The sequence below is a fragment of the Equus asinus genome, chromosome 28, assembly GCF_041296235.1.
Source record: "Equus asinus isolate D_3611 breed Donkey chromosome 28, EquAss-T2T_v2, whole genome shotgun sequence".
NCBI classification, from domain to species: Eukaryota; Metazoa; Chordata; class Mammalia; order Perissodactyla; family Equidae; genus Equus; species Equus asinus.
Genome location: NC_091817.1, coordinates 24,081,920 through 24,203,815, shown reverse-complemented (window position 1 = coordinate 24,203,815; position 121,896 = coordinate 24,081,920). Strand labels below are relative to the sequence as shown.

Below are 121,896 nucleotides of genomic sequence, written 5' to 3'. Positions count from 1 at the left end.
TCCCGTCATGTCAAGCATCTCATGATATTCAACCCTAAAAGGGGAGGGAACGAGCATGTAACCGGTACCTACTTCATCATATGAGGCACTTTGCGTACCTTGCCTCCCTGACCCCTCCAAGAGTCCTGGGGGCCAGGAGGTGTCACTAAGTCATGCACAGAAACAGCTCCCGGCCTCGGAGACAGGCATCAAGGAGTCGAGTCACAGTCCATTCCTTGCCCGTCTGACTTGCCACATTCCTAAGGTACCGCCCACCCGTGGAAGCCCTCTAGGCCAGGAGTTCCCAGGCTCTCTTGAGGACTAGGCGAGCAGCAAATGGGAGGGGGATCACTGGGGAGTGGTGGGGACTGTGGCAAACTAAGGGATGTGCGCCACTTCTAAAGGACACAGGCATGTGGCTCTGGCAGATTACTCTTGAGTGGGAACGCTGGACCAGCACTTAGGAGAAGCTGAAAATCTGGATTTTTATGTAGAAGTTCCCCATTTTAAATACTGACAATAAATTCAGAAAAGCGTTTAAACACCTCTCTGCGGTCTGCCCCGCTCTCCAGTCCCTGGGGCAGCAGGTGCACCACTTCCAACGTCGGCGAGGTCGGGGACAAAGCAGACTCAGGTGAGAGGCTGGAAGACCACTCACATTTATTGGCCGGACTTGGCTTAGAGTGTAGCCGGGCCACGCTGGGCCCTCTTGGAACGAACGAGAACACTGTGTAACACATGCAGCCCCGAGGAGCTCCCTGGATCTCGCTGAGGTAGTGGCTGCCCCCAGTGGCCTTGCCTGACTATCTTGGCAGTGCCCACCCCTGCACCCTGAGACCTGGCTTTGTCCTTACACAGGACAGACTGGGCCCATCCATTCCCAGGGTCAGACTGGCTCGACCTGGATCTGGGCCCAAAGTCTTCAGAAGCCAGCATGTAAGGGGAGCGGGTCCTCCAGTTCATAGATGGGAAAACTGAGGCTCGAGGCAGGAGGACATGCATCCAGCAGCCTCATGGCTGAGTCCTCGAGTTGGCCCAGAGCCCAGGTCCTCAGTCCACTGGGCCGGCTAGTGCTTGGACATGCTCCCCTCCCAGTTCTAGGCAGAAGACATTCTCTGGCTTAGCTGCTCTGGAATGCGATCTATAAATACATACTTGGTTTTTAAAAAGTAGTAAATAAGATCCTGGGCCAGCCCGAGGGCATTTGGCCAGCCACATGTCATAGACTGGACATTTGTCACATGGCATAGATGAACCACCAATTGTGTCCTGCCACATGTAGTGCCATGCCATTGACCCACCGTCCATTCTGAAAGCTCCATGTAGTGTCACATGGAACTCTGCCACGCATGACTTTCTGTGTCACACATCACACGATGACACCCTCACTGTGTCTGTACATGTCCCCAACTGGTCATGCATGTCACATGTGATACAGTGTAGTCATTGGCCATATTAGGCTTCTGGCCCCAAAGAAGTCTTCCCTGAAAACTGCAGCAGCACAAACGTGCCCCCCTCCTGGGGCAGTGTGAAGGGACACCGAGCTGAAGCTCATCTCCTGAGTCCTCTCTCCTGATGAGTAGAAGTTGGCATCACTCAGCTGGATTTTTTTTTTTTTTTGGCTGAGGAAGATTGGCCCTGAGCTAACATCCATGCCAATCTTCCTCTATTTTGCATGCAGGTCACTGCCACAGCATGGTGTAGTGTAGGTCTGTGCCTGGGAACCAAACCCAGGCCACTGAAGTGGAGTGCACCGAACTCAACCACTGGGCCACAGGGCCGGCCCCTTTTGGCTGGATTTGAAGGGTGGCAAGGCAGCCATCAAGTACCCCGAGGAGCTGGTGGCTGGTTGTGGAAGAAAGCAAAGTCCAGCCTGGGCTCCTGGCTCTGCAGACGCTGGGCCATGTCAGTGGGGATGAGGTTATTCCAGAGGCTGCGGGCACAGAGACAGACACTCAGCACTCCTGTCTCTGCCTCCCGTGCTATCTATAGATGGGGAAACCGAGGTCCCAAAGGGGAAGAGCCATGCCCAGAGTTACCTGGCGGAGGCAAGTACCAGACCAGCGTGGCTATCCTAGGGAGATAATGTCGCCCACACCCACCCCCTGACTTCACCCACTCAGTCTTCTTCCCAGGGACCTAGTGATCCCAGCCAGGGCCGTGCTCATATAACACATTCGTGCAAATAAGGAAAGAGTTCCCCTTCTTTAAGACACTTTACTTCCATTGTCTGTAATTTTTTTTTTTTGAGGAAGATTAGCCCTGAGCTAACTACTGCCAGTCCTCCTCTTTTTGCTGAGGAAGCCTGGCCCTGAGCTAACATCTGTGCCCATCTTCCTCTACTTTATATGTGGGACGCCTACTACAGCATGGCTTTTGCCAAGCGGTGCCGTGTCTGCACCCGGGATCTCAGTGGCAAACCCTGGGCCGCTGAGAAGTGGAACGTGCGAACTTAACCGCTGTGCCAGCGGGCCAGCCCTATAGCTACCAATTTAGGTGCTGACTATGTGCCAGGCATTGTGCTCAGTGCTCTATATAATAATTTAGTCCTCACAGCAACTCTCTGAGGTAAATACTATCATTATCCCCATTTTATAGATGAGGAAATTGAGGTGCAGAGGGGTTGAGTTACTGATGCAAAGTTATACAATCGGCAAACGGCAGAGCTGGGATTTGAGCCAGGTCTGCTGGCTGCCACAGTCCTGGTGGCGTGGTCCAAGACTCCTGTGATGATCCCTAACCCAGGTCCCGCCGCCTCCCACAGGGAGAGCCCTTACATTTCAGGGGTTGGTGTGGCCCCCCGCCCATTGTCCCGGCCCCTGCAAGCCCTTGTTACCGGATGACTTGGATGCCGGACCCCTGCGCCAGCCCTTCAGCCAGGAGCCAGGCTCCACAAGCTGTGATCCGATTCTTCTCCAAGCTTCCCAGTGGGCAGCAGAGGAAGGGAAAGACAGAGCCTGGCATGAGATGGGGGAGGGAGGGGCTTCCCTGTGTCCCTCCCCCAGGCCAAGATGGGGGGCACGGGCTCTCACACATCTGCTCAGAGAAGCCGACAGACAGCAGTGGACTCTAGTGCAGCAGGAAGGCTGCAGGCTGGGGCCCGGGGAGAGCTAAGCTGGGCAGAGGTTTGGAGCAGACCAAAGTGTGCAAGTCAAGGAGGGCTTCCTGGAGGCAGGGGCCTGACCCAGTGGCCTCTTGGCTTTCCCCAGGAAGGAGGTCCCCCTTCGGCCCTCCCCACCCCCTTCTGGCTTCCCGGGATGTGCCCCTCATACTCCACTCTCTTCAGCCGGCCCATCCGCGGCAGGACCCGGGCCAGCTCAGCAGCCGCCTCATCCCCGAGCAGATTCCAGGACAGCCTGCAGGGCAGGGGGCCAAGGTCAGTGGCAGGAGAGCAGTGAGGTCAAAGGGTGGAGACAAGGTGGCAGGTGGGGAGGGCTGGGGCCAATCATGGGGGTGGCGGTGACTCGCAGGAGCAAGAAAGGCCCCCTGATGGGGTGCTTGTGTGCCCTCCCCTGAAGACTGTCTCCTTCCACCTCCCCACCATCCCTGAGCTGGGTGTCCCTCAAGAACCCAGACGGCTTAGGAGCTGGCTGGCCTCAGAGTTCAGACCACACGGTCTGCAGAAACAACGTCACGATCCAAACATCCAGCACGCAGGGCCCACCAGCATGACTTCTGCCACATCCATGCATCTCCTGCATTATTATCTGAGTCCTATTTTCCCCCTTCCCTTCCTTTGTTTTTTAACTTTAAGAAATTAATCTTAGGAAATATTAGCGCGACTATCATTAGAAAACCTGTGTCGAGGACCCTAAACAGAAGGTAGTTGCAAGGACAAATACAGTGCAACGGCAGCATCAACTTCTGGCTGGAACCCAAGTCCTTCCCAAGGTGGGAGCCTGTGGCCTGCCCCCTGCCGGCTGAAACGAGAGTCTCACCAGCGTCAGGTGTTTAAGATGAGTTAGCGCTGATCTGAGACTTTCTCTTTGGTGTAACATACTGAGAAGGGTTAAAATCCTTACGATGCAAATCTAAAATCCTCTCATGGCCTCTTGTGTCCTGTACCTTAGGAAATAGCTTTTCCTTCCATACCGTGGTCAGGGCCCCAGCCTAGTCCTGGCATTCTAGTTCACCCTGCGGCAGTCCTGCAAGGCCCCAACGTCTGAGAGGCTCTGAAGGCCAAGGGGGTGATGGCTCTGACCCGTGGATGGGCAGGGAGCCTGCTGGCTTCAGCTGCCCTTTGCCACCAACAGGTGGTTCAGAAATTGAGGCTCCATAAACCAGGCGAGGAGGCCTATTCAGTCGCCTCCCCACAGGGAGGGTCAGGGGCAAAGGGCCTTTATAGACCGTCTGGCCCCTGCCCCGCTGCCACTGCACAGGTGGGAATAGGCGGGAACAGGTGGGAACAGGTGGGAGAGGCTGAATGGCTTTGCCCGACATTGCTCGCAGCTCAAGTGTTAAAACTTGCTCGAGAGGTTTGAGCGAGAGCCATCTTCCCGTTTATAGGTGGGAGACCAGCGGGGGGAAGGGACCAGCTCCAGGCCACACAGCAGGCTGGGCCGAGCCCCCAGATGGCCGCTTTCCCAGCTCTTCAAGCACTCACAAGATTTCTTCCAGGGCCGGGCAGAGCATGAAGCCGGCAGCCAGCGGCTTGGCCGTCTGGTCATCAATCTCACAGGAAACCAGGCTGGGAGTGGAGAAGGGGGGATGCGGATGTTCAAGTCAGGGGCACCTCCAGGCAGGCCCCATCCCCTCCACCCTGTAGTCACAGCAGGAGGGAGCAGAGTGGCAGCCTCCAGGGCAGGGCAGGAGTCTTACAAAAGTGTCCCTTTTTGCCCCAGGCTTCCCCCATACCTGAGGCCTCGGTCATGTCACCTCAAGGCCTTCCCAGGTTGTCAGGCTCAGCCAGAGAAGGGCTGCCCACCCCCCATCCCCTGTTCCCAGGGAGTCGGAGGAGGTGACTTACTCTATCTGCCTGAGCAGTGGGAGCCCCTGGCAGAAGTGCGGGACCCCTCCGGCCAGGCTGTTCTCTGCCAAGCTGCAGGGCAGGGAACGTGTTGGTGAGAGGGACGCCCAGACCCTCCTGGCCCACCCCCTGCCCGGCTCCATGGCGCCACTCACCTGATCACTTCCACCTGCGGGCATCTGTCCAGGGCCCGGGCCAGGCTCAGTGCCCCCTCGGGGCCCAGACGGCTGGAGGGCAGGCTGGGGAAATGGGAAAGGGTAGGGGACCACTTGGGGGGACTGGGGGCCTTCCCGGTCCCCCCACCCTCAGCTTTGCCAGACCTCAGAAGACGGTCCCTGGGTTATGCCACCTCGATCCCTCCCCACCACATAGGACCGGGTGGGCGTCAAGGGCCCCGGCTTTGGGGTCTGAGACCCTCCCTGGATCAGGGAGGTGAGCCCTCCCCCCCTCTCCTGGCTGTAGTTCTCTCGCCTGGAAAACGGAGCAGACGGAACTCCCGGCCCCTCAGGGCTGCTGTGAGGCTCACACGAGACCACGGACAGAAACGGTAAAGTGCCGAGGCCGTGCCTCTTGGCGCTTCTCTCCCGCACAGCCCTTTGCTCACACTTCCTCATTCGCCCCCCAGAGACTGGCTCACAGGTCACACTGAGCTGGGATTGTTGGATTTCTTTCGTATATAAGTAAACTGAGGCTCAGAAGGGGCAGGGGCCTGGCCCAGGGCACACAGGAGCTGGTGGCAGAGCTGGGACCATGCTGGGGCCCCTGATTTCCTCGGCCCAGACTCCAGAGGAGGGGAGGCGCAGGCGGTGGAGAGGGGGCAGCCAGCCCCAATGCAGGGCACAGTTTGCTGGAAGGCAGGGTGGCTCAGCCAATGGGGGCCTGCCCCCCATGCTCCTAGGGAAGACCCCCCCCACTGCTGGCTCTGCACACCCCCGGGCAGGGGACACTCACCGCAGGACCCTCAGGTGCGGGGGCAGCGCCTGGGCCAGCCTCAGGGCCGTGGGATCCCCCAGGGCATTGCAGCCGAGCCTGGAAGAGGAGAGGGGATGAGGTGAGCCTGGGGCCGGCCTGCTCCTGACCCCTGCCCGGTCCTGAGTCCACTGAGGGACACCAGGGCCAGGTGGGCCACGGGGACACAGAGGGCAGAGGGCAGCCCACCTGGGCATACACTCACATCAGCTCCTCCAGGTGTGTGCAAAGGGCGAGCGACTCCACCAACCGCATTCCCCCAGCCGGGCCGATGCCATTTGCTGAGAGGCTGATGGAGGGGCACACGTCAGACCCTCGGACGCCCCCCCCATCCCCCACCTCTGCTGGAGCCCAGAGAGACAGCACCCCCGCCACAGGCCTTCCCAGCCTGATGGGGCACACAGGCCCGGAGAGGAGCAGGGGCTGGGCTGGCTCAAGGTCCCACAGACAGGAGGGCCAGGAGTGACCCTGCCCCAACCTGGACACTGAGTTGAAGGAGGAATGTTAGCCTGAGCCAGAAGCCAGTGTCCCCCTGACCACGGTGCAGCCACTGAGGGCCCCTGTCGGCAGGGCCGGCCACTCACTCTATTTTCCTGAGCTCAGGCAGCCCCGGCAGGACGGCAGCTAATTGCTGGGCACCAGTGTCTCCAATCTGGTTGTGGCTCAAGCTTGGGGAGAGAAGAGCAGGAGAACCCGAACCATCAGCCTGTCACCATCTCATCTCACCCACCTCCTCCTCCCAGAACAGAAGAGGAGGCTGAAGTCTAGAGAGAGGCCTCAGCTCACACTGATCAAGTCCCCTCATCCTGCGCTGGGTGAGGGCTCCAGACTCTCACCTTCCGTTTCAGCAGTTCTCCCTGATGTCTGACCTACATCGCTCCTGCTGCAATCCACACTCTCACATCCTATCTTTGGGGTCTCCCAAGGTGCTAGGTCTGCGGCTATGCAGTGTACAAAGTGCGTGAAGGTGAGGAGACAAAGAAGGGAAGGGTGTCCCCAAGGAGCCCCTTGCTTTCGTCATCTTCCCCTGCCAAAGTCGTCTTGGGTCTGGTGGAGGGACAGGCAACTCACCCCAGCTCCTCCAAGCTGGTCACAGCTCTGAGGGCCTTGGAGAGGTGGCAGCAGCCGATGTCACTGATGCCGTTACTGCTCAGACTGGAGAAGAAGGGAACAGCCAAGAGGCCTTAGTCAGGAGTCAAGGCCTTTGCAGGTGCCGTGCTATGAACTGTACAGTTTGCAAAGCCTTTACACATCTGGGAATTCACATGCCAGTCACAAAACTTCCAGGAGAGGTGGATGGGCAGGGCGGGTATGACTGTACCCGATGTCCAGATGAGAAAACAGAGACCCGAGGTGGAGCTGTGGCTGGCCAAAGACTCCCAGGCCAGTGGAAAGGAAAGCCCAGAGCCGCGGGCCTGGGAGCCGCGGCCACATGTTTTGGTTTGGCCAGACTTGGCCTCAGTCCCTGTGGGATGGGTCTCCGGGCCTTCCTGCTGAAGGCCAATTTCATGCCGGTTCCATAGTTCAGGCAAATGGTCCCTCCAGGCACATCCTGTTCTGATCCCACTCAGATCGGGGGCTGTTCCCCAGACCCAGCCTATTGTCTTCTCCGCAGCCGGCCCCGCCCTGCCTCCATGAGTGGGAAAAACAAAACAAAACAGCTGACGATGCAAACAGTCTCAGCCCCAGTTAACTATTTGTCTAAGACTTTTTTCTTTTGTTTTCTTTTGTTTTGCAGATTAAATTTTAGCAAACTGCCTTTCAGTAAATTATTTTTGCGTGAAACGACCCAGTCTCCTAGCACACGCTCCCCAAACTCTCTGACCTCATTTCCTCCGCCAGAGTGGGGGCGGGGCTTGGATTAAAACAAAACAATGCTTGTGTCATTGCTGGGGTTTGTTTTTAGTCATCATAGTTCATATTTTGAAAAACTACATGAAAAGAGCATGTGATGTGTATTTATCAGAGCGGCCAGGGGCATGAGGAGGGTAGATCAAGCTCCCCAGATCTGGGTCCAGACTCTTGCTGCTCAAAGTGTGGTCTGCGGCCCCCAGAAGGGGTGTCACCTGGCAGCTTGTTAGAAATGCAGAAACTAGGCGCCCCAGACCTGTGGACTCAGAAACGTGAACGAGGGCCCGGGGTGAATTTGTGCACGTGAAGGGTTGTTCCAAGACTTGAGCCAACTCCTTCAGGCCACTTTTGTAGCCGGGAGAAAGATGGTGGCTTTAAAAGGCAAGAGCTGTGGCACTGACCTGGGAGGGTTCAGGAATGTCCCCAGGTGCCCCTGGTGCTTCCCTGGGAGGATGGTCCCAACAGAGCTGGGGAGTGCGCCCTCCCACTGGTTCCCACGGGGCCACTCGGTCACTCACCGGAGGCTCTGCAGAAGGATCATGCGGCTGAGTCCTTGAGTGAGCACCGCCAGGCTGGAGCCGCCCAGCGGGAGGTGGCTGAGGCTGGAGGACAAGAGGCCAGAGGAGGACTTGGCATCTCTGGGGTTGGGACCCAGGTGCAGACAGATACCTGGGCAGTCCAGGCCCAGGGCTTGAGGCCTCGGTGCTTAGCAAGGCCCAGGGACTTCCAAAACACCCACTTATATCCACATAGTGTAAAAAAGTCACATAAAACAAAGCTGCGTGGGAAATCCCAATGCTGTTTCTATGCACGCATTAATAAGGTCATCCAAGCAGCAGTTCTATGCACTGAATCACATGGGACCAGGCTCCTGTTCAGTCATCACAGCGACCACATAGGGAGCATATACAACGGGCCACGCACTGGGCTTGGCCATCTCGAGAGGGGGGGTCTATCATCCTCCCCACATACAGATAAGGGACGCAGAGGCTCAGAAAGGTAGAAAACGTGTTCAAGGCCACACACGGAAAGTGGCAGCATCAAGAACAGAACCTGAGGCCGTAGGACTCCCATTTCTGGGCCCCCATCACGTGTTACCCATGGGATCATGTTCCTTCAGGCCCCAGCCTGGGCAGGGGAGGGAAGTAATAATATCAATAACAGCCAAAACTTGTCGAGTGTGAGCTCTGCGCCAGGCTCTGCTCTAAGTACTTAACACGTCTTATTTCATCCAATCCTCCCAACAACCCTAGGAGGTAGGTACAGCGATTAACCCCCAGGTTAAGATGAGGAAAAAAGCACAGAGAGGTTAAGTAACTTGCCCAAGCTCACACATGAAGAGGTGGGACCAAGAGGTGACAACGGTCCTGGTTTGCCCAGAACCAAGGGGGTTGCCAGGATACAGGACCTTCAGCCCCAGGCCAACTGGGACGGTAGGTCATCCTGCAGAGAGCTGAACCAGGTGGTGTTGCTGCCAACCAGGGCCCAGGTCCCTAACCACTCCGCTGCAGAGGGACAGGCGGAAGGAGCCAGCTGGGTGTGAGGGGAGCTGCTTGTCAGGGGGGAGAACTCAGACAGGACCGATCTGAAAGTGTGAGAGGCCTCTGCACCGTGAGGACCCCTCCCTCTCTTCAGACAGGGAAGGTGTCATTGTGCCCACTTTGCAGACAGGGTGACCGAGGCCACAAGAGGGACGAGCAGCACTGGGAGCTGGGAGGGCAGAAGAAGGGGCGACACGGCTGGCCTCTTCTCTGCATGACCCCCAGCTCCCGGCCCAGGCGCCCAGGTGAATACGTATTTGTCAAGTGCATGAAAGAGCCAATGAATGACCTTGTGGAGCCTCCAACCGCCCAAATCAAAGCTTCCAGAAGGAAGGGAGGCTGAGCAGGGGGCAGGCACATGGGGGCGAGGGTAAAGAAACAGCTCAGTGGGAAGACAGGTGGGTCCTCTGGTCACAGGTCTCCCTGACAGCCCCAGGACAAGCAGAGAAGGACGGCCGAAGTGGGAGAATGTCATTGCTAAGGGGCAAAGGCAGAAGGCCACTTTTATTTATTTATTTATTTTGTGAGGAAGACTGGCCCTGAGCTAACATCTGTGCCAGTCTTCCTCTATTTCAGGTGGGATGCTGCCACAGTGTGGCTTGACGAGCGGTGCTAGGTCCGCGCCCGGGATCCGAACCTGTGAACCCCGGGTCCTTGAAGTGGAGCACGTGAACTTTAACCATCATGCCACCGGGCTGGCCCCAAGGATGCTTTTAAACTGTATTCAAAACATATGTTGAAGAAAATCTGGAGAAAAATTCACAAACTGCTCCTTCACAGAACTTTTCCCAGGGGGTGTCATTGCCAGGGGATTTCGTCTTCTTTGTCACATATTTCTATCATGATACAACTTTTTATCACTGGTGTGTATTTTGGGTCATCAGAAAAAAGAGATTAAAAGCAGAAAATGCCCTGTTACACGTTCTGTCTACATACTGTCATGTTGGTGCAAGATGGGGACCTGTCCTTTAGACTGAGCTGTTTCTGGTGTTTCTAAGAATTTGGCGACTCCAAACACAGGTGAGAGTAAAAGCTGTCAGTTACTGAAGAAATCATTGTAGGCAAAGGGCAGTGGACATCCGTGGGGTTTTTCTGCCCAGTTTGTTTCTCTTTCTTCTGTTAATAATAGCACCCTGAAGCACCATCCCCACCACGTCCAGACGCTCGGGTGGGCATGTGGCCTGGATCTGGCCCATGAGAATACTGTGTGCTCAGAGCCCCGGTGATTGTTTAGGGATGGGCACGTGACTGGAACTTGTCTAGTGAGACGCAATCTGGGGCCTTTTGTCGTAGCTACAGGGAGAAAGCTGCTCCCTTTCCACTAAGCTGGCAGAGAGTAAGCCTGAAGTTGCAGGGACGGCCTGCTTGAGGATGAAGTCAAGACGGAGTGGGGTAGGTAGAGAGCAAACATAGAACCTGGATCCAGCCAAGCCTGAAGCCGGTTGCCTTGTAGTTTTCAGTGACATGAGCCAATAAATTTCTAGCTTGGGTCGGTTTGAGTGAGTAGTCTGTTTCATATGATCAAGCATTTTGATAGCACTCAGAGCCAGGAAAGGAAGTAAAAGGGAGGACATTCAGCTCACTGGGTCCATCCAGGGACTGGATGGTCTGTGTTGAGGAGAGATGCGTAGGTTCCCAGGCACGCGCCCTCCCCGCCCCGACCCCCATTCACCATCACTTACTTGAGCCTCTTCAGCCGGCGCTTGCCCTCAAGGGCCCCCATCAGCACCTTGGTGTCCTCCTCGCCAAACTGAGTGTTGGACAATCTGGAGGGGACGAAGCACGAGGCGAGTGTTAGAGAAGCCTGCCCAGTCCCTGGAGCGGAGCTGTGCCAGCACTCCCCTCACCACTGGTCACCCCAGGAGGCCGGCTCTGCCTCTGCAGGTCCCAGACCACCCCTCCTGTCCAGGCTCCACGGGGACATTCCTGGCCCCAAGGGTCAGGCTCTGGGGTCCCCGGGCATGGCAGTCACAGCTGATCCGGCTGAGAAAGGATGCCCTGGATGAGGGCTGCAAAAGAGGAAGCCAGGGACAGGGACACACACACACGCGCAGGGGTCCCTCGTGCCCTTGGCTCTCTGCACCCCAACACCCACAGACACCCCAGGCAGAGGAGACCAGGAGCCCATTTCAGATGAGGCAGTCCCAGCCTAATGGGCACAGTCATCTGCCCTCGGTCGCTCTGAGCGAGGGCAAAGTTGGGACCAAGAACACAGGGCTCGGCCTTCCCCAGGCCACACCCAGAGACACTGGGCTTCATCCGGGATAACAGTGACAGGCTCAAGTCCAAGCCCAACTTCCCGTCCAGCCCTTGCCCTCAGCTGGGCTACCCCTGCCCAGACCACTCCACCCTCCGACTCACTCCAGCTCCTCCAGGTGGGGACAATGGCTCAGACCAGATGTCAGGTGGGCCAGGCCCTCGGAACTCACACGGCTGGAGATCAGCCTGGTGGGGGTCAAAGGGCAGCAGGTCAGGCAGGAACTCTGGGTCTTGGGAGCTCTGAATGCTGGTGGCAGGGGGCAGGGAGGTGGGAGTGGTTCCTGGGGGGCAGCAGAATCATACATCTCTCCCACCGTGGAATCATCACGCCAGGATACAGTTTGGAGGCAGGAGCGTGGCCTAGTCGAGCATTTTCCTAAATCATAATCGTTCAGGTAGCAACTTCGCAATTTATGCCATAATTGGGCATCACTGTAAAGTCTAGCTAGCTACTGTCATTTTTGACGAGCTCGGCATCTTTATTTAAATAGCAAAAAGCTAGCAACTATTGGAGGTGTTAAAGATCTATTGGCACTCAAAGAAGATCCTCTCCTTGATACAATCAGTTGGATGAAAAGAGAACTGAAGGTTAGAAAAGGTCCATTTTGCAACCATCATATTGATATTCGATTCAGGCAGGAATTATCCACGGATGCTGAAATTTATGGGGGAAGAGCCGAGGGAGGACAGATTATTGACATAGTCTTAGAGCGTCTCCCGACAAGATACTGGTTAATTACAATGGGAAAAATAGTAGCTTTGCAAGTGAAGAAACCCGGCAGACACCACCTTCACCAGGTGATCACAGTGAACATCACCAGGAAGGGGACAAACAGATGTCACGTGCCTCCCAATGTGACGCACGGAGGAGAATGTGACAGCACCTCTGTGATATTCCTGCCCCAAGTGCCGAACCTGAACCTGAGCGCGAGGGAACATCAGACAGACCCAGGCTGAAAGACAGTCTACAAAGGAACTAACACGTCAATGTCATGACGGTATCATGAAGGTTGAAGGGCTGAGGACCCATTCCAAGTTGGAGGAGATCAAAGAGAGGTGACAACTAAACGCAGTGTGCGATCCTGGATGGAGTCCAGGACTGGAAGAAAAATGCCATATGCAACATCATTGAGACAACTGGCAAAACTGGAACATAAACACTGTAGTTTAGATAATAGTAGCGTATCAATGTTAAATTTCCTGAATGTTACACTTTTACTGGATGAGGGGAGAGAATGTCCTTATTACTTAGGAAACGCACTGAAATATTAAGGCGTGAAGGGGCATGATTATGCAACCTACTTTCACATGGTTCAGAAAGAGAGCTGGGGAGAGGGGAAGAAGAGAGAGGCGGCGTGAGGACCGAGGGAGGGAGAGAAGAAGGGATCAAATGTAAAAAATATTGACAAAGGGTGAATTTGGGCAAATGGTACACGGAAGTTCTTCTCAGCCTTCTTGCAACTTTTCTATTAGTTTGCAATTATTTCCAAATAAAGAAAAAGAAAGAAAGAGCGTTGAAAAGGAAACCACTTTCTTGCCACGTGGCCGTGTCGATGACCACGCGCCCTGACATCACCTCCAGGGCTGCCTGTGGTCCCAGCCGGCAGGGTGGGGACACAGTTCCCAGGGCTGGGGAGAACAGGAAGTGTGGGGGCAGGGCTGGCTGCAGGCGTGGAGTGAGTGTCTCGTCTGCGTACCGAAATGTCTTCAGCTCAGACACGGACAGCAGCAGGTTCTCCAGCAACAGGGAGCTGGCGTCGCAGAGGTTCACCTGGGACAAGCTGAAAAGGCCGGAGCACGTTCCAGAGGATGACAGGCTGGACACACCTCAGGCATCATCCACCACACAGAGATGGGGAGGCCAAGAGAGGGAAAGGACCACCCGAGAGCTCCCAGTGGGGCAGGGCTCCCCCATGCCACCCGGGGCTCTCCCCACCACTGGCCAAGTGTGAGCCTCTCCTGCATAGGAAAGCAAGCGAGCCAGGCTCTAGCACTGCCCCAGGCTCTGCTGCTCCCCCTCCTGGACAGGCCAACCTCCCACATGTGGCCTGGAGTGGGCACTGGGGTCGAACAGAGAGCTCAGGACCCAGCCAGTGTTGCAGGATGCTGACCTGAGCTGCCGCAGCCTGGCACAGGTCTCCATCAGCTGCCTGACAAGAAGGCTGCGGTGGGTCCCAAGGTCACAGTGAGCCAACCTGGAGGTAGACAGGGAGGCGGCAGTTTCTGAACACCTGGGACAGTACTGGGAACTCAGTCCCTGCCTACAAGGAGCTTACTTTGTTGGGGTAAATAAATGCTAATCAATAAACTCCCTCAATTTACTATTCATTTATGGGAAGTGCTATGAAGGAGAGGTCCAGATGGGGCAGCTGGTATGGCTGTGCACGTTGTTCACTGCACAAGGGGACCCAGCCAAGGAGGCAAATTGGGGCTGAGATCCAGCTATGGCCTATTCCCCAGAATGTACACATGCAGGGTTGCATTCACTCAAAAGTGTGGGTGAATTTCCAAAATTAATTTCCAAAAATGTGCTGTATGGATTAGGAGCCCTATGAATCTAGGCATCTATAAGAGTGGATAATGGGAGGACTTGACTAAGTTTGGGAGTTCAGAGGGGCCTCCCTAGGTGGTGGCATTTAAGCTGATACCTGGAGGATGAGGGAGAGTTAGCCAGCTGGAGAAGGAGGAAGAGGTAAAGGAGGAGAGAACATTCTGGGCAGGAAACAGCAAGGCCCTGTGGTCAAAGGGAGCAAGGTGGTGTTCAAGGAACTGAAAGCTGGCGGGGATGGCTGGAGCTGAGACTGGGGTTTGCGGTGGAGATGGACGTGTAGACAGGTAGGTTGGACTACACTTCACAGGCCACATAGAGGCTTTGGACACCAAAGGACTCCCAGTAGGGGCATAAGAAATATTGGTCAGAAGGAGCAGTGCCTACCCCTGTCCCCTACCCCACCCCATAACCAGCCACTCCCTTGGGACCCCAGGCACTGGGTCCCACCTGAGAGGCACAGCTCCTGGGTTTTCCTGGCGGGGAAATTCCAGCTGGACACAGAGCTGCTGCTGGGTCTCGGAGATGCTGAGGAGGGAAGGCGGCAGGGTTGGTCCAGGGCAGCTTTCCCGTGGAGGCTGAGCTGGGACCTGGGCTCCCCGGCCCACCGACTCTGAGGTCCCAGACCCACTGGGGATCTGGACATAGGTCAGTGGGACACTACAGCCTTTGCTCTTAGCTACTCCATATCATTCTGTCACCTCTGGTCACAAAGGCACAATGTGTGTTACTGTAATCCAGGGGCCACTTCCAGGCAACCAGCGTGGACTCCCAGCCATGTCCACCTGGGATCCAACCGTCCTTTGTCTTGAATCTGGGGCTGCCTTCCTCTCTGGCACTGCAGCTTGACTACTGCACAAGTCCCAACAAGCGTGTGCAGCCCTCCCATAGCCCAGGAGCTCCTGCATCCTGAGAACTCACTAATGATGCAGCTATGACCCCACGGGACGAGAGACCGACGTCTAGATGAGGGAAGGTCCCAGGGGTCAGGAAAAGATGAAGAATTCCGAGGGGCCTCCACCCTGGACTCACCTTATTTTAGTGACGTTGCCTGAGGCCTGGGCGCAGACTTCTGGCAGCGTGAGCACCCCGGCTCTGCCCATCCACGGCTCCTCCACCCTGTCGCAGAAGTGGACACAGATAACGCTCCCTCAAGGTGGGGGCGGGGCGGGGAGGAAAGTCCCAAGGGGGGTCCGGAAGCTTTTTTGGGTTTTGCTTATGTTAAAACTATAAAGTTATACAACTAGGCATAAACATAAAACGGGAAATTACCATCCTTGCTCCAACAGTTATGGCAACAATCCAAACAGAAAATGTTAGTTTTGTTTGTTTGTTTGTTTGTTTGTTTTGAGGAAGATTAGCCCTGAGCTAACTACTGCCAGTCCTCCTCTTTTTGCTGAGGAAGACTGGCCCTGAGCTAACATCCATGCCCATCTTCCTCTACTTTATATGTGGGACGCCTACCACAGCATGGCACGCCAAGCGGTGCCATGTCCGCACCCAGGATCAGAACCGGCAAACCGGAACGTGCGCACTTAACCGCTGTGCCCCCCGGCCAGCCCCAGAAAATGTTAATTTTTAACAATATTTTTAGATTTAAGTAAAAGGTCTACATAACGTTAAATTGCAAAGATAAGGAAATAAAACTGTATATGAAACATGATCCTGATTTTTTATTCAAAAAAAGGAAACATATATATGGAGAGGGGAAAAAACATGGAGAGAGAGGGAGTTAGAGATATGAGGAACTATGTTAAATGTTAATCGTGGTTGTTTAGATGGTAGAATTCTCATGAACGGTTTTTATTTTATTTCTTCCTTAGTTTTCAATATTTTCTGAACTTTCTATAATGTGCGTGCATTAATTTAGAAGCAGGAAAAAAGGGAGCTGTTCAAAATATTCCTGCTTTTAAAGTTATGCTGAATTTTTTTTCAAAGCACTATTTTCTTCTGACGCTCTTCTGGGTTTTCCATAAATTTCTACAACAAGTATGTATTACTTTTAGAGTAAGAAAAGTTTTTGGGGCCAGTCCCATGGCCGAGTGATTAAGTTTGTGTGGTCCACTTTGGCAGCCTTGGGGGTCGCTGGTCTGGATCCTGGGTACGGACCTAGCACCGCTCGTCAAGCCATGCTGCGGTGGCGTCCCACATAGAAGAACTAGAATGACCTACAACTGGGATATACAACTATGTACTGGGGCTTTGGGGAGAAGAAAAAAGAAAAAAAGAAAGACTGAGCTAATCTTCCTCACCCTGCCCCCCAAAAAAGAATTTAACTACTCTAGGTACCTTACATAAGAAGGATCATAGAGGATTTGTCCTTTGAAAAAAAAAAAAAGTTTTATTTTAAAATGTTATTTTGGGTGATCCAGGAATTCTGGGTATATACTCAAAAGAATCGGAAGCTGGGTGAACCCGGAGGACGTTATGCTGAGTGAAATAAGCAGGTCATGGAGAGGCAAATCCTGCCTGCTTGATCCCACTTCCATGAGATTCCCACAGCAGGCACATTCACAGAGACGGAGCAGAAGCCTGGTTCCCAGGGGCTGGGGGAGGGAGAATGGACTGCACCGAGTGTCAGTCTCGCAAGAAGGAAAGAGTTTCAGTTGCACAACAATGTGAATGTACCGAACACTACTGAACTGCGTGCCAGAAAATGGTTAAGACGGTAAATTCCCTATTATGCTAACCAAAAAACTAAAAATTAATTAAATTAAAAAATGTTATTTTGGGGGATAACTGGACTCTATGAGATGTGCACAGCACTGGCCATGAAGTAAGTTTTTTTTTGACACAAATATGTAACTGAATCTCATCGAGCCTTTTGACCTAACTTCCAGTTCCAGGAAAGTCCGGGGTAGGGGAAGAAACCCAATGACATCACGAGGAAGCAGCCAGACTGAGCCAGAAAGTGGGACAGTGGACAGCACGGCGGGCCACCAGGTCACCGACAGGAAAGAGGAAAGCGAGCGGTGACACGGGTTAAGAGTCCTAAGGGCCATAGCCAGCCCACACAAATGTGGACCTCGACTGGACCCTGGATCCGACAAGCCAGCTGTTCCATCTCAGGACAGTGGCGAATTCTAGAGCGGACTGGGTGACACACGACACTCAGGAATTGCTACTGAGTCTCTTAGGCGTCCTAAGTCACCGGCGGTGACGTGAAGAGCTTGTTTTTTAAAGATTCATGGAGAGGGACTTAGAAGGGACCTTGTATGAGATCTATAACTTACTTTAAAAGACTTCAGCCAAAAAAATAAAAATACGAAGCAAATATGGAAGAACATAACAATTGTCAAACCTAGGGGATGGGAACAGGAGTTTTCAGAATTATTCTACTTTTTGGTGTCTTCTCTGCTTTTCTGAAAGTCTTAAATGATCACCGTGAACACGCAAACATGCATTGGTTCTATGTCACTTTCGACCTCAGGTGGGTGTCCACTGGAGTTTCTTTTTTCCTAAGTCCCCAAGCATAGGCCCCGCCAGCGGAAGGCAGCTTCTCTGTGGGCCCAGGGGGTCTGGCACTAAAGGGGAGGGTGGCTCTGCCTCCAGGTGCAGGGTTCTGGGTGCAGGAAACGGCTAGGGCCACCATCCTGGGGGGACCCATACTCCAACACCCGCCCCTGCCCCCCACTCACGCCTCGGTCCCCCCCAGGGGGACAGAGGAAGATGATACCTGAGACTGAGCAGCCCCCTCGGCCACCTCACCAGGCTCAGGAGGACGGTCAGCTGCTCCAGGCCCAGGCAACACTGGGTCAGCCTGGGGACAGAGGTCGGTTACCAGGGCGGCTCTGGCAGGGAGCCCCCAGCCCTGCACTGCCCCCTGGGCCGGGCCGGTCACTCACGTGAGCTCCGCCAGCTGCGGGGCCTGGCTCAGGCCGGAGGCCAGTCGGGGCACGTGCTCTGGCCTGAAGCGACACTCGGTCAGCCTGAGGGCAGGGACAAGGGGCAGAGCTGGGGGAGGGCTGGCAGGGACACCGTCCTGCCTGCTCCCCGTCTGCCCCAGGGCTTGTGGGGGAGCCCCCCCCCCCGGGTGCAAAGGCCCAGGCTGCTCCGGGAGCTTCCCGCCTCCACGGAGAGACCAGCCCCAGGAAGTGCTAGGAGCGAGTCACATATTATCCTGACCATAGGCCAGGCCCTGTGTCGGCCTCAGGGGCACAGGCGAGGAGGCAGGCTGCCTGCCTCATGTGCAGCATCGCCTCCAGCTCCAGCAGCGCCAGGGACGCGCGGAGAAACCCACTCACCCAAGACTCACAGCTGGTAAGAAGGACGCGCAGAATCGCGTTTCAATCCGAGTCAGCAGGACTCCAGACCCCAGCCCCGTCCCCACGCCCTGCTCTCCAGGACCACCTTATTCCAGGCTCCCCTGGGGGGAGGCAGGCCTGGGGTCCCTGCGATGGCCCTGCCCTCCAGGTGCCAGCCCCATGTGGCCAGCAGACAAGCCCCAGAACACCGTCTTACAGACGGCTAAGGGCCCAGCACAACCCGATGGGGCAGCTCCCTCTGGGGATGGGGCCACTGGGGGCTTCCAGCGGGGCTGCCATATAAGTGGGGTCTCAAAGGACTCGGGGAATTTCATGTCAGAGATGGCAGGGAGAGAGGGCCAGGCTGAGTGCCAGGGAAGTGTCATCAGACAGCGCATGTTTGGTGACCATGAGCAAAGGTCCCTGGTGGCTGAGTATGTGTGTGCATGTGTGTGTGGGTGTGTGTGACGTGTGTGGGGTGCATGGGATATGGTGTGTGGGCGCTTGTGTGTGATCTGTGGTATTGGTGTGGTGTGAGTGTGGTGTGTATGTGTGTGTGTGGGGTATGTGTGACGTGTGTGTTGCGGCATGTGTGGGGTGCATGGGATGTGTGGTGTGGTGTGTGTGTGCATGTGTGTGATCTGTGGTGTGAGTGTGGTGTGTATGTGTGTGTGTGTGGGGTGTGTGTGTATATGGTATGGGGGGTGAGGAAGAACAAGGTGGGAGGCGACAGCCAGACCAGACTATGAGGGAGAAGACCAGGCTAAGAAATTTGAACTTTATCCTGGGGCAATGGGGAGCCAAGGAAGGGTGTAGAGCAGTGGAGTGGCACAGTCCCACGCATTTGGGGGAGATCCCTCCAGGCACTGTAGGGCCAAAGGATTAGAGGAGGCCTGGCCAGAGGCCGTGGACCACTCAGGAGGCCATGATCACAGGTGAAGTGAGACTCTCAGAGGAGCTGACCTGGGGGTGGTGGGGAGGTGGAGAGAGGGAGGGAACCCAAGGCTACCATGGGGTAACAGTAACAACAACCACAACAGCTGACCCAGCACGCAGGTGAGCCGTGCCCTTTCCGAGTACCTGGTGCATGCTAACTCTTTTAATCCTCCCATGAGCCTGGGGGAGGTCTTACTGTCGTTCCCACTTTACAGACAGGAACCGAAACACAGAGAGGGAAGCCACTCGTCCAAGGTCACCCAGCTGGTGTGTGTGCCGCTGGGATTTTCCACCAGGTGGCTCAAAGTCCAGCTCCTGACCACAATACCCAGAAGCCTCCAGACTTACAGTTAGAATGCAGCTAAGAGGCGCCAATACAGTGTGAAGGCCGGCTGAGGACTGCAGGTGTGGGGTGGGGGGGCAGATGTGGTGGGATCGGGGGCAGGTGTGGGGTGGGGGCAGGTGTGGTGGGATCGGGGGCAGGTGTGGGGTGGGGGGGGCAGGTCTGGGGTCGGGGCAGGTGTGGTGGGATTAGGAGCAGATGTGGGGTGGGCGGCAGGCATGGGGGTCAGAGCAGGCACAGCGGGGCGGGGTCACAGGTGGGGAGGCACACCCAGGCAGCAAGTTGAAGCCGGTGTGTGAAGGAGGAGAGGCCCAGAGAAGAAGGCCTGGAGGCTACCATGGGTCACCTCTCTCCCGGTCCCCTCCCTTCCTGCTCCCTCCAGACAGAGGTTACCTCAGGGTCTTCCCAGCCTCCTCCGGTGGGGAGAAGTGAATCCAGAAGCTCTGCTCGGAGCCCAGGCTGCAGAGAGAGGGATGCGGGGAAGCCTGGGGCACAGCCAGGCCCACCTAGGGGGTCAGGGGGTGCAGGAGGGGAGGGGCTGGGTCTGCAGGGGCCAGGGAGGGTGGAAGCCAGGGAAGGAGACCCTTGCTGACCAGCGGAGACCTCCAATCCATTCTGTGAGGACAATAAGAGCAGGCCTTCCCTGCCTGGTGACCTCCCTGGTGCCCATGGCACACAGGCCTCAGGGATGGAAACTCTGACGCCATGTCAGCGAGCTGTGAGACTCAGACACACAGACAGAGGGCCACTAAGGGCGGGGGTCTTGATCCCTCCCCATCAGCAAGTGGTGCCCACATCCCCTTACTTCACCGAGGCCTCCCGGATGCGTGGGCAGGAGGGGAGCATCTCCACCAGGCACAGGGCACTTTCCTGAGAGAGTCTGTTGTGACTGAGACTAGAGGAGAAACGAGGTTCAGGGTGGGGGTGAGGGGCAGCACCTCGCTGGAGCCCTGCCCAGCGCCCCGTGTCTCCTCCCCTCCCGCTGGCATGTCTGGGAGGAGCGTCCTCAGTGTCCATTCTCCAGGTGGAGACACTGAGGTCCAGAGAAAGGCCAGAAGGGCACTATCCCCACACAGGCAGGACAGGCACCAGGCCCTGAGTCCTCAAGGGCCGCACCCCCTGTGCCCACTGCCCTTGTGGTCTGGGACAGGGCATCGTTGAGGCCAGGTTGGCAACTCCAGCCCCATGGGGGCCAGGGATGCCCAGGGCACAAAGCTCAGTTGCCTAGCAATGGGTTGTACCCTGGCTCTGGCCACCAGTCTCCCAGCTCAGTGGGGAGGTTGAGTGAGAGTGCGGATGACTTGCTAGGGACCCTCCCTGCTGTGGGGACATCTCCTGATCTGTGTCCTGTGGATTTGGTCAGAGGAGCTTCAGGGACGGGATGGACCGGGACAGGGCAGCTGAGATCCGGCATCAGCTGGTTAGGGATGAAGCTGGTCACTTCTCTGTCCCAGAGTCACCTGGGGCCACCAAGCTTTAGTCACAGCCTCTCCCAGGTGCCTGGGGGCGGGGGGGGGGGGCTCTGCCCAAGGTGGGCAGTGAGGGAAGGACCTGAGACGGGGGAGTGTTGAGGTGAGAATGGGCCCTTTCCCCTCTCCAGGCCGTGTCCTCTGGAGTTCGCTAGGGAGCCCTACAAGAAGCCCATTGACCCCCTGGCCCGGAGGAGTCCTCCTCCTTGTGGTCCTTCAGGCTGCTCGTCACTTACTCAAGCGAACCGGAGATGGGCACCCGAGGCAGATGCTCCAGGAGGCACTGGAGCCCGGCATCACCCAGCTGGTTTGCTGAGAGGCTGCGAGAGGTCAGAGGAGGTTGGTGGCGGTCAGATGCGCCCCCTCACCCGGGGCCTTCTCTTCAGTTACCACCGCTGGTACTCTACCCACACAGCACTGTCGTCAGCACCTTCGCCATCACCTCCACCCCTCTGCACTACAGCCCCAACATCGGCACCATCCCATCATTCTACCAACATCACCACCTCCATCAGCACTAGAATGAGCACCGGCGGCCCCAGCACCGCACGGCAGCTCCCCGGGCCCACATCATCCCCCCACCAGCACCACAGTTAACCAGACCTCATCTTCCCCTTCAGTATCTGCTGACTACTCCCCGGGGTCGTGTGCTTTCAGGAGTTAGAGAAAAAACGATTAGCTGTTACGATGCCCTTGGCCCGCATCAGTTGGGAGCTGTAATTTCTGAACAAGAGTAAATTCAGGAAAAAGAAAACTGCTTCGAGGCTGCGTTTACCCAGCAGATGTCTTCTTTTAATTTGGGGATGCAGCATGGGCAGCTGCTCCTGCAGACTTTATTTCCTTCATTGTGGCATTTTATGGTTTTAGCTACAGTTTCAGAAACAATATAATCGGCAGGCCCTGGAATATCTGATTTTTGTCCTGCATCTTAGAACTTATTTTGTTCCCCATTATGACACTTCTGAGGCTTGTTTATTTTGTCTTTTCCTGAGAAACTTTAAAAATTAGTCTGTCCCATGAAGCCACTAGTAATCTTTAAAACAAGAAAAATTTCCATCTATAATGAAAAAACAGAAAAATTCAAAGACATATTGCTTATTCGTCGGTCTTTAAAATACATGATTTTCATCAGCCACGTTTCTCTTGTTGGCCACATCACAACAGGAATTTAAATTGTGGAGTTTTTACAGCTCTCTTTATATCCTACTGGTCCTAAGCTGGAGTCCTAACAGTTGTGGGCAAAGACTCTGCATTGTATGAGCTGTGTGACCCAGGGCAAGTTCTTGGACTCTTTGTGCCTCAGATGTCTCATCTATAAAATGGGGATAACAGTGCCCAGTGTTGTTGAGGGGATAAAAAGAAGATGTTAAGCACTTAGAACAGGGATAATAGCTCAATAGGTGTTAGCTATCATTATTTTTATTCTACCCATGCGGGGGCTGCACTATCTGGGCACCCAAGGTAAGCCACACAGATGCCACTTCTCAACAACACGAGAGCCCAGAAGTCCCCACCCCAGCTGGCTCGGGGACCCTTCTCAGGCTGAGGCATCTGTGACTTAACCATCTGCCAGGCAAACCAGTGGATCCTTGCTTTTAGTCCCCATCAGCCAGCAGAGCTCCCCTGCCGTGGTCAGCACGAGGCCAAGGGGCTCCTGAGGCCCTTTCTGGAGGGCTCCCCAAATTAGATCAAGGCACCCCCTGAATGAGCTCTCCCATGGCGGGAGTAGGGCGTAGGAAGGATAAATGGGAACAGGAAACCTCACCTATGTGACCCAGAGTCCTGGGCAGCCCCTGTGAGCTGGTCCTGTGAGGTGGTGAGTGCAGCACACACACAGACACTCACACACACAGACAGACACTCACACGCACACACACTCACACACACCCCACTCCAGTGCCACCCAGGCCCATGCGCCTGTGGTCCTCTCCCTCCACTTCCTCCCCCAACTTACTCCAGCTGGCTCAGGTCTTCACACCGGCTCAGCGACCAGCACAGGGGCTCCACGTGCTGCCGGCAGAGGCCACAGCCCGTGAACCTGCTGGAGGAGGGGCAACAAGCCGGGGATGGGCCCTTGAGCCACTCAGACCCGCTCTGCCCCGGCTGGTCTTGGGTGTGGCCTCCGAGCTCCCGTAGGGCCTCACCCAAGCTTGGATTTTCTAGAAATACCCAGCATCCACCACTCCCCGCCTCGGCCCACAGTGGATCCCACCTGGCACCCACATTCTCTCTCTGAGGAGGTGGTTCTCAAACTGCGGTCCCCGACCAGCCACACCAGCATCCCTTGGGAACGTGGTGAGATGCAAATTCTGGGAACCCAGCCCTGACCCCCTGAGTCAGCAACTCTGGGGGCAAGTCTCTCTGGGTGACTCTGATTCAAGCTCAAGGTGGAGCCCTACAGCTAGCTCTTGGGGTCACTTTAACGGCAGACATGGAGGGTGGGGTCGGGGAGGACAACGACAATGTCTGCTCTTGCACAGGGTTAGCGATGCTGGAATTAAACGTAATAGTCAGTCTGTCTTGGAAAGGCCGAAATTAAGACTACGCAATAAGGTAAATGAAGGGCCTATGACCAGCAGCAGCTAAAAAAAAAAAAAAGAATCTTAAAATCAGATAGTACCTAATATCAATATCTCAAATGTTTTTTTTTAACTTTTTAATTTTTTTCCTTTTTCTCCCCAAAGCCTCCCGGTACATAGTTGTGTATTCTTAGTTGTGCGTCCTTCTAGTTGTGGCATGTGGGATGCCGCCTCAGTGTGGCTTGATGAGCAGTGCCATGTCTGCGCCCAGGATTCGAACCAACGAAACCCTGGGCCGCCTGCAGCAGAGTGCGCAAACTTAACCACTAGGTCACGGGGCCAGCCCCAATGTCTCAAATTTTGATTGCTGTTCCTCTCCTTTATGATTTTTCCATGTTCTTAAATTCCCAATTATACGATTATTTACTCCCTATTTTAACTCAGCTCATTCTTTTTATTTGATGCAATTATTGTAAACGGAAACTCTGTATTACTCAAATGGAAAACTGGCAACACTTGCCACAAACAGACCATAAACATAAGAATACTCGAAATGAGAGCAAAACATCACCGTTACATTTGAGCCAGATATTGACACCTGCTGAGGGCTCTCTCTGTATTACAAAGGGAGCTTGGTGGATGGTAGAGAGGTGTTAAAAGGGTGTTAATGCCTAGCTGAGCCTTCCTCCTCCTCAGACAGAGAATTGAAAAGGAATAATGACCCCACCAAGGGATTCAGTGAGCTTGAAGCCGAAACTATCTGCCCAGCCTCCTGAAACCCATCCCACGCTGGTCCACGCCCCGCAGTTTGGAACCCGCTGACTTAGAAACTACCCCGGCATTCTAGGAGCCGGGCTCGTGGGGGCCCAGGACAGAAGTCAGAGAGCCACAGCTCACGGCTGCCTGCTTTTGCACGGTTTGCGAGCTAAGAATGATTTTTCCATTTTCAAACGGTTGAGGAAAAAAATCCAAACAAGAATAATATTTCATGACACATAAACAATATTTGAACTTCAAGTCTCAGGGGTCCACAGTTTTCCTGGCACGCAGGCACACGCCTGGGTTATGTATTGTCTGTGCTGCTTTGGGGCCACAAAGGCAAGGTTGAGGAGCTGCGACAGAGACCGGATAGGCTGCAAAACCCAAAGTATTTACAATCTAACCCTTTACAGAAAAAGTTTGTCCGCCCCGGGCTAGAAGCACCCTCGGACTGCCCGGGTTCGAGTCCCGGCTGCCCCCTTACTGCTATGTGACCACCACTGAGGCTTGTGGGGGGAATAAGCACAAGGCCCTTAGAGTGGCGCCTTGAAGATGTTCAGCAAATATCAGCTATTCTATTTATCGTTGTTTCACAGCTGAGGAGGCTGAGGCCCAGAGAAGGGTCTGGTCCGAGGTCTCTTGGTGAGCCAGTGCATCAAATAGTTACCAGAAAGGTCATCTCTGCATCCAGAGGTTGCCCTCCTGCCCGTTCTCCTGCCTCCGGCGCAGTATCTCCTCCCTCCCATCTGGGCAACCAGAGCACTGGTCCAGGAGTCAGCAGGGGAGGGACAGCTGCATCAGTGAATGCCCGATGCTTTACATACTGTCTCATGTAATCCTTGCAAACGCCCTGCAATGTGGTGTCTCCCTCTACAGCTGCGAAAGCGGAGGATAGGGCACCAGGCTCTTGCAAAGCTGGGATCTAAAGCCTTGTGGGCAGGTCGTGAAGGCCTTGTCCTCAGACCAGGCCCCTGAGTTCTGGTCTAGTCTGATGTGTACTCCTCACTTACCCTTGACAAAGCCAGGCCCTCTCTGACTTCTGCCTCCTCATGTTGGAGGAAACAAGCCTCCTGTGGGGTCCCTGCAGGGGAATGCTCTGCGCAGGCAGTCTAAGCTGCTCGGGCCATCCAGGAACCCGGTCTATGGGACCCCAAAACCCCCTGGCTGCCAGGGCCTGGTTCCGGGGGACTTACCCACAGCATCCGCCCTCCTGCTCCTCGCTAGACCTGAAGTGCAGGGTCGTGTGACACAGGGACCTGGAGCAGACATCACCTGGGTCAGCACCCTTGGCTGCAGCCTCAGGATGCCCCCAGGGCGCAGGCACCCCTCTTCCAGAAGCCAAGCCTCTGACTTGGATCCTACTGCCTCCACCCCACCCCCTCACACCCACAACCCTCCAAGACCAGGCCTGGTTGTCCCAGGGCAATGCTCACTGGAGATCCACCTTCTGAACCCGTGGGCATAAGCTGAAGATGTCTGCCAGCATGAGGGGGCTCCTTGGGGACAGTGCTGTCTGGCTCAGCCTGACAAAGAAAGGAGCGGGGCCCTATGTCAGCAAGTGAGAGCCAAGCAAGATCAGCAGGCAAGGAACCAGGACAGACTGGAGGAGAAGGAACAGCGGAACAGGAGGCTGTGGGAGGCTGGGGCCAGCAAGGCCATAAGGAAGAAGTCAGGGGCTCAAGAGGGACAAACAGGGCCTTGGGGTCAAGAAGACTTGGGTTTGAGCCCTAGTTCTGCTTACTGGCTGCGTGTCCTTGGACAAGTCACTTAACCTCTCTGAGCCTCAGTTCCCTTATCTGGAAAACAGGACTACTCGTGGTGTACCTTCCTCTAGGGTGAGGGTTGAACCCTATCAAGCTTTTGCACTGCCTAGCGCGATACCCATGCTTGTTGTTATGGTTACTATGGTTTCTGCCCTCAGGCAGGGACTTAACAGGCCAGTCCCTTTGTCTCCCGCTCTAGCAGGAGCAGGAGGCTTCAGGCTCTCAGAGCAGAGTGTCTCAGGCTCAGCGCTATGGAGACCGGGGCTGGACAGGTCGCTGTGTTGGCGGCTGTCCTGTTGGAAGTTCAGCCGCATCCCAGACCTCTACTCATTAAACGCCATTAGCAGCACTACTGCTCCCCGTCCCACACCCGCTTCTGTCAGGACAACCCACAACGTCTCCACTGCCGAACGCCCCGGGGGGCAAAATCCCCCGGCTGTCAACTACTGCCTTAGAGAAAGGGGGATGGGGCATCCGTGGCAACTCCATTTCCCTCACCCCATAAACCTGCCGTCAGCTTGTCTTGTCAGTTCCACTCCCAAGAGCCACCCTGAATCCACCCACTTCCACCCCACGCCCACGGCTTCCCAGCCCCTCATCTCTTCCCTTCCTGCACAGCCTCCTCCCTGCTCTCCTTCCACTTCTGTCCCCCAATCCTTCTCTACCCAGCAGCCACACTGAGCTTTTGAGAACACAGATCGTTTCTCTGCCTCTCAAGTTCCCTTGGATGAAATCCCAAACTCCTCCTCATGGCTACCAGGCCCTGTGTGACCCGCCCCAGGTCCCTGTCTCCTCCTCTCCCTGTCAGCCACTATGCTCTGGCCACATTGGCCTTCTGGCTGTTCCTTAAGCCCACCAAACTCAGTCATGCCTCAGGGCCTCACATATGCCGTTCCCTCTGCTTGGAATGCTGTTCCCTGCTCTCCACAAGGCTGGGTCCCTTTCTTCCTGCACATTGCACCCCAGTGTCCCTCCTCAGAGGTGCTCTCTGACCACCCCCCCCATTGTCTGAATCACCTCCCCAGTCACTCTTTACCACATCACCTGGAAAAAGACCTTATTCCTACCTGAATTCATCTTTTTTGCTTTCACTTTGCTTCTTGTTCAGCTTCTTCCACAAGGTAAACGCCAACAAGACAAGGACCTAGTTGGTTTTTTTTAAATTTCTTTTTCCTCTCTGCTGTGTCTCCAGCACCTTGCACAGTGCCTGGCCCACCACAGTGCACAGCACTAGGGCCTGATTAATATAAAGTGTAAGCCCTAGGGACGGTCAGGCTGGCCGCCTCATTCCAGACACAGATGAGGAATTGAGGGCTGGTGCTGTGTGACTCCAGCATAGAGAAGTCCCTCTCTGGTCTAAGTTTCCCACTTGTTCATTTTAACTCGCCACCTTCTACGTCCAAAGGACCCCTTTCAGACCCATTCTCTCCCGGTGGTGTGGGTCCATGGTGGGTGCTGTGGGTGGGCCTGTGCTCTCCTGCACTTGCCCACCTCTAGGACGTCACACATCGCCTCCCACCCTCCCGGATAGGATACAGGGATGGGCGAGCCCCGGATGCGATGGGAGCCGTCTCAGGCAACCCCGAGCCTCAGGACCTACAGTGCCGTTATTAACGGGGCGGTTCAATTTCCTGTCATATTTTCCCATCCCAGCTGCCTCTGCTTTAGCCCCCGCTGGAAGAACATTTCCAGTAAATCCTTTTTAAATTCTAACCAGTCGGAGCTGAAATTAGAAAATAAGAGTTTTAAATACTTTGGGGATGCTGCTTAAATTCCCCTTCTGCGGAGTTAGACGGTGACCTTTAAAAGATGGTGAGTGACATGTACACGACCTACATCTGTGAAGTCCCCTTCTAGGAGCAGGTGACCTTTCTCTGGGCGGGGAGAAGCATGACAGCCCATTTGTCACAGGCCCTCACTTCTTCAAGGTGGTTTTAGAACAACTGTCTTGCCAAGTCTCAACCCTGGGGGAGGAGTTGGGGAAATTAATTCCATTTGTCAGAGGAGGAAACTGAGGCCCAGAGAGATCAAACAACCCCCCACCCCAAGGTTGATATGGTATCAGGGAAGCGCTGGAAACAGACTTGAGCTCGCAGTTGCGCCAGATACAATGACCAGCGAGCTCTAGAGAAGGGGGCGGGGTGGAAGGGGCCCTGGGGAGACCAGCCTTACCGAAGCCGGCTGAGCTGGGGCAGCTGGGGCAAGCGGTGCAGCAGGGTCTCCAGGCTCTGGTCGCTCAGGCCCTTGCAGGACAATCTGCAAAACAAAGCATCTGAATGAGGTGCGGAAGCCTCGGGAGAGCTCGGAGGGCGGCCTCACGGCCAGAGTCTTCTAGAGACGCGTCCTAAGCCAGGGTTGCCCAAAACATTCCCTCTGAGAGCTGGGTCCTTGAGTCGTCAGTGAGGCGGGAGGAAGAGGAAGGTCACAGAAGCTCGGAACATGCTGGGCTAAGCCAAATTAAATAGTTTTCTCTGTGAAGGACTTCTCAGAGCCTTTAATATGCCGCTGTGCCTTGTGAATTTCCAAGGGGCTCTTGTAGACTTTTTTCCCCAAATGTCACGGACTAGCAGGATTATTATTTTAAGGGCCATGAAGATTGGCGCTCTGCAAACATACTTGTTAAGAAAAGAGTGCCGCTGAACCCGCAGTCTTGAATATAGTGGTGGAGACAGAGGCAGCAGGTCAGACAAGGAGAGATACAGGCGAGCTCGGGTCTCTGACTGCCCGTCAAAATCAGACTAACCAGCTGATCACTTGTCCAGATAACTCATCAGAACCCAGTCCACCTAGGAGACACTCCAGGCAGCCCTCCTTCTGTGTCTGCTCTGGCTGCAGGACGAGACCACCAGCATCTCTAAGTGCCCTGGGATTTACATGGCCTCCCCCTGGAGTCCCACTTTCCCCAGAGGTGTTGGGCTGTATTTTCCTTCTGCCCCTTTTTCCCTTTGTCCCTGTTCCTTCGTCCCCTGCAGGCTGTCCTTTCCCCTCACTGGGGCCTCCAGGAGCCCGACCCCCCTCCAGTGCATTGTTCCCTGGTTGGGGGGACCACCGTGGAGGGGCAGCCTGAGGTTCTGGAGCTGGAAGCCTCACCGCTGAACCACCGCCAGGGCTCAGGCTGCAGACTCGGCTCCACCTGCTCCGGCTCAGGCATGGGCCTGGGGCTCTGAGCACAGACGGAGCAGCGGCCTTCGCTGAGGGGCAGTCCGTCCACATACCTCCCTGCACGGTTTCCCACTGGACCCCAACTACACAGTGCTGTGACCTCTGGTTGGGTTAATGTGGGGCTTACACACTTTTCTTTTAAGCAACAGAACCTTTACCCACCTCACCATCCCACGTGGAACACCGAAATGTACACAGGCCAAGTGGGCCTGCGGCGGTGGAATCTGGGGAGGGGGCTGGAGCCCTGCCACCTTCGCTGGCCTACCCCGCAGAACCCCAGGACCCAGAACCCCAAGGATAACAATCTTCCTGCACGTGGTCCCTGCACTCTACAGTTGGCAAAGTGTCTTCACACTTATGATCCCATTTCCTCCAACTGCAGCGGAGGGAGGGGGCCCTTAGACCCCCATCAGTGCTCGGACCACCCAGCACGGCCCGCGGGTGGTTTACATCAAGCCTCTCACTGCAGCCGGTGAGCCTCAGCAAGTCCCGGGTGTCCTTCTGTCCCCGTCCCCAGGACCTGGTATACAGTAGGTGCTTAATAGTTAAATAATGGAAGAGCTTTTTGCAGCATTGGCTGCAGTGCTACAGAAAACCCTGGGAGCAGCCTGCTATCCATCTAGACTTTAGGTGGGCGGGGTTTAACAACTTGTGGCACATCCAAACCACGGAGGGTTAGCATGAAAAGGCAGGAATGCGCAAACATTGTGCAAGAAACACATCAGCGACAATCCAGGACAACTGCACATCCAATGGGATACTTGATGATTTTAACATATCATAAAATAATGTTCATATTTTAGGTCTGATAATGGTTTTGTGGTTATGTTAAAAAATAAAAGAGTACTTATCTTTTAGCTGTGCATACTGAAATATCCATAGATGAAATTATACGGTGTCTGGGAATTCCTTCAAAATAATGTGCGTGTGTGTGTGTGTGTGTGCGCGTGTGTGCGTGTGTTGGGGCCATGAGGTGACGCCTATTGAGGTGGGGCCAGGGGAACTCAGAGTCCACGACACTATTCTCTCTGCTTTTATATATGCTTGGAAGTCTCCGTCTGAAAGCGTTTTGAAATTAAAAAGTAACTTTACAGTGGGGAAGTCGGACGAACACTTCCTCGGCCAGGTGATCAAGGTCAACGTCAACAGTGATGTTGCGTCCACTGCATGGACCCCTGAGATGAGATGCGTGGGGCTCTTGACCTCTGTGGTGTCTTTCCCCAAACCCATCACCCAGGTTGACCATGAGGAAAACATCAGACAAACCCAAAGTGAGGGACGTTTTACAAAATATCTGTCCGGTACTCCTCAAAACTGTCAAGGTCACGAGCAACAAAGATGGAGAAAGTGCCACAGACCAGAGGAGGCTAAGGGACCTGAAGACTGAACGCAATGTGCGGTCCTGGATGGGATTCCAGACCAGAGAAAGGGCTTTAGGAGAAAAACTGGTGAAATCTGAATAGAGCCTGCAGCGCAGTTAATAGTCACAGGGCAAGGTCGGTTTCTTACTTGTGACAAATGTACCACGATAGTAAGTGATACTAACAACCAGGGCAACCAGGCGAGGGAACTTTCTGGACTGGCTTTGCAACTTTTCTGTAAGTCCAGTCTGAAACTAACCCAATGTAAATGGTTTATTAAAAAAATTCATTGGCTCCACCTGTCTTGATATTCCGGAAAAGCTGCGAGGCACTGCCGGCAGTCAAAAGCTTGCCGCGCAGCTCTCAGGTGGTAAGATGCTGTCTGCGAACAGCGTCAAAACCCTGCCCTCCGCGTCCACAGGTGTTTGAACTGAGAGAGGCAGGGCGGACACACGCCAGGCGATCAACCTGCATAAGCCTGTTGCGAGGGCCAGGGGGGATTTGAGACGGGAGCCGGAAAGCAAGAAAAAGATGCAGCCAGTGGGGAAACACATAGGGCATGATGTGAAGTGAAATCGTGGACTGCAGCCCGGCTGTGCCTGCGAAGAGGCAAGAACGGAATCTCCAAACGGACAGGGAGCAGAGGGCCACGAGGCCGGACGACAGCACTGGTTGGATGAGGCGAAGGGGCTGTTTCGGGGAGGCGGGTTTGTCTTGGGTTTCTTCATTTTAAGGTAATTACTGTCATACGACGACGATGAAAGGAAAGGCTGACTGTCCACTTTGCAGATGACAAAGCTGAGGCCCAGTGAATTACAGCCATTTGCCCAAGTCACCCAGCCTGCAGGTGGCTGAGCCAGGACTCCTGGTTCAAGTCCAGGGTGGTCACTGACCCAGGTGTCCCGGGTGGGTGAGCTGGTACCTGGAGCGGGGGCTGGCCTGAGGAGGGGCCTTCAGAAGTGATAGGCTCCAGCCAAGGAGGCAGACCCTGGGGGGTGCCAGGGTGCGGCTCCCGGATGGAGGGGGCAGACCGGGGCCCCCAGGCACCCTGAGTGGAACGGATGAGGACGGTGAAGACCTGGGCCCTCACAGCTGCTCTCAGTGGGAGGAGGGAGGCGCCTGAAGCTGAGGCAATTCCAGGCAACCAGCCTTCTACCAATAGGTCAGGGAACTCCCATAGGGTAGGGCTACGGGGTCTGGCGGGAGGGACCAGGAAGGACACCCCCAGCCCAGGTCACTGGGCGGCTGCCCACATTGTGCACTCCGGGGCCGTGTCCCCATTACTTACGTGACTTCCAGAGGCCCCGGGCACTTCTCTAGAGTGTCACAGAGGCAGGTGAGGCTCAGGGGCTCCAGCTGACACTCACTGAGGCTGAAAAGGGACAGTGGGCGAGGCGGGGGTCAGCAAATGCTCAGGGCCCCTGTACAGACCCTGGGGCTCGCCCCTTCTAACAGCCTGCTCCCCAAGGGGCATCCTCTCACCCCAAGACTTCCCTACAGCCCCCATTCCTACCGCTCTGACGGTGACAACAAAGGCCCCCTCAGGGCCCAGCCAACCTTGTCCAGCCCCTAAGTGCTCCGCACCGCCCCTGCCTGAGTCTGGGCCCATCGCCACTCACCTGGACCACTGTAGCGCCCTCTGGGGTTCCCCTCTCCATCCTGCAATCCTTCTCCACCCTGCCGGGTCTTATCTGTTTACCTGCAAATCTGACCAGCCCTCTCCTGTGCTGAGAACCCTCTGAGGCTCCCCATTATCCTTAGGCCTTCCAGAGCCTCACTCGCCTCCTCTCTGTGTATGCGCTCCGGCCACACTAAAATGCAGCCGGGAGCCAAGCTTTGCCCCTTGGCCCCCCTCAACTGTCGCAACCCTGTTCAGGCCCCAGCTTAGGTGTTTCTCTTCTTAAGGGAGGAAACCGAGGCCTGGAGACAAGGGGAGCCCAGCTGGGGTCTCACAGCCCCTCAGGGCAGAGCTGGGAAGTCTTCAGAGAAAACAACATGGAGTCTCTCCTCTAAGGAGAATGCTGGGCCCCTGTCACCAGCCCTCACACTTGTCCCTCTTTCCTTTCCCTTCTCTCAAATTCTTTCCCTCTGTCCCAATCCCCAGCCCTAATCCCCAGGCTCTCCTTACTCCCTGACCCCTCACCCCCACTGTGGTTACCCCCAACCAAGAAGTGGGTGAGACAATACCAGAAGCTCCTGGGGACGCAGCGCTGACCGGAGCCCAAGAACTCGGCTCCAGCTGGCAACTCCGGCACAGATCCGGCAGCCGACAGGTCCCTGGAGTGGGGAAACCATTTGACAGGAAGGGTCAAATCCTCCACGTGGAAGACGACTCATTCGTGAGGGCTGGAAGGGGCCCTGGGGACAATCAAGTCCCTCACTGTACAGATGGGGAAACCGAGGCCCAGGGAAGGGGGACCAGAGCGAGAACGCCAGCAGTTTACACCTGTCCCAGTGGCCAGCACCTGACCGGGTCAGGGGGAGCCAGGACAGAGCCCTTCCTCTCCCTGACCGCCTCCCTGGGCCTCCAGTCTTTTGGCTTCAAGAACCCAGAAGCAGAGACCCCAGCCTGGGAAGCAAGACCACGCTGGGCGTGGGCCGCCCCTGGCTTCACACAGCCCAGCTGGTGTGGCAACGCTTTCCCCAACACGTTAGCTGGGGACCGCTCTGCCCGGCTGGCTGCACACGAGGCCGCCCTTGTGCTTGCCAGGCTCCCAGGGGAGACCAGGGGGCCGGGCCCGCTAGAGGGCAGCGGGGCACGCCTGCGGAAAGTAACTATTGTTCATTGTTTACTGCAAAGATGGGGAAACTTTCAGAGCGCCAACGGTTTCTGGCTTCTCAAATGTGACACTCAAAATGTGTGTGAAACACCGGTGACTCATGTGAACTCACAAGTCTGCAAAAGTCCCCGAGAGGCAGAAACTCAACTGCTCCCCTCTCCCTCCCATGCGGCGGCAGCCTGCTGGCACCTGTCCTGCTGTGGCATCACCTCTGGGCCCCTCCCACCTGCACCGCCTTTTACCAAAGGAGATGGCAGGCAGCTGAGGACGGCACGTTTATGCGGTGGGTTACAGAAGTGGTGGTTAATTCCAATGTGCCAGGCCTGGGCGGGTCATTCTAGGGCTGACAGTGGTCAGCAGGGGCCTGGGGGGCAGGGGCACCTGTAGGAAATGGGGACCCCGCCCCACCCTGGGAGCTGTTCCTTCTCACCTGCCTCTTCCGGCTCCTCCCAGGACGATGCGTTGGCTCTCACCCCTGCAGGCAGAGAGGAGGCAGCAGAGTGAGAAAGGATGAAGGCAAGACAGCAAGAGAGCAGCCCGGCCCGTCAGGGAGGCCTGGAGGCGCCCGCTCTCTCAGCAGATGGGACAATAAATATATGAAGCAACAACTACGTTTACTAAGGCACCTACAAAGCACACCGCAGACGCGATCTCCTTTGATTCTCACAATAAAGCTGTGAGGGAAGGAAATGTTCTTATCCCCATTTTACAGATGAGAAAATTGAGGTCTGGAGAGGCTCAGGGACCTGCTCAAAGCTGCACGGCAGCTACGTGGGTGGCCTGGACTGAACCGGGTCTGTCTGCTGTCGCACCTCCTGCTCTTGGCAGGGGAAGGGGAGGAAAGGGCAGGCCTCGCCTGAAGCCGCACACGATCTGCAGGGCACGGCCCGGGGCTGGGGGGCTGGGCGCCTTCCCCTCTTTGTTCTCATCAGCTCCAGAGACCCCGCAGTGAAGGCTGGTCCCTGAGCACTCAGTGACCAACAGGGAGCTCCCCGATTTCTTCAAAGCTCCCCAGGACAATCCAGAGAGTGAGTAAGGGAGAGCCGATGGACTGTGTCCCATGGTGAATTTGGAGAAATGCGAGTGTCCTTGGGGCTATATTCATTCATTTGTCTGTTCATTCATTCGTTCAGCAGACACCCACCACGTGCTCACGAGACCCCATATCACACAAGGCTCTGAGGATGCTACAAGGTGAATGCGGCAGACGAGGGCACTCACGTGATGTCCAGGTGGAGAACCCACTGCACAGTAGAGAAGCACAGGGCCAAGCTGAACCCAGCGTCCGGGGATAAGCCGTTCTCACTGAGGCTGGAGAACCACAGGAGTGACGCTGACGGAGGTCACCAAGACTCAAAAACACCCTCTTGGTGGTCAGAGCACAGGGCAGGGGAGGGCCATCCCTGAGTCCAGATGATGGGACTCAGGCGGTCAGAGTGTCTCTTCTAACCCCTCATGGTAAAGACAAGGAAATTGAGGCCCAGAGAGCGGCAGGGTCTTGCCCAAGGTTACGAGATGCTGGGGACAGAGCTGAGACCAGAACTCAGTGGTTCCCTCCCAGAGCAAATCTGGGGAGTGCTTTGGGGCCACGGTTGTGCCTCAGTTTCCCCTCGATAAAGGAGAGGTGGTACCCAGTGAAAAATGAAAATACAGGGCCTCTTGTTCAAAAAGCAGGAACAGACGTTTTTCTCTCTTTCGTGGTCTTTATGTGCCATTTAGGGTCCCGCCCTCGGGCACGTGAATACTGGTGGGTGAACACAGACTCCCCCAGGCCCTGGTCACACCCAGCCTTCACAGCGTTAAGCAGGTCACACGGGAATCTGCCCGAAGGCTCTAATCTGCATACAATTTGCCTGCAGCCCTGAGCTCTTCCTCCCCACCCAGGGCAGCTCTGAACCGGAGAGGCCACCTGCTCTCCTTCCTGGCATCTATCCCAGTAAAAGACTGTCTGAGCTGGAAGGGCCCTCAGGACACCGCACTCTTTCCAAGGTTGCAGCCCAAATCACACGCCACTCCCTCTATAGTTTGTGTGTTAACTGACTGGGAACCAGGGGCTCAGAGAGGTGATGTAACTTGCCGAAGGTCACACAGGGAAACTAGCACCTCCCCAGCACCAGCATCCTCCCCAGGGCTCCTCTCACTTTGGCTCATAAGACGGGAGAGGAGGAGGGGGGTTGTGGGAGCCAAGAACACAGGGGCCTTTTGGGGCCCAGGAACTCTGGTCTGCTGCAGGCAAAGTCTGGGGTTCCTGTACTCCTTCCAGGGGCCTCCCCTCTTGGCCCTGAGCACCCTGCTCGGGTGTCCTATCTAAGTACACGCCCTCCCTGCCCACCGGCCTGTGCCCCCTGGAACAGCCCCTCCTTGCACCCGGGGCCAGAAGGGCTGCCAGCCGCTGGTTAATCTGTCAATGTGTCCCAGCCATGCCTGCCCCACCCCAGGCGACCTGGCCTCCCAGAGACAGAGTGGAGAAGTGAGACCCGCAACCTGAAGCTGGATCACTGAGTCACAGAGGCCAGTCTCTATTTTAATGAGAATCACAGTATCAACTACGCTTTCCTGAGCACTGACTGCGTTTCAGGGGCTGGACCAGGCGACTGACACGTATTTTCTGATTTAATCTTCACGATAACCCCAGGAGGGAGTGAATGGGACACAGACCCCCTTCCCCCACACCCCCTCATCCTGACCAGGGCAAGCTCAGAGACTGCCCAGCGGCTACTCACTTCAAGGACTGCAGAGGGCCCAGCCCTGGGAGCAGCTGAGCCAGCTGGGCTGCACCTTCGTCCCCCAGAGCATTGCTTGATAAGCTGGGAGGGGCAAGGGGAGAGCGGGTTAGTGGGGGTCGGGGGCCAGACAGGAGCTTGTCTCTCCACCCTGGTCACTCAGTCACTCAGCTTCTCCTGAAACTGGGACAAGGCTCTGGGCTGCACTGGGTCAGCAGGGGTCTCCCCCAGGGTTCCCATCCCGAGGTTCCTGACCCCTGGGGGGTCAGGGATGGGCTTCAGAGGGTGTGCAATGTGGCGGGACCGGTATTTTAGGGGGAGGAGACACAAGCTTGACCAGCTTCCCTAAGGGGCTCCTGACTGCAGAGAAAGAACTGCTGATGGTTATCTTAAAGAACAAAACACAGCCCCACACGCCGACACACACTAACCGATGGCCCCCACCCCCGCCCACCTTCCCCGACTCACTCGAGGTGGCCCAGGTGGTGGCTTCCTTCCAGCGCCTTGCAGAGCAGCTCGAGGTGCTTGGCTTGTAAGCCACAGTGCGCCAGCCTGCGGAGGGCAGAACCGCAGCCCTGCAGCGCCCGCCCCGCTGAAGAGGCGAGACACACAGGCCGAGGAGGAGGCTGCAGGAGAGGGGCCGGGATGCATGGCGCACCCAGACAGAGGGACAGAGGGGGACCGACACACACCGCACGCATAAGATGTCACCCAGGCAGGGAAGAGCCAGAGACAAGCAGAGACCCAGAGAGAGAGGGAGACCAAGACGGAGAGACACAGAGACAGGAGAGAGGTTGAGACAGTGTCACAGGAGGACAGACAGACAAGGAGGGACACAGAAGAGGGAGGCCAGGAGGGTATCGATGGGAGCCCTGGGGGGGCTGAGTTAAGCCCCCAGGCCGAGGCCTGAGGCCCCAGGATCAGGACAGAAGGGGCTGCACGCCTCCCATTCTCTCCGTCCAGAATTCCTACCACCCATCAGCCGCTGGAGGTAGGGGGGCTAAAGGAAGTGGGGGACCCTGGGCCAGGGAAGGTGATCGAAGGGGCTGCCTCATGAGCACTGTCTGGGACGGGCCGGGCATGGGAGGTGGGAGGCAGGAAAGCCAGGCCAACTCCTGGATACAGCAGGTGGTGTCCTCTGGGGAGCCCCTTGTCCAGGGGCTGGGGGCCAGGCTCTTTGCGGGGGAAGAGAAGAGGCTGGAACCACAGCCGAGGCCTGCAGCCATCACTGTACCTGATCCTTTGGGAGCGCAGGGGCAGCTCAGAGGGCGTCTGGGGCACGTGGCTGTCAGGAAACACAGCCCTGGAGGGACACACAGCACGGCCAGGCTGGGCAGATGCCTTGTCCATTGTCTCAAAGTCCATCCTCAGCCTCCCCTCCCAGCACTCCATCTCTATATGAGGCCTGGAGACAGCCAGACCCTGGTTCTGGCTTCTCGGCTCCCTGGCCGTGTGACCTGGGACAGATCACTTAAGCTTTCACTGGGAGGGTGTATGTGAATTGCCTTCATGTGGTGCTTGGTGCACAGTGAGTGCTCAATTAACCCTGGCTGTTACTCATTCATCTCGTCATCATAACCGTCAGTGCCTTCAGAGATGTCAGCCTCAGCTCCAAGCAAGCTTTCAACAGCTCAGACCCCACAGAAGAGGTTTTAGGCGGACACTGAGGAGCAGAGCTGAGTCTGCCCATGTGCTGGCCTGGGGCAATCTGGGAAGGAACCCTGGAGGAGGCAGACACACTTTAAAGGGTCCTTGTGCCAAAGGGAGGCAGAAGTTCTGACCAAAATCAGAACTACAGGCCAGATGCTCCTCTGGGTGTAGGTGGAAGGACCTCAATCTCTGAGTGGGGGAGGGCCCCACTCCCGCCCCAGGGTGCCGTCTGCATCCTGTATCCCAGGGCTCTCTGCAGGCCCCACTTGGGAAACGGGGAGGCATTTTGTCCTTCGACTCTCCCCTTTAGGGCTGCGTCCCCTGCCAAGCCTGCTGGCTCCAGGCACCTTCGTGAATCTGGCAAGGGCCCCTGGCAGCTGAGTGGCACTGTCCAGCTGTGGAGGTCGGGCTGGGGGTGGCCCTGGCCGAGGGCGGGCAGGGGATAGTGTTGGGGCCCTACCTCCTCTGCATCCCCGCCTGCTCCTCTGGCTCTGGGGCAAAGGTGAGGACCACGGTTTTGTGCAGCAGGCTGCGGAGAGAAGAGAGGAGGGTTATGGGATCCCTGTTGCTCCATGTCATTTTTCGCCTGGCCTGGCGGCACCTCTAAGGTGCCACCCCCCCGCCTCTAGCTGCAGCCACTTCCTCCACCTCGACCCTGACTTCTTCTGAGCTTCTGGGGCCTGAAGTCTGTTTACCACAGAAATTTCGCAAACTTCTCAGCCTCATTTCCTGGCAAGTCTTTGAAAGAAGACTTCTGTTCTGCCTTCCCTCCGGTTGGGGCCTCAGGCTGAAACTCTCCTCCCTCTGCCCATTGGTGTTCCTTCTGCGCTCGGGCACCTGCGGCCGGGGGGACTCACCCCAATGGGGCGAGGTCACTACCAGCTGGGGACAGACGTTGGGAATCCACGACAGGCTGTGACTTACAGCCGGGCCTCCCTACCCTCAGCTTTGCAAACTGAACGTTATATGTATATTCCTCATGACAAAAGTCACACTTCTTCCCTGTGGCAAACTTAGAAAATATAGTAAAGTAAGAAGAAAATAAAGAAAAATCACCCACGCACCACATATCCACTGCCACTGATAACATTTTGGAGTGGGTCCTTCAAGGCTCTAGGGTTTTTTATTAATCGAAGTTAATGTTCTTTCTTTTTTTTTTCCCTTAAAAAAATGGGATTAAAATTACAGATTCTCTTTTCAAAATTAGTTTTTCACGGGACAGATGAGGCAAACGTGACAAAAGGCTGATAATTACTGGTGGGAACTAGGGTGTTCATTTCACCATTCTCCCTATTGCTGAGTATGATTGAAAAGCTTTATTATAAAAATGATGAGTTAAAATTTCTAGGTTTACTTAATAAGCCACAGCCACCCCTCCACACTAAAGCTGCAGCTGTGTCACTGTTCCATCGAGTTCTCTTGGGAGGCAACTTGGTTTATTTAGCTAATATTGTATTAAACATTTAAGTTATTTGCATTTTTGCCTCTTGTAATCAATGCTGCGGTGAACATCCCTGCAGCTAACCGTGTTTGCACAATCACACTAACTGTGTTTGCACAATCACAGTGATTTCTTTAGTATAAAGTCCTAGAAGGGAATGGAGCGCCATTTGGAATGCCCAGGACCCTTGACTGAATCACTATATGCAGCGAACCAAGGCCTCCGACCCACCTCGTGGGTGAACCCGATCTCCCTTTCCTCCTTCCAGGGGGTTTAGAGCAGGGACCACCCTGCTCGGCTGAGCGCCCCTCTAGGGGGGGACTGTGTTGACATTAATTAGCATCTGACCTCAGCTCCCTAGACTGAATACTGGGACTTAGAGACACAAGCTTGGGCTCTGTCTTAGGTGGGGCTCCCCCGAAGCAGAGCCCGAGCCTGTGAGTGGAGTGGGGTCACGTGTCACTTGGTCACTTGTGCACGTGATGTATGGAGGAGTGCTCTCAGGAGACACCAGTGAGGGACTCAGGGGAGCAGAACAGAGCAGGTCTTCAGCCTGATCCCACAGGAAGCTCTGGAGAGTGAATGGCACCAAAAGTTTGTCCCACCTGGAGCAAGGGGGCCGGAGAGCTATACCTGTGCCTCGCTCACTGGCCACTCCTGGCCGGGGGGATAGGGAGGGGTGTCCTCTCCAGGCATCCCTGGCTCCTACCATCCCAGGGCAGAAGTATAAGCTGTGAGCGGCCAGCACGCACAGCATGTAGGGACAGGCACCCCAGATGTACAGGGGGTCTGGGCAGGGCACCAGCAGCTCTTCTCCAGGTCCCGAAGGCCTGGGGCCAGAAAGGAGTCCGAGGACTTTGAGAGACTGATGGGAGAGCCCGTGAGCTCCAGGCTGGAGGCGGGAGTGGGGGGTGCTGGTCCACAGAGAGTTCCCACCTGATGTGCAGCTCTGCCAGGGTCCGGCACGTGCTCGCTGCACCCAGCACGCGGTACAGCCCGGCCACAGAGAGCCCATTGTCGCTGAGGCTGTGGAGAGCACGAGGGAGACAGCCGTCAACAGGCAGCTGAAGCCCAGACAGCTCCAGCCCCTGCCCCTGGCCCAGTAGCTTGCTGGCTGTCACTCTTGGGAGGCCCTGGGTCCTTAATCCTCAAAGGATCTGGCCCATGTGGATGAGCCGAGACGCACGACCCCCTCCCCTACTCAGAGAACAAAGTTCTCCAGCTGGAGCGATGGGAACTGACGATTCACTGTTTTTGCCTCTCTGAGCCTCAGTTTCCTAGTAAGTAAAATAATCACATTTTAATCCCGTTTTACAAATGGGGAAACTGAGGCCCAGAGACATGAAATTACTTTCCCAGGGTCACAAAGTGACTAAGTGACAGAGCCAGGATTTAAATCCGAAACACTGTTACCCAACCTCACTGCTCCCCCACCCCAACCCACACTTGATGCTCAGACCCTAACTCACCCCTAAAACCCCAGCCCCACCCACGCCATGCAACATCGCAACACACCCAACAGCCTTTCTCTCTTTCCATCCCACCACCCCGACAACCCACCCCTTCCCCCAGCACTGTACCCCCACCCTAACACACCGCTTCCCACCCCAAAATCCCAACCCAACACCCCAGCACCCGTCCACACAATACCCTGATGCTTTTCCAATGCAGCTCCCCACTGCACCCCACCCAGGGCTGTTGTGAGGACAAACTGGGACACTAGCTATTGAGGTACAGTGGACACATTCTACACACGCAAGGAGTTTTCACACTTGGAGCTAAGTGACTCATGCCAGAGGCGGAAGCAGGGCATGGTCGAACCACTCCAATTTTGCTGGAACTGGGATGGCCGGTAGAGCAGCACCATTTCTGGTGACCGTGGGCATGGGGACCAGGGGTGGCAGGGACCAGCTGGGGCTCCAGGACCCTCCCCGCTACCCGATAGTGGGGTGGGCAACTCACTCCAGCTTCCTGGTGATGTGGAGCTGGGGCGCGGCCTCTGCCATCAGTCTGCAGCCTTCATCTTCCAGCTGGTTCCCTGAGAGGCTGAGAGAGAGGCCCAATGCCCCGTGCTGCTAGGGTGGGCCCCCTCAACCTCGGCACTCACGCGGTCCCCCACCGCCCCCAGTCAAAGCATCAATCCAATAGATGAACCTTAGTAATAACAGCAAACACTGAAAGACGGCATCCTACACGCCTGGCGCTGTCCTAGGCGCCTCTACACTTACTGGATATTTAATCCTCATGAGAACTCTACTTCCTACAGTTGTTATGGTACTATTATCAGTTGTTAGGCACTATTGTTATCCTCATCTTACTGATGAGCCAACTGAGGTAGAGTGGTTAGACCACTTGCTCAAAGGAGGACCTGGGACTTGAACCCAGGCAGCCTGACTTCAAGGCCCCCACTTTCAACTGTTTCTTTATGCTGTAACATACATAATCGCTTCCTGTGATAAACTCCATGATTATAGGGGCATCTGATCTGGTCTGGGGGTCAGGGAAGTCTTCCTTGATGTTGGCGCTACTTGCTGCAAACACTAGGAGTTCAATAGGTAAGGGGTATGAAAGAGAAGGGGGAAGAGTGTTCCTGACAGTAGGAATAGCACATTCAAAGGCCCTGTGGCATAGCACATTTGAGAACCCGAAAGGGTCTAGCATGTCTGGATCAAAGATTGAGTGGGAGGACGGGGTCAGATGGGGCTCTGCGGTTAGGGGTGGGGCTCTGGATCACACAGGATTTTAGGATTTGGGCTTTATCTTGAGCAGTGGGAAGGAGTGAAGGAGGCAGGCAGCAGTGAAATGCATTTCACTCTCTGCCAGGTGGAGGTGGCCAGGGTGGAAGCAGGGGACCCAGTGAGGAGGCAGATGGGATCATTCAAGTGAGAGATGTAAATGGTCTGGACTAGGGAGTTGAAATGAAAAGAGGATGGAGAAAAGAGGATGGTTTTGAGAGTGATGTAGCAGGCTAGTTGACTCAGGATGGACTGGCTATTGGGGGAGGTCGAGGGAGCTGAGAAGTGTCTGGGCTACGTAACCAGGTGGGTGACAGGGCCTTACTTCAGGTGAGAGCACTGGGGGAGGGGCAGGCTCAGTGGTGGCAAGTAGGTGGAAGCACGAGTTTGGTAAAACCACCTTCTAATCCTGTCTTGGTTCTCCCAATGGCACAAGGTCAAGGCTCAAGTTTTGGTCACCAACGCAGGCCTCACCCCATCCATCTCACCCTGGGGTGGGTCATTCATCTTACAACACATTATGGCACTCCATCACTCCACCTTCGTACCCATTTGATTTCCTGGAATGGTCCTGGCAGGGGTCCCCTCCTGGTGACATGGCAGGACCTCCACCAATCCCCAAGCCCTCCTCTCAAAGACCCCGCCCAGGAGCTGGGCATCATGGGAATTTCTCCAGCCCCAAAATAGGTCTTCTCACTCTATTCTGGGAGGAAGACAGAGGGTGAGGGGACCCCGAGGGCTGTGGTTTGGAAGACAGACCTGGCTGTGGTGGGATTTCTGCTTTGCAGATCTCAAGGAGAGTGATTATGAGGCTGAGGCTGGGAGTCAGACTGTCTGAGCTTGAACCCTGGCCTGGACTCTTCCTAGCTGTGTGACATTGAGCAAACTTGCCTTTCTGTGGCTTAATTTATACATGATAAGATGTATGTAAAGGCACCTGGCACAGGGCAAGTGTTAAACAGTGGTGGCTGTTACAATGATCTAATTCCCCCAAATTCTTAATGAGGCAGCATGTCCTTGCTATACTGCCCTCCTCTCCTGTCTCCTGCCCCAGCGCTTTCCACAATACTCACTCCACTTCGTCCAGGTGGGGGCCTTTCCGGAGCTGGGCTAAGAGCATCTCCACCTCATGGACCCCAAGCTGACACTCCTGTAGCCTGGGGTGGGGGTGGAGACAGAGGGGTTCAGGGCAAGAAGCTACACCATGCCTCCTCGAGCTCCGAATGCCACCACCAGGTGTGGGAGCTGGGGAGCCAGGAGGCCGACACACCAGGAATCCAATCCTAGCCCCACTTCTCAGTAGCTGAGCGATCTTGGGGATGGCACTTAACCCACCTGAGACTCAATTTGCTCCTCTGTCAAATGGGAATAACAATGTGTATTCTGCAGGGCTTTCAAAAGAATTACAATGAGGTAATGGATTATAATAGACCACAGTGCCCAGCATACAGCAAAGGTCCATTAAATTGTAGCTATTATTGTTGTCGTTATGACAGATGCTCCTTGTTTGGGCCAGGATGGGTTACTCATGTGCTTTCCTTGCTCCATGTCTGCTTTTCCCTTTATCCTCCCCAACCGTGCTATGCCTTCCCTGGGAAGGGACCCTCCCCCCATATCACATCCCTCCCCTTAAGGTAATGGATCCCACTGAGGTACCTGAGTGTCAGGCTTCTGCTCTGAGCCTCTTTCCTTGAGCTGGCACTTTCCTGTAGGTCTGGGGCTCTGGTAAGAACAAATCCAACATTGGCCTGGGCTCAGGGTCCAAGGTCTAATGGACCAAGCCTCTTCCCTTGCCTTCTAGGGGCTGAAGACCCTGTAGCAGGACCCACAGTGAATGTGTAACAAAGATGGTTGCTTGGAGGTGCTGAAGGTGCTATTCAGCAAAGCAGCAGGAGCAAAATGTTTGAGGTCAAATGGAACCTTTATTCAAATTCTGGCTCTGCCATATACAGCTGGGCATATGCAGCCTTGGGCAAGTCGCTTCACCCATCTGAGCTGCCATTTTCTCTTCTCTAAAATGGGATGACAATATCTAACACCTAGAGTGATTGAAGGATTGAATGAGATGATGTATGGCCAAGTGCCCAGCATAGGCACAAGATTGAAGCTTAGTAAAAAGGAGCTGTTATCGTCTAAGATGTGATGGTCTCCCTTTGTAGATGTACGTAGATCCAGATGTAGATGTATGGTTCCGAAGGCCAGGAGCATGGACTGTATGTGGGCCCAGTCCACGGGAAGCCATGGCACCTCCAGGCTGTCTTCCACAGGGCCAGGGGAGGGCTGGGGGCTGCAGGGAGCTGGGACATTATGAGCCGGGTTTCCACAAACTTCTAGATCAGTGCTGTCCAACAGGACTTTCTGCAGTGACAGAAATGTTTTCTATCTGTGCCATCCACTATGGGAACCGCTAGCCACCCATGGACATTGAGCACTTGAAATGTGGCTAATGTGACTGATGAGCTAAAATGTTCATTTTACTTAATTTTAATTAATATAAATTTAAATAGCCACATGTGGCTAGTGGCTACCATGTTGGGCACTGCAGCTCTAGACAGTCGGAAGGGAAAAAGACGTTGGTCTTACTAGATCCTGGTGCAGGTGAAGAAACTGAGGCTCAGAGCAGGGAAAGGACTGTGTCCATCTGGGACTGGCCAAGCTGGAATCCACACACAGCTTGAACAGCCATCATTTGAGTGCCAACTGGATGCCAGCAGTGTTCTAAGCACTTCAAATGTATTAATTCACTTAATTCTCAGAACAACTCTAAGATGTAGGTACCATAATTGCCTTCCCCTTTTCTTAGTTATAAGAGCTTTCCTTGCGTACTAATGCCAATCTTACAGTATCTTCATGGCCTCCCTAAGGGTCTGACTCACTCTCAAACTTCTGGGGATGTTCCCTCACCATGGGAGCCAGATGTGGTCCAGAGATGCTAGAAGAAGCTAAAGTCCTTTGCCAACTCTGAGAAGTAAGTCATCTCTCAGGGCAGCAGTAGCAAGAAGAATCCCCACATTCTAGCTCTTTCTAAGGTCTCTTGGCCACCTTTCCCCACAACTTCCCGAGGCCAGATCACTTCTCAGGCTGAGCCCAGCTTCACCTCCACCCCCTCAGTTTCTTACCCTGGTAGCTCTGCAGCTGTCTCTGCAGGTGGGGAGAGAAGGAAGATGAGGTCCGCCTTCCTGCAGGGTCAGACACCAAGCCATGAAACCCATGGACTGGAAACCAGCACATCACCTCCTACCTGTGCATCCCTTGCTGCCCCCAAAATCCAGAGAAAGCTGATTTTGTAATTGACAGAGAAAAAACAGGATGGGCAAAAGTGCTCCAAATCAGATATGTCCAGAATTGTGATTATGTCATTGCTTGATGAATCCTCAGTGTTTTAAAAAGTCAGGAAAAGGGGCCAACCCCATGGCGGAGTGGCTAAGTTCGCATGCTCCGCTTCAGTGGCCCAGGGTTTCGCTGGTTCGGATCCTGAGCACAGACATGGCCCTGCTTGTCAGGCCACGCTGAGGCAGCATCCCACATGCCACAACTAGAAGGACCCACAACTAAAAAATATACAACTATGTACTGGGGGGATTTGGGAAGAAAAAGCAGAAAAAAAGTCAAGAAAACAATTTTTACAAGGAAGATAATAAAAATTAGGAATGCTGAGAGTTTTTATAAGAGTCATAGCATTTTAGGATTAAGAGGCACTGCGCTTAACCTACCCAGGGATCCAAACAAGCAATGCTGGTTCAGCACCATGGAGAGCAACACGCGGCTAAGGACTCCGGCTCTGCCTGTCCTTCTTGGATTTGTTGATTCATTCCCTCATCTATCCACCAACCCATCCACTCATCTTTCTTTCTTTCTTTCTTTTTTTTTAAGGTTTTATTTTTCCTTTTTCTCTCCAAAGCCCCCTGGTACATAGCTATATATTTTTAGTTGTGGGTCCTTCTAGTTGTGGCATGTGGGACACCGACTCAGCATGGCTTGATAAGCGGTGCCATGTCCACGCCCAGGATCCGAACTGCATAAACCCTGGGCCACTGAAGTGGAGCACGTGAACTTAACCGCTTGGTCATGGGGCCGACCCCCGAATCCATCCATCTTTCTATTCATTCACTATTTATTGAGTACCAGGTGCCAGGCCTGAACTAGGCTCTGGAGACACCAATGTGAGTAAAACAGACCCAGGCATGCACACGTGGGTCTTACAGACTAGTGGCCTCCTTTTCCCATCCTCCACCCTCCCTTCCCCCTTTCTCAAGACCCTGAAGACTAGGCTCCCACCCTTTCTACTTACGTGACCTGTAGCATCCTGACGGTAGGGCACGTGACTGCCACCTCTGTCAAGCGGAGTAGGGTCCAGTCGGAGACATGGTTGCGGCTCAGGCTGCATAGTGGTGGCAAAGGTGTCAGGAGTGAGTCCCCTATCCCAAGGGCCCCAGACCTGTACTCTCAAAGGGAGGAGGATGGCTTGGGCAGGGGTGGCAGAAAGACTGCTTACTCAAGCTTCCGGAGGTGCGGCAGGTGAGGGAGTATCTTCACGATGCTCAGCACCTCCTGGTCCTTAAGCTGGTTGTCCTGAAAGCTGCAGGGAGATCGAAGCCCGGTCCCTTAGCCCTGGGGATGGGGCACTTGGAAGCCCCAGTTGGCAGGTAACAGGCCACCCTTATGTGGGAAACACAAGACAGGGGCCGGGAACAAGTTGGTGACCTGCTCCATGGTATCTAGCAGGTGCACCTAGGAGGAAAAGCCCTTTATTGGACTCAGTTCTGTCCCTATTCAGTCCCTATGGGGGAGTTTCTGCCTGGTGGCCCATGGGATCCAGAGGATGGCCTGTGAAGGTCTCATGAGGTGAGATGAGCAGACCCTGCACCCTGCTCTCAAGGCTATGTCTGGGATGTGCCTGAGGCTCCCAAGTGATGAGCAGAGTCTAGAACAGGATGCAGGAGATGCTGCTTCTAGCCTCAGCTCTGGCCCTGACTCATCCAGAGCCCTAGGCCAAGCACATTCCTTTCTGACCCCACGTTCCCCACCTGTCAAATGGGGTCCACAGCCCAGCACTGCCTGGGTTCCTAGCTGCAGGGACAGAAGAACTAAAGAGCATGAGGGTGCCTTTGTGCATGACCACTTGGGTCAGGCCAAAGGTTTGGAAATATTGAACTGGTTGACATTTACTTTTCTTTCCTGATTAGCAAGAGTGAACTTAATATTTTTTCCCATCACCCAGAGTGATCACGCAAAAAGACACCAAGTGGAGGAGGAGAGAGGAGAGCTGTGGTCCCGCTAATGCTCCACTCAGCAAGCGGCGCACCCGTGCGCTGTGCTGCATCTGCCTGGACGAAGTGGTGCCTTTTCTAAGTTTCATAAAGGGGCCATATGAACTAGCAGCAGTTCTGCCAGTGAGCTGCTGAGGAGGCTGCCACTTTCTCAGGACACTCATCACAGACACAGGGCAGGAGTATGTTTGTGCCTATGTGCTTAGATGTGTATGTGGATCTAAGTGTGCATGCATGTGTGTGCTGCACATGTGCACACCTATGAATGTGCATGCATGTGGGGCATATACTTAAGTGAACTGGCAAGTGTGTGTATACACATGTGCACAAATGTGGAGGAATGTGTGCTTCATGCATATATGTGTACCCACAGTGCCTGACAACTGCCTACACACTGCCAGCCCTTCTCTTGGGGTCACAGAAAGAGTGGAGGGAACCTCAAAAGTCAAGCTCTTTCAAGAGGCCCCAAAATGTGAGATGAGAGAAGCACTGCTCTGGGGTCTCTGAGAGCCTTGTGTTTGGATCCAGCCCACCCAGTTCTTGGACTGATGCCTCCCCTCTCTGGGTCTCAGTCTGGCCAGACCCTGATGGAATCAAACTTGTTGACAGGGGGACCCTGGGACCTGGGCAGTGACTCTTGCCCCTGGCCAGGGTACCCTCCTGGAGATCACTCACCTGACCTCTTCCAGCTGTGGACAGAGGGACAAAGCCTGCACCACGTGGCTGATGCCTCGGGCAGTGATCTTACTTCCCGCTAACCTACAAGTAAGCAAAGACGGTGAAGAAGGATGCCAGTGGGAAAGGGGGCGGGCCAGGAATCTGCCCCGCGTAGGGTTGAGGGGAGGGAGGAGAGTTCCAGGCATCCCAGGCTGAGGGTCCCTCTCGGTCCCAAGCCCTGGCTCACCCCAGCTTCTTCAGGCTCCCCATTGTTGGCAGGCTCCTGGAGAGGGCTTCTGCAAAGGCATCCCCACACTTCCTGCTCTTAAAGCTGCCACAGGAAGAGGCAAGGTGGCAGAGGATCAATGCTGGTCATCACCCACCCCCTCCTCCAACAGATGGAACTTAATACAGTAATGTTAATAGTAGGAGTAGTAATTGTTGTAGTAGTAACAAATACATATTATGCCAGAGGCTGCTAATTGTCCACCAAAACCCATTCTCCACTTACATAGCTATAGCCGGGAGTATGGTTTCCCAGCCAGAGACAGCATTTCCCAGCCTACCTTGCAGCTCAGTGCAGCCACATGACCATGTTCTCATCACTGGAATGTTCTCACCACAGGAATGAGTGGAAGGGATGTGCCCTATTTCCAAGCCTGAGCTTTAACATTGGGTGCATCTAACCCATGCTCTCTCTTTCCGTTCCTCCAAGCCAGAGCACAGATGTACCCACGACGCAGCTTTGATCATGCAGATCAAGATGCCCAAGGAGATGATGGAGCAACAATGGAAGGGACCTGGGTCCCTGCCCGACCACATGGAACTGAGTCATCCCACTGACCTGCACCATCCACCTCTAAGTCTTCCATGAGAGTGAAAAAAAGCGCTACATTATTTAATCCACTGCACTGGGGCGGGGGGGGGAGGCTTTGTCACTACAGCCTAGCCTTTTCTCTAGCTATTACACACATCAAACCTTTACTGTGTGCCAGGAACTATACTAAGAAGTGTTTTTTATGCATTATCTCGGTTCATTCTCACAACAACCCCATGAAGTAGGTATGATTATTGATTCATTTTAGGGATGAAGAAACTCAGGCTGAGAAGTTTAATGACCTGTCCAAAGTCAGACAGTCTCTAGCAGCACAGCCTGGATCAGAGGCTCTGGCCCATGACCGAGAGAGAGAGAAAGAGCGTCCAGAAACTGCAACAAGAGGAGATCCAACTGGACCTCAGAGATCCTGGCGAGGCATGAAGCTTCCTCACTGTGTCACAGGCTAAGGGGCAATGAGGGCCTGTCTGTTCTGATACTCAAGACGCTGACCCCATTTCCCTCAGCAAGAGGCTGCTAGACTGGTTGGCCTCCACTCTCCCAAAAGCCCAGTTCCCTCCCAGGTCCTCCCTAGTCCTCCCCTGCCCTTGCTCTCACCTGAGACTCTCTACCTGCCCACAGCTTGCCAGAGCCTCAGGGCAGGAGGGCTCCAGGGGGCAGCCCTCAAAATTCAAGTGGACAGGAGCATCCCTGTGCCCCAGGATGTTGGTCACAGCAGCCAGGTCGGCGTGGGTCAGTGGGAAGTTGTGGAACTGCAGTTGATAGGGGAGACTCTGGGCCACCAGGCCGGCCAGCTCAGACTCCTGTGTCTCGCTCACACAGTGACACAGCTCTACCACCTTCGGCCCCGTGAGCCTGCGGGTGGCCAACTTCCTCAATGCTTGCGCGACCGCAGCCTGCTTGGCACTCACCCACACCTCGTCTCGCTGTGCCAGCTGGCTGAGGAAGTGGCGGCAGGCACAGGATGCCAGGCCCGACAGGAAGGCGGGAAGGTGGTCTGAGAGGCCCAGTCGAGCTTTGGTCCGCAGCACCCAGCGAGAATTCAGGGTGACATGGCGGGCGAGTGCATCTTGGTCCACCTCGGGGCTGGCCATCAGGTGCAGGGCAGCAAAAAACTCCTGCAGGCTGAGGTAGGGGAAAGCATAGCCTGTCTCCTGGCGCCCAGGGCTGATGCAGATGCAGAAGGAGATCAGCAGGCCGTGGGCAGCCCCAAAGGCCAACGTGGCTGGAGGGATGTCTCTGGCAGAGAAGATAACCTTCCCGGTCTCCAGGCCACTCAGGGCCACCTCACAGAGACCCATCAGGGAATTGGCAGGCAGGTACCCATGGGGCCTGAGGGCGAGCATCATCTGCACATAGGTCTGAGTCATGGTGGGGAGGAGGGCGGCAGACTGGCCTGGGGAGCTGCCTGGGAGCAGATGGTGGAGGCAGACGCAGGTGACACGGCACAGTGCAGGCACCGCACACAAGCTCCGGAGACGTCTGTTTGCCCGTAACTCTGCCAGGGCGGCCTCCTGCGACGGCAGGTCGCTGAAGAAGCGGCCCACGAACTCCTCCACCCGTGGCCTGTCAAAACCCCACATGTGGACCGTGGCCGCCTCCGTGGGCACACAGGCGGGCAGCTTCCCTGGACGTGAGGTGGCCATTACCCAGCAGCCGGGCAGGAGGGTCCCACGGCAGAGGTCAGAGAAGAGGGTGAGGGCTGGACCTAGGGCCTCAGGATCTACAGTCTCTCCGCTGGAACAGGGCTGGAGGGCCTCGTCCAGCCCATCAAAGATCAGCAGGACCCCATTAGCATTGTCCTCCAGGTACTCAAAGACGGCGTCAGGGCCCTCCTCGGGGCTCAGGTACAGATCAAAAAGGAGCTGAGGCAGTGTCAGGACACTTGTGATCAGGTTGAGCTGGCGGAATTCAAAAAGGAACAGCGCCTGGAAGCGGTCCAGCTGGCCGTCGGCCCACTTCTGGCAGAGCCAGTGGGCCAGTGTGGTCTTGCCCATGCCTGCCTTCCCCAGGAGCACCCTCACCCTGGGACCCTTGTCAGCCCTGGTGTTGAGGAGGTCCAGGATGCTCACGTCGGTGCCATCTTCTGCCTTGGGGTCCCCCATAAGGGCCCCCTCCTGAGTGCTGAAGGGCGCCGTGGCTCGGCTCCACTGCAGGACTGGGGGGACGTAGGCCTGGGGGAAGGCAAGCGGCTGCCCCGGCCCCAGGATCCTGCCGCCGTAGCGCTGCTGGGCAGAACTCCTCAGCAGCTTCAGGTACCTCTTGGCCAACTCTGCAGGGGGCAGGGAGACGGCGTGAGGGCAGAAGGCCTCCCCGCACCCACATCCCCTCCCCTCAGAGTCGGCTGTTGGGAGCCAGTAGCCTCAGCTGTGTATGTACAGGACGCAGTGATGGCAAGAGCACACAGGGCCTCTCGTGTCACCCAAATTCCTCGAAAGAGTTGGTTCTACAGCAGCACAGGCTCTGGCAGCCATTTAAACAGAGGATTATGAATGGGGATGTGTGGATCATGGCTTGATTTGTTTCGCAACAACTGAACTGGTGTCAAGTTTTCAGTCTGATGGGGGAGGGGAAGGAGGCACCTCCTTTGCAACGTCTCAGTGGAACAACCTCTTGCTGTGATGTCTGAGTGACCTGTGCCCCTCCCCAATGTTTCAGTCCTGCAATGCCCAGGGGTGAGCAACAACCTGCAGGCCCAGGTACTAACCCATCAGAACTGCAGGAGCTGGGCCCCTACAGGCCCAGGCATGGGCTTCTTAATTGCTGGGTCATTGGGAGATGCTGAGTGGCCCAGGGGAAGGACTGGGGCCACTGGGAGCCTACACTGCGGGTACTGGGGTAGTGGCCTATGTTATAGAGATGTGAATCGTCTGACCATGGGTGGATCCTCTGGCTATGCCCACGGGGCTTGGGTTTCCCAGCTGGTGGGAGAGATGGTTGAGAACAAGGGCTTTTCTGAACAACTGCTGGAGAGTGAGAGAAGTTCTGTGTCCTCCACTCCCCCTGGCCCGGCTGGTCCTCAGCAGCTCCCATGTCTCCATGGGCCCCAAAGGGCTTCTGTCTTGGGTGATTCCCCCTGGTATCCTGCTCACCCCTAAACTGGCCAATGAGGACCCAGGCCTGAAGGCATGCAGGTCACCTCCCTGGGGATCCCTCAACCCTGAGGACATGGGGGTGTCCCAGGAAGAGTCTGGATGATGAAGCCGCAGTGTTCTGGGATGCTTCAAGCTCTTCAGCTGAGCCATCTCTGGAGAGGCCCTCCTGCGGCCTTTGGGGGAGGCTATTCCTTGCTAGACTCAGCCCCTCTTCTGCCCACACAGGACCTCCAATCCTTCTCTCCTGGAAGCTTGCAAGACAAGAGTCACTGGGCCCCTGGAGGCTTGTCAGCAGGGAACAGAGTCCAGGATCTGTGTCCCGGCGCCAAGGCAATCCAATCCCTCTGTTTGGGTCCCGCCTCACCTTGGTACTCACCTAGCTGCTGCTTCCTGGACTGCTTCGGGCGGGGCGAGGACCCACAGCTCTGATGAGGCCGCTTGATACCTGGAAAGAATGAAGGAAAGAGTAAGTGATGAGGTTTGTAGGCCTGGGCTGAGGGGGTACCCAGCATCTTTGGGGAGCTTCATTCCACAAACGAGCTGCAGGCAGACAAGCATATCCACACCCAGAGGCTGAAGGAAGGCAGGCAGTGGACAAAGGCTGCATCAGTACCAGCTTCTGTTTGCAGAGGGGGTCCTGGGCCCTGGTGAGAGGGCCAGAGGCTCTGGGCTGGGGGATCTCCCAGTCCAGCACGCAGGGTGAAGGGCACACAGCCAGCAGCATCAGAAACACTTAGTCCCAAGCACTAAATGGCTTGGGAAGGACCCAGCTCTGTGGAGGCCACCACTAGTTGGAAAAGAAGAGTTTCCAACAGGCTTGGCCAGGGCTGTGCCCCACCCCGTGTGCCTGTGCGCTTCATCACTCTGATTTCCCATCTCCCACATTGCCTCACTGCCTCAAATGGCTTCGTGAGTTCTTCAATGGTTGCCTGGATTTTCAAGAGTCATTCTAATGCCTTTCTGAAGATGTTGGGAAAGGAAGAAGGAAAACAAGAAGGAAGGGGAGAGAGAAAGGAGGGGAGGGAGAAAGAAAAGAGGACTTAGGGGAGAAGTTTAAGAAGAAAAGCAGGATGCTCCTACAGCTAGGACAGTGAGCAATCAGAACAGCCCCTGAGCAGGCCCCTTGCCCTGCCAAGTGTCAACTGTTTAGTTGCTGGATTGCAGGGAGACCCAGGGGTCCCAAAGAGGGACTAGAACCAGTTTGAGAGTACTTCAATAATTTAACACGTCGTCTATTAATGAGGGACTGAATCAGGCCTGGTGACAGCCATGTGAGAATTATGCCAGCCTAGTGATAAGGGTCGGAAGGGAGCAGGGACCAGGACAAACAGTTTTGATTGTTGAGGAGCTGGGATTGTGGGGTGGATGTTTCCTGTTAAAGCATGTTGGTGTTAGTGCCATGCACAGCTATAAGCAAAAAGTTCACATTTCTACAGAAATAAAGGTTCTGAACCCACAGCAAACATCATACTCAATGGTGAAAGACTGAAAGCCTTTCCCCTAAGATGAGGAACAAGGCAAGGAAGGCTGTTTTCACCACTTCTATTCAACATAGTACTGGAAGTGCTAGCCAAAGCAATTAGGCAAGAAAAAGAAATGAAAGGCATCCAAATTGGAAAGGAAGAAGTAAAATGATTTCTTTTTGCAGATAATAGGATCTCATATGTAGAAAACCTAAAAACTCTACAAAAAACATTTTAGAACTAATAAATGAATTCTGCAAAGTAGCAGGGTAGAAAGTCACACACAAAAATCATTTGCATTTCCATACACTAACAAAGAACAATCTGAAAAGGAATACAAAAACAATTCCATTTACAATAGCATTAGAAAGAATAAAATACGCAGGAATGAACCAAAGAAGTGAAAGACTTGTACCCTGGAAACTACAAAACATTGCTGAAAGAAATTGAAGAAGATATAAATAAATGGAAACACATCCCATGTTTACGGATGAGAAGATTTAATATTATTAAGATGTCAATATTATATTACCCAAAGCAATCTACAATTTCAATTCAATCCCTATCAAAATCCCAATGACATTTTTTGCAGAAATAGAAAAACCCATCCTAAAATTCATATAGAATCTCAAGGAACCCCAAATAGCCAAAACACTCTTTTTCTTTTTATTGCGGGAATGTTGGTTTATAACATTATATAGATTTCAGATGTACATCGTTATATTTCGATTTCTGTGTAGATTACATCATGTTCACCACCCAAAGACTAATTACCATCCATCACCACACACATGTGCCTCATCACGCCTTTTGCCCTCCTCCCTCGCCCTGCTAAAACACTCTTGAAAAAGAACAAAGCTGCAGAACTCACACTTCTTGATTTCAAAACTTATAACAAACCTACGGTAATCAAAACAGTGTGGTACTGGCATAAAGAGAGACATAGAGACCAACGGAAGAGAACAGACAGCCCAGAAATAAACCCTCATATACAGTCAAATGATTTTTGAGGAGGGTGTCAAGACCATTCAGTAGGGAAAGGACAGTATTCAATGAGTGTTTGGGAAGACCTAGAGAGCCACGTGCAGAAGGATGAAGCTGGACCTTACCTAACACCACACACAAAAATTAATTCAAAATGGATCAAGGACCTAAATGTAAGACCTAAAACAATAAGACTCTTAGAAGCAAACATAGGATGAAAGCTCATGACATGGGATTTGGCAGTGATTTCTTGGAGATGACACCAAAGGCACAGACAACAAAAGAATAAATAGACAAATTGGACTTCACGAAAGGTAAAACATTTTGTGCATCAAAGACACTATCCACAGAGTAAAAAGGTAAACCACATGGGGGAATGGGAGAAAATATTTACAAAATACATATCTGATAAAGGATTAATATCCAGAATATAGAGAGACTTCTAAAACTCAACAACAAAGAAACAAACAAGCTGATTCAAAGATGGGCAAAGGACTTGAAGAGACCTTTCTCCAAAGAAGACACACAAATGGCCAACACACACATGAAAAGATGCTCAACATCACTAATCATTAGGGAAGTGCAAATCAAAACCACAGTGAGATACCACCTCACACCCATCAGGATGTCTATACCCAAAACACAGAAAACAAGTGTGGGTGAGGATGTGGAGAAATTGGAACCCTGTGCACTGTTGGTCGGAATGTAAAATGGTACGGCTGCTGTAGAAAACAGTATAGAGGCGCCTCAAAAAATTAAAAATTGAACTACCAAGTGACCCTGGATTCTGGGTATATACTCAAAGGAATTGAAAGCAGGTTCTTGAAGAGATATTGGTTTACCCATCTTTACAGCAGCATCATTCACAACAGCTAAAACATGGAAGCACCCTAAGTGTCCATCGATGGATGAATGGATGAGCAAAACGCGGTACATACACACCACGAATATTATTCAGCTTTAAAAAGAAAGGAAATTCTGACATATGCTACAATATGGATGAACCTTGAGGACATTATGCCAAGTGAAATAAGCCAGTTGCAAAACAGTTCCACTTACCTAAAGTACTTACAGTACTCAAAATATGGATACAGAGAGTAGAACGGTGGTTACCTGGGGCTGGGGCAGGCAGAAGGGGAGCTATTGTTCAATGGTAGAGTTTCGGTTTTACAAGATAGAAAGAGTTATGGAGGTGGATGGTATGATGGCTGCATAACAATGTGAGTGTATTTGATACTACTGAACACTACACTTAAAAATGTTTGAGATGGCAAATTTTACATTATATGTATTTTACCACCATAAAAGAGGAAAGAAAAAGAAAGATTCTGAGCAGGTTCACCATTGGTGAGGGGGCCGCCATTTGATCTGCGACCCCTCCCAGCCCGTCGGAAGATGAGTCAGCGGCTCGCTGGGTGTGGAGAGCAGTCTGTGGGGGAGGCTCAGGCCAGAGGTCTGGGTCTGTGGGGCTGGAACACGAGGCCCTGAGGCTTGGGCACAGGGACATGAGAACAGGCTTCATTGAGGGAAACCAGACAGGGGATTCTGGCAGTGGCCAAGGGCTGACAACTTCAGACTCTCCAGGTTAGACCCCTGGGAACAGGTGTGGGGACAGACCAAAGCCTTGAGGGGCACAGCAGGGGAGGAGATGACACTGCGAGCCATGGGGAGAGCAGGGGACATGTGCAAATGGGGCGGGGGACGAGGAGGATGGTTTATGGCAAACAGCTGTGATGCGCCACCATGAGCCTTCTCTGGGTTGGAGGTGGGGCCCCTCCTGTGCCCGCCCGGGGCCTCACCGTGCTGGAGCTGAGATTCTGGTCCGCAGTCCTCACCAGCTTCCAGCGGACTGGGGAACCCTGGAAGAGAGGGGAGGATACAATATACTATGGGGCTGTGGTGGGATGCCCTGGGACCGGCTCTGGCCAGGTGTCTGACTCAGGGCCCATCCCTCAGGATGGGTCCCCAGCAAGTTTATACTCTGTGACCTTTGGAGAGCACAACTGGTGGTGAGCCTTGAAGGCAGCTGTGGGCAGAAATGTGTGTCTATATGCAGGTTTGTGCATGTAATAGGCATGTGTGTGCATGCACATGTGTTCATGCATACACTCACACTGTGAACTTCCTGCCTTTGCTGCACTCTGCCTTGTGGTAGAGATCTTCAGTGAGTTCTCGCTTCCTCCCCAGGAACATCATTGCCCCTCAATGTTCTGTGTTGCCCCACGGTGCTGTGTAAATAGAAGATGTCCAAGAAACGCGCACCGAACGGAACAGAGTTCAACCCGCCCGCCCCTCAGGAGAGGTCAGAGGGCTCCCCCTGTGACAGCTTCTGATCACATTGTGAAAAGAAACCTCCTGGGCATTGTGGGCTATTTGGAATTTCTTGGCCAAAAGGAGTCACCTGATTCTTTCTGTCCTTGCATCTTGCCTCTCTGGGCAACTGGGGTGGGGCAAGGTAGAAGGAAGGGTCCTCCAGGTCCCCAGCTGATTTGCTGGCCTTAGGGAAGTGCTCAGAAGCCTGGAATTTTGTTCCTGGCTTGGCCACATTGTCTCTGTGTCGCTCAGGTGGGTCCCAGCCTTCCCTGGGCCTCCCAGGCTCCGTGTGACAGGGGGCTTGCTGGCTGCTTGGCACCTCTCACGCCTGCCCTTACCGTCTCCGTGGCCCCACGTGCTCAGCAGCGGCACCTCCAGCTCCAGGGGCACCTCCAGCTCCATGCACACGCAGTGGATGAACGTCTGCCAGGAGGCCGGGCCCTGGGCGTACAGTTCCCTGAGCTGTTGGATGATCCTCTGCGAGGGGTCCAGGGCCTCGCTCCTGGAGCCCAGGTCCATGTTGGGGAGGAAGAACTTCACCTTGGCGTTCATCCATTCTGGGTCTTGGCTGAGCAGCCTCACGAGCCAGCTCCACAGGCTCTTGGTGCCCAGCTGGAGGCTATCGGGGTCCATGAGGAGTTGGCCCTGCAGGGACAGGGTAGACAGGTGAGTTGAGCGGCACGTGAGCTGGGGGCCAGGTGAGCTGGGAGGCAGGTGAGCTGGAGGACAGGTGAGCAGGGGGACAAGTCAGCTGGGGGGAAGCCTAGGGGGGCTGTCAAGAACTACTCCCCACATTTGAGGGGCAGAAAACAGGCAGACAAGTGGCCTCTCGGGGGAGTCTCAATACTTCTTCCCCGGAGGTCAGCCTGCTTCTTCTGCTCCCCCTCCCTTACCTGCGCCTGTGTCCTGGCTCTGGAACGGTCTGGTTCATTCCCTGTGGATGGTCCCCTGAGGATGTTTTGTTCTTTGTTTCCCTGGATCCATTTTGCTGTTCTCTATCTGAGCTAAGCTCACAGCAGAGACAACTAGTGCCCCAAAATTCGTTCCCCCGTTGTCCCCTAGTACTAGCACCCCTGAATATTCCCTAGTCATCTGGAATAGACTATATTTCCCAGCCTCCCTTGCAGTTAGAGGTAGACATGTAATTGTTTTGGCCAATGGGAAGTAGGTAGAAGTACTGTATAGCTTTCTTTGCTTCTTCTTGTTGGCTGGAATGCCTACGTGATGACTGAACCTTGGGCAGCCATATTGGATCATGAGGTGGAAGCCAGTGCTGAGGAAGGTGGAGGGTAAGGCTGTCCATCTGCCTCGGACTCTCTGACTTTGAACTTCTACTCCATGGCAGGGAAATACATTTCTATTCTGTTTAAAGCATGTTGTTTAGTGCTTTCTGCTACTCGCAGTGGAATCTAATCCTAGCTAATACAAACCATCTCTCTCTTTCTAAGCAAATTCCTCCCTTCTAAACTGGAACTCTCAAACAACCTGCTGGTTGGGCAAGGGACACTTACATAGCAAAAGCCTAAAAAAATGCAGTCTCTGATTCAGCAATTCCATTTCTAGCACTCTAGCCTTAGGAAACAATCATGGATGTACAGCTTTTTAATTACAAAGCTGTTCACTGCAAGATTATTTACAATAGACAAAAATTGGAAGCAACCTAGATATCCAACAACTGGGGATCAGTTAACTAATTGTTGGTCCACCCTGCAGTGGAAAATGCGATAACATTTCCAAATGTACTTTCTGGCACTATTTCCTTAAGAATGGCAGCAAACACTTAGAAAGCACTTTCTATATGTTGGGCACTGTTCTAAGTGCTTTGTGTGCCTCACGTAATCCTCACAACTCCAGAGACCCTGCCTCCAACTCTGAAAAGGATGGCAGGGCCACCCAGGAGCCAGCCTTACCAACTCCCAGAGCCGGGGCACAGGACTCTGTGTGCGGGGTTCAGATGCCAGCTCCTCCCTTGACCCCCAGCAGACGCCTACTGCGCATGTGTCCCCCTCCCCTCTGGTCACACCTCTGCAACCGGACTAAAAGCAATAGCTCCGTGCTCAGGCAGAGCTTTAGAATTCATGAAGCGTGCGCACACCCATGGGGGAGGCAGGGATCACATCCCCACTGCACAGGTGGAAAGACTAAGGCCGGGGAAGGGTGAAGGATGCACCCAAGGTCAGACTGCAAGTCCGTGGCAGAGCCAGGCTCAGAACTGAGATTTCTTGCCTCCTTGGAGGCAGGAATTTACTAACGTAAATTTCCAAGGCCTTGGGAGCCTAGATGGCACCAAACAAGGCTAAGTTCCTGGATTTTGTGTGATCTTGGTAAGTGGATGTGGCCATGCCCCAGGACACAGCTTCTTTACCGAGTTATAGGGTGCAACGTCCATGCCGCCCATAAGGAAATGATCTAGGGCAGCAAGATGCCAGGTGGAGGTGAGAAGTGCCTGGATGGCGTGATTTCTGGGGAAGTTCTTATCCTCAGCTTTCTCCTCCAGCCGGTCTGACACAATGCCTTTGCTCCCACCATTAGTGCTCTACCCTCTTGGAGTAAGACATCAAGCTCTTTAAGGGTAAGCACCCCTGGGAGAAAGAGCACATTACATCAACCTGATCACTGAGGCTTCTGTAGCAAACAGCCTCGGAGACGGAGGATTACAGTAGCGAGATCCTCGGCCCCAGAGTGAGGAGTCGAGCGCTCTCGCCCCAGCTCTGCAATAACTCTTTGGCTGAGCATCTGGGCTGCTCACAGATAGATACGTCCTTCTGCTCCTTCCAGGCCCTTGGTAGGACCGAACTTCCCCGCCCCTTGAAATCGGACATGGCCATGAAACTTGCTGTGGCCAATGAAATGTGCTAAACAATGACACGTGTCCCATCTGTGCGGAAGTTTTCAGAGCCCGTGTGCGGTTCAGCACGCTCTCTCTGTTCCTCGACCATGGCAGTATTCCAGATCTTGGCTGCTCCCTTAGCCTGGGTCCGGGAAAGAGGATAATGTGGAACAGAGGCCCCAGTCAATTCACAATAGATGAGAAGTCGGAGCAGGAAACGGGCTTTCGTTGCTGTAACCCGAGGACTTTGAAGGTTGTTTGTTACTGCAATACAAACTAGCCTATCCTAGCTGAAACACCCATAGTATGACCTTGAGCAAGTCTCTTCCCTCTCTGGGCCCTGGTCACACCATCTATGAAACGGGTAGATCAGATGCTGTCTCGGGCCCTGGTTGATTTGCTGAATGGTGGCCAAGGGTAGCTTGCCGTTTTGGGGGCAGCCCAGTGAGGTCAGTCCGGGTGGGGGCAGGTCGTGGTAGGGAGCAGGAGGAGGGTGGAGGAGTGGACGGGAGGGGAGAGAGGAGGAAAGGGGAAAGGTCACCTACTTGGCCTCCTGGTTCATCATAGGTGTTCTAGTGCGTCTGCGGAGAGGGTCTCATGGGTGCCTCGGCCAAGCCCCAAGGCCTGAGCTGGATTTGCAGGTTGTTTCCAGTGGGGAGGCCCCTAAGGAGAAAGGAGACAGGCGCTCTCCCCACCATCCCAAATTCCAAGAGGAATGCTGTAAAAAAGGCACAGCCCGAACCCTCCTCCAGAGACCCCTCGGAGGACACTTGGTGCAGGAACAGTCCCCTTGCCTTCGTGCGCAGATCCTTCCCAGACCACAGCTCCTTTTGCCTCTAGACTTTGCACAGCCCAGTCCTCCCTAGTGTCACCTCCTGCCACATCGGGCCCAGAGGATGCCCCTCTTCCTTCTCCAACTCGGACATTCACCTTACAGTGACTTGTGGCATCAGAGTGTGCCATTCAAATCCAGCAGATTCATGACAGCTAATTTATTTTGATGAAAATGGAATAGTCCTCATGGCAGATGCCAACTTCTTTTCCCAATAAAACTCCAAAAGGGTTAGGATTTGTCATCTTCTTTCTTCTTCTTCTTCTTTTTTTTTTTTGCTGAGGAAGATTAGCCCTGAGCTAACATCTGTGCCAGTCTTCCTCCACTTTATATGCGGGTCACCACCGCAGCATGGCTGACGAGTGGTATAGGTCCACACCCGGGATCCAAACACATGAACCCAGGCCACCAAAGTGGAGCGTGCCAAACTTAACCACTGCACCACAGGCTGGCCTCCCATCTTCTTTCTTATTACACTAGGAAGAGTTTTTTAAACAATTGAGAGTAAATATTCTTCTTAATGAGAAAACCCAGAGGCTTTGATTGCTGCCTTGCCAAGAACTCAATAAAATGATGCCCTAGCACCAATGCCTATGTAATGCAACTTTTGACAGCTTGGCTAACAATGTGAAACGGACAAGAAAAAACACGGCTAAAAGCCACATGGAAGAAAGACAGAAAGGCAAAAGATCAGTGTGTGCACTGACGGTGTATCTACGAAGTGTAAGGACTGTACCTACAAAGTTCCAGGACCTTAGATAAATCCGCACAAATAGGCACATTCTAACAGAACAGAGGCGAGTGCTGTAGTTCGAAATAGGAAAAGAAAAAAGACACTGGAAACTAATACAATGCTATATGTCAATTATATCTCAACTAAAAAATTTTTTAATTAAAAAAAGGAAAAGAAAAAATAGATCCTGTTGAAGAGGTACTGGGGTACTAATAATATCTTTTGAAACAAAACTGTCAATTCTCACAGAAGAAATGAAGAGAGGCAGGAACGAACCGAGATGAAGCGTTGCTATGGACTGAATGTTTGCGTGCCCCCACATTCGAATGTTGAAGCTCAAATCCCCAGTGGGATGGTATTTGGAGGGGGGGCCTTTGGGAGGTCATTAGGTCAGGGGGATGGCTCGCAGTGAGGTTAGTGTCTTTTAAGAAGAGGCAGGAAAGATCTTGCTTCCTCTGTCTGCTCACCGCCATGTGGGGAAGGCGGCCGTCTGCAAGTCAGGAGGAGCCCTCACCAGGCGCCATGTCTGCTGGCACCTTGATCTTGGACTTCCCAGCGCCCAGAACTGTGAGAAGGAAATGCATGTTGAGTGGGCCACCCAGTCTATGTCACCTGGTTATAGCAGCCCAAATGGACTCCGACAGACCTGCTGGTGACCACGGAAAGGACAGGAAAAAACCCTTCCGGTTAATATGTAGATTGAAGGCACTTAAATTGTAGCAGAGAACTTGATAAAATTATACATCATTTAGACAAAAAAGGGCAGAAACGACAAGTGTTTGCACGCTTTAGGTATTTCATAATAAACATTGTAAGTTAGAATTAGATAACAAGAAAAAAAATGAAGACAATTAGATCAAAGCCTATGTGCTGGAAGAGGCAGGCAATAACGGAGAGACTTCCCAACATAACAAAGCATATTATAAAGTGACTGTCATTAAAGCTGGATTAAAAATAGAAAATTTGGGGGCTGGCCCCGTGGCAGAGTGGTTAAGTTTGCGCGCTCCGCTGCAGGCGGCCCAGTGTTTCGTTGGTTTGAATCCTGGGCGCGGACATGGCGCTGCTCGTCAGACCATGCTGAGGCGGTGTCCCACATGCCACAACTAGAAGGACCCACAACGAAATATACAACTATGTACCGGGGGGCTTTGGGGAGAAAAAGGAGAAAAATAAAATCTTAAAAAAAAAAAAATAGAAAATTTGATCCAAGGAATGGAATAGAGTTCAAATTAGCTTCACACTCACTTAAAACTCACCATTCAATATTCAATGGTCTTAAGAGAAAAAGTAGTATTAAATATATAGTAGTGTATATATTATTATATATAATACATAGTATTAAAACACACAGTAATCCAAGTATTTTAAACTTATAGAATTTTTATTTTTGCTAGGAGACATTTGTCTTGAGCTACCATCTGTTGCCAATCTTCCTCTCTCTTTTTTTTTCCTCCCCAAAGCCCCAGCACACAGTTGTAGATTCCAGTTGTAAGTCCTTCCAGTTCTCCTACTGAGCTGTTGCCACAGCAGGGCTATTGATAGACACCGGGAACCAAACCTGGGCTGCCGAAGTGGCGTATGCCAAACTTTAACCACTAGGCCATCAGGGCTGGCTCAAGAATTATTATTATTATTACTTTTGTGTAAGGAAGATTGGCCCTGAGCTAACATCTGTTGCCGATCTTCCTCTTTTTGCTTGAAGAAGATTGTGGCTGAGCTAACATCTGTGACCATCTTCCTCCATTTTATGTGGGATGCCACCACAGCGTGGCTTGAGGAGCAGTGCTAGGTCCGCACCTGGCACCTGAACTGTGAACCCTGGGCAGCCGAAGCAGAGCACGTGAACTTAACCACTACACCACCGGGCCGGCTGCAAGAATTATTTTTTAACTAAGTAATTAAATTAAAATGTTCTGTATGGACAGATTTAAACCACAACCAGATACCATTTCACACCCACATAGAACGGCTACAATGAAAGAGAAGACAATACTAGTGTTGATGAGGATGTGGAGAAATGGGAACCCTTACACACTGCTGGCGGGGACGTAAAATGGTACAGCCACTTTGGAAAACCGTTTGGCAGTTCCTTAAAACGTTAAACAGAGAGGGACCATAAAATCCAGCAATTCCACTCCCAGGTCTATACTCAAGAGAAATGAAACCATATACCCACACTGAAAACTCATCCACAAGGGTCCATTATCCATAATAGCCAAAGGGTGAAAACAACCCAAATGTCAAAAAACTCATGGATGGATAAACAAAATATGATACATCTATACAGTGGAGTATTATTTGGCAATAAAAAGTAACAAAGTAGTGATACATGTTACACATGGATGAACCACAAAAACATTATGCCAAGTGATAAAGACTCCTGCTGAAGTATCCTATTCAGTAAATCCAGATTTAACGAGCTTGGGCACGTGTGTGTTTCAAATGTGTGTGCACGCGTGTGTGTGTTTGCATACCTCGAGACCCGCTCTAAGGCTACACAAGAGACTGGTGACAGGATTGTGTCTGGGGAGGGGACCTGGGGCACGCAGGCAAAGGAGAGCCCTTACGCTGTACTCTTTTGGGCCACTTTGTACCATTCGAACTTTTTTAACAGGTGCATTTTCATGTGAAAAAAACCCATAAAAACATTTGCAGTAAAAACTAGACTAGACATTTCTGCAACGTGTAGAAAGAGAAATACGTGATGAGAGAGTAAGCACAAGAAATGATCTGTGATGGCTCACAGAAATGGAAGTTCCCTACGTCATGGAAAATAATAAAACTTAAACAGAAATAGGAAGGTAATAAAGGAGGATAAATATTTGTATTAAGTATGACAGACGGAGGCTGAAGATCCAAAGTGAAAAGTTATTCATACTTATGGAGGAAATATTTTAGTTTAACATTTTTTGTGTGTTATAGGTCCAAAACTACATTTTCACTGGAAAAGTGGTTGCAAAAGCTGAACAGATGATGCAATGAATATTTGCAAAATGCCAGTGCCTTTTGGCCTCATCTATTTTAATCCTCACAACTACTCCTCTTGGCTGCCTCGTACGAATCGAAAGATTTCCGAGTCCAAAACTGAGCTCCTCACCTTCCCTCCCAAGCTGCCTGCTTCAGCCACCACCTTCGCCACTTCAGCGAAGGGTCGCCTCACGCTTCCTCTAACTCAGGCCAGCGATGGCGTCATCCTTCCAAGCGTGTTGCAGAATCTCCCTTCCTCCAGCACTGCTGCCTGGACCTGCTACCATCCTTTCTCACCTGGATCCCTGCACCAGGAGTCCTGCTCCCCTCTTCTGCTCTCCCCGACGTCCTCCAGAGCACCAGACGGCCCACATCACATGCCCACATCACATGCCTTTGTGGCCCAGAACCTTCCCGCCTCACCCAGAGAGGAAGCCAGAATCCTTCTCAACACTATCAAGTTGTTTGAACAGTTCATAAAAAATCAAACTTGGGGCTGGCCCCGTGGCCGAGTGGTTAAGTTCGCGCTCTCCGCTGCAGGCGGCCCAGTGTTTCGTTGGTTCAAATCCTGGGTGCGGACATGGCACTGCTCATCAGACCACGCTGAGGCAGATGCCACATGCCACATGCCACAACTAGAAGAACCCACAACGAAGAATACACAACTATGTACCGGGGGGCTTTGGGGAGAAAAAGGAAAAAATAAAATCTAAAAAAAAAAAAAAAAAAATCAAACTTGACAACTTAAAAATTTCCCTCATTGTGTTAATTGTTTTCCACTTATTTTAAAATTAACTTTTGGCCATTTATGTTTTTTTGAGACAACTGCTCTTTTTGTCAAGAATGTTCCAGCTTAGTATAGCCCACAGTTGTATATATTTTCTTGCATATAATATTTTAAATCTCCTCACATCTTTACATTTAAATTAGTTTATTTTACTTTGTCTTTTTCTCCTTATTAGATTTGCCAGCAGTTGGTATCTCTTGTTTAAAAACAAACAAACTTTGATTTTCTTTTATCGATTCTGCAGCATTTTCCCTTTCCTAGTTTTATAATTTTTATTTTTATCTTCTTATTTCTTTTCCCCGATTTACGGAGACTGTTACTCTTTAAATTTTTGAGTCAGTTTATTGCTTAGGTCATTTCTAGTTTTTTCCTTTTAAAAAATAATAAAACACTTTTGTTTCACTTTTGGTCGATTTCCACAAATTCACATGAAGTTTTACGTCAAATTTATATTAGATTACTAGTAAATTATAATTTTGAACTGAGTCATTTAATAGAAAGGTAAATTATTTTTTAAAACTTTGCCATTAATTTTTCATTTCACTGTACTGTACAAAGAATAATTCCTATGAAATTTCTGCTTTGGGGAATATGTTGAGATTTCCCTTTTGTGCTTGGTATATGACAAATTTTAAAATATTCCATGACATTTAAAAAGATATTCTTTTTCAATAAAGACGGATTTTTATCTCACAAATTATGCCAGAATAAAGTCTAGGTGGGCCAAAATTTAAATGTAAAAAGTTAAACCATGAAAGTACTAGATGATAGATGGTCAATTTACAATTCATGAAGCTGCACGTTTAGTTTTTTTGCATTTTTTTCTGTGTTATATTTCAAAACAAAAAAAGTTAAAAATTTTTAAATGCTAGAAGAAAACATAGGAAAAGTTTTCTTAAAAAAATAATTTCCAGGGCCAGCCCAGTGATGCAGCAGCTAAGTTCACACGCTCCGATTCGGCAGCCTGGGGTTCGCTGGTTTGGATCCCGCGTGTGGACCTACACCTCGCTTATCAAGCCGTGCTGTGGCAGGAGTCCCACATAAAATAGAGGAAGAAGGGCATGGATGTTAGCTCAGGGCCAGTCTTCCTCAGCAAAAAGAGGAGGATTGGCAGGAGATGTTAGCTCAGGGCTAATCTTCTTCTTCAAAAAAAAATTAAAAAAATAATAATTTCAGAGTAGAGAAGGCCTAGCTAAGTATGACACACAATCCAAAAATCATAAAAGAAAAACTGGATGAAACTGACCAGATACAAGTCAGAATTTTTGTATTCCAAAGAATACAGCAAAAAAAGGTGAAAAGATGAATGATAAAGTAGAAAAATATCTGCTAGTTACATCACAAAGCCATAAATGTCTTTAACATATCAAGAATTACTACAAATCAATAAGAAAAAGAACTACGACCTGACAGAAAAGTGGGCAAGGAACATCAACAGTTTACAGAAAAGGAAATACAAACGGCTCTTAAAGATGTGAAAAGATGTTCAACCTCCCACGAAATGGAAGAAACATGCATCAAAGCTAAAACAGATGTCCATCAGCCCCCCCTTATCCTCGGGGGGTGTATTCTAAGACCCCCCAGTAGACGCCTGAAACCGCGGATGGCGTGCAGCCCTATATACACTCCCTTGTTTCCTATACACACGTAGTTGAGGAGCGACAGCGAAACTAGGACCAGTTTCTTTTTTCTTCTTCACAATGTCACAGATAGAAGATTCATTCCTACCATAGATCTTAGCAACCTCAAAATGCGATTTTCTTTCCTTCTTTATTAAGTTGAAAACTCCCACTTTTTCACTTAAAGGACGAACTTTACAGATGATCTGATAACCGAGAGGCCTACTAAGTGACCAGTGGGGAGCAGATACATCGCAGATGCGTTGGACAAAGGGATGATTCACAGCCCAGGTGGGATGGAGCGGGACTCTGGGACGTTTTATCACACACTCAGAAGGCTGTGCAATTTAAAACCTATGAATTATTTATTTCTGGAATTTTCTGTTTGATATTTTCGGACCGAGGTTGACTGTGAGGAACTGAAACCGCAGAAAGCAAAAGCAAAGATAAGAAGGGATGACTGTCCTGTTTTTCAGCTCTTAGATCGACAAAGCTATTACACAGTAGGCAAGGGCGTGAACTTACAGGCATTTTGATTTCTTGCTAATGGGAGTGTAAGCCGATACAATCTTTATTTACCAAAATTGCAAACGCCACATAGTCACACCCAGCGATTCCACACCAAGATATTTAGCCTACAGATATATGCATAATGTGCACAATAACAGATGTTCAGGGATATTTAATATGGCCTTATGTATAATAGTAAAAGATTGAAAAAACCTAACTTCTCATTGAAGAGGACCTGGCTAAATAATGACACATCTATGAGACGGAATCCTACACAACCACTAAAAAGAAAAAGGCAGAACCATGTGGATGCTATGGAACAGTGCCCAAGATGCACTAAGCCTTAAAACAGAGCAAGGGCAGGACAGGATATCGAGTATGCTGCATTTGTGTCAAGAAAAAATGCGCGTGTATATTTCTAAGTATGTGAATATTTCTGGGAAAAAAATCTCACAATAGTAATTGTCCCCAGGGAGGGGACCCTTTAGAATATTGTACCATATGCATATATTATCGAGTTAAAATTAATTTAAAAAATTAAATATATCTATTACTTCCACTATACTGGTTGTCATTCAAATCTTTATTTGGAGTCTCCGTCAAAGAATGGAACGGAATATTCTCAGTCCCTGTGCTTCCGTCAGTTTCTCCATGCACGGCTGGCAGGTTTGGATTTACACATGAATTTCGAGGTTCATGTTACCCAAATGCGTAAAGTTTTATTGTTGTTCTACAGAAAGCAAGGTAGTGGAGCACCTTGTCTGAAGTGTACCCCTAAAAATCACCAAGGCACCCCTGGGACAAGGCCACCAAACCTGGGGCCCAGAGACAGAGACAGGGAGGTGCCCCGGCTCGTGAAGTCAGACAGAGTCAGCACCCAAAGGGAATCCAGGCCTGCAGATCTGTGGTCCAGCGCTCCCGCCCCTCCAGGTCCAGACAGCAAGAGGGAAGAGGGCAGGGGGCGCGCCTGGAGGCCTGTCGGGGTGCCGGCCTCCCTGAGGGGTGTGCACCGGGGGTTCACACGGCCCCGGCTTCAATTTTACGCAGGTGACCCCTTCCCCAGCCCTCATCGCTGTGCTCTTGGGGAGTCTTTCCTGCCATCCTGGAGGTGCTGCTGGCGTAGAGGCTAAAGGAGGGAGTGGAGGAATCAACCCAGGGCCCCCCCTGCAGCCCCAAGGCCCTCGCCGTCCCCTTTGCCTGGAGAGCCCGCCCACCTCCAGTCCCGACACGCACACACGCACACCCCTCCGGCCAGAGTCATCTCTAAACCTCGGCTCTGGTCTCATTTCTGTCTAAACCTCCACCAGCCCCACCACGGCCCAGACAAAATTCACTCCATGCTCACATGACTTTCACAAAGCAGATGTGCATATGTCAGGAAAGCTCAAAGGCCGAAGGCACAAACGCTCCTTCACCATCTGGTTCCCGGCCACCTCCCAGCCCTCCCACACACGTGCTGCCCTGCCCACAGTGACACTGCTCACAGCCCCGCCTTGCCATCCTCTTCCACAACTCCCTGCCCTGCACGTACAGACGCCCTTCCCTTTTTTCCCACCTTGCAAACTCCTCTTTCTCCTTCTGGACCGAGCTGGCCTCTTGCTCCCTCCTTGGGGAGGTCTTCCGGGCTGCCCTCCCAGACCGAGTCGAGCCCCGCCACTGGGCTTCACTCCCTAACCTTCTCTACTTCCTTCTCCGTGGCAGGTCTTGCCACCCTGCCCTGTCATTTCTTCTCGGCCTGCCAGCTCCCCTCAGCAGGCTGGGGACACCTTGGGGGCTGGGGCCGCGCCTGATTCTGATTAAGAGTGATCACCTTCGGTCCCAGGGCCCTGGATGGGAGCCTCTGCGCAGCCCCAGCCGTGTAACTTTGGTCAGATTACCTAGTCTCTTGGTACCTCAGGGTCCCCATCTGTAAAATAGGGATGTTCTAGGTCCGGCTTCTAGAAGTGGCGCCCAAGACAGAGGCATCTGTAAAAGTTATTATTGGGGGAGGTAAGGGGAGTAGGATAGGGGGGAGGGAGAAGCTGAGTAAAGATGTGGTTTCAGGAGCAGATGAGCCTCAGTCTGATGCATGGGGAGCCCTAGAGGGTGAGTAATACCAGAGTCTGTCCTGCCCTTAACAGGCAGGGGGCTGGGGTGTCACACCCCGACATGGGCTGTGAACCACTCCCATCAGGCAGGGGAGGGAGGCATTCCTGTGGGGCAGCATGAGGATATTATCAGCCGACCCACCCCACGTCGTCGGAGGGGGGTGGGCACACCGGCCTATTAGAGGCCTCGAGCAGAGGTGAGAGGGAGCGCCGACAGTGTCTGCTGTGGGGGCAATAATAATGTCTACCTGGCTGGGAGACAAAGCAGGTAAAATCCCCGACATGGCGTCTGGCGGAGAAGAGCCTCGGGACATGTCAGCGAACACTACCAGTAACGTCATTGTCATCGCTGCTTCCTCGGCCGCCCAGCCCCCAGCACTGGGTATGAGGAAGGAGGGGAGGGAGGAGAGGATGCGGTTGGAGTCACAGACCTCTGGCTGCAGCTCCTTTTCCTCCTTCCCTCTTCCTGACTCTCGAGGCTTGGATTAAGGGGGAGCCCCCACAAGGCCGCGAGGTAGGAAAATCAGGTGCTGACAGGTCCCCGGCTCGTGAGCACCTGTTCCTCATCTCTACAAGGGGGCACCACCTGCCTTACCTGGCCCCGGGGCTGGCTGGGAGGGGCAGGCCGAGGGGCAGGGCCCGTGGGAGGCTGGAAGCCCTGTCTCCATGATGCTGGGGGACCATGGGGTCCTGCCCTTGGGCTCCTGGGCTCCAGGACAGGAAAAAAGAGGGCAGAAGAGGGCGACTGAGGACAGGCCGTGGGAAGGGAGGGAGAGAAATAGGAAGGCTTGCGAGTGCTAACGTCAGGGTGAGAAAGGATGTGTTCAGAGGGGTGAAAAGAAAGGCATCCCCAGCACGACCGCAACACGGATGGACATTTGGACAGAAATATCCTCGCAAAAGGCAGACGGCTGCTGAAGTGAGTTTCTCAGGACCGAGGGGACAGGTCAGGCCTGGGGTCCCGGGAGGACCAGAGGCCACAGAGGCCCTCGAGTCCGCTCATGCCAAGCGCTGCAAGAAGTGACAGCAGAGAACCCAGGCCCTCCGCGTCCCCCTGGGGTGGCTCATCACAGTCCCGGGCTTCCGAGGACGCTGGAATGTGCAAGGGGGACAGAGTCAGAAGAGTCCTGGCTGCGGGGGAAATGCCAGGCCCACTTTATAGATGGGAATACTGAGACCTGAGAGGGGACGGCTTCGCTGGTACTCACAGCAAAGGCCGGGCCAGCCTCACCCAGAGGTCTCTTTCTGGAAGGCGAGGCAGCCCCGCCCCAGAGTCTCCCTCCTTCGGGGGCACCTTCAGCGAGATGTTAGCAGCCATTTCCTCTGTCACCCACAAACGCTGGCCGAGCAGGCAAGAGGGGTCCCTGACATAGAGACGCTTCCATGGGGGGGAAGACAATGATGATGTGAGGAATGACTGTTCCTTTGACAACCACCGTTTTTATTGTCCCTCACAAGGACAGGATCCACAGGGTTCTATCGATGCAGAAACTGAGGCTCCCAGCAGCGAGGGGACCTGCCCAGGCCAAGCTGCCAGGTCCAGCTAGAGGGCTGCAAAGCCCAAAGTTGAGCGAATGTCTCCTGGCTTTGCAGCCCCCCGCGGGGGGCACTTCCAGAGAGAGCCCCACGGCACAAGGCCTGGACTTGGGTGGTCCCTGTCCAGCCAGGCCTCTCTCAGCTTGTCACCGGGAACCAGAGAATCTGGGTCCCAGTCCACACCAGTCGGCTTTAAACATCCTCTTTCAGCCATGTTCTTGCTTGAAAGACTTGAACTTTCCACCAAAGGAACCCCTAGGATTTCCAGATGCACCCTCCTCTGGGACCAGGGTTCCCACCAGCCAGTCCTGGCCCGGCTCCGACAGCCCCTGGCCAGGTGGTGGCCTTGCCTCTCCCACTCGGTGCTGGCCACTTGGGCCCAGCACCCACAGGAAGTGGCTGGTGAGGCCTCCAGAGGCCTCTCCCTGGATCTGTCAGGCCAGGGGCTCCCAAACTCGCCTACACATTAGAATCATCTGGGGGTCTTTAAAAACTTCCCAACAGCTGGGGCTGGCTGGGTGGCATAGTGGCTAAGTTGGCACACTCCATTTCAGTGGCCCGGGGTTGGTGGGTTCAGATCCTGGGCGCAGACCGCACCGCTCATCAAGTCATGCTGTGGCAGCATCCCACATACAAAATAGAGGAAGATGGGCAGCAGTGTTAGCTCAGGGCTAATCTTCCTCAGCAAAGGGAGGAAGGTTGGCAAGGGATGTTAGCTCAGCGCCAATCTTCCTCACACACAGACACACAAATCCAACGGGCCACACCCCAGACCAATCACAGCACAACCTCTGTGGGTGGAACGGAGACATCAGGACTTCTGGAAGCTTCCCAGGTGATTCTGATGTGCTGACAAGCTTGGGAACTACTATACTATTGTAGGCCCCGATGACACCCAGCTCTCCGCCCTCAGTGGAGAGAGCCCAGCTCCGTGTTCCTTCACACATGGCACTCTGCTTCTCCAGCAAACCTGAGCCAAGTGGTTCTTGCCCTCTGAAAGGCTGGGGACAGGAAGGCCAGTGAGGTGGCTGTATGTAGACGAGACCCTGAGGGTCTCACTCACCACTTCACCCAAGCAAGAAGTCCGCCTCTGCCCTGGCCCGGTCCTTGGCACCTGTGCCCCAGCTCTGTGGCTCTGCCAAGCCCTGCCACACGGGCCCGCCTCAGCTACCCACACCACACTGGAACCGAAGCCGAGGTCTGGAAATCCCCTGTTTACTTCCAACCAGGCAGCTGACGAGGCTCCCCGAGGAGTCCTGTGCTGCCTTTGGAGTCCGGGGGGATGAAGACGCTCGAGCTAGAAAGGAGAGAAGTTGGATCCTAAGGTTCAGACTCACGGCCGGGAAGTCAGTCTGCCTATGTTGAAGGGCAAATGGGCAGTGACTACTAAAAAAGTGCATTTCACTTTGACTCGACGAAACTAACTGCTCAGCGGAAAGCTATATAAAGAGCCACACAGCCCAGGACACAGAGCGCTGGATAAGGAAATCCTGCCGCGGTGTCTGAACAACACATATACCAATAAAGTCAGTGTAACCACACCGTTGGATTATGGGCATGAAGGCCACGGATTACATGCCGACACGGCTCAATCCTCAACGCGTATTACTGAATAAACAAGACACGCTGTATAATAATATGCATAATATAATATCATTTGACTTAAAAATACACATAGACAAAAACTCCATACTGTATTTCTTCCCACAGGTCTATAACAACATGTTTTTGTAACTTAGAAGTTAAGAGCATGAATTTTAGAGCCAAGCTGTCTAGGTTCGGGACCAACCTTTCCACCATTTGCAGGCTGTGTGGCATCAGGCAAGTTGTGTGGCCTCTCTGGGCCTCGATGTTCTCATCTGCAGAATGAGAATCATAACAGCCCCTCCCTCAGAGGCTTCAACAAATCAATGCGTGTAAAGTGCTTAAAACAGGGCCTTGCAGTTAGTAAACCCAATATAAGTGTGATTTTTATTTTGCAAAGGCTTAGATAAAGTTCTGGAAGGCAATCCACTGAGCTGGTCGCCTCAAACCTGGGGCCGGGAGCAGAGAGTAATGGAGATTTCAGCCTTATGCATACAGTGTTTAACTTTTTGCAAGGAGGATTTAATTATGTGTTACTTGTGTAGTTTAAAATGCATACTTTTTTAAAGTGAAAGAAGAGACCAGTGACCAGAAGCTGGGCCCTTTGAAGTTAGAAGAGAAATTCTGCTTCCGGGGTGGGTCACCTGAACCACTTCCTCCTGTGCCAGCTGACAGTACCCAGACACACAAAACAGGGGCAGAAGAAACGCTGGGGGCTGGTGGGGTAGGAGATCGGTGGATTGGAGCCTCGGTTTTGAGCCCCACTGCTCCAAACTGACTTCCTGGGTGACACCAGGCAAGTCCTTGACCTCTCTGAGTCATTGTTCACTTATATGTCAAGCAGTGTTAATGCCAGCCCGTCTCACGGGGGTCTGTGGAGCAAATAAAAGAACCTTTGGGGTCAGGAGGCCTGGATTCAAATTCTGATTTCAATGTTTAGTGCTCTGCCGCCTCGGGCAAGTTTCTTAATCTCTCTGGGCCACAGTTTCCTCATCTGAAAATAGGGGTGCTGATTTTGCATCTAGTTCACAGGGTCACTCTGAGGATTAGAGACATTACTATGTATAAAGTGCACAGCACCACGCGGGGACACGCCCAGCCTGCGGGCCACGCTAGTGAGCTCTCCCACAGTGAGTTCTTTGCACAGGCTGGGCATCAGGCTGCAGCATCCCAAATCCTGCATTTCCTCAGTGGATCCTCAATCAACCTCTCCAGGCCATCGTTTCCTCCATCTTACAGATGAAGAAACGGGCTCTGAGAAGTCAAGAAGTAAAGAGTGGATTCAAACCCTGTCCTGAATCCAGAGGGTCTTTCCTAACTGAAGCCCCACACTACCCTCAACACACACTCTTCCCGAACGAAACAATCATTTCCATGGCTCTTTATTACGTTGCTGCTATAAAACATAATCTGCACTCATTTGAAAAGTTCTAAACGTTGCAGAAACACATAACATGAAGTTTCCCGCCATCTCACTCTGTAGGGATAAGTACATAATTTCTAAGGCTTTCTACCCATGTTTGAGGATATTTTTGCCTTCTCTGAGAATCGGAATATCATTTCCTTAACATTTTTGTAGAAATCGTCTCGCTTTTAACTTTATTTTCTAAAGTACCCTTCGCCATGAACAGAAGTTGACCCTAAAAGGAGCCGCAGAGAAACAGAACCAAGCTGATGCTGCTGACCTGGAGCTGGCTGTGTTACACGCCGGGACTCTGAGCCACGGCCTGGCCTCCCATTGCTGAAAAGCAGATTAGGGATGTGAGAGGGGCTACAGACATCAGCACCCAGCTGAGACTTTCTCCTTGACTGATCAGGAGGATAAAAGAGAACTGAGAAGAGGCCAAGTTTTCACTTTATGATCCAATGCGTGCATACCCTGTCCACGCATCTCTTAAAGTCATCTTGTTGTCTCCTACTGGGTAGGTCTCTATGTAGGGAAACATTCGCCTGTCCATTTCAAGAAGGGTTTCTGAGCCCCAGAAAGGCGCACGACACCTTCAAGAAGTCAGGAGAAAGAACACTGTGAGACACATAAGACAGTAAGCTAGTTCTCTCTTCAAACCAGACACTGTGACAAGATCTGAATGCCTCAGATGCCAGCTCCTCAAGGTTTCAATACTCCCTCCATTTCACCATGAGGGCCAGAAGGAACCACCAAGGCAAGGGGCTGATGTGGGTTTGCGGTTTGGTGATGGTACTGGCTCCATCCCTCCCCACCAGAGATAAATGTTGTGGGACCAGGCAGCTTCCCAGCTGCCGGCAGCCTCTCCATCTGCACAGCCTTCTAAGAGAGAAATTTAGCAACCTGGTCCCAAACGCTTTAAACATAAAGGTCCAGGAGAGAATTCTGGGAAGACGTCAGAGTAGGAGCCAACAGGAAGCCACCTCCCCATCTACACAACAATTGCACTGGCAAAATCTGTCTGATGTAACTGTTTTGGAACTCTGGAGTCTGCTGAAGGCTTGTGACTCCCAGGGGAAGACATGGACACTAAGTTGTGGTCAGTTGTGTTCAATTTCAGCTCTTAGCACAGTGGCAGCTACCCAGCCCCCACCCCTCAGCCACATGGCAGGCAGCTGTGCATGCGTTCCTGGAACAGCTTGCACACAGCTTGCAGGAGCTAGGGTGGGTAAAAAGGACCCTGTCCTCCAAATATTGGATATTTGTTCTCTGACTGCTGATTGCTGCTTCTGATCACAGAGGTGAGGACAAAGAGGTAGGCAGTCATCGTTGCAAGTTCCTCCATTGTTTCAAGCCGCTCCCTCTCCAGCTGAACTGACTGCCAGGAGATTTAAAGGGCCTGTGCTCTTCCCCTTGACCACACCCTGTTTTCACTTTTTGCCTTTCACCTTTTGGGAGCCAGACATTAAAGACTAGGACATTCAAGGGTCCAGCCCAGTGGCATAGTGGTTAAGTTTGCACCCTCTGCTTCGGTGGACCGGGGTTCACCAGTTTGGATCCTGGGCATGGACCTATGCACCATTTATCAAGCCACACTGTGGCAGGTGTCCCACGTATAAAGTAGAGGAAGATGGGCAGAGATGTTAGCTCAGGGCCAATCTTCCTCAGCAAAAAGAGGAGGATTGGCAGCAGATGTTGGCTCAGGGATAATCTTCCTCAAAAAAAAGAAAAAGAAAAGAAAAGACTAGGATATTCACAAAAAAACTGCATATAAGGGGAAAATTAGAAAGTGATGGCACATGCCCAAGGAAAGGCTCAGAAAAGACATAAGAAGGCATTAAGTGTATACCTCAAGCTGATCCTCAGCACAGAGACAATCTACAACAATAAATAAATGAAAAAAATAACAAAAAACAGCAACCCTGGAGAAGGAGGAGAATCTGATTTCCAGAGTTACCACTTTATTAGGTTCAAACTTCCAGTGTTCAACAACAACAAAAAATCACAAGGCATACATAGAAACATGGTAGTATGCCCCATTCAAAGGAAAAAGTAATTCAACAGAATCTGTCTCTGAAAAAAGACTTAATGGTAGATATATTAGACAAAGACTTTAAAACAACTGTCTTAAAGATGTTCAAAGAACTAAAGGAAGATGTGGAGAAAGTCAAGAAAATGATGTGTGAACAAAACGGAAACATCAGTAAAGAGATATAAAACCTAAAAAGGAACCAAAAAGAAATTCTGGTCCTGAAAAGTACAATAACTGAAATGAAAAATTCGCTAGAGGGATTCAAAGGTGAATTTGAGCAGGCAGAAGAATCAGGGAACTGTGAGATAGGACAGTGAGAATTATCAAGGCTGAAGGACAGAAAGAGAAAGATTGAAGAAAAATGAACAGAGCCTAAAGGACCTGCGGGATACCATAAAGTGGACAAATATACGCATTGTGGGAGTCTCAGAAGGAGAAGAGAGAGAGAGAAAGGGGCAGAGAGAATATTTGAAGAAATAATGGCTGAAAACTTCCCAGATTTGATGAAAGAAATGAATGTAAACATGCAAGAGGCTCAACAAGCTCCAAGGAAGATTAATTCAGAGCCCCACATTGAGACACATTATAAGCAAACTTTCAAAAACCAAAGACAAAGAGTGAATCTTGAAAGCAGCGAGAGAGAAGTGAATCATCACACACAGGGGATCCTCAAGAAGCTTATCTGCAAATTTCTCATCAGAAACTTGGGAGGCCCAAAGACAGTAGGCTCATATATTCAAAAGAAAAAACCTGCCAACCAAGAATTCTACGTCTGGCAAAAATGTCCTTCAAAACTGAGGGGAAAATCAAGACATTCCCAGATTAACGAAAGCTGAGGGAGTTCATGACCACTAGACCTGCCCTGCAAGAAATGCTCCAGGAAGTCCTGCAGCGTGAAGTGAAAGGACACTAGACAGTACCTTGAAGCCATATGGAAAAATAAAGATCTCAATAAAGATAAGCACATGGGTAATTAGAGAAGCTAGTATTATTGCAACAATGGCTTATAACTATACTTTTTGTTTTCTATAGGATTTAAGAGACTTACACACTTAGAGAAAAACAATCATTAGTGTAAAAGCTAATATTCTGTAACTTTGGTTTGTAATTCCAAATCTTGTTTTCTACATAAATTAGGAGACAAATGCATTTAAAAGAAGTATTAGTTTATGTTTTGGGTACACAATGTATAAGGATGTAGTTTTGTGATGTCAACAACTGAAAGGGGTGGGGATGGAGCTGTAAAGGAGGAGAGGTTTTGTATGTTATCAAAGTTAAGCTGCTATGAATTCAAGTTAGAATGTTATAACTTTAGGATGTTAAATGTAATCCCCATGGCAGCCACGAAGAAATTAGCTATAGAATATACATAAAAGAAAATTAAGAAGGAATTTAAATGTTTCACTACAAAAACTTAACTGAACACAAAAGAAGACAAGGATGCAAAAAAATGAGGGACAAAAAAGCTATGGGGCATGTGAAAAACAAAAAGCAAAATGACCGAAGTCCCTCCTTGTCAGTAATTAATTTAAATGTAAATGGGTTAACTCTCCAATCAAAAGACAGAGACTGGCAGAATGGATAAAAACACATGATTCAATTATATGTTGTCTACAAGAGATTCAAAGACAGAAACAAGTTGAAAGTAAAAGGATAGAAAAAGATATTCCACACAAACAGTAACCAAAGGGAGCAGGAGTAGCTATACTAATATCAAACAAAATAGACTTTAAATCAAAAAAAGTTACAAGAGACAAAGAAGGACATCATATATTAATAAAAGTTTCAACATAGCAAGAAAATATACCAATTATAAACACTTATGACCTAATGAAAGGCCACCAAAATATATAAAGCAAAAACTGACAGAATTAAGGGGAGAAATAGACAGTTTTACAATAATAGTTGGAGACTTTAATACCTATTCACAATAATTGATAGATCAACCAAACCAAAGATGAGTGAAGAAACAGAAGACTTATACAACAAAACCAACCAATGAGATCCAACAGACACACAGAATACTTCACCCAACAGCGACAGCATACACATCCTTCTCAACTGCACATGGGGCATTTTCCAGGATAGACCACATGTTTGGCCACAAATTAAGTCTCAATAGATTTTTTAAAAGATAGATATCCTAGTATCTTCTCTGACCACAATGGGATGAAGTTAGAAATCAATAACATAAAGAAAGCTGGAAAATTCACAAAAGCAACCAATGGACGAAAAAAGAAATCATAAGGGAAATTAGAATATACTTGGAGATGAATGAAAACAAAACCACAACATATCAAAACTTATGGGATACAGTGAAAGCAGTGCTAAGGGGAAATTTATAACTATAAATGCTTACCTTAAAAAACAAGAAAGGTCTCAAATCAACAACCTAACTTTACAACTTAAGGAACTAAAAACGAAGAACAGACTAAACCCAAAGCTAGCAGAGGAAGGAAATAAGGAAGATTAGAGTAGAGAGAAATGAAATGGAGAAAGGAAAAACAATAAAGAAAAACCAATGAAACAAAAGTTGGTTCTTCAAAAACATCAACAAGGGGCCAGCCCCATGGCCGAGTGGTTAAGTTTGTGCACTCCACTTTGGCGGCCCAGGGTTTTGCTGGTTTGGATCCTGGGCATGGCCACGGCACCACTCATCAGGCCATGCTGAGGTGGCATCCCACATAGCACAACCAGAAGCACCCACAACTAAAATATACAACTATGTACTGGGGTTGGGGGGGTCCTTTTGGAGGGGGAGGAGGAGGAGGAGGAGACGAAAGAGAAGGAGAAGGAGAAGAAGAAAAGACTGGCAACAGATGTTAGCTCAGGTGCCAATCTTTAAAAAAAAATCAACAAAATTGACAGGCCTTCAGCTAGATGGACTAAGAAAAAAAGAGAGAAGACTCAAATTTCTGAAATGAAAGTGGTGACATTACTACTGATTCTACAGAAATAAAAAAGATTATAAGAGAGTATTATGAACAATTGTATGCCAACAAATTGGTTAACTGGGATGAAATAGACAAATTCCTAGAAAGACAAAACCCACCAAAACTAGATCACAAAGAAGTAGAAACTCCAGATAGACTTATAACTAGTAAGGAGACGAATCAGCAATAAAAAATCTCCCAACACAGAAAAGCTCTGGACCTGATGGTTTCACTGGTGAATTCTACCAAACATTTAAAAAACAACTAATACCAATCCTTCTCAGACTTTTTCAAAAATGGAAGAGGAGAGACACTTCCTAGCTCATTCTAGGAGGCCAGCATTACCCGGATACCAAAGCCAGACAAAAATGCTACAAGAAAAGAAAACTGAAGACCAATATCCCTTATGAACAATGATGCAAAAATCCCCAACAAAATGTTAGCAAACCAAAATCAGCAGGCTATTAAAAAGATTATGACCAACTGAGATAGGAATGCAAGGATGATTCAACACACAAAAATTCCAATGGAACAGAACAGAGAGCCCAGAAATAAACCCTCATATACAGTCAAATGATTTTTGACAAGGATGCCAAGACCATTCAATAGGGAAAGGACAGTCTTCAACGAATGGTGGAGGGGGAACTGGATATCCACATGCAAAAGAGTGAAGCTGGACCCTTACCTAGCACCATATGCAAAAACTAGCTCAAAATGGATCACAGACCTAAATGTAAGACCTAAAACAATAAAACTCTTAGAAGCAAACATAGGATGAAAGCTCATGACATGGGATTTGGCAGTGATTTCTTGGAGATGACACCAAAGGCACAGACAACAAAAGAATAAATAGACAAATTGGACTTCATGAAAGGTAAAACATTTTGTGCATCAAAGACACTATCCACAGAGTAAAAAGGCAAACCACAGAACAAGATAAAATATTTGCAAAACAAACATCTGATAAAGGATTAATATCCAGAATATAGAGAGAGCTCCTAAAACTTAACAACAAAGAAACAAACAAGCTGATTCAAAGATAGGCAAAGGACTTGAAGAGACCTTTCTCCAAAGAAGACATACAAATGGCCAACACGCACATGAAAAGATGCTCAACATCACTAATCATTAGGGAAGTGCAAATCAAAACTACAGTGAGATACCACCTCACACCCATCAGGATGTCTATACCAAAAACACAGAAAACAAGTGTGGGCGAGGATGTGGAGAAATTGGAACCCTGTACACTGTTGGCGGGAACATAAAATGGTACGGCTGCTGTAGAAAACAGTATAGAGGTGCCTCTAAAAATTAGAAATAGAGCACGACCCAGCAATTCCACCCGTGGGTATATAGCCAAAACAACTGAGAATAGAGTCTTGAAGAGATATTTGTTCATCCATGTTCATAGCAGCATCATTCACAATAGCTAAAACATGGAAGCAATCCACGTGTCCACCAATGGATGAATGGATGAGCAAAATGTGGTATACACATACAATTATTCAGCCTTAAAAAGGAAGGAAATTCTGCAACATGCTATAACATGGAGGAACCTTGAGGACATTATGCCAAGTGCAATAAGCCAGTCACAAAAAGATAAGTTCCATATGATTCCACTTAGAGGAGGTACTTCGAGTGGTCAAATCCATAGAGATAGAAAATCGAATGATGGCTCAGGGGCTGAGGGGAGGGAAGCATGGGGAGTTATTGGATAATGGGCACAGAGTTTCAGTTTTACAAGATGAAAAGAGTTATGGGAACGGATGGTGGTGATGGCTGCATAACCCACTGTGAATGTACTTAGTACCACTGAACTGTATCCTTAAAAATGGTTAAGAAGGTAAATTTTATGTTATGTGTATTTTAACACAATAATAAAAATGAAAATAAAGTCCATATATCCCTTGAGAAGTCCACTTTGAGGACCCAGTCTAAGGAAATAATCCAGAATGTGAGCAAAGCTCTAGCTACCAGGATGTTCACCACAAGCCTGGCTGTCGGCAGGGGCAGCCCTACCTTTCCTGAAACACATACACTGGCTCAGATACCAAGCCACCAGAAGTACCACAGCCTGGGGAAGGTTCTGGCCTTCCCCACTGGGGAGGGGCAGGAGTTGTAACAGCCTCGTCTCCTCTGACAGAGGCCTCCCGCTCCAGGTCCAGCCCCTTTGTTAAACTACACGCCCAAATATTTACTCACAGGAAGCACTGTGATCACAGCTGACTCTGAATAACTCCTCCTCCCCTCCCTCCCCTTCCTCATCCTCTCCTCCATTTTCTTGCCATTGCTTGTGCTTGGTTCCCTCTTCCTCCAGACATCATCATGGCTCATTGTTCCCTGTCTCCCTCCCCTCCATTGTCTCAAGTGCCCCTTATGAGAAGGCCATGCCTGGGCCTCTCCATTCCAAATACAACCCTCCCTTGGCCCGGCATGCCCACCCCATCACCTGCCCTGTCTTTCTTCACTCCAGTCACCACCACCTGATGTACACTGTACAGCTTTGCGTAGTTGTTTATCGTCTGTTTCTGTTGGCACATCAGCTCCACCGGATGGGGACTTTCTCATGTTCCCAGCTGTAGCTCAGAGTCTAGAACAGGACCTGGCATGTTGTAGAAACTCTGCAGATGTGTGCTGAGCAGGTTAACCATTGCAGGGCAGAGCCTGAGGGGGGCTCTGTGTTTTCAGTACCTACCTCACCTGGAGTAGGGGGCATCACCTGACTGAAAATGCCCTTTGGCCATCCTATCCCCAGGAAGTTTCTGGAGGTCTTCTCCCTGTGTGGCCTAGCCTCTCTCCACCTTCTCCCCCTCCTCCTTTCTCTCCTCCTCCCTTCCTTTCAGGAGAAAATATAGCAGCCCTGATACTGGCCCTGATATCAGGTCCCCTACATTAAAACCAGCATATATGGGGTTAGAGCAAAAGCACTCATTCCCTGCTTACTTCCTGGCTTCCTGGCTCCAGATTCCACCCTCCGCCATGGAGACAAATGACGAAGGACAACCACCTGGATTTGTTATCTCCTCCCCGCCAAGGAGCTACAGGCTGGTGGGAAAGCAGCTGACCAGTAAGGCCATATGCTCCCTCTCCCCTACCTAAAACCCCAAATAAAAACCCCTACTTTTAGCTTTTCCAGGAGTTTGGGATTTCAGCGTTAGCTACCCTTTCTCCTTGCTCAGTGCTGTGCAATAAGAAAATTTCTACTTGCTTCCACTACACCTGGTGTCAGACATTGGCTTGCTGTGCAAGGGGTGAGCGAACTCACTTCAGGTTTGATATCACCCCCAGTCCACACACATGCTCCATGCAAAGAGGCCGCCCCACTTAGGTCCTGGTCCCTGCTGACCACTTTGCATGCAGGCTCCACCCACCCCAATCCTATCAAGGTATTTTCCCAAAAATACTTCCTTCCCTGAGAGAAATTCTGGTAAGAGTTATGAAAAGAATCAAACTGTCACATCTTGCTTTTTCTATAAAACACAGGAAACAGTCCATGTGTAGTAGGAGAAAACGAGACCCAATCTAAATGTTTAACAAAGATGGATATTGTTCAGCCACTCTGTGGACAACTAGGCAGTCACTTAAAACGACAGTATATGCACATACAGACAAAGAGCTAATTTCCTTAATATGTGGGGTGCTTTTTTACAGCTCAATAGGAAAAGACCAACAACCCAATGGAAAAGTGAGCAAAAGATATGAATGGATGGTTTATGGAAAAGGAACTACAAGTGACCCTTAGATATTTGAAAAGATGCCCAACATCATTCATAATAAGAGAAGTGGAAAAAAAGACACCATGATTCACCTCCCAGATCTGCAAATATGGAAAAGTTTGATAGCACACATGTTGGAGACGGTGTGGGAATCAGTTCCCCTCACACACAGCTGATGGGAGTGACAATCAGTACCACACTTAAGGAAGGTAATTTGCCATATTTATCAAAGTTCAAACTGCCTATGCCCACTGACCTTGCAAATCCACTCCTGGAAGTTTTTCTAGACTTATTCTCACATATGCAAAAATGCTGCTTGCACAAGGATATTCGTCACAGCATGGTTTGGAATAGCAAGAGACAGGAAACAACCTAAATATACCAAACAAGAGTTAAATTAGTTACAGAACAACATAAGGTGAAATACTATGTAGCTGCTAAAAAGAAAGAAAAAAGGTAGATCTTTTTCGTTTTGATGTGGAAAGATTTCTGAAATACATTCAATTTTTTTAAAAAAAGCAAGGTGAAAAACACTATACACAGTATACTCCCATTTTGAGAAGGGGGAACACAGATGGATGGATGGATATTTACACGTATATGTCATGTTGTGAAGGCCCACTCGGGCTGTCTTCGGAAGGAGATGTGAGAACCTGAGCACATTGGTTGTCTTCAGGGAGAGTAATCAGGCGGCTGGGAGACGGCAGGGGTAGGGAGATTTACTTCTCATTATATGCCTTTTTGTACGTTTGTGATACTTTACTATATGAATGTATTAGGTACTAAAAATTAAATAGTTTTAAAAACATCATAGGATTTCATTTTCCTTTAATATATAATTCCATATTGTTTAGTTTAACAAGTATAATTCTCTTTTGGTTTTTATGTCTGAGTCCCTTTAAAAAATAGGAATATACACATGTAGGGAAAAGACTGGAAGGAAGTAAACCAAACCGAGAATAGAGGTCATCTGAATGTGAACTCAGTGTCGCCTCAGGCTCCTTGAAGTTCTCCTTTGCCAAATGTCAGAGGCATCCCTGCCGGAAGGACTGCTAAAAACCTTTCTCGGGAAGGCTTCTGTGTGTGGGGATTTATCAGAAGAATCTGGAGTGACTCGCAGGATGGAGCAGGAGTCCGGTCACAGTCACTCAGGCTTGAAACAGGTAGGATAAACGAGTAAGTTGGTGTTTCCCCAGGCCTCCCATCTCTCCACCCCAGGAAATCATGCCCTAGTCAACTAATGAGGGATGACTGCAGAGCAGAAGAAGAGTCTGGGGTCAGAGATGGCGAGAAGAACTAAGCTTAACCCATCCCTACCCTCCAGATCCACAGAGGGCTTGAGAACACTCAGGGCTTCCCAAAGGAGCAGAATGGGGGTTCATGCTGACTTTACTCAGCTCTCAGGGGCCCAGGAAATCCCAGTCAGCATGCGCGTTACATAATCATGCTTATTTTAGGGGGAACGAGTGCCTCGCACAATCAAATGCTGGCCTGCCTCACCACTTCTGCCTGGGTCTATGCACAGTGACGGTAGAGACGCGTCCGCCAGGATGGTGGGAGGGACCAAAAGGTTTCTCTTCCTCAGGGAACCTGCACCAACAGCCAGACTGACCCATTTTTCAGATTCTTTTTTTTTTCCTTCTCAAATCATCTAGGTGTTTTCCTTGTAGACTGAGTTTCAGTCAAGGTAAACTTTGGGCGACCAGCCAACAAGCAAAAAATAGGTCCGCTAAAGAGGACTGCTAGGTTATGTCCTCAGAACGCCGACAAAAAGTTTTTACAAAGTGTTTGCTCTTAGGTTAATTTGCTCAGTCCTCAGTCTGACTCTGTACGGTCCTCGGTCACCTCTGCATGTGGTCGAGGAATGAGCCTAAGCATATTGTGAAACTCTTTCAAAGAACATTCCCTTCTGCTTGTCTGCCTTCCTCAAGGACCCATCGCTCCTCATGCTCGCACAGCACTTTGAGGCTGACCCTGCACTGGGCATCCTCATTTCGTCCAACTCACAAGACACACTTGGAAGGATGTACTATCGTCTACATTTTACAGAAGAGAAACTGAGGCTCTGAGAGATGGAGTTAGTCCACGATCACCTGGCAAATACAAGGTGCTGAGGGCCGGGTCTGTCAGTCTCCCCTGCGAGGTGTCAGTCAAACTGGTGCTGTGTTTCGGAAGCAAGGCAGGTGGGCAGAGCCCATGGCCAGCCCGCCCTGTGGTTCAGTGCGGTGGGAGGAAGGCACACTGGACGGGGAGCTCGGACACAACTTGAAATCATCAGCTTTGCCCCCATTCTGTTCTCCAGGGGGAGACCAAGCCTAGTGCTCCTCTGGGCCTACTGCTCCTTAGAGAGATGAGGTTCCAGGCACCGGCCCCGGGTACACCCCACCTCCTGTGACCCCCAGTTTTGGGAGACACACAAGCTGGTTTTCAAACTGCTTTTTAAGTCTGAAGAACCCTCAACACATTTTAAAAAGGAAATGTAAGAACCCCAACTTGTAAAATGGATGCAAACCATGTTGACCGTGGTGGACCCCTCCCCACACCTCCCCAGTGGTCACCTCAGCAAACTCCAGGTTTTGACCTTTTGAGTGAGAAAAAGGCTGAAAATGACACGGAAAAGCAAAGAGCAAGTAACAAAATGGCACCCGGGTATTCACCTGCTACTTGAGAAGTGAAAATGTTCGTTAAAAATAGTGGAGATTTGACGTTAGGGAATTATTGCTAAAACGCATAAAGCATGCTGATGCTATCATGGCTATGTTTTTAAAAAGACTTCCTATCTTTTAGCACATTCTGAAATTGTTCAGTTGAGATGCTGTGATGTCTGTCTGCCATTTGTTTCAAAATAAGGCGCGACAGAGGCGAAACTAGGCTGGCCCTGCCCGACCACGGTCCGAGCGGAGAGGTGTTATATGCAAGTTCGTTATACCAACACCAGCTAGTTCATATGACTCAGCTTAACTCTGTTCTTTCTACTGCTGTGTATGTATGGAATTGTTCATAATAAAAAGCTGCTTTAAGCTAGAAAGTCTGAGCTGTGCATAATAAGCGGCGTGACTTCTGCAATTCTTTAAAAAACTGTAAAAAGTTGAAGCCCCAGGAGGTGACAGGAGCGTCTCGAGGGTGGGGAGGAGCGGGAGGGAGGGGGCGGACATACCGCGTCCCCCAACCCACGGGACCCCCGACCTGCCTTCCTCTGCAGCTAGAAACTCATCCTCCAAACTCCGCAAGGAAGCGGGCTGGGCGCTGGCCGGTCCTGGGGCGCCCCATCTGTCCACCCGTCTGTGAGTCCAGCTATCTGTCCACACGGACGTCCGATCAGCCTGGCCATCCGCCCGGCGGCCCTCGGCACAACCCTCCAGAGTCCTCTGGCCTCCCCTCCGCCCCCTCCGCTCGCGCCCGACCCTCCCTCCGCGCCGCTCGCCGGGTCCGCAGTCCCGGGCGCGCTGTGCACTCACCAGCCGCGCTCCCCGCGCCGCCGCGCGCCGCCTGAAACTGAAAGTAGGTGCAGAGTGCAGCCGGGCTCGGCTCGGGCTGGAGCCGGCGGCCGCTGCCGGGAAGTCACGTGGATTCTAGGTGCCAGACCGGTACGGGAGGGCCGGGCGGTGGCCGGCTCCTGGCACTCCCAGATCTTTGCGGCCGGGACCCAGGGACAGCCCCAGGGGACTCGGGGGGCTCTCGCCCCTTTCGTGGATGCGAAAGTGAGGCAGAGTGGTAAGGGTTGGCTCACCTGGGGCGTGCGCTGCAGGAGGACCCCGGGCTGAGTTCAACTCTCCTGCCTCTTTGGCGACTAAGGAGGGACGGGGACAGGGTGGGAAAGAGGAGACGCTCGCTGTGCAGAGGACGAGACTTAGCGCCCAGGGGTCCTGTCTCCTGGCCTTTCCAGGATGAAAGGAGAGGAGAAGGGAATAATAACGATAATTGATCTTATAAACTGGGCCCTTGGCCCTCTGACTGGTGCTAAACACTCTCTGCGAATTTATCTCATCTGCTCCTCAAGATAACCCTAAAACGCAGATGCAAGCGTCTCCCCATTTTACAGATGAGCAAACTGAGGCTCAGAGAGGAGGGAGGTGAAGGAACTTGCCCAAGTCACACAAGGGACACAGGCAGAGATGAGGAAGAGAGGAGCAAAGGAGACTGGAGGGGCAGAGAGAAGATGAGATGGCTCCCCCAGGAGGGAGTCAGCAGCGACTCTGAATGGTGGCGAGTCCAACTACCCTTTCAACAAGGTCCCTGGCATTTTGCACCCCTCCTGGGACAGGGAGCTCCCCTCCTTCTGCAGAAGCTGCATCTGTCCTGTGGACAAGTCTGCCTGCTGGCAAGTCTTCCACCCGCCTCACCACGACATCCCTGCAGTGGAGTAGGTTTCACTCCCAGATCACTTCCGTCCCCCTGCCTCCTGGGCCGGGTGGGTGTGAGTGTGAGGGCACTGCAAGGTAGTGGTCACGAGTACAGCCATCAGCATCACACGCCACTGGCTTCAAGTCCTGCCCTCCAACGACCGCCAGATGCCTTCACTTCTCTGAGCCTCAGGTTTGGCATCTGTACGACCTCCGCGTAGAGTGGTTGTGAGAATTTGGTGAGCTGAAGTTGGAGCTGATGCAGCCTGTGCCTGAAGCCCATGAGTCATCCTTTTATTTTTGTCTCCGTTCTGCAAGTCCCACATCCCTGTGAGATATGAACTGCCTCCCTTCTAGGACCCACTCCCAGAAACCACATGACAGCATGCAGAGGGAAGGGCATGGATCCTGTGGTCAAGGGCTTGTGTGTGATTTCCAGCTCCACCGCTGCCAGCTGCATGACCTCAGACAAACGTCCCGACCTCCTCAGGCCTCGGTTTCCTCATCTGCTAAATGGGGCTATGCCCAGCTTCCCCAGGCCACTGCGGGCCGTGGCGGGGAATGGATGAGGATGAGATGTGGGCTGTGAATGGGGGTGTGGGCAGGATTGGTGATGTCCCGAGATCAGGATGTGCTCTTCAGTTCAACTCGTGTTCATTGAACACCTCCTGTGTGATTGTCCCTACACGAGGTCCCAGGAAAGACTCTGGCCTGCTCCCTGTCCAGGCTGGGGAGAGCAGACGGACACATGGACAGATAACCACAAGCCAGAGAGACAAATGCGGACCATTTCCAGATACACTTAATTTTGAACAGGACCTTGAGGAGGGCAGAAGAAAAGTTGTTATCCCATTAGGCAGATGAAGAAGCTGAGACCCAGGTAGGTCAAGTGAGTTGCTGAAAGTCACACAGCAATCAGGAGCAGAGCTGAGTCTTGAACCCAATGCCCTTTCCACCCTGGAGGGACCAGGCCTGCCGAGAAGGCTGTCACTGAAGAACTCTGGGGGAGCTACCCTCCCACGCCCCCATCCTCAGGCTGGCCTGTGGCCTGAGAGCCCACCCTTAGCACATTGTCCCTTTGGCTGAAGGTGTGCGAGCTCCTCCAGTGTAAACTAAATGGCCATCAGTCATTTTTACTTGAGTGTGAACAAGCTAATCGGATTATGTGGGTGGGAGATCAAGGAAAGTTTCAGTGTTTGGACTTCTGGGCAGGAAACGTGAGATGTGAGAGTCAAGGGGGCCCGGAGAATGGAGCCCACATTTACTGGGCGCCTCCATGTGCCAAGTACCTCAGGGCCATGAAGTATAACGAATAGCTGGCATTCTCGGAGTGCTTAGGATGTACCAAACGCTGATCTAGGTACTTGTGCTGGCTCCCTTAGTCCTCATGGCAGCTCTGTTACCCCCATTTTCACAGGTGAGGAAGTGGGGGCAGACGATAAATAACATGCCTGAGATTACAGCTGGCGGTGGAGGAGCCGAGATTTGGACCCAGGCAGGCCAGCTCCAGAGACCCTGCTCCTGGCCAAGTGTGATACTCCCTCTGGGCCAACCCAGTCCTTACCAGGACCCTACGTGGAAGGCATTATTACCCCCCATTTAGCCGATGAGGAAGCTGGGGCACAGAGGGACCCAGGATAGCAGACTAGTAATCGAGTGCCCTGGGATTCGGACCCAGGCTTGATGGCCAGGCCCTCTCCCTACATTCCCATCTGCCTGAGGGCTGGGGTCGGCAGCCCAGGGAGCAGGATGTGCTTCCGCCGGCCCCTGGCTCAGGGCAGCCACTCTTTCCTCCCTGCAGGAAGGAGCAAGTGCAGCCTTCTCCCAGGGACAGATTTGGACTGATTGGAGCCGGGACCCCACCCAGGCTGGGAGCACTTCCTCGGCTTTTGAGATAAGCCTTGGTCAGAGCTTCTGGGCCTGGATGGAGGGACGAGGACCTGGGAGAGTGGACCGGCAGGTCGGTCCTGTTCTGGCAGGCTGCGGGACTCCACAGCTCCTGCTGAGTGCACGGACGCGTGGGTGCCTCCCAGAGCGGAGCCGGCCGGGACCCTCTCCCAGGACGGTGAAGGAAGCTGAGGGGCCGGGCATTTCTGCAGCAGGAAGAAGCCCCGGGCCTTCTAGGGTCCCGCCTGGGCTGGGGTCCACAAGAGGCGGGACTCCCAGTGACCTCTCTGTCTGCCCCTTGTGATGGTGAAAGTGCACACTGGGGGAAGGAGCTGCCCGGGGCTGCCAGAGTATCCTGATATCGTCCTTATGGCCATGGGCTTTCCCAGCCCCCCGGGGAAGCACTCTGGTAGGGAGGCTCCTAACTGGTGTTACTGCCCTGAGGGCTAATATCCCAAGGCCTGGAATTCCCACTTGGACTCAAGCCTCAGGGACTGGTGCAGCCCTTGACTCTGTCTGCCAGGGGCCCCACCCGCCAGCCCCCAGGGGTGCTCCTCATCAGTTTAATGAGTCGGACTCTTGCTTTGGGCCCCGAGGGAGCACTTGGAGGGGCCAGAGGTGGGCTTGGAAGAATTGGCTCAGAGAATGGTGCCCTCCCCTCAAGTCTTCCCAAACGCAAAGGAGCATCCCTCTGCCCAGCTCCACCCCAGCCCTTGCCTCCTGCCATCCCTCCTGGCCCTCAAAACAAAGGCCAGGCCCCTTTGGCACCTGCATGGTGTGGATCCTGCCCTCATCGCTTTCCCTTTCCTCTTTGCTCTCTGTGCTACACAGCCTCCTTTACGTTTCTTGAATCTCTCATGACTCCTTCTACCCCAGGGACTTTGCACACACCAGTGTCTTCCTAGGCTTTTTCCCCATCCCATTTGGCCAGTGTAGCAGGAGGGATTTTCTTCACACACCTTCCTGGAGACTGGCACCTCCCAAGACTGAGATGGTAGAAAGCTTTTGTATTACAGCCTGAGGGTGGGAGGAAGACTTCCTCTGAGCATAACAAGGTGGTCTGCCTGGAAATATACTCCTGAGAGACTGCTCTTCCAGGGTAAATTCTGATTTCCTTTCTAGAGGCTCCATCCTCTTCTTCTTCTGCCAGAAACCAGACCTCTGTGAGGGCCCTTTTCCCTCCCTGCCATCCTCAGGATCTGAAGCCCCTCATGCTGCCACATTTCCTGTCCAGCACTGGAACCACATGGAACAGAGAATGAGTGACAACTCATGCCAGAAGCGGCTCTGGAGAGGAGATGGGACCTCTGATGGGGGGTGGACCAAGGGGCTGAAAGGACCCCGGGCTGGGAGGAGGAGAGAGCGAGGGTCTGAGAGATGCTCTCAGCTGACCAAGGGGAAGCTAAGAAACCCAGGCGGGGCAATTCCAGCTCCCACTCCTTTCCTCTCCCCTAAAGCCACACGGGCAAGCGGATATTCAAGAGGAAGGGAGGGCCAGCTCCGTGTCTCCTGTGGGGAAGGAAGCAGAAAGGTCTCAACAAGGCCTTCTCCAAGACACCCCTGCACCCCCCTGTGATGACGTCTGAGACTCCACCATCAGTCACCTCGTATGGACAAACATCCTACAGTGTCAGGGTCAAAAGGGAATTTGGAGATCATCAAGTCCAACAGTCTCATTTTATAGGAAGAGAAACTGAGGCTCTGGGCTGGGTGTGATCCAGGTCCCAGCCTCCCAGCCCAGGGTTCTTTCTGCCACATCAGTTTTCATTAGGAGACCCGTGCCCTTAAAGTGGGTTGAGCCATCCCGTGGGGTGGCAGAGGTAACATTCTCCAGGTAAGCCAGGACCAGGGAGCCAGGCGTACAGTGCCACCAGCAGGGAGAGGTGCCTGAAGGAAGGGGATCCAGGACTTCCAATGGCCAGAGAGTCAGAGGCGCTGGCAGCCCCACCTGAGAAGGGCCTAGAAGGCAAATGAGAGCCTCTCCGTCAGGCTCATGTCCTCCAAGGGAGCCCACTGTGATGATCATGGACCACAGAAAGTTCTGGACAGACTTGGAGAGGCTTTGCAGACCAGAGGCCCACTGTGAGTGCTTCCTGAGGGCACAGAAGTGACCCCAGGGACAGATGGCCCCACAGCCTGGGCGGGCATGCCTCTATATATTCATGAAGAAGTACATCTCCCCGTCCCCTCCCCTCCCCCCACTCCCTCCACGATGCCTCTCCTGAGTGGTCCCTCCTAGGCCCTGGGGAGGCCTGTGACTGTCAACCCATTGCACTAAGGGGGAGCCAAGGCCCAGGTGTGGCCACTTGGCCAGTGCTCTCCTGTCCCTCCACCCCCTTAATCCTCCACCAGGACCCATTTCTACAACCCAGAGCCCTCCCAACGGACACACGGGCAGAAGGGTCACGAGAGGTAAGGGAGGGGTCATCTGGTCCAATTTCCTTTGGTCCTGTTGCCCGATTTCCTTTAGGGCCCTCTGTCTGCTTTCTTTGAGACGTGAGGTACTACCTGGCTTATTTCTCCCGGTCGACCCGAGACCATCTGCCTCAGTCAAGCTGGAAACAGGTTAATCCTGACATCAAAAAGAGATGAGAACTTGGCCCTCTACTGTGCCCCCGTCCGCAGAAAAGAAACTCTAGGAATTATTCGAGGTGTTTCTGTCTAATATTTAAGGCCCTCCATAAGAGAGCCCTTTTGAGAACTCTCTCGCGATTTGCCATTCCAGCCGCTGGGCCATTGCTCAGGCAGTCCCTTCCTCCTGCTCTGCCCTCCCCCTATTCTTCACCGTGCCTCTTCCTCCTCATTAAGACTCTGGGTCTTATCTCCCCAGCGGTCAGATCAGAAGTCCTGGGGAGGAGGAGCTGTATTTCCCCACCAGCATACTGTGCCTGACCCGAGAGGAATCAGGGCGCAATCTGCAATCAACAACCCCCTCCTCCCCCTGCAGCACGAGCTGGGAATCCAGAAGAGCTTCTTCCTGGGATAGGAGGCCTGGAGGGTAGTGATGGTATCCTGGGGAGAGAAACCAGAGTCCCTGTGAGCCGGGGCCCTCCTCACAGCAGAGACCCCCCAGCCCAGGACCCTCCACTGCCTACACAGAGTGATCCGAGAGGCACGGGGAGCAGTGGACCCCAGGGAATCTTGAGGTCAGGCCCAGCTACTGACCTTCTGAAAACTGAGGGGAGTTCCCCCGCACCTGTTGCTTTGGGGTCACGTGGGCACTTCCTCTCCCGGATTCTCACTTATCCACATTCCCAGCAACTTCTTCCTGCTCGATCAGAAATGAGCATGCACCAGGACTTCCCCACGGAGCTCACTGCCTCCAGTTCCCAAGTGAAACCATCATCACAGCTGGATGAGGCCTCATCTGCAGGCAGGGGGATTTATTCGCGTTTTTAGACTCTAAGGACCAAATCACTAGATGTGCGCAGCTCCGAGTGCGGACCCTTGACCAGCAGCATCAGCACTACCTGGGAGAAATGCAGATTCTCGGGCCCCACCCGGGCCTACCAAATCAGAAACTGTGAGCATGGGCCCAGGAATCTGTGTTTGAACACCCCTGGCAGGTGATTCTGATGCATGAGAAAGTCTGAGACCCACAGCACTGATGACTTTCGAACAGCCTCTTTCACCACCCGTTTTTTCTTTGTAGCTCCAGGCACAATTAGTGGCTATATAATCTTTTGTTTGGCTAGTTAGATATTGTCCATCTCTGCTCATTAGACTATAAGCTTCATGAAGTCAGGAATCCTATGGATCTGGCCCAGAGTAAGAACTCAACAGATATTGCCAAAAATACATGCATACATACATATATACATACATTAAACTGCTGGGGGCACAGAAACTGTTGACTCTGATATGAAAGTGGCACGTGACCTTCAACAAGTGTCCTTCTGGGTCTCAGCCTCTGGAGCTCCCTGTGTACAGTGAAGAGGTGGGCCGGCTCCCCATCTCCGCCATGTTAGCAGGGGCTCAGGTTAATGCCACCCTGTCCAGCCAGCCCCCACCAGTGCCAACCATGTCATCTCTCCTACCCCCAAGCCCAAAGACTTCTGTGACCTCTACTACCTCCTTCTGGCCTTTATATAATCTTGACCTACCTCTTGGCCTGATCCGGAACTCTTTCACCCCAAAACAACGCCTCCCTCAGCCATACTGGGATTTCCTGGCTCACGTCCTATCAGCGCTCCTCCCCGGCCAGGACTCCTCCCCATGCTCTCTCCCTGCCCCTCGAGATCCTGTTGAAACGGCCTTCTGGAAGCGCGCCAACACGCGGAAGTCTGGCCAACAGAACCCTAAAAAGCGTTTATGTCCACATGGGACTCAAAAGCAAGAAAGGAACTCCTCCAGGGCCAGGACAAGAGGGGACTCCTGGAAAGTCAGGGGAGGGCAATGGAACAGGACATTCTGGGCCTCTGGGGGGGTGATAGGTGTGGCTTAGAGTACTCTGCCCTTTGCAGATTCCTAAATAACAAAAAAGAAGTAAATAGAATAATACAAAATTTTAAGAGGTTTTTATTTTTTATTTTATTTTATTATTTTTTTTTTTGAGGAAGATTAGCCCTGAGCTAACATCTGCTGCCAATCCTCCTCTTTTTTGCTGAGGAAGACTGGCCCTGAGCTAACATCCGTGCCCATCTTCCCCTACTTTATATGTGGGACACCTACCACAGCATGGCTTGTCAAGAGGTGCCATTTCCGCTCGCAGTTCAGTGAAGTAGAATGTGCAAACTTGACTGCTGCACCACCGGGCTGGCTCCTGTAAGAGATTTTTAAAAGGCTAAGTGCAATGTGCTATCCTGGATTGGATCCCCGGACAGAAAAAGGATATCAGTGGAAAAACTGGTGAAATTCAAGTGAAGTTCAGAGTTTGGTTAATAGCAACGTAGCAACGTTACTTTCTTAGTTATGACCAATGTCCCACGGTTATGAATGACTGTGGTTTCTTCTTTATACTTTCTCTATTTTCCACGATGTGCCTGTATTACAGTTTTCTTCGGTTTTCATGTATTAAGAAATATCGGAGGTATGCCGAGGGCTCTTCGGCATGGTACTGATCTTCCACTCCTTATCTACAATGACAAAATCGAACAAGCTCTAAAAACAGCAAGTTTTTTCTTAAGATTGTCAGCAACCCCGGCTATTTGGATGGGAGGCTATTTATAGGATTTACCTTGCTTCATGTGAATATTCATACATGGAGAAATACCAATGTGTTTGATTGTGGGGAACCACCCCAGGTCCCATCGGGGTGTCCTGCAATATTGTCAGTATGCACACACACTGTATGACTTTTCTAAAATCCACAAAACTCTGGATTTGGAAAGTCACGTGGTCCTGATGGCTAGAGGCAGGGGGTCGTGGACCTGTGTAACAAACACCCACGCCCCACCACCCAGCTTAGGAAAGAAAAAGTGATGGAAACTGCCCAAACGCCCACAGCACCCCGCAGCCCTGGTGTCATGTGATTTTGATCATTAGGAGGACAGTCATGTTTAGAAACCACCACCACAGCAGAGGCAGTGAGAGGAATCTGGAGTTTTCAGAGGCCCGTCTGGGGGCCGGGCCCCCCCTCCTGCCTCCCTCCACACCCACCTCACCTGTTCGAAAATGTAAGCTGCAACCGTCGCCTGCCTGGGCGTGGAAGGGGACTTCCACCATCGCAGAAGAACTGACGTGACACCCTCGTGCTGACAGGAGATCTTGGGTGCCGCGAGGCAGTGGATGGCTCCGTGGGCCTGGTTGGTGGGGAAGCTGTGGAAAAGCTGTGGGAGACATGGGGGAGTCCCAAGCCAGGCCAGGGGCCCGTCAGAACAGCCGTGGCAATGGGAGAGACAAAGCTGACTTGGGGTTTCCCGGGGCTGAGAAAAGAGGAAGCAGCTTGGGGCAGCGGCTGGGTCCAGGCTGGGCTCCAAGGCGTGAGCCCTAGGCCCCAGCCCATCACTGATTTGCCTGTGACCTGGGCGCGAGGCTGGCCCTCTGTGGCCTTGCTTTTCTCTTCTGTGTGATAGGGAAGCAATCCCTTGCCCTGTCCACCTCGCGGGGCATGGTAAGGATGACTTTACCTAGGTGTCTGTGCCTCACCTTCTTCATCTGCCAAATGGGGGCGATGAGAGCCCTACCTCAGAGGGTCGCGGAGATTAAATGAGATAATCCATGTGAAGAGTTTAGAGCAGGGCCTGCCGCATGGTCATCCTCCAAAAGAGGCTGCTGTTGCCTTTATGCAACAGTATTCACGGAACACCAGCTATGCTTCAGCCCTGGGTGAGGAGGTGGGGAACCCCAGAGAGCCAAATAGACATGGTCTCTACTTTCAGGAAGCTCCATGTTTATCAGATAATCCCAGAACTAAATGTAAAATGGCAACTGAGGCGCACCACCAGCCTGTGGTTCGAGAGCCCTCGAGAGGGCATCTAGTCAGGGCAGGGAAGGGGCCCTTCCCTGAGGATGAGGAGGAATCAGATGGAGCAGGGGAGTGGAAAAACATTCTGGGCAGAGGGAATAGCATGTGCAAAGGCCCTGTGGAGGGCATGTGGCCAATGCAAGGAATGGGCAGGTGGCTAGTGGGGCCGGGGAGTGTGGCCTGAGGTGGCCCTGGCAGGTCGGCAGGACCTCTGATTTGCAGACTGTGGGACTGGGCTCAGGGAGACCTCTCCCCATCAAACAATTGAATCAATGGCTACATTACAACAAAAGGTTTTATTTAGACTACAGCTGAGCTCAAGCAAAAGAAAGGGACAATCTCAGATCCTGAAGATGAAGAGGGAACTGGGAGCCAAAACCGTAAGTAAGGTGGCCCAGAGACACAAGAACCAGGATGTGGGTTCAAACCACACTGGCCTGGGGTTTTTAACTCTCTCAGAGTGAGAGGAGTGAGGTGAGGAGGTGGGATGAAGACATCTCCCCTCAGTGAAAGAAGACAAAGTAGCTTCACCCACTAGAGGAAGCCACAAGGAGTGTTGGGAAGGCACTGTGGGGCACACACGGAGAAGTGAGCCTGTGCCCGTGCTCTGAAGTATGCATTTATGTTGCCAGTGTGGTGCAGGACTTCCTGAGCTGAGAGATTCACTAAAGACATATCCAGAGTAGTGAAGGATGTCACCTTTGGTCCCTGGCAGGAATAAGGGCAACGTCGTTCTCCAAGGAAGTTTAGGTAATCCAGGGAGCAGGGTCTGTCCACAGAAAAACCAAATTCCACTAAAGGCGAGCTTCCAAGGGAAGAAAAATTACAGGCCATGCAAGGAAGCCATCTGCCGTGAGAGAGAGCTAGCAACACAACCAAGGAGAGGATAAGCACCCGAGGATCTGACATCATAGAACAGCCTGGAAGAAACTACCGGGGAACTATTTTGTCAGTGATTGAAAAAATGGGGGCCGTAATGAAATGACAGGACTCCAGGGGAGGGAGTGGGAGAAAGAATGGTCAGATCTGAAAATGAACTCAATAGAATTTCTAGAAATAAAAATTATTGATATCAGAATGAAAAACTTGGTGAGTGAGTAAACAGAACAGACACAGCTATACAGAGAATGAGTGAATTGAAAGAGATATTTGAAGAAATGATCCAGAATTTAGCATAGCATAAAGAGATGGAAAATATGACAGACCAACTAAGAGACATCTAGGACGGAATGAGAAGACCCAACATACGTCTAATGGAGAGTCAAGAAGTTCAGAATAGAAAAAATAGGAAGAGGCAATAATTGGAGAGAGAGTGACTGAGAAATTTCCAGAGCTGATGAAAAGCATCAAGCCTCAAACTGAACAATTGTGCTGGATCTAAAACAACTCGATTGAAAAGTAAACAGGGGCCAGAAAACGCAGGATCCTGGAGGCCATGTCAGAAAGTTTTGCCTTTATCCTAAGATTCTTATTCTTGAGGAGTTTTAAGCAGATAAGTGGCTGATGGGTTTGCTTCTTGAAGCTGCTGTGTGGAATAGATTTGTGGGGCATGTCAGGACGCAGGGGCATCCACTAGGAGGCTGTAGACGGGTCCCCACAAGAGATTATGGTGGCTTGGCCTAGGGTAGAGATGGAGACAAGGAAAAGTGGACCAACTCTGGAAACATCGGGACATAAAATGGATAGGATTCAGCAATGGGGAGAGGGGGAAGGCAGGTCAAGGGCATGCCTAAGATTCTGAGCTGCATTCCTGGAAAGAGAGAGATGTTCCCAGAGCTGGGGAAGACGGGAATGGTCTGCAGTTCAGAAGGGAAGAGGACCACCCTCTATTAGAATAGGGATGGATACCAGGAAGGCGGCTGAGCTGGTAGGGCTGGCAGCAGGGAGATGCGGGAGCGGTTCTGTTGATGGCGCTGCCCGCTCTCTGGGACGTGGGGGGCAAGGCTGTTTGTGGAGAGGGAGGTGAGTGACAGACAAGAGAGGCGGCTGGAAATTTAAGGATGGTCAGAAGGACTGAAGACGTCATTGCAGTGGGTGGGGAAGTGAGTTGACCAGACAGCTGAGGGAGGCCTACCCAGAAAGGGTGGGGGTCTGTTTGAGATCGAGGACCATGGATTCTTAGTGGAACCTTGCAAGGAGGAGTGGATTGTGGACATCACTGTCCTTGGGCAGAGCAGGAAGAGGCTGCGACCTCCAAGGAGCCCACCTGAGGTTGGCTTTGGAATCAGGAGTAATCGACTGTCACATCCTATCGCTGGGGCCCTGTGAGCCTGGAGTTGGTCCTGGGGTTCCACCCCCCACAAGGCCCTACAGCCTGGGTAATGCTCACCAAGAGGGGCATGGGACACAGCCTTTGGGGGCCTCATGGCTGGGCTCCACCCAGCCGTGCCGCTCACTGACAGTTTCCCAGTGTTTAACTGAGGATCATAAAAGTGCCTCGCTCACAGGGTCATCGAGGGCACTGAGTGAAGTGTCATATATAAAGTGTCTAGCTCAGTGCCTCACACCCAGCAGCTGAGCGTTGGCTACTAGAATTGCTGGCACTGGCACTGGCTGTGTGTGTGGGGGCTCCTAAACGAGAGCAGCATTGGGTGTGCATGAGATGAAGCCCAGCAAGGGGCGGGGCAGCTACCTCCAGATTCCAGGACAGACCTGAGCCAGAACACCTGGGGACCATGGACATCCATGCACCCGCCCCGCCCTGGCTGGCTGCCAGCCCTGCACCTTAGGGGGCAGTCGATTGACCATCAGCCCTGGCAGCCAAATCAGGAAAAGAAGCCACTGCCCTGTTCCCTGCCCCCTCACACCACCCAGCCCAGGGACCCTGACCGGGCTTCAGGAGTGTCCACAAACCCTGAAACGACCCTTCGGTTCACTTTTCTGGGAAGAGGCTCTGTCACAGAGATGGCTGGTTGTCCCCTAAAATCCGTTCTCCTCATCTCTCTCAGAGGCCTGCCACACTCAGTTTTTAGCTGGGCTCGTGGCTGCCTCGAATAAAGTTCTCAGCTTCCCTTGCAGCTAGGTGTGACCATAGGACCAAGTTCAGGCCAATGGGATGTGAGCAGAAGGGGGGAGGGGCGGTGGCCAGGTCAGGCATCCTGGACCATGTAGACAAGAGCCACGTCCTGGGGATGGCTGAACAACACAACAGAAGGAGCCTGGGTGCCTGACACCGTGGAGCTGCCAATCCACCTGGCACTGCACATGGTTAGATGATTACACCAGGGAAATAAACGTCTAGCTTATTTAAGCTGCTATTATTTTGGGTGTCTTTGTTACAGCGGCAGAACCTATATCATAAGGTTATATATAAGTATATATATCCTAAGCTTATCCTAACTTATACATAAGAACTGTATATAAATATATATACATACTATATATATTATACTGTACTATAATACATATATTATATATAATATATAGAGTGTATAGTATACTCTATTATATATATTATACTATATATTATATATACTACTATATTATATATGTATTTATAGTTCTGATATGTAAGAACTATACTCTCTATATCCTAACAGAGGGTTCAAAGCTCTGGTCTGAGCCCCCAGCGAGGCCGTGACTCCCCCAAATCGTTGCTGCAGAGGACGGCAGGACCCGAACAGGCCCTAAGGGAGGAGGTTGCCTGGGCCTCAGGGTGGGGGGCCCTGGTGCCTGCAAAGAGGGCTCAGACAGCCACCGCTGTGGACATCACCTTCCTGCGGCATCAGGAAGGGCCCTGCAGAGAGTGGGACGACGGGGTCCTGGCTTCGTGGGGTTGGAGCTGGGGTGCGGGGTCGGGCGTGTGTGAGGCCCTAGCCCAGGGAGCACCCAGGGAGGCTGAGGCCCTCCCCGCCCCCCCCCACCACTCCCACCCTGTGACGGGATTGAGGAGGGAAAGACCAAGGTGGAGCCTCAGGATGGGGCCTGCCTGACTCACCAGCTCCCTCGCCCAGACACGCAGGTGCCCCCCGCCTCCAGCCCCATCTGTAAAATGGTCCCTGGGTCAAGAGGGGGGAACAACTTTTCATTCTCTTTGTTCTCACTTCTGTCTGTCTGGATGGCGCCACCATGCAGGAGCCCTTCCAGAAGAGTGGTTCAGAGTGTGGGCTTTGAGCAGAGATCTGGGCTGGACTCCTAGCCCTCTATCGCAGAGTGACCACGGGCAGGGACCTAACCTCTCCTCCAGTGTCTTCCGTGTCTTCATTTCCTGTGATAGCATCTACCTCAGGGTCATGTGAGTAGTTAGTGGGGCAATTTGTGTAAAAATGGGTGAGTGCCCAGCAACATGAACTATTCCAATTATTTTTCTTCCTAATCTTTTCCCAGGAGAAACAGGGAGGCCCCCTGGACCTAACCAGTCAGTCTGTCATGGAGATCTAAAGCCCAGAACAGGGGTCAGCAAACTTTACCTGCAAAGGGCCAGATAGTACACATTCTAGGTTTTGCGGCCATGCAGTCTCCGGGCAGTGACTAGTTCTGCTGTCGTAGGGCATAAGCAGCACCGGCAAGAGGCGACGAGTGGGTGTGGCCATGTACAAATAATGGAGATCTGCCGGCCAAGCACGCGGCCCCTTACAGGAGAAGACAGGGTGGAGCAGGAACAGGGCCTTGGGAACCTTGGCATGGCTGGGCTCAAATTCCACCCCTCCGCCTCCCAGCCAGGGGGCCCCTCATCTCCTTAAATTTCAGTTTCTTCATTCATAAAACGGGGTGTTAGCAGAACCCTCCTCGCTGGGCTATTGTGAGGATCCCACAGTTAATCCACATCCCGTGAGCGTTGGCCCCTATGGACGGCGGTATTGGGGCAGCCCAGGGCTTCCCGCTACAAACCAGCTTCTCCTCTCGTCCTGGGCTTCTCTCAGGAGCCTAGCGCTGTTCCCACTGCACAGACGACAAAACTGAGTAATCCTGAGTAGTTTCTTCCTGCGGCGCAGCCTCGTGGAAGTTCCCTGGAACCCAAGGCCTGATGGGAGGGAGGGAAGAGACTCGGGGAGGGCGGGGCGGGGAGTTCCAGATCTCCAAATGGCTTTCTTCCTTCTTCTCTTTCACCCGATGTTTAATGCAGCTTGAGAAGCGCTCGTGCAGGGCTATCAGGCTGGGAATCGTGGTAGTAATAATAGGGGCTGACTGCATGCCAGGTACTCTTAAACATTTTACGTACACTTTTTTCCCACTCAGTTCTCACAACCACCCTATGGGGTAGGTGCTATTGTTACCCTCATCTTACCCTCATGTTACCCTCATCTATTGTTACCTCATCTGAGGTTCAGAGAGGTTAAGTGACTTGCCCAAGGTCACACAGCCTGTAGGCTGCAGCCCTGAGGGGAAGCGACTTGCCCACAACTAATCACCAAATGTCAGAGGGAGGCAGGAGCTGTGAGACTCAGATAGGGTGTGGCTGTCCCAGGGTTGCACAGAGACCAGAGGTGGCCTCCTGGCTCTCCTCACTGCCTTCCAAGGCATACAGACTGGGGTGCACTCCCAGCCCCTATCTGAACAGAGTCGGCCGTGGTGTTGGAGACGCTGTCGATCCAGGGTGGACAGGGCAGCTGGCTCGCCAGGCTGGAAGGAGGCCAGTGGAGGGCAGGCCGGTGTGGGGGTGCCAGTTTCAGGAACAGGCCATGGGCCTGGCCGCACCAGGAAGTGGGAGGCACTTTGTCAGGGAAGGGCAGGGAGGGGAGGTGGGCCCAACCTCCCAGGTGTGACTAGGGGCTGCTGGGGGCTCCCACGGTGGGCAGTGGGTAGGATCAGTGTGCTCACGTCCCTGCCCTTCAGGACCAGCTTTGGGGGGAGGAGACGAAGTCCATGATCAGCTGCTCGATCCACCCGGGCCTGAGGGGAGCAAGCACTGCCGGAAGCCCCCCACCAGTCCTGTGCCTCCATTGAGCACCTACTGTGTGCCGGGCACTGCCGGGGGCTCTGCCAGCCTCAGAATCCTCCGTTCACCCAGGATGCAGGGATTGCCGTGCCCATCTCACAGCTGAGAACACCCATCACACACACGCACATGCATGGACACGCCTAGAGTACGGATTCACACGCGTGTCCATCTGCTTCATGGGCAGAGAGAGGCCTGAATGCAGGGCTCCTCCCCAGACCCCACCTACCAGGTCCCCCGTGTTCCAGTTGGGGTCTGTGGCTGGATGTGTGACTTGGGCATGTCCCCCTGCCTCTCTGAGCCTCAGTGTTCTCTTCTACACGAGGGGCTCACAGCTCCTTGGCTGAGGATTGGCCAAGACAAAGATCTGATAGAGTACTCAGCATCTCAGGTTCTGGGCTCAGAGGACACTGGATTCAAATCCTGCCCCACCCCTTAGTGGCGAGCCGTGTGTCCTCAGCAAGCTCCTTCGCTTGGCTGGGATTTTAGCTGTGGACCAGTGTGATGCCTGGGACCCAGTAGACGTGAGTTTTCCTTTCCCTCCTAACCTCTCTGTGCCTCAGTTTGCCCGTTTGTAAGAATGGAGATAATAACAGAATCTGCCTCCCAGGGTTGGGTTGTGAAGATTAAATCAGTTAATTCATGCAAAGGGCTTGGAAAAGCGTCTGGCACACAGCAAGTCCTCATCAACTGTTAGTGATGAGTTTTTCCAGGCTTTGAGGGGGCATTGGTGAGGAAGGGTAGGTGACGACCCTACTGAAAGGATTGATCCCCCCGGTTTGGCTGCCTACAGGCACACCTGGTCTGGGGACGACCTGGAGGGGCAGTGGATACACTGCCCTTCCACACTCCTGGGGCTCACGATGGGGCCCAAGCAGAAATGGGACCATAGAGGCAGTATCCTTGCTCACTTCCTCCTTGGAGATGGAGGAGCAGCTTGTGGAAGGACAGGCAGCAGTCACTGGCAGTGGTCCGCATGCTGCCAGAGTCACAGGCTGCAGGTCCCCCAACACCACCTCAGGGCAGCCTTGGCCACTGGGTGGTACCTACCTGATGTCTAGGACAGCCAGGAGCTTAGCCAGCTCTAGGCTCTCCACCCCTCAAACTGCCCAGGCGAGGCCTCCTTTGGTGGCCTCAGAGCCCTCTATCTGCACAGCTTCCCTCTCCACTGAGGCTGACCCCTGGAGGCCACCCTCCTTCCCTCCCCAGAAGGAGCAGAACACCTGTTGATCTGGAGGTCAGCAGAGGAGTCGATCTCCGAGTCATCAGACTGGTCAATGCTCATCCTGCTAAGAGCCAGGGGAGTGGCCTGTCAGCTGAGTGGGACGCTCACCCCTGATGCCCCAGGTCCCCTGCAGATCGCAGACACGCTCTGAGTGGAGACGCTGATGGACTTGTCTCCCAGCGGCTCCACCTGGCTGTTGGTGATGGACAAGTGGCTGATCCGGATGGAGGGAAGGAAGGGCGTCATGGCCCCAGGATAAGGCCAGCGGCTGTTGCTGTCACATTTCCACTTGGTCGACCTGCTGCCCGGAGCATGCAGTGGGAGGGGCCCCGTCCTGTCCTCTTGAAGCTCAGTTACCCACACCGACGGGGGTGATCCAGGCAGCCGCAAGGAGCTGCAAGGAACGAGGCTCCAACTATACCTAGAGCATCAGCGAGGGTGTCAAAGACAGAATTGTGCCCCTTCAAATGTCCATGACCTCATGCATAGAACCTGTGAATGTGTTACCTTATATGGCAAAAGGGACTTGGTAGGTATGACGAAGTTGATGATTTAGAGGTGGAGAGATTCTCCTGGATTCTCCGGGTGGAGCAATGTAATCACAAGGGTGCTTGAAAGTGGAAGAGGGAGGCAGGAGAGGAGAGTCAGAGGGCGGCGTGACCAGGGAAGGAGGTCAGAGAGATGCAGCATTGTTGGCGTTGAAGATGGAGGAAGGAACCTGTGAGCCAAGGCATAGGGCAGCCTAGAAGAGGCAAGGGAATGGATTGTCTCCAGAGCATGCAGAAGAAACTGCTGACATCTTGACTTGAAGCCAGTGAGAGCCACGTTGGACTTGTAACCTACAGAACTGTAAGATGTTAAACCCGCGTTGTTTTAAGCCTCTAAATTTGTGGCCATTTGTTATGGCAGCAAATGGGAAACTGATCCAGGGGGCTCCCCGAGGAGGCAATGCTGGGTGGAGGGTGTGCAAGAGTTGAGCAGGACAGAGTGGCAGCTAGGAGGACCGTGGGAGGCTCGGCTCGGAAGGGGGCTCAGCCAGGCCTGGGTGGGCCTGAATGCAGGGGGGACTCAGGGTTTGGGCCTCAGGGGTGGGCGCTGAGGGAGGAGCTGAGCCGCAGGGGGCACAATCAGAGGTGGGTCTCAGTGAGGACCCCTGGGAAGCAAAGACCAGAGGCCAGAGACTGGAGGCAGCGAGGCAGGAGGCCAGGGGGACACAGTCAGACTCTGGCTGCAGAATATGACACAATAGAAGCAGCTACCGTGTGGCGAGCAGGAACTGTGTGCCAGGCGCTGTGCTGAGGGTTTGCACGCATTTCCTGGTTTAATCCTCACAATCATCCATGAGGTGGTTACTCTTGTTGGGTCCACCGAACAGAGATGGAAACGGCTCAGAGCACTTACATGGCTTAAAAGACCTCCACAGGGCCGAGGTTGGATCCCAGGTCTGTCCCAAGCCAAATCCTGTATCAGAAGCCACTATGCTATCCTGTGCCCAGCAGGGAGAATCCAGGTGTACCTGCTTTTCCCCCTGTCTGTTCTGTTCTATTCTATTCTATCCCTTTTTGAGAGAATAGTATAAAGAATTCTCCTTGTACCCATTACCCTCCTTCAGCTAATATCCATCATATGTTATCTCTACTCCAGCCACGTCCTTTTTGGATGGCAGTTATCCACTAACGCAGTCTATTCTATGGAAGCCTGGTCTTAGGGAATCACTGATGGTTTATTAAGGATGATCTGTCTTTAACCGCTCCAGGCACCTCCACCGTCTCTGACAGCTTGGGATGTATGTCTAGGATGCCTTTATCCTCTTTTTACAGAAGGGAAACTGAAGCTCAACGTCATACAGAGAGTGAGGGGCAGCCCCACCGGTCGCCCCCCTGGACCTGGGACGCCCCGTCCAACCGCTCGGGCACCAGCCTTTCTCACGGAAGGTAAAGCGCATTCCGGCATCGCCAGCGCCCGCTCGTGGCTGAGTCATGTGAATGTGTCATTTTTCAAAAATTACAGCATCCAGTATTTTACCCACAGGTGCAGCTGAGAATTCCCCTTGGCCACTGAGACCAAATGACAAATTCTTCCTCCTCAGAGTCCTTGGGCAGGGAGCCAGGGCTGCGGGGATGTGGCAGGATGCTGTCCCCAGGGGGAGGGCTTGCACAGTCCCCCCTTGGCAGGCCCTTCCCTGGCCGCATGGTATCGCCGGCTCACAGAGCAGGCCCAGCCAGGTGGGCCCATTTCCCCTGGACACCCAGCCCTTGGGGGTTCGTACCCACACGACGAACGGCCGTGTGCCCAGTGGCCTCACCAGGGCAGGGACTGGCGGGCAGCAGTTTCACCCTGGCCTCTCCAGCACCCCAGGCAGAGGCCAGGGCTTGGGGAACCTCATTACCGGGCTCCATTTCTCCAGGTCGTGAGGACTTCCTGGTGGCTATTGTCCTCCTAGTTCCTGTTTATGTTCCACTCCTGGGGCTGTGGAGGGCATGACCAAGGGAGCCCCTGGCCAGATGCTGGCGGTCAGGCTGTGCCTGTCGAGGGGAGGGAGGCACGACTGGGCACTGGGGGCTGGCACTGGAACTGGAGAGGCCACGGGATGATGGAGTGAGAAACAAAGAAAACCAAATCCCAAACCAGGAAAATCTATCCCCCGGCCTTAGAGCCTTGCATGTTAACCTCTTTAAAACGTAACTGGCAGCAGCGTGTCAGCTATATTTGTGAGCTGTATGCTTTCTTCCATTATCTCATCAAGTTAATTCTTTTAATTTATTAAATTTTGGGTGTCTTTTCTTCTTTTTATTGTGGTAAAACACACGTAACTTAAAATCTACCAATTTAAAGTGTGCAATTCTTGGGGCCGCCCCGTGGCCAAGTGGGTAAGTTCCCACACTCCGCTTCGGCAGCCCAGGGTTTCTCTGGTTCGAATCCTGGGCGCGGACATGGCACCACTCGTCAAGCCATGCTGAGGTGGCATCCCACATGCCACAACTAGAAGGACCCACAACTAGAATATACAACTATATACCAGGGGGCTTTGGGGAGAAAAAGCAGGCAAAGAAAAAAAAGATTGGCAACAGTTGTTAGCTCAGGTGCCAATCTAAAAACAAAAAATGTGTAATTCAAGGATATTTAGTACATTCACAACATTGTGCAACCATCGAATTCCAGAACGTTTTACCCCAAAAGGAAACTCTGTACCCAGTAAGGAGTAATTCCCTGTTTTGTCCCCCGCTCTAGCCCCTGTCAACCATAAATCTGCTTTCTGTCTCTATGGATCTGCCTACTCCGGGCCTTTTGTATAAATGCAATCAGACACTAACAGCATTGTGTAAGTGTAAGGAGCCTGTCTTTGGGTCTGGCTGTTTGCATGTGGCATGAAGTTGCCAAGGTTCGTCCACGTGGTAGCATGCATCAGGGCCTCGTCCCTCTGGGAGGCCAGACAGCGTTCCGCTGCGGGGCTAGACCACGTTTTGTTTATCCCTGCATCCATCTGTGGACACTGAGGCTGTTTCCCGTCTCATTTAGTCTTCACAGCCACTCCCTGAGGTGCCTTGATTGCTCCTGCGTTGTCGATTACAAAGGGAAGCAGAGACAAGTCAAGCAGTGTGCTTCAGGTCACACAGGCATGTGAAGCCAGGACCTGAACTCAGGGAATTGGGCTCCACAGCTGACGGCCCAGCCGCTGGGACATGCCGTCCCTTTGTTCCTTGACGCCCAGCGTCTGGGACTGACGGAATCAGAGGACAAGGACCTTCTGAGCATGGCGGTTCCCCCTCCCCTTACGTTGGCAATTTGTCTCCTGGGGAAGAGGGTCCCTGGGGCGGGGAGGGGGCAGTGAGTTCTGGGCCACAGGATAACCTGGCACGTCCTTTCTCCTCCATCACTCCAGCTCGCACAGCCGTGTCACGGAGGAGAACGCAGACTCCATGTGAAGTTCTGCACAGACTTTACTTTTTAGAACAGTTTTAGATTTATGGAGAAACCGAGCAAATGGTACAGAGAGCTCCCACACACCCCACACCCACTCTCCCCTGTTGTTAACATCTTACATCGTATACCACCTTTGTGACAATTCATGAACCGATATTGACACATTATTATTAACTAAAACCCATCGCTTTTCAGATGTCCTTCATTTTTCCCTAATGTCCTTTTCTGTTCCAGGATCCCATCAAGATAGCACATTGCATTTAGCTGTCGTGTCTCTGTAGGCTCCTGTTGGCTGGGACAGTTTCTCTGACTTCCCTTGTTTTTGCTGATCTTGACAGCTCTGAGGAGCACTGGTCAGGAATATTGCGGGATGCCCCTCGTTGGGTTGTCTCACGTTTTCCTCGTGATTAAACTATTGGAGTATTGGGTTGTTGGGAGCAGGATCACAGAGGGGAAGGACCATTCCCTCACTTTTCAAGGGTACGTACAGCGACCTTGACCCTGATCCTCTGGCTGCGGTGGTGCTCGCCAGGCATCTCCACTGGGAAGTTACTCCTCCCCGTTTCTGTACTGGACTCTTTGGAAGAAGGTCACTGAGGCAGACCAGACTTACACCCTCCCTTCCTGTGGGACGGAGCAGCCACACAATTTACTTGGAATTCTTCTGCGTGGGAGATTTGTCTCTTCTCCCCCTTTCATTGATTTATTCATCATTTATTTATACCAGCAATGGGCTCACGGACACTCATTTTATGCACTGGCTTATAATCCAATGCCTCTTTATTTTTTTGTTCAAATTTTTCCATCTTTGGCCACTGGGGTTCCCTTCAGTTTGCACCTGTGTCCCTTTGACACACCGCCGTCAACATGGTGGGGTTTTTTTTGAGCCCCACGAGAATTTTGAAAGATAAGACATGAGCTTTCCAGCACCTTTCCACCTTGCTGTGACAGATTCGGGCCACTCCTCAAACCAAGGCTGTGGCTAGGGTGAGGCAAGTGAGGCCCTCACCTCAGGCACAAAATCTAAGGGGTGCCAGAAAAACTCAGTAGCAAGATTAATGCTTTAAAGAAATATTTTTAAAAATCCAAATTAGGGCCTCAAAGAGATATTTGTACGCCCACGTTCATAGCAGCATTTTTCACAATAGCCGAAAGGCGGAAGCCACCCGAGTGTCCGTCGGTGGATGGATGGATAAACAGAGTGAGATGTACCTTCAGTGGGATATTATTCAGCCTCAGAAAGGAGGGGAATTCTGACACATGCAACACGATGGACGAACCTTGAGGACACCGTGCTAAGCGAATAAGCCAATCACAAAGACAAATACCGTATGATTCTTCTTACGTGAGGTTCCTAGAGTGGTCACATTCGTTGAGACAGAAAGTAGAAGGTTGGGTGCCCGAGGTTGGGACAAGGAGGGAATGAGGAGTTAGTGTTTAATGGGGTCAGAGCTTCAGTTGGGGAAGATGGAAAGGTTCTGGAGATGTATAGTGGTGATGGTTGCACGGCAATGTGGATGTACTTAATGCCACTGAACTGTACACATAATAATGGTTAAAATGGTAAATACATGTTATATATATTTTACCACAATAAAAAATCAAAATTAATGTAAAAGATCCATAATGAACAAAGTTTTGAAACTTTAAGTAAAAACTAGGTGAGTGTGACCGACTTTTCCTCTTCCCTCAGGCTCCAATATGGCTTGTCACGGCACTGTTGCTGAGCCTGTCCCATGGCCACAGCAGGCGACAACCCCAGATCATCCTCCCCCCGCCCGGTGATGCCTGAACTCCCACCTTCAGAGGCGCACCCAGAGAGAGGAATTTATGACAAAGCTGGACCCAAAACACAGGTAGAAAATCCCATCCCAGCAAGAGGGGGCTTCCACTGATCCGAGACTTTGCCATATTAGTCAAGTACACAATAGCGAGAACTAACGAATCAATTCCCCTCCTGAGAGTAGGTGTTGATCATGGGGAGGGGAAGGAATATGTCGGCGTTAGGTAGGAGGAATGGGGTGCCATCGAGGAGGGAAATAAGCGTAGGGTGGGGAGACTGAGGCAAGAGAGGGGACTAACTTCATCATTTGCCCCAGTGGGGGGACGTTGTGACCAATAATTTGGCGGGGCGTGGCCTATTCCCCCAGTCCTAGAGGGAGCTAGGATTGAAAGCTGACGTGGCCTGAGCTGAGCCACTGCCCTGCGGCCTGGCCCCTAACTCTGCTGGGGAGAGTCCCAGCCTCGGAGATAGGGCCTGGTTGTAATGACCGTTCCTAGAAGTTTTAGGTCTGGCGTGCAGAGTCACAGCCAGTGGAGGCCTCCAGGTTCCAAAGAAAAGCGCAGGGAGGGGTCAGCCAACTGGGAAAGGAAGGCCCCACCCCAGGCTGCAAAGAGGGAACTTTCCCCTGAAGGACGAGGTGAGCCGGGTCTCCTGTTGGCAACCAAGGCTGCGGGAGGGGCCGGCATTGCTGCCTCGGGTCAGCGACCTGCAGAACGTCCGCTGGAGGACAGAGCTCTGGGTGTTGTCCCAGTTCTGCTCCAGGGGGCTCTCGGCTTGAAGTGCCCCCCAGCTCCCAGAGGCAGCGTCACCGAGTGCCGGAGGAAGCCGGTCTACTCATGGGAGTCAATTGTGAAGTTTTCAGGAATTTTGCAAGCCAGTTATTAAACAGCTATCATTAAAATTTAAATTATATAAATTTTGTCAAAAATGAATTGAACTCAAAACTTAGCACTTCCGAGTTATTTTACTACTATTGATGTCCTTGAGGTTATTGGCTATTGCATCTGTAGAGTGGAAATATGTATAGAACGCAGGGCCACTGTGTCTCTTCCCGACTCTGTGTTCAGTGACATCATGTTGAGAGCTTGAAACTGGCCGCCGGGGGAATATTTACACTACAGAAATGGGCCAAGGCTGCAAATCAGGCTTCCTGCCCTGCCCCGAGAGAGCTGGCTGTTAAACTTTTCCAGCATTCCTCTGACTAGGAGCCCGGAGCCCACGTCTTGCCCAGCCTCTGCCCTGCGAGGCTACTGGCTCCAGAGCTCTGCTCTGCCAACCGGCCCATGGCTTCTACCACTCACCAGTCTTCCCTTTCCAGCTCCAGTGACGCCTCTTCCAGGAAGCTTCCCCTGATTTCTTTGCCTGGACTCGCCAATTCTTTCTCACCTCTTCTGTCCTCACACCATTGACCTTGAATTTTAGCCTGGCTTTTTTTCCTCCCTGTAGACTTTTTTTTTTTGAAGGAGATGAGCTGACATCTGCTGCCAATCCTCTTTTTGTTTCGTTTTTTTTGCTGAGGAAGACTGGACCTGAGCTAATATCTGTGCCCATCTTCCTCTACTTTATATGTGGGACACCTGCTACGGCATGGCTTGACAAGCAGTGCATAGGTCCACACCTGGGATCTGAACTGGTGAACCCTGGGCCACGGAAGCAGAACATAAGAACTTAACCACTACACCACGGGGCCGGCCCCTCCCTGTAAAAGTTTTTAATTATACTTTTTCTTTATTACAAATAGAGTTCATGCTCATTGTAGAAAAAAATTCAGACAAGCAAAGTAAAGAAAAAAATGACTACACCAGTGATCCTACCCACCTGTCTAGTGATAAGGGCTGTTTACACCTTGTCCCTTCAAACACTTTTCCTGGCACCTTGATGATGATGATGATTTATTTTTAGATGAGATCACACTATACAAATTCTTTCATAAGTGCCTTTTTACTTACCAGACTGTGACAATCCCTCCATAGAAATAAGTACTTTTTATACAAGATCTTTGTTTAAAAATTTGTATAGGGTTCTGTTCAGTGACTGAAGGATTATTTATTGAACTGAACCCCACAGTTGAAATCTAGATTGCTTCCAACCATTTGCCGTTGTGAATAGCCCTGTGTGGAATATCTTTGTACGTCCGCCCTTGCGCACGGCCTTAATTATTTCCTTAGGATAAATTGCCAGAAAGAAGACTTGCTGGGTAATGAGCATATATGGATCTTTTTTCTCCCCGATATTTTTCTGTGCACACACACATCTTTTACAAAAATTGGTTCATGCTACACATGCTGTTCTGTATCCTGTTGTTTAAAAATTATTGTATCTTATTACTTGCTAATATGTTCTTCCCTGTCAGTTGGTGCCTCTATCAGGTTCCTGTGGCTACTGTAACAAATTTCCACTACATTGGTGGCTTCCAACAACAGAAGTTTATTCTCGCACCTTCTGGAGGCCAGGAGTCTGAAACCAGTAGCACCGGCTGCAGTCAGGTCGTCCACACGGCTGCGCTCCCTGCAGAGGCTCGGGGCTGAATCTGCTCCCCGTCTCTTCCAGTTTCTGGAGGCTGCCGGAACTCCTTGGCTTGTGGCCACGTCACTGCACGTCTGCCTCTGTGCTCACATTGCCTTCTCCTCTCCTGTCTATGTGTCGATCTCCCCCTGCTTCTCTCTCATGGGGACACTTGTGACTGCATTTAGGACCCACCCAACTCACCCAGGATAAGCTTGTTGCAAATCTTTCACTTAATCACATTGGCAAAATGCTTTTTTTTTTTTGTCATATAAAATAGTATTCACAGGTTCCAGGGACGAGGACGGGGATGTCTTTAGGGGAGAGGGAAGGGCATTATTCAGCTTACCACAGTGTCATTGTGGGATAAAAGCACATTATACAACCCCACGACTATAAAGCGGATGGTGACGACAGCCCCGGGCTTGATTACGTGGATGTGGGTCTGTATAGGATTACGGGGAAGGACACACACTAAACTGTTAACCAGGTCACCTGGGGTGGAGGTGGGGGACGATGGGGGAGATGATGTCACCTGTGACACCCAGGGGACTGCCTGGCTCCTTCACATTCACTCGCAGGCAAAGAGTAGGCTGCTGTTTCTGGGGGTCTCTAAAGAAAGAAGGGGACCACTGAATGAGAGCACGCTCCGTGTGGCTCCCAGCTCCAGCTGCTCACAGGCTGTGCGGCTTGGGTAAGCCACTTAACCTCTCGGAGCCTCAGTTTCTTCAACCATGAAGTGGGCTGAGCTGTACCCTGTCCTAGGGTCGCTGTGCGAATGAGACGAGCATTGTTTAGCTCAGGCCTGGCCCACAGTCAGCTATCTTATCACGGCGGCGGAGGGGGCCGCCATCAGTAGAAGGTGAGTTCCTGGAACAGTGCCCGCACATAGTAGGACTTCCGTAAGTGTCTGTGGACAGAAGGAATGTGAAGAGAACAGGATTGTTGTTAATTGTTGCTGCTGCCGCCAGGCTGGCCTTGGGGCACCAATCGCCGTTAGTGCAGGTGCAGACACGGGGATGTGGGGACAGCGGCCACTCTGATGCCCACCCTGGAGTCTCAGAGGGGCTCCCTCCCCACAAGCCAGGGAGGAGCCCAGGGGTAGAGCAGTGCTCTGAGCAGGCGGAGGGCTGAGAGTTGGGGGACAGAGCCACGGAGCACCCCTGAAAGAGACCAGGGACGAGCGACAGAGCCGACTGTGGGAGGCCCGAGAGGCCAAGCCAGCCGTGCTCCCAGAGGTCCAGGTGCCAGCCCTTCAGGGACCCGGGCCAGTTGGCTCCATTTCCCCAGGACCCCATGAAGCCCCCCAGGGTTGCTTGTACGTTGCAGCACCCCCTGTAACAACAGCCAGGACTGGCTGCTCTAGCCGAGGCCTGGGGGGTCAGGGGCAGTGGGGACGGGTAAGAGAGCGACTTCAGAGGGCCGGGCTCGGGGTGGACCCTGCCTGAGGAAGTGGAGGGGCCTGGAGAAGCCCAGTCTTGATGGGGTTGGGGAGGAGCCGCGGGCGCGTAGCCATTTGCTGCCCCCTGGTGGCTGGTGGGGAGCCAGCCCCAGGCTTCCCGCCCAGCCCCGTCCCAGCGGGCAGGGCTGCGGGCTGGGGAGCATGACATCCTCCTGTGCCTGTTGACCGTGGTCACTCAGGATGACACAAACCTGATGCACTCACCCCCACACACCCGCCCAGATACAGCAGAACACCTGCACGTGCGGAGGACCTGTGTGCACAGCTGTGCACACCCACGTGCACACTCGGGCCCCTGCACGCAGCCTAATGCACACCATCCCCAGCAGCACCTACCTGTGGGACCCACACGCCCACACGCACGCTTGTGTCCTCAGAGGACCCGCCCTGGATACACACAAACAAACATGCTGACATTCACGTCTTTTTTTTTTTTTTTTTTTTTTTAACATTTTTGTAGGCTAAATGTTCACAAAGCTTTTGGTCTTTAGTGTTTCCGGAATGTCGATCACTCGAGAGCTACTGTGACGATTTCTGTCTGCTCTGCATATGCTTTAGAATGCTATTTACTTAACCTTTAAACTGACTCCCTTTTTGACTCAAATGTAGTTTAAGAGGGAACTTTATATCCCCACTTATTGAAAATATTTTAAAATAACATGCTTATTAAAGGCTTCTGCCAGGGACCATCTAGATTCATTCTGCCTTCTGTCTGGGTCCCATGTGCCAGTTGGGAGGCTCTGGGTGGGGGGCAGAGCAGCCTTTACATGTCCCAGGGGTCTATGTGACAGACAGAGAGCAGGAGCTCAGCGCGGAGATGCGACTTCCCCAGGGGTCCTCAACTGGGGCTCAAACCAGCTCTCTTGCCCCCACTCCCTCTGCCCTTCCCTGGGACAGCCCCTCTGGCCTCACCCCTACCGACCACCTCCCCTTCAGGTCAGCCCCAGCCAAAGGTTGTCATGAAAGCAGACCACCCCCGTGCCCGTTGGCTCCTGTCCCTGTTTGCCTCCTGCACCCCCTCCAGGCAGCTGGCATCTCCCTCGTCAGCTGACACTGCTACCCTTACCCTCCCACAGCTCCCTGCAGCCCTCCCTGACCCCAAGTCCTCCCCGCCTGCCCTCTGTCATCGGCAGTCCCTGCGACCCCTCACCTGCTGGCTCTGACGCTGGATTTGCTCGTTCCCCTGCAGGCTCTCGGTGGAGGCCCTCCTTCTGCAGCCTGTACGTGAATCATTTCTCCTCTCTCTTCCTTCATAAAACTCCAGCTCCTCGAAGTACAAGCCTTCAGACCACACTGTGCCCTCCCATCCTGTCTTCCCTCAGGCTTCAACGGCTCTCATCTCACTTTCACTAATCCCCACACTCCTTCCTAAGGCCTGCAAGGCCCTACTGGCTCCACCCACCTCTGGATCTCATCTCCCACCACACCCTTCCCTCAGCCTCAGCCACAGGCCACGCTCTAATATGCCCACTTCTTCCTACCTCAGGGCCTTTGCACTTCCAGTTCTTGCCATTTGGAAGGCTCTTCCCCAAATCTTTGCTGGGGTTTCTCCAGCTCATCATTCAGGTTCCCTGACCACTGTCTATTCCCTCGCCCTCCTCCCAAACCCCCTGCCATCTGAAATGTCCCCATCTCTTTATTCTCTCTCCTGACTAAGCTTGTTGTCATTTGATGTCCTCTTCTTTCCTGGTGTAGTCTCTGTCATCCCACCAGGATGTAAGCTCCATGAGGGCAGGGAATACCTGGCACCAGGTAGGTCCTCAGTACACAATTGCGTGATGACCGTATGGTGCATGTGCCTGTCCATGTGTGCCTCAGCCTGCTGTGTGGACAGAACCACAATCTCCATCCACAATCTGCATACTCCGTCTGCACGAAGACAATGGGCATCAGAGAGGCTGACGGCCACTGGGCCACTGGGCACCGCTGTGGGCAAAGCTACTCTTGGACGTGACCAAATCGGAGACAGCCACCCACCCACTCCGCAGGTCCCCACACCATTTACAACCCACCACTTCCACCCTCATCCTTCCAGTGGAGGCCTGCCTCTTCCCACCAGCCTCCAGCCCACTCCAGGAACAGAAACCTTCCTTAGGAGGCCCAGACCAAGCCTTGCTCCTTCCCTGGAGCCACCCCCACGTGCCTGTGGTCTCAGGCTGAGACAGAGGGGCACCCATTCTGAAAGTGACACAGCCTCCTGGGAGCAACCCCCCCAATAGCCAATACACCACCCCAGGCTAAGGAGCTGGACCCCCTAACCTCTGGGGCTGGGACCCTTTATCAGTCAGCCTTCTACAGAGAAACAGAACCAACAGGAGATTCGTCGTCTGTTTGGTTGTTTATTTATTTCAAGGAGCGGGCTTACTTGATAGTCAAGGCTGGCTGGGCAAGTCAGAAGTCGTGGGCAGGCCGGCGGGCTGCGAGCTTGAGGAGGAGCTGACGCTGCGGTCCACGGGCTTACCCGCTTCTTCCTCAGGGCACCCTCAGTGTCATTTCTCAGACCTCCCAGCTAACTGGGTGAGGCCCGCTCAGAGTGTCGAGGATAATCTCCTTCCCTTAAAGTCTGGTCACAGACATTAATCATGTCTGCAGGGTACCTGCACAGCAACACCTAGATTAGCGTCTGATTGAACGACTCAGCCTGGCCAAGGAGACACAAAACCATCACAGCTCACCCTTTGTCAGCCTGGGGCCCGTGCCCATGTTCTTAAACCACACCTAATCTCCCACAAAGGCAATAACAAAGTCAGCCTTCCATCCAATATGATGCAACTCTCCCGCATGTAAGCAAAGACGCGCGGGCTGTTCCAAGTCCTCGGGGGACAGTCACTCTTCTCCTCGATGTCCTGTAACTTAAACCCTGTGGTGTCAAGCTAACTGTCTTAATTCGTCTTATGTTAGAAGGAGGTAAGAAAACAAAAATATTTGCTTTATATGTATTATATATCTATATGTAATACCCAGATTTGTGTATGAACATGCAAACATATGCATAACGTACGGGGGAAGCATTTCTTCCGGTTGTGATTGAATTGTGCCTCCCCTAAATCAAGTCCATCCAGAACCTCACAATATGACCTTATTTGGAAATGGGGTCTTTGCAGATGTCAATCCAACACCTGACATCATGTGAGGACACAGAGACACAGAGATAGAGGGACAAAGGCCATGGGAAGATGGTAAGTCAAGGAAGGTCAAGGATTGCTGGCAACACCAGAAGCCAGGAGCAAGGCAGGGAGCAGTTTCTTCCTTAGAGCCTCAGGAAGGAAGCAACCCTGCCACCACCGCGAGTTCAGATGTCTAGCTTCCAGAATTTTCTAGGGAGAAAATAAATTTCCATTGTTTTAAGGCACGCCATTTCTAGAACTTCTTAGCAGTCTTAGGAAACTAATGTACCCCCTTAGGAACGAAGACCTCCAGACCAGCAGAGCACAGGGCTTCGGGGAAGAGCAGCGGAAATGTTGCTAGCGCCTCACTAGGGGACCAGTGAGCGCTGCCGCTCCCAGTCCACCCCGCGAGCCCTGGCACCGAGGGCCCTGCTTCTGGGGAAAGAGCACCATACGCTGCGCATCGATTTACAGCATCCATGGCCTCCTAGAGGACAGTGGCCCAGCTCTGCAAGGTACTGCCACTTGGCTGGCACCGTGACTAGGTCTTCAAAAGGCCACTCTACCGTTCCATCAGGCTTCAGGATAAGGAGTCTATTAGTTTCTTTGGGCAGCTGTGACAAACTGTCGCAAACCAGGTGGTTTAAAACCACAGAAATGTACCTCCTCACAGGTCTGAAGGCCAGGGGTCTGAAACCAGGGCGTGGCGAGGTCCTACCCCATCTGAAGGCTCCAGGGAAGAACTGTCTTGCTGTTCTGCCTTCCATGGGTGCTGGCCGTCCTTGGCGTTCCTTGGCTTGTGGCAGCATAACCTCAGTCTCTGCCTCTGGCTTCACGCGGTGGCCTTCCCTCTGCGTGTGTGTCCAAATTTCCCTCTTCTGATAAGGCCATTCAGTATAACTTCATCTTAACTTGATTACGTCTGCAAACGCCCTATTTCCAAATAAGGTCACGTCGACAGGTTCCAGAGGACATGAATTTGGGGGGACACTATTCAATCCAGTACAACTGGAGCGTGATAAGACCAGAGAGGCACATGGGCCTGGCCACTGCGGCTCTTCTTCTGCTGTGAAGCGAGTCCCTTGATCAGAAGCAATGCTGTGTGCAGTACCATGACGGTGGATGAGGCATTCTGTAAGTCTGTGGGTGGTAGTTTGGGCAGAAGCACTGCATGCAGGGAAGGCAAATCTGTATCCAGAGTAAGTGTCCATTCCAGTAAGAAGGAAGCACTGCCCCTTCTGTGGCCCAGTGTAATCAACCTGCCACAGGGAGCTGGCTGGTCGCCCCGGGGCATGGTGCCGTATCAGGAGCTCAGTGTTGGTCTCTGCTGCCAGCAGATTGGGCACTCGGTGGTGGCCATAGCCAGGTTGGCCTTGGTGAATGGAAATCCATGTTGCTGAGCCAGATAGAACCTCCATGCCTGTCCCCATGTCCACTTAGTTCATGAGCCCGCTGGGCAATGATGGGTGGCTGAGCAAGGAGGCTGACTGGTAGCCACAGGCTGGGTCGCCCCATCCACTTGAGTATTAAAATCCTCCTCACTCAGGTCACCCTTTGGTGAGCAATCACATGGGACACAAATATCTTCACGTTCTTTGCCTATTCAGAGAGGTCAGTCTATACACTTCTTCCCCAGACCTCTTTGCCACCAAGTTTCCAGTCATATTCCTTCCACGTCGCTGACCGTCCAGCTCAGCCACCGGCCGCAGCCCATGAGTCAGTGTACAGTCATACATGTGGCCATTTCTCCTTCCTGGAAAATGAACAGCCAAACGCCCTGCCCAAAGTTCTGCCCCCGGGGAGGATGTCCCTTCACCGCTGTCCTCCAGGGATGTCCCGGAGAGGGGCAGAGTGCTGCAGCTCCACCCTCGGGGTGCCTGCACGTCGTGCAGAACCGTCTGCCAGCCAGGCCCAAGTCTTGTCTTCCTCTGTAAACCAATTGTAGGGAACTCCCCATGAGCCCACAGGTGCAGGCTGCGAGAGAGAAGACAGGGTAGGAGGGGTGGGGACCACGGGCATTTGGGCCACTTCTTCACGTAACTTACTTGTGCCTTGGAGCCTGCTCAGGCCTGGTTGTGTGTACTGTATCCATTTGACAATGGAATGCTGCTCTGCAATGCCCACTTATGACTCGGTGGGAGAGATGAAACCCAGCTCATGACGGGCAGCTGAGGTCACATGGTAACTTGGTGGCCCATGGTCAGGCATTCAGTCTCTACTAAAGCCCAGTAGCAGGCCCAGAGCTGTTTCTCAGAAGGAGAGTAGTGATCTGTGGATGATAGCGGGGCCTTCAAACTCCTGAAGGTCCACACTGCAGTTCACCCACGGGGGCCTGACAAAGGCCCCAGAGAGCATCCCTGTTGGCCACGTCAGGCACCGTCGGATCTAGTGGATCGTGTGTCCCAGTGTCAGAGCGGCTCACACAGCAGCCAGGACCTGTTGTTGCAGAGCCTTCTCGGGTTCTGGGCCCCACTCAAAACCGGCGGCTCTTCAGGTCACTTGGTAAATGGGCCAGAGTAACACACCAAGTGAGGAGTACATTGCCTCCATGGTCCAAGGAGGCCCACTGGGTGTTGTGCTTTTTTGTTGGTCGTAGGAGAGGCCAGATGCAAGAACTTCTCCTTTGCCTCAGAAAAGAGATATCTTGACATGCCCCAAACCAGCGCACCTCTAGAAATTTCACTGAGGTGGAAGGCCCCTGAATTTTTGCTGGATTTATTTCGCACTCTCTGACATGCAAATATCTTACTAATATATCTAGAGTAGTTACTACTTCTTGCTCACTAGATAAAATCAGCATGATATCATCAATGTAATTGATCAGTGTGATATCTGAGGGAAGGGAAAGGGGATCGAGGTCCCTCCAGACCAGATTATGACGACATAGGCTGGAGAGATGAGACACCCTGAGGTCAGAGAGTGAAGGCGTGTTGCTGGCCTTGCCAGCTGAAGGCAAACGGCTTCTGGTGGTCTTTACCGATAGGTTATCAAGAAAAGCATTTGCCAGATCGCCTGCTGCTTATTAGGTGCCAGGGAATGTATTGATTGTTCAAGCAGTGAAACCATGTCTAAAACAGCAGCTGGAATTGGAGTCACCACCTGGTTAAGTTTATGAAAATCCACTGTCATTGTCTGAGATGCATCTGTCACCTGCACAGGCCACACGGAGCTGAATGGAGATGTGGGCACCACCACCCCTGCATGCTTCAAGTCCTTCATGGTGGCACGGGTCCCTGCTGTCCCTCCAGGGATGCTTGATTGCTTTCGTTTTACTATTCTCCTAGTTAGAGACAGTTTTAGGAGCTTCCACTTGGCTTTTCCTCCCAAATTAGCCCTTACTCCACAGGTGAGGGAGCCACGGTGGGGATTCTGCCAGTTGCTGAGTGTGTCTATTCCACTTATACATTCTGGAACTGGAGACGAACCACAGGATGGGTTCGAGGACCCACTGGATCCACTGTGAGAGGGACCTGAGCTAAAACTACATTGGGCACCTGACCTCCGTAAGCTTCTACGCTGACTGGCGGACCACAGTCATGTTTTGGGTCTCCTAGAATTAGTGTCAATTTAGAGCCTGTCTCCAGTAATCCCCCCAAAGTCTGATTATTTCCTCTTTCCCAGTGCACAGTCCCCCTGGTAAAAAGCCGCAGGTTCCTTTGGGGGAGGCTGGGAGGAGTACTGACAGCGTAACTTTTCCGCAGTGCTGCAAGGCCCTTCCTCTAGCGCGCCCAGCCCTGCTCCATCCAAGGGATTCCAGGTCTGTAAACTGGCTCATCCGGGAATTGCTTGGGGAGCCAGAATTCTCTGTTTTGGTGATGCAACTGAGACTTCTGTTAGCTTGACCTAGGACTCCTCTGCTCATACAGAGCAAGGAAGAATTTGATAGACCGCCCATTTCTTTCTTTGCAGGAGATTCCAGGAACAACTAGCCAACACCAGAGGTCTCTGCTAGTCAAACCATCCTCATTCCTGCCTGGACTCTGCTGTCCATTACGGTGACCAGAGCCACCTGGTCTTTGGCAATTAAGTGCTGCTCCTTGGGCCCTGCCACCCCGAGACCCAGTGATCCCCTTTTTACTTGGGGTATCAGTTCAGTGGCACCACTTCCCATGGTAATTTCTGACCTACAGAGATGAGTGACCGACCCAGAACTCTCCAGTGACGCTGGGCTCCCCTCACAAATTTAGTTCTCACAGTCAGGGTCAAACTCGTGTCCTCTGGACACTGCCAGGTTGGGTGAGCAGGTCTTACAGGATAAATCCACTCTCACCTTCCAGCGTCCCTACGCCTTTGACTATCGTCCTCTGCAGGATGCCCGGGCAGTTCTGCCATTTCAACTTCGTTTAGTGTAGGCCACATTTTAGTCTGCATTTCAGCCAACCAAACTGTGAGAGCCCTTTCTAACTTCTCGCACTAAAACAGTAAACCCAGAAGCTCTGCTTAGGGCCCATATGAATAAACTCAGCCTGATCCGACTTTATGTTCTCCACACTTACTCCACACCCTTAACATCCACTGCCACACACGCCCCCAGACTTCTGTCTGTATAAACTGGAAAAACCACACCGTCCTCACGATGCCCGTCCTCACGGATCGCCCTCCGTACCTCTCCCTTTGAGGGCCGCTGGGACTCGAGTCTAGTCATGGGTCTAGAAGGAGAGGGCGGGGGTAGGTCCTGAGGAGAACCAGCAGTGTCTTTCGAGGCAACTTACCTCAGGGGAGGCCAGTGTCTTCAGGCAAAGGGTCAACTTCCATAGAAACAGTAGAAGAGCTGCTGGCAGAGCAGCCCCGGAACCTGCCCCTTGTCAGTGAGACTGTGCACAGGTAAGCCCCGGCCTCTCCCTCCTGGCTATATAGAGAATATTTATCTCCATGGTTTATTATGCAAAATGCCACTTCTAACCAACTATCTGTGTGCTACCTAGAACGCCAGACGAGATACTGACTAACATTAACCATATTTCCCAAAACTCAGCACAGTCCTGGGCACGCTCACAGGGAGGGAGAGGCTGCAGACCACGTGCCCCGCTTCATGCACAGCAGCAAGTTAAAGGCCCCACAAGTCCCGCAGTGAAGAAACCTAACAATTTGGATCAACCTGAGGTTTCCAAATTTACTTGACCATGAACTCATTTTTTGGAGTGTTTCTTCTATAGAACTAGGCTTCAAAAAATACACCTCGGAAAATGCAAGCTTAAAAAGCTGCTACGGCCTGAGCTGAAATTTCGGGAGTTTTTTGTTTTTAGCTATTTAATTGCTACTTAATGGAGATGGAGCCCAATAATTTCCTGAATGTTATAGGGGTATGCAGCACTTTACGTTACCATATTTAGTAACTGTTGTGGACATACTGACATTTCTGCCAATTCCCCCACCTGTCAGTCTTTTTTTCTTTTTGAGGGAGATTAGCCCTCAACTAATATCTGCTGCCAATCTTTTTTTTTTTTTTTTTTTTTTTTTTTGCTGAGGAAGACTGGCCCTGAGCTAACATTCGTGCCCATCTTCCTCTACTTTATATGAGGACGCCTACCACAGCACGGCTTGCCAAGCAGTGCCATGTCTGCACCTGGGATCCGAACCGGTGAACCCTAGGCCCCCGAAGCGGAACGTGTGCACTTAACTGCTGCGCCACTGGGCCGGCCCTGTCAGTCCTCTTAAGCCTTACCTGTTGTCTGAAGCTGCCCCCTTTGTCCTAGTGGGGCTTGGGCCAATCTGAATCCTCGTCAGCTGTCCTCAGGAGCATCTTCATGGGGCTATTTCGGGCCCATGGAATCTGGAGTTGAATCGTCACTACCTGACTCTACAGAGAGAGCGGCCCCATTCCTGTAGGAACAGGAGATGGGCATTGCCAGCTGCCTGGGGCTCCAAGTCCCTCGCCAAATGGTGATGTCCCTTCCTCTGAAAAGCAGTAGGGCTTTTCCACTCAAGACTAAGAAGGTCCCAGTATGAACTTTTTTTTTTTGAGGAAGATTAGCCCTGAGCTAACCACTGCCAATCCTCCTCTTTTTGCTGAGGAAGCCTGGCCCTGAGCTAACATCCGTGCCCATCTTCCTCTACTTTATATGTGGGATGCCTGCCACAGCATGGCGCTTGCCAAGCGGTGCCATGTCCGCACCCAGGATCCGAACCGGCGAACCCCGGGCCGCCGAGAAGCGGAAGGTGCGCACTTAACCGCTGCGCCACCGGGCCGGCCCCAGCAGCATGAACTCTCAGTCACTCGCATAAATTGCCATGGTGCCCAGAGTCCAGCTGCGTGCCGGAGGGGGCAGGTCTCGTCTTGGCACTTGGCCCTGGCTGTGTGACTTTTCTCTCCAGCTCTTGTCTCCTTCCATCCCTTCGGACCCCCTGCCTCACTTGTGAAGCCTCCGGTCTCGAGGCATTTCTTCCTTCAAGCAAACGTCGCCTTCATGAGTCATCAACAACCACTGCCTTCTGATAGTTCCTTTGCTCTGGAGATGTTTATTTGAAATTTTATGCTATTTAACTCCTTACATAATTATCCTAGTTGGCTTTTTAAAGCACAACCACACATAAAATACCTTTGGATCTATCCAGCACCTTGCTATGAATTGTCCAGTGAATGTTCATCTGATGTAACTGATGTTTCCAATAATGATTAATATAAATAATCACAACCATGATGCAAGAAGCTGATTTACTTTGCCAAAAACAACACCCCCAGGCCTTTAGCACTCTCCCTGTAACATTCTTCATGTGAAAAATACACAGAACTTTGCTTTTAAGATAGTCTCCAAATTCATACTTAAAGGACTGAAATCACAAAAGCAAGCTCAGCTTACAAAACCGTGACATTTGAGCAACTAAAACTACTGCCGAATCGCCGAGGAGGAAAGCACTTTCCATGGAAGGAATTTAACTTTGATGGTTCCTACTACACAGGCCCGTAACGCTTAAATCAGGAAATGGGGGAAACAGAGGGATATTCTTAGCAAATTAAAACTTTCATGGACTTACCTTATCATTCTTCATTTGTGCAGTCCTTTCATAGAAGAAGCAAAACATTCAGCTTACTCCAAAGCCGGCAGCTCAACTGTTGACCGTCCAGCGGCAATGGACACAGAGCAAACTGCTAAGATGACACGAGTCTCTGCCAGGGTCATTCATGGCAAAATTTTATTGAACAGAAAACCCAGCAAAGGTGTCCACCTGTGCAAAGTGCCCCTTGGTTT

At 52.3% G+C, this 121,896-nt stretch overlaps 2 protein-coding genes and 2 long non-coding RNA genes across 14 annotated transcripts in view; 1 reads left to right on the top strand and 3 right to left on the bottom strand.

Moving 5' to 3' along the window:
- Positions 1–619: 619 nt before the first annotated feature.
- NLRC5 (NLR family CARD domain containing 5) lies at positions 620–85,731 on the bottom strand. 9 transcript variants are annotated; one of them, XR_011498940.1, is made up of 50 exons: positions 85,645–85,731; positions 82,443–82,558; positions 59,991–60,108; positions 56,954–57,260; positions 56,102–56,161; positions 52,232–52,300; positions 49,358–51,032; positions 48,173–48,256; positions 47,944–48,027; positions 46,494–46,577; positions 46,290–46,379; positions 45,118–45,177; positions 43,655–43,720; positions 43,072–43,155; positions 41,226–41,309; positions 40,200–40,289; positions 38,283–38,351; positions 37,407–37,475; positions 36,641–36,724; positions 36,173–36,256; positions 34,671–34,760; positions 33,880–33,924; positions 32,857–32,946; positions 31,958–32,041; positions 28,319–28,402; positions 25,817–25,906; positions 25,577–25,639; positions 23,060–23,146; positions 21,342–21,425; positions 20,442–20,531; positions 20,030–20,095; positions 17,959–18,042; positions 17,790–17,873; positions 15,146–15,232; positions 14,564–14,641; positions 13,677–13,760; positions 13,263–13,346; positions 11,668–11,751; positions 10,989–11,072; positions 8,284–8,367; positions 6,986–7,540; positions 6,499–6,582; positions 6,120–6,203; positions 5,897–5,974; positions 5,101–5,184; positions 4,946–5,017; positions 4,583–4,666; positions 3,252–3,335; positions 2,816–2,899; positions 620–1,912 (listed from the first exon to the last, which is right to left on the bottom strand). XR_011498940.1 is itself a non-coding variant. In XM_044760792.2 (50 exons), exons 4-50 carry the CDS (start codon positions 57,246–57,248, stop codon positions 1,801–1,803), a joined length of 5,607 nt encoding a protein of 1,868 aa, XP_044616727.2. In that variant the 5' UTR covers positions 57,249–57,260; positions 59,991–60,108; positions 82,443–82,558; positions 85,645–85,725; the 3' UTR covers positions 620–1,800. The 9 variants fall into 9 exon arrangements, 6 of the variants coding, with proteins under 6 accessions (XP_044616727.2, XP_014682766.3, XP_044616729.2 ...); XM_044760792.2 differs by having other exon boundaries at positions 6,986–7,069; positions 85,645–85,725; XM_014827280.3 differs by lacking the exon at positions 82,443–82,558 and having other exon boundaries at positions 6,986–7,069.
- On the top strand, positions 17,989–21,859 carry LOC139042328 (uncharacterized). The gene is made up of 3 exons (XR_011498944.1): positions 17,989–18,373; positions 19,509–19,698; positions 21,237–21,859. It is a non-coding gene; the product is annotated as an uncharacterized lncRNA (long non-coding RNA).
- A 5,332-nt stretch (positions 85,732–91,063) lies between the features above and the next one.
- On the bottom strand, positions 91,064–92,617 carry LOC139042330 (uncharacterized). Of its 2 annotated transcripts, none has more exons than XR_011498947.1 (3): positions 92,520–92,617; positions 91,613–91,684; positions 91,064–91,428 (listed from the first exon to the last, which is right to left on the bottom strand). It is a non-coding gene; the product is annotated as an uncharacterized lncRNA (long non-coding RNA). The 2 variants fall into 2 exon arrangements; XR_011498946.1 differs by having other exon boundaries at positions 91,292–91,428; positions 91,582–91,684.
- Positions 92,618–121,826: 29,209 nt separating this feature from the next.
- HERPUD1 (homocysteine inducible ER protein with ubiquitin like domain 1) overlaps positions 121,827–121,896 on the bottom strand; it is an 11,448-nt gene continuing 11,378 nt past the window's right edge. For both annotated transcript variants that reach the window (XM_014827318.3, XM_070500562.1), the window contains exon 8: positions 121,827–121,896. This exon is cut by the window's right edge and continues 682 nt beyond it. The gene's annotated coding sequence lies outside the window, so the exon portion shown is untranslated.

Bases quoted from the DNA above. Each gene is read 5' to 3' on its own strand.
- NLRC5 (XM_014827280.3), bottom strand. From the start codon at position 57,248: ATGGACCCCGATAGCCTCCAGCTGGGCACCAAGAGCCTGTGGAGCTGG. The intron at 28,403-31,957 runs GTAAGTAATGGG...TTTGTTTTGCAG, and splicing joins CCGGGGCCTCTGGAAGTCAC to ATTGTCCTGCAAGGGCCTGA. The intron at 13,347-13,676 runs GTCAGCATCCTG...CGGCCTTTTCAG, and splicing joins GCCAGGCTGCGGCAGCTCAG to CTTGTCCCAGGTGAACCTCT.